This window comes from Epargyreus clarus, unplaced genomic scaffold (assembly GCF_041222505.1).
Source record: "Epargyreus clarus isolate Ecla_fem2 unplaced genomic scaffold, WU_Ecla_fem_2.2 ptg000031l, whole genome shotgun sequence".
Taxonomy (NCBI): Eukaryota; Metazoa; Arthropoda; class Insecta; order Lepidoptera; family Hesperiidae; genus Epargyreus; species Epargyreus clarus.
In genome coordinates, this window is record NW_027332236.1 from 10,429,109 (window position 1) to 10,573,287 (window position 144,179).

General features: G+C 37.3%; 3 protein-coding genes across 3 annotated transcripts in view; 2 read left to right on the top strand and 1 right to left on the bottom strand.

The window, feature by feature from the left end:
- The window catches only part of Boule (boule protein), a 21,616-nt gene extending 11,076 nt beyond the window's left edge, over positions 1–10,540 (bottom strand). Inside the window, exon 1 of the mRNA XM_073089759.1 lies at positions 9,918–10,540. Coding sequence (XP_072945860.1) covers positions 9,918–10,286 — 369 coding nt within the window. The 5' untranslated portion in view covers positions 10,287–10,540. The remainder of the gene's footprint in view (positions 1–9,917) is intronic.
- Positions 10,541–14,244: 3,704 nt separating this feature from the next.
- Positions 14,245–48,616, top strand: LOC140754706 (dual serine/threonine and tyrosine protein kinase). The gene is made up of 22 exons (XM_073089754.1): positions 14,245–14,493; positions 20,701–20,826; positions 21,420–21,580; positions 21,966–22,082; positions 22,941–23,345; positions 23,771–23,967; positions 24,701–24,804; positions 26,464–26,708; positions 35,346–35,462; positions 35,984–36,098; positions 36,970–37,247; positions 38,036–38,201; positions 39,012–39,099; positions 40,522–40,680; positions 41,302–41,431; positions 42,095–42,213; positions 42,948–43,039; positions 43,857–43,989; positions 45,426–45,607; positions 46,669–46,894; positions 47,486–47,571; positions 48,015–48,616. Exons 2-22 carry the CDS (start codon positions 20,721–20,723, stop codon positions 48,248–48,250), a joined length of 3,462 nt encoding a protein of 1,153 aa, XP_072945855.1. The 5' UTR covers positions 14,245–14,493; positions 20,701–20,720; the 3' UTR covers positions 48,251–48,616.
- Positions 48,617–68,733: 20,117 nt separating this feature from the next.
- On the top strand, positions 68,734–73,180 carry LOC140754818 (trypsin-like). The gene is made up of 5 exons (XM_073089931.1): positions 68,734–68,878; positions 69,509–69,636; positions 71,175–71,430; positions 71,933–72,082; positions 72,943–73,180. Exons 1-5 carry the CDS (start codon positions 68,774–68,776, stop codon positions 73,093–73,095), a joined length of 792 nt encoding a protein of 263 aa, XP_072946032.1. The 5' UTR covers positions 68,734–68,773; the 3' UTR covers positions 73,096–73,180.
- The last annotated feature ends 70,999 nt before the right edge of the window (positions 73,181–144,179 follow it).

Genomic DNA, 144,179 nt, shown 5'->3' on the forward strand with positions numbered 1-144,179 from the left:
GTACGACGTATGATGTATGTCGTACACGTATACGACGTATGTCGTATGTTATGTTAGTACCTATGTTATATTGTTTTCTTTTAAACGCGGGCGAAGCCGCGGGCAAAAACTAGTACTTCATATAATGTTAAAATCCGTGAAATTGTTTGGGCTGCAGGCACCATTACCCTTGTCCATGTAGTTCCGGGACCATAATATGGCTAAGGTGTTCCCCGCCTATAAAAGGCGACCTAAAAGAGGGCTTCCGGGGTCACGGGTGGTAAGTGTGGAAGCTCGAAGCGCCCAGAATGCGACCCCGTGTATGACGGCGGTATGTGTGGCCGAATCGTCACACACATCAAACCGTGTGGCTAACATATGTCCACCTTGGCGAAGTCTTTTTTTTATAATATAGGAGTAGCAGACGAGCATGCAGTCTACCTGATGGTACCTAAGTGGCTACCGCCGCCCATGGACATCTGTAATCAACCCCAGATAGGATTCGATATTTTTACTTGAGGTCGGCCACAGATGCGCCGCTACCCCTGAGGACTAAGCTGGAACGCCTCGAAAAAGTATGTCTCCCTTACCACACCCTTCCAACCGGAACACAGCAGCACCTATCGCTGCTGTTATTAGGCAGAAATAGGTGTGGCGGTGGTGCCGCCGGAGTCGAACCACAAAGGGTTCTACCACCTTACAGTCTGACAAGACAACGCGCTTAGAGGACTCCTGTTGAGTTTAGTTTAGAGTTGAGTTGACTTTTGGAGACCCCGGAGTCCTCAACGCAGCGCAGAGGACGGCCACGGGAGCGGAGGATTGTTAATGCGGTAAGAGTCCCACATAACCCCGTGTCACACCCTCCGGGTACCTTTTAAGGTTCCCTCTCGTTACCAACAGGTTCTCAGTAGCCTATACCCTACATATAGTACAAGTAATCTAGTAATCGTATACACATTTAATTTAAATCTAAAAAGTTCAGTCCAACCAGAGTGAGTTGAAACGAGAAACAGCGCTGTGGTGTAACAATAGCGTGGTTTCTCTAAGTATTGTGCAAAACAGTTAAACAGCTATTCAGTAACTCGCTTTAACGAAAAAAAACAATGAGCCACGACAACGGCCTTTGAAAGGGTGGCTTTTGTGAAACGCGGATTGTCCTAGAGCGTTCGGAGTAATCCCATAAGCTGGAAACCATAGGCAATGTGTGGGGATTTTTAAAATCGCTTCAATGTTTTACAAGAATAAATTGATTATCAAGCTTTTACTAGTGGTTTCACTCGCGGTCACAGGTTTATCACATGGATTGGTAAGTGGCAACTTATACCCGTAAGTTTTTACATCGAAAACTTTCTAGGGTTCCGTACCCAAAGGGTAAAAACGGAACCCTATTACTAAGATGTCTGTCCGTCTGTCCGTCTTTCACAGGGCTCTATCTCCGGGGCCGTAATAGATAGACACTTGACATTTTTACAAAAGATGCATAACGGTGGCCGCTTTAACAACAAATACTAAAAATAAAATAAAGTTGTTATCTATCAAATTGTGTATGAATTCAACGGTAATAATATAAAATACAATATTAATCAACATATGTTTTTATTTATTATTTATTCAATAGTTCCGATGTAAATTATGGAACGGAATCTACATACTGTAGGAAGAATAATTAGGAATGTGCGAGTCAAACTCTTACACGGAGAGTTCCGTATCACCAAATTTTCATTTATTTTTTATTTTTAGTATTTGTTATCCTAGCTGTTATAGAAGTAAATGTATTGTTAAAATGTGAACCGCCTATGTATTACGGTTCAATAGATAAAGCGAAAAACGCCGAAAAATATCGATTTCTTGTACGACCACTCCCATTTATTTTCAACATATTTTTATTTTTACCATTTGTTGTTGTAAGGGCCACATGGCCAAAACATACTCTGTTAAAAAGTTTCTATCTATTACGGTTCAGGAGATAGACCCCGTGACCGACGGCCTGACAGCGGAGTCTTGGTAATATGAACCCTAAAAACTACCACTCAAACTTGGGTAAAAGTCAACTGAAAGCGTTCGCAAGAAACACCGTTTTTGGAAACTTTCCAACGGTTGTAGCTGCATTTCACGTTCAAAAAGTGGAACTCAGTCTTAAAAATTTGGAAATACTTTGTCTTAACACGTGTTTACTATTACGATATTACTAGCCCTGTTTTTTATAATATAGGAATAGCAGACGAGCATGTAGTTCACCTGATGGTAAGTGGCTACTTCCATCAGGTGGACTGCATGCTTGAAGGGTGTGGTAAGGGAGACATACTTTTCCGAGTCGTTCTAGCTTAGACCTCAGGGGTAGCCACGCATCTGTGGCCGGCAGGAATATCTAATCCTATCTGGGGTTGGTTACAGATGTCCATGGCCAGCAGTGGCCACTTTCCATCAGGTGGACAGCATGCTCGTCTCCTACCAATATTATAATTAAAAAAAAACCTACTAAAACATAGTAAAAAATAAAAATAAAAAGTCTTCGTGTATTCTAACAAAACATTCCTTCAATCCAGACCTTGACTTTTACCCTTTAGTATCATTTTCCCGCCTTTTAATTAGTAGAAAGTGGAAATGCAAATATTACTTTTAATTTTCGAAGCACTCCGGGGAAAAAATATGAACCTAACCTAGCGTTAACCTTTAATCATAACATTTATTTTTAATCTAGTAACTGTAAGTTATTGATTGAAGATATTAATTTATTCTGGCCTATATTTCATCATCATCATCAACCCATCATTGTCCCACTGCTGGGCACTGGTCTCCTCTCAGAATGAGAAGTATTAAGCCATAGTCCACGCTTACCAAGTGCGAATTGGTAGACTTCACACACCTTTGAGTTTTTTTAATAAATCTCTAAGATGTGCTGGTTTGCTCACGATGTTTTCCTTCACCGAGAATTAATTTCTAATGCATGCCTGAAAAATTTGTGATGACTGGTATTTGGACCTCGGACCCTCGAGTGAGAGGCCGAGTTTCTTGGCTTTAACATACAGTAAGGTTGACGAGGACAAAATACTAATTAAGGACAACAAACCCACCCATTAGATCCACGTGACAGCCAGACAAATGGATTTCATTGCATGAGTCAAAATATTCAAAAACAGCCCCTATCACGCCAGCTTTAGTTTTCTTTTTGTATTATTTAAGTGGTATCGTGCCCCCGATCTACATTCTCGTGTTTCTGTAGGAAATAAATTTAATAAATGCCCTACCTTCCCCCTCGCTCCTCTTTGCTTATTACGAATGTCTACCTGCACTTACATTGTTCTAATTATCATATATTACAGTACCTACTATTGCGTTTCACATATTTCATGTTCACATCTTTGCAAGATTTTTTATATTATAGACTTACTAGTGATTTATATATGAAATTGGTTTTCCCTTGATGATGGGAATTCGATCATTAATTAATAAGCTTACTGATACAAAATCTAATGAAAATTTTTCCGTTCTTTGATCGATCGTCCTTAAAACACGCCGAAATACACACGGTCCCTATTATTTTACCATGTGATAATGTGGCCCATTCGCACATACTTAGACCATTAAAGGAAATATAAATACACATCAATACTACACCATACTGTCCTTGTGAGATTTCTTGATTTTTCAGAACCCCCTCCACCCCTTTCGAGGCTCAACTCACTGATGATGGAGGTGGTACGGGTAATCCAACTATTTCTGCCTCATAACAGCAGTGTTAAGCGCTGCTGTGTTCTGGTTTGAAGGGTGTGGTAAGAGAGACATACTTTTCTGAGGCGTTCCAGCTTATTCCTCAGGGCGCCGCTAGATATGTGGCCAACCTCAGATGGAATATCTAATCCTGTCTGGGGTTGCTTACAGATGTCCATGGGCATCAGTAGCCACTTACCATCATCTATATGCTCGTCTGCTACTCCTATATTATAAAAAAATCTAATGAAGCAGTCACTTCTACACAAGGAAATAAAAAATATCTTCTTCGTCTTTTTCAATATCGTTCCGCTAAAGCCTTACAATATACCTTCAATGGAAACCACTTTCTTTTGAGGTCACAAGGGCTAAAGCCCTTGAAGGCACAAAAGATATGTGCATAGATGATATTCAATATGTACCTATTTCTCATATATAGGAATGGGTTCTGCAGTTTTTTTATAATATGGGAGTAGAAAAAGAGCATGCAATCTACCTGATGTTAAGTGTACTCTGCCGCCCAAGGACATCTGTGATCAACCCCAGATGAGACTGGTCTCATGCTAGCCACAGTTATGTCGCTACCTCTGAGTGTTGTATAAGTTTGTCTCCTAACTTCTATCCAGAACCAAGCAAGGCTACACTACTGATGTTAGGAAAAAGGCGCGGTGGAGACGTCTCCGGCGTCGAATCGTAAAGACTTCTTCCAACTTCTATGAGTTACGAAGGTTTCCTGTAACCGTTCTTAGGATACAATATGATCGATTGGAATAGTCACTATACCGATCTGACGCACAAAGGGTTCAGGATTCGATCCCCGGGCAGACATATATCTGAATAATTAATTTAGATATCTGCGTCTGGGTATTTGTGTATTTGTCTTTGTGTGTGTCCATGACAACCACACAGACAATTCTAGCGTGAGGATGAGAGTGTAGAAAGCGTTTATTTATTATTATTTATAGTAAGGTCGCATAACTACCACGACTATCATCTGAATATCATTTTGAAAATATCTTCTTGATACATATTTTTAAACTGTATTTTACGTAGTCGGGTTTAAGATTTTAAATATAAAAATGTAAAAAAATTAAGATACATTAAATGGCCACTTGTACGTTGGAAATGAGGGCGCAACGAGGGATGGAAGACATCAGCCCTCCGCACACTCGAGCTCTGTGAGAGCCATTACAGATTCGGAGGCTCTTTTAAATTCAAAGCCTCTGGAGGAGGATTATTCTTGAATACCTTCGCGATGTTTCGAGAGCACCAACTTATTTATTTTTTGAAAACTTCGACAGTTCCGCTGATTTTTTTCTATGATATGGAAATAATTAATTATGTGATTTTCAAGATAGATGCCTTTCTGGTTCGACTCCGGCGGCACCACCGCCACACCTATATCTGAATATCAATAGTAGTGTAAAGCGCTGTTCTGGATTGAATGATGTAGTAAGGGAAACGTACTTTTCCGAGGTGTTCCAGCTTGGTCCTCAGGGGTACTATTTCGATATTATAAAAAAATAGCAGACGTGCATGCAGTCTACCTGTTTTTATGTAGCTACTCCCGCTCATGGATATCTGCAATCAACTCCAGAGAAGACCAGATTCCCACCAAAGGTTAGAAACCTTTTTGCAAAACATATTAGCCCACTTTATGGTGTCGATTTTATATGTCGGCGTTAGAAAAATTAAACACAAAAAAATCTCCACGCACCGACAGACATCTTTTAAAATGCTTGTACAACGAAACTTTATACAGTAATATTGAAATAGAATAATACCTCTTTATATTACCGTGAATAACTTATGATTGTATACTCGTAAATATCAACATTGTATGTACAACGTAGCCTAGTTCTGTCTATTATTAAAAAATAGGCCGTTCCGGAATAAAACGCCCAACCATCCCTAAAAAGGAGTTGTGCTTTTAGCGAAAACGGCTAACAAACCTTTGCTATTTAAAATGTTGATAACAATAGCGAGATTGAAAGCTCGTTCAACGTAGATTTTTGATAGATGGTAGATAGGTAGGTAGATGATAGATAGGTGTTCGTCGTTATATGAGTATGTGACTAGCTCTTGCCCGCTGCTTTGCTCGCGATCACAGTTTTTATATCTCCATAACGGTGTTTTTGCTGACGACCCGAGTAGCGGAGCGGTCACCATACCAGTCAGAGGGTCCAGGGTTCGATCCCCGGCCTGACAGATATAGAATGATGAATTTAGGTTTCCGTTTCTGGGTCCGGGTGTTTGTGTAGTTGTGTCTGTGTGTGTGCATAGCACTCACGATACAGGGAATACTAGCGTGGGGCTGTGAGTGTAGAAAGCGTTTTTTTTTCGGACAAATAAATATCTTAAGTTTTTTTCGGAACCCCAATTTTCCAAATTTTCAAAATTTCATGACAATCGGTTGTGTAGTTAAGGCGTCAAAGTGTGGCAAACAAAAAACTAATAAATTCACATTTATATTATCAGTTAGATAGTAGGGATTAGGATAGCGTACTACGAATTTCGGCTACTTTCATATTTTACCCGACTGTAGAGGGTAATGTTTTTCAAGGCTATATAGGTACAGGGTAAATTTTTCAAACGGGCCTTTAGGGCCAAATCCCAAGCTAAAAGGATTAGCTAGAAATGTTAAAAGAAGTTACAAGGCTGATTTTGATAAAAACCAAAACTGCAACATTAGTTTTTTAAATATATTTTTCCCTAGCCGGGAATCGAACGAGTTCATTATGAAAATAAATACTGCCTCTATATTATTCCACTATCTGATAGCGTTGCTTATAAGGATCATATTCTGGGAAGTAATGATAATGACAAACTAAAGAATCCATTCCATAAATGGTAACTCTGAATTAACCGAAGCGTTTCCATTTCAATCTCAAATATTACGCTCTGTTGAAATTAGAGCTAGGACCGCTCGCACCTGAGCTCACTAGCTCATAATTTTTTATTGTTGTTGTTGTCCCAAACGACAATAATAAATTACTGTTGATTACAGTGCCAGATAAATGAGTTGAAACATTCTTTCTAAAATATTATTTAATTAACAAAAAAGTAAATAATTCGCCAAGTACGAGTACGAACTCGCTTATGAAGGCTTCCGTACCACGTGCCACGCACCATATGTTGTATATCTTATTTGTATGTCTATTAACAAATAAACTATTTGATTTGATTTTTGATATAATAGCAGTTATAGTAGTAAACATATTGCAAAAATTTTAACAGTCTTCCTAGTACGGTTTATCAGTGAGATCGAAGAATGCCGAAAAATACGGGTTTGTTGTACGGAGACCCCCTTTTACATTCAACTTTATTTTATTTTTAGTATTCGTTGTTATAACGGCCACCGTTATGCATCTTCTGTAAAAAAATCTTGTGTGTATCTATTACGGTCCTGGAGATATAGCCCTGTGACAGACGGACAGACAGCGAAGTCTTAGTAATAGGGTTCCATTTTTCCCTTTGGGTACGGAACCCTAAAAAGAATAAGATTTTGTCATAATTAAAAGCCACCACGGAGCTATGAGCGATGTCTATAAAGTACCTACTTTTCTCGGATTCTGTATTATTTATTACTGAAGCCTTGCTGTTTCTTCCCGCATATTTCCCTGTGGACCTACAAAGAAATAAAGTTCGATGAATACCTTCTCAATATCTTGGCAATTGATTTAGATATTACTAGCTCCGCGTATTCGTACGCTTCGTATACCTAATCTGAAGACACTTTGTGGTTTGACTCTGGATGTATAAACATACCATTTCTTTATTGGTTTTATTGATGAAATGCTTTTTATAATATAAGAGTAGCAGACGAGCATACAGTCCACCTGGTGGTAAGTAGCTACTGTCGCCCATAGACATCTGTAAAGCCCTGATAAGATTAGTTTTCTACCTAAGGTCAAGCGGTATTATGTTCTGGTTTGAAGAGTTTGGTAAGGGAGACATACTTTTCCGAGGCGTTCCAGCTTAGTCATCAGGGGTAGCGGCGTATTAGTGGCCGACCTCAGGTAGGTAACTAATATTATACGTAGTCGATTGCATTTGTCCATGGGCGGCAGTAACCACTCACCATCAGGTGGACTGCATGCTCGTCTGCTACTCCTATATTATATATAAATTCAAGGAGAAATATTGTAGGGATTAAATCCCATGACCCATAAACCGGAAAGCTAATCCCTATTCTTCTAAATGTGTCAAGGAGGTAAATCGAAGGCTGGGGCTTGGAGGGCTCTTAAACAGACCTACAAAGGTAAGTACAGTGTATATGTACCTTAACCTTCAATAGGTATATAGAGCTTAACAATGGATTGAAAAGTTAGTTTTTTTTTTTGTTTATTTTATGCTATATTATCGAAGTAGAAAATTACCAATTCACCTGATGATGATTATTACCCAACCCCAGAAAGGATTGGAGTTCTATCCGAAGTGGACCACAGATGCGTTGCTACCCCTTTTTTTTGTTAACGAGAGGGAAACCTTCAAAAGGTTGCCGTGGTGCCGTGGGAGCGACACAGGGTTATGTGGGACGCTTATCGCACTAAACCCCCCCGGTGGCCGTCCTCGGTGCTGCGTAGAGGACTCCGGGATCTTCAAATGAACGGAATCAGAGTTCTCTTTGCGCTTTGCCCTGTCGGGCTCCGCCCAGGTGAGCATGACGCTCGCCACACCGTCTAGTGTGTACGACGGTATGCGACCACCTTTAGACTTTTAGTCGCCTCTTACGACAGGCAGGGGATACTGTAGCCCTATTCTGGTCCCGGAACTACAGGGACGCGTTTCTACCCCTACGGCCTAATTTGAAATGCCGCTTATAAGTCTCTCATTGACAGACAAAAAAAGCATTTATCGTCATTTAGAATATGTGAAACGCAAACTGAATTAATAGGTAGTAAAGAAAGAAAATAAATAGAGGGCGCTACGAGTCTTGCCTTCAAAGCGTGTGTGAAATGTCTGCTTTTACATTCATTTAGTATAGCGGTCGTTATGCGCTTTTAGTGGAACGCGCCCGAAGGCGATTTAATAATATAAAGTTTCTATGCGTTTAAATTAAAAAAAATGTAACGTTTGTAAATGATTTTATTTATCAATTGGTTTTTTCATGGCTGCCCAAAGTAATATTTTTTGAACGAATTTATAGTCCGCGTAAAACTGCTAGTCCGCTTGGAATATAGAAATGAATCACGTCACCATAGCAAATTGTATGAGTACACCTGGTCGCAACAACTACAGAGCGGACTAGCAGTTTGGCGCGGATTATACCTATCTATGCAAGCAAGTCCTACTAGCTCAAAAAACCTAACCTTGTAAGTATTATGAAGTGTCGTTAAGGACTGTAGGTATGTATATTTTAAGCAGCTGGTTCTTTATTTTCATAATGTTTTAATTGTTTTAATGTTTACTCATTAAAGTATCTTAATATTGTATTTTAGTAACTTCAATTCTTTAATTTCTTCAACTTAGGAATTTTCACATTTTATCTACCTACCGCATAGTTTCATATATGGAAAATATTTTTTACACCTATATCTGTTTCTTTGTAATACTTATGTAAAACAACATAATATTTTTTACATTAGTAGAATAAGTGTTAATTTATAAAATAGGTATATAATTAACACTTATTCTACCTCGTTTTTACCGGCGGGGTAGTAAAAGACATATTACCCCAATTTAGGGTTAACATTTATCACACTTCTGATTTTTGAAAATCATTGAAGTAATAGTACTAAAACTAAATTAAAATGTCGGGAATGTCGGAAAAGCAATGTCAAAAGGGTTCCGTGATATTCTAAAAGGTAAGCGTCGTCTTCTAAAAGGTAAGAGACGTCTACCTTCTTTGTGACATCGTGGCCTTTAGCTCTCTTATTTTGAAAATGTCCTCGCGTTTCACAAAATATTAATGGATTGATGAAAATGAATAGCGTAATGAGAAAGGTTTAATTATTTGTTAACCAATTTAAGTCGTTATTCTTTACCATTTAAAAGGTACACTATTTTAAATTGGTGTCATTATTAACGCGACCACGAGGCAGATATAGTTTATTTATAAAGACCATCTACTTGGTGACGATACCTCGATATCCACTACAAAGTTATCACAGATAACGAGACAGTGATTAGATACACGCAAGAAAGTCTCAAATCGTGACAAGTTCAATGCCACGCGAATTAACAAAAGACAATGGAGGAACGGAATGGACCACCTTATTCCTTACCTGCTTGACGATCAATCTCGCGACCCTCGGGCTCGCGAACGTGACGAACCCGTAGCACTTCGAGACTCCTGCCCTGTCGTATATCACCCTCGCCGCCGTAACAGTCGCGAACCCAGAGAAAAACTTCCACAGATCCTCGTCGGTCGTCGTCAACGAAAATCCACCGACGAAAATTCTATTGTGTATCACCGTCCCGAATTTCGGAGCGTCGGTCGGGGGCAGCGTGTCGTCGGTGTCCTCTTCGGGCGAATTCAACAAAGCCTTCAGCTTCTCGTGGGGGTCCGTGCTCTTTCTACTGTGACCGTCTTCCATCATGTGCCCGCAACTCGCCGTTTCGCCCCTGACGTATCGTTTCGCGTTAATATCCATTATCGACACGCTTCTCGTTTTATTAAAACATATTTAATGGCCGTGTTTACTACGAACGCTAGCAACTACGCGGACCGACGTTCCGACGAAAAAACAAGTACTGCCTGAGCGGAGTAAAATCGATTTTGACGGCTGTTACCTATTATACGTTATACGTATGTACGAGTCGTGCGTTGCGCGGTAAGATACATGAGGACTGAGTGATTTTTCACTTGATGTTAACACAATAAGGTAGATAAGCTTGTGTGCTTTAAGATTTTAGTGATACGCACTAAAAATAGTGGCCGAGCTATTGTGTCTCGCTATTTTTACTGAGCGAGGGAAGTAGGTCAGGCGGCGGTTTGCATCGTAACGGATGGTTCTTATCGAAGCGGGTGCTTCTCAATTGTGGGTGTAGATGGCGCTGCTCGTGTAGTTGTACGTGGACATCACGTTAAACCAGCGACATTCACAAACACTACAACAGGCGTACTACCTCAAGTCGATTACTGATTAATCACCATTTGTGTTGTGGTTGTATCGGAAATCGATCACAGATGTGTTTCGACTCCTAAGGACTTAGATCGTCTGTCATATGTAAATTAGCTGGCATCCACGCCCTTCCATAAAAGAACAACAACGGCTTCAGCATCAATCGGTAGGGTATCACCGAAATGAATTATATTAATAAACTTGTTGCCCGTCAACAGATAATAAATCAAACCCAAATAGGAAAGAAGTTCTTCGTGAGGTCAGCCACAGATGCGTTGCTACTGAAGACAGAATTCAAGCGCCTTGTGTGTCATGTGAATACCCACATATCGAAAAAATAGTAGCAGTAGCTTTACATTGGCCAGGAAAATATCTACAAATATGTCAGCCAACAGCCCTACAAATAAATGTATTGTGAACATTTGAACTACCTATCAATCACGGTTCAATAGATAAAACGAAAAACGCTGTAAAATAACCATTTCTTGTACGACTACCCTCATTTATTTTCAAGCTATTTTTATTATTGGTATTTGTTATTTTAATGGTCACCATGCTCTGTGAAATAAACAAATAGGACCCTGGCGAATTGACGGACAGATAGCGGAGTCTTAGTGATAAGGTTCCCTTTTAACCTTTAGGTACGGAACCCTAATAATAGACCCATAGCTATGATTGAGAACTAAGGAATCTAAACCTTTTTGCTTTACGAGGGGGAAACCTTCAAAAGGTACCCAATGCCGTGGGAGCGACACGTGGTTATTGGAGATTCTTACCGCACTAACATTTTATTTCCGAGGATGTCCACCCTGGTGGCCATCCTTGGAAGATATCTCATGCTATCGTTTCTTTTATAACAAAACAGCAACGCTAAACTGTAGTTGCACCCACATAAATTTTCTTATCAATCAAAAATTCACACTTATCTTAAAACGTTTATCAATTGTGACGTTATCTTAATGCAACATCTAATAAAGATAAAACAGGTAACAAGATCGCGTAAATAATGTAGAGAAATAAATTCCCACTAAAAATGAATTTAAAAATCGGCAAAGTTCAATACAAATTAAAAAAGATTAAGACTATAGTTTACCACGCTGGCCAAGTGGGATTGGTAAGCTTCACACTACTTTCTGAGAACTCTCAAGAATACAGTTCTTAAGATTAGATCCCTACTAGGCCACACAACGAGTGGCGGGGTTTTGTTAAACGTGTCACTAAGACCTGGTTTAACTTTAATGGTCATTGTAACGTGGTCATTAGACCACGACTGCTCTGACAAGAGTGTAACGCTTAAGAAGAAGAAGGTCACACACCTGAGCACTAAGCTCTCGAAAAGTAAGTCTTCCTTAGCACACTCTTCAAACTAGAACACAGCAGCGCTTATAACTGCTGTTATAAAAACATGTTAGAAATAGGCGTGGCAGTGGTGTCGCCTGAGTCAGGGAAATCTTCATAGATCGCCTTCGACTCGGGAGAACAGAAAGGGTATATCGGACTCTCACTGACCAAATCAGCTCCTGACCCGTGAACGAATTTTTACGGGTCACGAGAAAGTTTTAGCAATCGCGGTCATAGGCAACTATCGAAAGAGTATAGTAACCTTTACAGGAAAAACTAAATTCATGTATGTACATAATTATAATAATAATTTCATAACGCGCCTAAAGAAGTATAACTTCAAAAACAATAAACCAACTGCTTAAAAATCGTTATTACTCCCTCAATTTAGGACCAACGACACTTCATTCTAAAAAATCCACCCAGCCGTTTCGGCTGGAGGGTATGCCAAGGAATGTGATATAGTTACATAAAAGTTACGCCCGAAAAACATTTCTCTCCGCAGTTGGGTAAAAATACAATAATAATATTAGGGTTAAGTGCCCTAGAAATAGTTTTATTTTGCTAAAAATATGTTCACATATTCCAAGCATATGGTCATACGATTAATATTTTAAAAATGTTTTTTACATTCAGTACTCACATTCAAGTAAGCAATATTTTTTTAATTTATTTGTACGAGATAACATACAATTACTGGGTACATAATAAATAATAATAATGATTACTTGAAGAGTAAAAACTCAGTATTCAGGATCCAAAAAATATTTTTTAAGTCAGGCAATAATAATGATGCCGTCAACTTGACTTTTCGCACCACGTGATAGGGCTGCTCGAAACTATAAAAAACCGATTCAAAATCGATTAAATTTTTAAAGTATAAAACTCGATAGTAATAAAAAAGTAATGATAATATCCTAACAATTATTTAAAATATGGCCACCTATATGAGCTAGTTTATGTTCAATAATCGTAATTATCATAGTAACATGGTAGCCGGAGATTGGATTGAGTGTTTACACCTCCTGAAATCTAGAAAAATCTCAAATTGCACGTGCAATGGTGTTGAAATATTTACTCGTGAAGAAATCCCCTTAAAACAAATTTCACGTACGGAGGGTGTAAAAATTTGGATATTTAAAATTCATCTAAAGAAGAAGTACACAAAGATAAAAATTAGATAAATACAGTTTGTATAACCAATATATTAAATTATTTCGAAATATTAATTGCTTCCTTTTATTATATTACTACGCATTTATTAACCATTTAAGTTATTAAGAAAAGTTTAATCTAAATTTCGTTGTGTCAAAATATCGAAGTGTATAATCGATAAAAACCTATACTAATATCGATGAATCGTTAAAACATTTAGGACACAGCCCTATAACTGTCAATGTCAGGACTTATACTAAGGATGTACGGATATGAAATTTCGGATCTGGATACGCATGCGGGTATATACAAAAATATTGCTTTCGGATATTGTTAGGGATATAAAATTATATCAAAAAATCAGATAATTTCGGATATTATATTAAAAAAAAGGTATACGTAAATAAATTAATAATAAATAAATAATAATAAAAAATTCTCCGCTGTGCAGAATATGTAATGAATACAACCGAGCACGTGCACTAATTGTAGACATCGACATCTTCCATGATTCGTGTCTTTCGTTTAAAAATAAACTAACAACTCATTTGCTTAGTGTTTAAATTGAACTGCTATATTAACATTTAGTCATTTTTAGGCTTAATGAATACCTACTATCAACATCCTATTATATTTGTCTTTTTATTTTTGTTTTTACAACAAGCAATAAAATTTCTTTGGCTAATTACGAGAATGCTGTACATACTTATAATTGGCATGTATATAGGGTACATTATTACTATTGTATTTAAGTTGAAAACGTTATGTATACTATGCTGTTTGTATGTCTAAATAAATAAATACAAAAGCTAATGATTTGATTCTATTTCCAATGAACGCTCGCGATCATCTGGCTGTATTTATGTGTCACTTAGACGCCGTCTTTATCCGAAATTATTCGATACTTTTATATCATTTTTTTTATTGTTTCACATAGTTTTTTATTTCGGATATCCCATAGTTTCGGTTACGGTTACGGAGATACGGAGCTGCATACAACCCTGACGTATACACATTACACGAACGGGCATTTTCTGATTGCAATAAATTTTTTATGTGCATTCGTAACTGTCAATCACGTCGGTGTGTTCTTTAGTTATTTACGAAAACAATTGTGTTGTTTGTGATTGTGTACTATAAAGTTTATTGTTTGTTATATACTTATAATATGTTTGTATATAACTATTTAGCGAAAGTTTATTTGTGTTAGTGTTGACCGCCCGAGTTTCTACTTCATCGCGTAAGTAGCCCACAAATGCATTACATTATGCACGGTTACGACATTCAAGTGAAAACTGATTTCCCTAAACACACGGTTAAAAGGTCATTTTAAAGTTTTTCGGAATACCTCCGTACGAATTGTTTGGGTTCGTGTTTTAAATTGGTTTGGATGTGATTACAGATGTCAAATGACCTCCACTTTACTACTTTTTTGTTTGTTTAGTGTAAACTAATTGGAGTGAACTGTAATTACATTTTGTAAATAATTATTCCAAAGTATTTTACTGTTCATTTATAAGGATTGAGACAGCAAATGAGTTTGTAATTCATCCGATGGTACATAGTCACTGGCCATGGACATCTGACCAACTCTATAGAACAGAGTCTACTTGTAGCTCATCACAGAAATGTCATTATACCTGTACCGAAATGGTGTCTTCATATGTAAGTCAGCCAGTTCACATTCATCTATTAAAACACAGAAGTGGGTGAGGACCGTACAGCCACACTAGGAAACTCCCTGGTCGAACCATATTGATTCTCTTCATCATCATCACTAGTTTTTACCTATCAAAGGTGGTAGAACCCTTTGTGGTTCGACTCCGGCGGCACTCCCGCCACATCTATTTCTGCCCCACAACAGCAGTGTTAGGCGCTGCTGTGTTCCGTTTTGAAGGGTGTGTTAAGGGAGAGTTACTTTTCTGAGGTGTTCCAGCTTAGTCCTGAGGGGTAGCGGTGCATCTGTGGTCGACCTCAGGTAGGGATATATAACCCTATCTGGGGTTGATTACAGATATCTATGGGCGGCAGTAGCGACTTACCATCAGGTAGACAGCATGCTCGTTTGCTGCTCCTATATTATAAAAAAAAACCTGCGACTTCACTCTAGATCAGAGGTCAATGCCAAGATAATAATTTGATAATATTGTCCTTAAGCTCATGAGTATAAGAAGTAAGTTTCCAATGTTATACTTTATCAAGATGGTATTAAAATTATGCCAACTGCGTGTATCCCTTGGAAATGGTACTTTTTGGGGCATAAAAGGTACCCTATTACCTATTCTGAACCATTGACAATGTGTGTTTAAAATTTCCTAACAACTAATTATGTAGTAAGGGGTGGGTATTTGAAAACTTCAGAAAACACTTCTAAGGATTCTACTAATGTGCATTTAGCCACCATGACACAACTATGACCAAAACACTTTTCACTTTGATTGATGACCCTAAGTTAAATGTTGACCATGATCATGTACCATCTTGCTTAGATGGCAGCCATTTACATTTTTTAGAAGTCTTACAAACACAAAATGGATATCTACCTCACTGTCTAAACTAGGACACAGCAGTCAGATGTGCATATAAGAAATTAATTATCATTTGTTTAAACGGTGAAGCAAAACATTGTGAGGAAACCTGCAAACTACCAATGTGCAGTCTACCAATTTGCACTTGGCTAGCGCAGTTGACTATGACCTAATTCTTCTCATTCTGAGAGGTGACCCGTGCCCAGCAATGGGACAGTAATGGGTTGATGATGAAGTTTTGTAATATTGCATGATGTGTATGTGAGGCGAGAGGAATTCTAGTTTACGTATGTGCTTAGAACTTGATAGATGGCGTTGTATATCAATGTGGCATTGTATATTTGACTTTGTATTTTTAATCAACACAATGACGTTGCGGGCACAGGTTGTTAGTAGTAAGAGTCATAGGGGAAGACCTATTATTTAACATACTTCTATGAGTCACAATGCCTATATGGTCGCGTGTATTTCGAGATCGATTATTGATCCGCGTTTGAAGGTGGTAGAATCCTTCGTGTTTCGACTCCGGCGGCACCACAGCCACACCTATTTCTGCCTAAAAACAGCAGTGTTAAACGCTGCTGTGTTCTGATTTGAAGGGTGTGGTAAAGGAGATATACTTTTCCGAGGCGTTCCAGCTTAGTCAGGGGTAGCGGTGCAACTGTGGCCGACCCCAGGTAAGAATATCTATCTGGGGTTGATTACAGATGTTTTACTTCACTGGCTAGGGAAGTGATAATTTAATTTCTAAAACACGTGTAATTTAAAATAGAGTGTGTCTGAGAAACTAATTCAAACCTTTAGTGTAAGAGGCAGAATTGATTGTTTCTTAGTGATTGTTTCTTAATGTACCTAAGTGATAAATTTCATTTATTTATTGAAGACGTAATATTTGGTCTACTGATCTCAATTTGTTATTGATTGGCCTTGTATCTCAAGGAATAATGGGCATACCTCTCATCTCTTTTCCATTACAAGTTTTCCAACCCAAGGCTATGTATTATTGTTTACGTACGATCTCAGTCGTGGTGGCAGTGATCCTAGTGCTCGAAATTCTTTTAAATTTGGCTTTACAGTGGCACGTTTGGTTCCTCAACATTTTGCGCGTATTATATTATATACTCTTAAATTACCAAGTGATTAAACGGTGAAAGAAAACAACGTAAGGAACTACTAGTTATCAAAGTTCTCTGAAGTTTGCCAAATCGACCTTAAACTCTTCTTATCTGTGGGAGTTGTAGTAAAAGAACAATAATCGAAGGAGGTAGACCGCTTCGACAGCACCATCATCACTCCTATTTTTGATAGCAACAATTTGGGGCTATTTACGGATGTTCATGAGCCGTAGTAGCCACTTACCCTTGGGTCTGTCTTGGGCTCGTCTGCTACTTCTGTATTATAAAAATACTCGTGTTAATAATGATCATGAGAGCCAAAATGTTGAATGTAGCAATATATTAAGTATGTGGCCGTTTAAATTAATTACTTAGTTGCCACTTCGATAGGTTATCTGTTACGACCGCCATCCTGACTAACCCTTTATTCTTGTTTATATGTTGTTCTAAAAATACAAGTTATACATTAAAAACATGTTGGTTTTACACGACTTAGGATATTAATAACTTTGGTCACTTCCTGGATGTATCAATGTTTTTTCCTTATACTATTTAGAAGTTGGTTGCATATTAACACATACATTAATAATTAATAAAATAAATAAAAAATTGACAATTTTTAGTATACAGATAAACTCTGGTAGGTTACAAGCATGGATTAGTAGTTACAAGAAATATAATCGAAATTGGTTCAAAAACTCGCTTTATTTAACACTAGAAGTCTTGTATTTTTATTCGTTTTTCAAGGAACTTTAAAAATACGCTATCACCATGGAGTGACACCTTTTTTAAACTAGCCTCATAAAATGTATGTAAGGTTAAGTTCATCGTTAAATTTTCGAAAATACATATCTAGATAAAAAATAAACGCTAAGAATATACATTATGACCTTCTCTTTAGGAAATCGGTTTAGAATATAGAATATTTTTTCTGTGTCTGGGAGTTTTTCTCATCTATGTACGGGTGCGGAAAGCTTTATTCCTTAAGGTCTTGCGGAGTTCAATCCTCAGGCAAGGTCCCTACATGATAACCTTAGGACGATCACCCTTTAAGTAAACAAGCAACAATATATGTTTATGGGCGACCTTGTTGCCAGTCGCACTTATCAGTAGGTGTACCGGATACTTGGACGATAGACTGGAAAGTGCAAAAGTGCAGAATCTGATTGCGATTTTTGACGTCAAAAGTGGTCAGTTTTTGTCGTTTTGGTCAAACTAATACTATTCCTTTGCTGGGCACGGATGTCCCCCCCAGAGTGAGAACCATTTAGCGACGCAGGGTTATGTTGGATTCTTACTACTACTTAGTTACTAAACCTCCCCCCCCCCCCCCTTGGGCCGTTCACGTCGCTGCGTAGAGGGCTCCAGGATCTCCAAAGGAGCGCAATCGGAGTCCTCTTAGGTATGCCTTCTGGTGACCTTGACGCTCGCCACACCGTCTGGTGCGTACGACGGTATGTCACCATACACACCGTCGTCTTTCCCGGAGTCGCTGGAGTGGCAGTTCGAGCTCCCGCTCTTGCCACCCGCGACCCCAGAAACCCCCTTTTTTGGTAGCCTCTTACGTTAGGCAGGGTATACCGTAGCCTTATTCTGGTCCCAGAACTACAGGGACAATACTTCATTGCCCTGGCCAAGTGCGGATTGGTAGACTTCACATACCTTGGTTAATTAGAAATAACTCTTTAAACGTGTAGGTTTCCTTATGATTCCTACCTTATGATTTTTCCTCATCGTTCAAGTGGGTAATTATTCAGTTATAATAATCAATTATAATAATTATAAATAATCACAACTTTGAGAAATCTGAGGTGCCTGGGATGAGAACCTCGAACCCCTTGATTGAGGGCCGAGTGTCAACTACTACGCTATCAATGCTTGGCTATAAATAGACTTACTTAACAGTAGGTACGTGTGTAGGATAGGCTGGACGATAGATTGAAAAGTTTAAAAGTCCAGAATCACATTACGGTTTATGAGGTGGAAAGTGATCAGTTCTACCGGAAAGTGATATTCACGTTTACAGTTACACTTGTGTTTGTATCTTTGCTCGTTCGTATGTTTATGTGATTTTTTTTTTAATATGGAGTAGCAGACGAGCATGCGGTCCACCTGATGGTACGTGGTTACTGCCGCCCATGGACATCTGGAATCGACTCCAGATAGGATTAAATATTCGTGCCGGAGGCCGACCTCCGTTTGAGTCCGAACACAGAGGCGCCGCTACCCCTGATGACTAAGCTGGAACGCCTCGGAAAAGTATGTCTTCCCTTACCACACACTTCAAGCCAGAACACAGCAGCGCTTAACACTGATGTTATAAGGCAGAAATAGGTGTGGCGGTGCCAGCGGAGTCGAACCACAAAGCTTTCTAACCTTCAAAAGTCAATTCCTTGGCAAATCTGTCCTTTCTGGTCTGGAACAAAAGAAAATTCGTCACAACCAAGTTTAGTCCCGCATCAAGAAGTTTACTGGCCAGCGGCCTTGAGAGTGATTTCACAACAGATCTCGTTAGTGACGTCACCCTCGTGTCCATTATGTTTTTTACTGTACGACAATATGTGTCGCGTTATTCCTATAGTTCTCTTTGTGATAAGTATATGCATAGTTTAGGTTCAAACCCGGGGAGCAGACGTCATCTAAATATATATGTGTTTTGTCAGTTTGCAAGTCTGTTTGCTCGTTTGATATATCTATACATGCAAACAAATAAAATTGGAGTGTCTGTTTTTAATATTGAAATAACCGCTTTTTACTTCATGCATATGAATATACGGAAAATTGCAATTTTTTTTTCAATTTTTGTCTGTCTGTCTGTTTGTTCTGGCTAATCTCTGAAATGGCTGAACCGATTTTGACGGGACTTTGATTGGCAGGTAGCTGATGTAATAAGGAGTAACTTAGGCTACTTATATTTTAGAACTAGCTGTGCCCCGCGGTTTCACCCGCGTTATTTCTTTTTAACGCGGGTGAAAACGTGGGGCACAGCTAGTCTAAAATATGTTTAATTCTCATCTACCTATCTATCTTCTCACCTACGTTATTATCATCAATGATCTAAGCCAACACCCAACCGGTTGACTAATTATCATTATTGTTTGTCGAATTAATTAGTTCTTTAAATACAATGTTCTCAAAAGTGTGTGAAGTCTACCAATCCGCATTTATCATCATTCGGAATACCTATGGTGGTATAACCCTTTGTGATTCGACTCCGGCGACATCACTGCGACATTTTTCTGCCTAATAACAACAGTTTTAAGACACTGCTGTTATTAAGCAGTCAGTAATGGACTGGCGACGAAATATCAATATTCAAGATTCTTGTATGAAAATATTCTCATTGCTATTAGGTATATAACGATTGTATTTCTGAACGAATTTTATCAACGAACATGTGCACTTATTCGTCATGGTATTGCGTTGTATTACGATACTTTTTATGTAAAAATTCAACTCTATTTAACTCGTTTTAGGGTCTCGTTAGCGGATCTATATTCAGTTTCTAAGAATCAAGGTCTGTTTTTGTGTAGAATTCAGATGACTGTTTAGTAGGGATATGTCGTAGGATGGCTAACTATTATTTTATTTTATTTATTTTTAAGGAAAACATCGTGAGGAAACCTGCATACCTGAGAATTATTAAAAAAAAAATTTCAAAATGTATGTGAAGTCTACCAATTGGCACTTTGCCAGCGCGGTGGAAAATGGCCTAATCCTTCTCATTCTGAGAGGCGACCCGTGCTCAGTAGTGGGACAGTAATGGGTGGGTAATGGGTTGTTGATGGTGATTGTTTGTTCCAGGTGATAGCTGATGGGCCCGCATGGCCGGTGGGTGGCGGCGCGGGGCGGCCCGCTCCAGGTTGTTGCGGGTCCTCCTCCGCGACACAGTTCGAGCCTTGCGCGACCTCAAGGATATACTGCATTTTGGTAACGACAATCAACCAGCAGTTCTATTATAGGTTTAGAAAGCTTTGTGGTTCGACAATAAAGGCACCATCTTTTTACCTTTTTTTTTTCACGAGGGGGAAACCTTCAAAAGGTACCCGATGTCGTGGGAGCGACGCAGGGTTATGTGCGATTTTCACCGCACTAAAATCCCTCCAGTGACTATCCTTAGCGCTTGGTAGAGTACTCGGCGACTCGGAGACTGCGGCAGAACACAACCGGAGTGTTCCAAAACTTGAAACCAGAACACAGCAGCGCGTAACACTGCTGTTTTAGGCAGAAATATGTAGGTGTGACGGTGGTGGCGCCGGAGTCGAACCATAAAGGGTTTTACCACTTTTTATCTATATTAAAAACGTATTCGTTTTGAATTATTATAATTTTATTTTCAATGAGTAGGTATACGAGTATATGTGTCGCCATCTATTAAGAGTGATTCTTATTACAATTTATATGGAAATTAATAAGCCTGTTATGATTTTATTTATTCTATTTCACATTTTATTAAAAACAGATTTTACTATCAATTTTAAAGGTGTCTATTAAAATGGTCTACTATTTAACTTATTCCACAGATCCAGATATATCAACAGCGGTACAAGAGATAGGGGCTCAGTCTTCCAGACCTACCGCCTTGGTGATCTTAGGGACCAGTCCTACGGCCAAGGCTCGTCTCCTGCATTCCCTCCTGGGGAGACGACTGCTTCCAGAACCACTGCCGAGGGGATGTCGATGGGTATGTATGTATTATTGGATTTCAGCGCACACTTAGATGGTGGTAGAACACTTTGCGGTTCGACTCCGGCGGCACCACCGCAACATCTATTTCAGCCTCATAACAGCAGTGTTAAGCGCTGCTGTGTCCAGGTTTGAAGGGTGTGGTGAGGGAGACATGTTTTTCCGAGGCGTTCTAGCTTAGTCCTTAGAGGTAGCGGCGAATGTGTTGCCGGCCTCAGATTGCAATATATCTTTTATAATATATCAATATTAATATAACATTTATAATATTATTAGTTTTCGAGTAACAGTGGAATCCACACCCTACGATCACTCGAATGAATGACTAATTTCTTCATTGATTCCAATATTTAGTCCTTAATCCAATATTTTTATTTTTCCAGCTGCGAATCCAGTATGGATCCACGGCTCAGGTGCATCTGACCCTCGGGAACTCTGAGTTCGAACTGGTGGAAGATTTGGAGTGCAACAAGCAACCATGGGATACTTTACCACTTCAGGTATGATCAACACGACCATAATTATCATCATCATCATCATCATCAACCCATTATTGTCCCACTGCTGGGCACGGGTCTCCTCTCAGAGTGAGAAGGATTAGGCCATAGTCCACCGCACTGGCCAAGTGCGTATTGGTAGAGTTCACATACCTTTGAGATTTTTTTGTAAATCTCTCAGGTGTGCAGGGCTTCTCACGATGTTTTTCTTCACCATTTAAGCAAGTGATAATTAATTTCCAGTACCCACATAACGTTGAAAAATCAGAGGTGCCTGGGATTTGAACCTCGGACCCCTCGATCAAGAGGTCGAGATTCTTAAATACTAGGCTATCACTGCTTTTTAACTGCTAAAAAGAGAGTATTACGATTTGTATATTACTGTAGGGGCAAAAAAGAGAGGTACGAGCACACATCGCTGCTGTGTTCTGGTTTGAAGGGTGTGGTAAGAGAGACATACTTTTCCGAGGCGTTCCAGCTTAGCCCTCAGGAGTAGCGGCGCATCTGTGGTCGACCTCAGGTAGGAATATCTAATCCTATCTGGGGTTGATTACAGATATCCATGGGCGGCAGTAGCCACTTACCATCAGGTGGACTGCATGCTCGTCTGCTACTCCTATAATATATAAAAAAATGATTTACAATCGAGTAGACTCTGAAGAATTTGGAGAAAACCTACCTACGGTGGCACTTACAAATGTCAGTTACAATATTTTTTCTTAAACTACTACCGGATCGGAACGAGACCTAAACTAAGTAGATCAATTAAAACCTCAGTGGGTTTGCCTTTTTTACCATAATAATTTTTACTCTTGATAAATATTCTTAATAAACCTTGCCACAAATTTTTCGTGTTTTCAGGACCTGATGCGACAAGATGAAGGCGATATATCAACGATACTCGAAGTGGAGCTCAACATATCATTCCTGAAGGATGGTCTTCGTATCATAGTACCGCCAGACATCGCCGTCGAGCCACAAGAGAGCTGTCGCAGGTTGAAGGAAATCTACTCCGAGCTTTACACGAAACGGGCGGCCATTTTGAAAAACGTTACACCGATATATATGTATGCGATTGATCGAATGGGACCGCGTATATTCGCTGAGAGTATAAGCTCGACGGTGTCGGTGGAAGAAGATTTTTGGAGTACCTTCAATTTGTACTATATGGCTCGGGGGAAGGCTAGTGATGATAGTGACAAGAGTAGGGTTCTGGTGGAGTTTTTGGGGAAGGATGGGGACGGCCCCGCCGTTTTTAATGGTGAGGTGAGTTGGGAATAACTGATTGATTTTTTTCATCAACATTTCAGTGATCTCTATAATAGGAGGACTCTCTCCTAAAAATTGCTCATAATAAGCTATACATCTCTCTTATTAAAATAATGATTCAATTTGAACGAGATTGCATTTGAACAACAAGATCCTCCTAGATCCAATATGGCGGCCACAAGTTGTCGGACCATTTTTTTATTCATTGTGGGGTATCGAATAAAGGGTATTTTCTGAGAAGAATACATGTTTCCTGTCCCATAGTTGCTGAAAGAAATTCCATTGTGCAATAAGCAATCCTTTGTACTTTAGTTCTATGACTTCCGTATTGTATGATTTTTTTGTGCAATAAAACTTATTAAATAAATAAAAACAATTACAAACAGTGTTTAAAAGTTTTAAGTACGTAAATTTATTTTCAGAATTGCCTAGACTTCCACCAAGTGAAAGAACTGGACCCGCATTCTCAGTTCCTGTTCATCTTGTTCTCCAATACTCCATCGGAGGTATGTCTGGACACCACCAGCCTCGTTGGAACAGAGTCTACGGAGTCAGCTAGGACGTGTCGTACTGATGAGTTGCCAGAGTCCGATCGGGATTTAGTCCAGGGGCGAATGGGGTGAGTCTGCCATGTTTTGGTTTTTTATATAATATACATAGGTAGGTAAGTGGCTACTGCCGCTCATGGATGTCTGTAATCAACCTCAAGGATTAGATATTCCTACCTGAGGTCGGTCACAGATGCGCCGCTACCCCTGAGGACTAAGCTGGAACGCTTCGGGAAAGTATGTCTACCTTACCACACACTTCAAACCAGAGCACAGCAGAGCTTGACACTGATGTTATAAGGCAGAAATAGTTTTGGCGGTGGTGCCACCGGAGTCGAATCACAAAGGGTTCTACCACTTTCAAAATCATTGATTATTATCGTTATCAATATCATTGCTTCAAATCTACCCGCAATAACACGACGCAAATACTTTAATATTTTTGTAATAATGCAGTAATTTCTCTGTTAGAGATTTTTGTAAATCTTCCAAGATTTTAACATTTTTAAACGTAAATGTTTAATAATCCCTTTGTTGCAATTATTACGTGAACAAACCCTAATTATTAATTACTAGCTTTTACCCGCGTCTTCGCTCGCCGTCAGAGTTGATGACAATAGTTGTTTTCATCTCTCTGGAACAGTACTTTTTTTTTACATAAAATATATCTATGATTTAGGATACAATTTCTTTGTCCTTTTCTAGACTTTTGAAGGTAGTTAAGGCGTAAAAACGTAGCAAACAAAGAAACAAAGTAACTTTCGCATTTATAAAATAAGTTAGGAATTTTTGCTCTTATTTCAGTCATAACACCGACTTCCGTGAGGAAAACGATATATCAGAGAGACGACGACACGAAGAGCAAATGGCGTTCATGAACGAACTGCTCGACCAATGGGAGTTGATATGTAAGCTTTGGATTATTTCCTATGGCTGTATTATTGTTATAAAAACAGAAACCTCGACTGCTTTCGTCATTATTTATAATTGAGGTGAAACGAACAAATCTCGTTTGTTGAATTCGTTCAGTCGTTCGGGCTGGAGAGCGTGTCAAAGAATGAGACATACATACATTTATCATCACCATCAACCTGTTACTGTCCCACTGCTGGGCACGGGTCTCCTCTCAGTATGAGAAGGATTAGGCCATAGTCCACCGCGCTGGCCAAGTGCGACCTGATAGACTTCACACAACGTTGAAAACTTTTTTAAGATTTCTCAGGTATGCAGGTTTCTTCACGATGTTTTCCTTCACCGTTTAAGCAAGTGATAATTAACTTCTAATACGCACATAACTTTGAAAAAATAGAGGTGCGTGCCTGGGTTTTGAACCTCGGACCCATCAATCGAGCGGCCGCGTTAACCAGTAGGCTACCACTGCTTACATTTATACATACCCGCATCCCGCGTGGCGGATCGGTCATCATACCGATCTGACGCGCAGATGGTCCCGGGTTCGATCCCCAGCCAGACAGATATCTAAATGATGAAATTAAGTTTTCTGTTTCTGCATTTAGGTGTTTGTGTATTTGTCTCAGTGTGTGTCCATAACACCCACGATGAATGAATCCTAGTGTGGGTCTGTGAGTGTACAAAGTGTTATGCATACATCATACATACATACATTTTTTTTTTTTTTATATAATATAAGAGTAGCAGACGAGCATGCAGTCCACCTGATGGTAAGTGGCTACTGCCGCCCATGGACATCTGTAATAAACCCCAGATAGGATTAGATATTCCTACCTGAGGTCGGCCACAGATGCGCCGCTACCCCTGAGGACTAAGCTGGAATGCCTCGGAAAAGTCTTTCTCCCTTACCACACCCTTCAAGCCGGAACACAGCAGCACCTAACACTGTAGTTATTAGGTAGAAATAGGTGTGGCGGTGGTGCCGCCGGAGTCGAACCACAAAGGGTTCTACCACCTTCAAACATATATACATTCATACATATATACATACATACATTCATTCATACATACATACAGTTGAAGAACATTACCTTCATTCTGTCGCAGTCGTGTAAAGGCAAGGATCTCTCTCTCACAACTAAAGAGGGTGTAGATCATACTCCACCGCGGATTGGCGGGGGACACCCTCCTAGTATTTAATGTCAAATGAAACTATAAGGAAACATAGCCAGGCGTACCTAGTTATTGAAGATATAGTTCTTTGAATGCGTTTGGTATAATAGATTGGAGTAAATTTGTATGCGTGGGTCGAAGTTTTCGCATGCCGATGTACCACATAAGTTATTTGTAGAATAAACTTTGATTTATTGATTATGTTCTCTATTAAACTCTTTTTTAATGTATAGGAAGAATATTTCGTCAATTACTCCAAAGAAGTATAACTTAAGTACAAGCACGCTTTTTCAAAATGTACATTTAATTTTATTCAAAACCAAAGTCAAAGTAAAAAATATTTTATTTAAAGTAGATTCTTTACAGAACTCTTTTTGAACGTCAATATATCTACCGCCTCGTTACAAGATGTTTCGTTATGGAGAAGAAGCGGCGAAAGAAACTCCATAACACATATTTTCAATACATCTTTATTATTGCAGCGAATCCTCCATCCAAATACCACGTCAAAAGCCAATGGATGATATTGGATGACGTCAACATATTGCAAATGGCGGACAAGGGGCTATCGGAGGGCGTGGTCACGGACATGTACACTAAACGTAAGAGGGAGGGGGACAGCGATAGGTGTGTGAAGAGTAGGAACGTATTCCTGAACAACGTTCTCAAGTTTGCTACCGAAAGCTCTCAAAGTTACTTGTTGGAGCAGTGCACTAAGTTGAGTGAGGTAAGGCAAATATTTATCTTATTTTTTTATAATATAGGAGTAGCAAACGAGCATGCAGTCCACCTGATGGTAAGTGGCTACTGCCGCCCATGGACATCTGTAATCAACCCCAGATAGCATTAGATATTCCTACCTAAGGTCGGCCGCAGATGCGCCGCTACCCCTGAGGACTAAGTTGAGGAACGCCTGTGAAAAGTATATCTACCTTACCCTTCGATCACTAATAAGAACTAGATACCCAATCCCATACAAAAATGAACTTAAAAAGTGGCGTCAAATTGACGCTAAATACAAAGAAAAAAAAAATTGACGACCGTGGTTTGTCACTTGGACAAGGAATTAGTGGAGACGAACTGTCATTACTTTTAATATTTTTATTAGGTCGAAGTAATTAATTTTAATGAACATAATAATAATTTATCAATGAAAGTAAGTAATATGCAGTCACAATTTATTATAATAAAAATATAATAAGTTTAAAATTAAAATATAACCATACAAGTAATTTAATTAAAAAATCAACAAGTGTTTACGCCGTTATCCAAATTCAAATTCAAATTCAAATTCAAATATATTTATTTGCAAGAACATGGGTAAGACATAAAATAACAGAAAAGGTATATAAGTTCGCCAAGTTCCACCTGTCAAGGCATGCAAATTTAGAAATTGTGATTACAAATAAATTCGAATAAATTATTTATATAATTATGTCATTAATATCATCATCAATTATCAAATCATCATCAATTGTCAAAATTTACATTTCAAATTAGTCATCATAAAATACCAATCGTTTATTATTAACGTTAATTATAATCTTTTATTACAACAGTCTTCAAAAAAATCTTTAATACAATAATAGGCTTTTTGTGTCAAAAATGTTTTTAGTGATTTTTTAAAGTCAAATTCACTTTTACTCTTGATATGAATAGGTAGAGCATTGTATATCCTAGGTCCCATACAAAATATACTGTCGTGGAACAGCTTAGTCCTTGAGTACAAATTTAGTAATTTATTATTACGCCTATTAGATATCATTTTATCATAATGTTGAATGTCACGTTTTACCATCAGGGCGACTTCATAAATATATAACGAAGGGAGAGTCATAATGTTTAATTGTTGAAAGTAAGTCTTGCATGATTCGGTTGATGATAGTTTACACATAGATCTAAGACATTTTTTTTGGGCTTTGAACACGCTATCTACTCCCACAGCGTTGCCCCAAAAGATAACTCCGTATCTTAGTGTACTTGCAACATATGCATGATACGCAGTGAGAGTCGCATCAATATTGACAACCTTAGACAACATGTGAAGAGCAAACGAGAATTTATTTAATTTTTTGATTACATGTTCAAGTTGTGTTTTCCACCTTAGGTTGTTATCTATATGAATACCTAAGAACTTAGTTGAATTCACTTCGTTAATAGGCTTGTCCTCGTAAGATATGTTTAGGATATTTGGTTTTGTGTTTTTATTTGCAAATTTCATTAGGCACGTTTTGTCTAAATTAATTTTAAGATTATTACTATTAAGCCATTGTATTAATTTTTCAAGTGAATTGTTAATATTATTTTCATATGTCAGAGAGTTATTGTCAACAAAAATAGCAGTGCTGTCATCGGCGAAAAGGACCATAGGCTCCTTTATTGCACGGGGAAAGTCATTTATATATATCAAGAATAGCAATGGTCCCAATATACTCCCTTGAGGTACGCCATAAATAGTTTCTCTAGGGTCTGATGAATATTTTGTAACAGTTTTGTTATCAATGTTTATTTTGCTTATTACTGTTATTTGTCGTCTACCAGTCAAGTATGATTTAATTAAATTAAGTGCATTATTTCTCAGTCCATACGATTCTAATTTATTAATAAGTATTCTATGGTCCACATAATCAAATGCCCTGCTCATATCCATATATATAGCCGTCACCCGTTTATTGCTTTCTAAGCCTGTCATGATTGTTTTTAAAAAATTTAGTATTGCAGCATTTATTGATTTATTTTTGCGAAAACCTACCTGTTCGTCAGTTAATATATTAAATTTTTCTAGATAGGAATACAAATATTTATATATGATTTTTTCAAATATTTTTGATAGAACAGGCGTCAAGGCGATAGGTCGATAACATTGCATATCGTGCTTGTCATTTTTCTTGAATATAGGTTTTACTATCGTGAGTTTCATTCTGTCAGGGAAGACACCATGTTCAATGGATAGATTTATAATATGGCAAAGTACCGGTGAAATAGTATCCGCTACGCACTTTATTACTTTTGTATTTAAATTATCATACCCAGTGCTATTTGTATTTTTTAAACATTTTATAGTCGTCAAAATATCTTCTGCGCAAGTAGGTTGTAAGAAAAAGGAATTGGGTTGTCTGAACGTTGTGCCTGGACAATTATTAATGTTTGTGTAATGATTACTTTGAATTTGATCTATGAAAAAATCGTTGAACTCATTGGCAATAACTTTCGGGTCTGTTATTTGTTTAGATCCAATTTTAATGACGTCTATATCTTGTTTAGGGACATTATTTACAACCCCATTTATAATACTCCATGTTGCCTTAGCTTTATTATGAGCGTTCTTTATGTAGTTATTATTTTGACATTTTTGCGTTAGTTTTATTATCAATTTTAAGCGTTTTGAGTACATCTTAAAATAGTTTTTGTCTGTCTTAGACCTTGTTTGCCTGGCTTTCCATAGTAGTTTCCTTTTTATTTTTGTACAAATCCTAATACCCTTAGATAACCATCTGTTTCGTTTATTTGCCATTATTTTTACTCTCACTGTAGGAAAACATAAATCAAAGAAAAGTAACATCAAATCAAGGAAGTTATTGTATGCCAAATTAGGGTCAACAGTTGAATACACTTCTTCAAAAGATAATTTTTCAAGGCAATTTTTAAACTTGTTCATGTTTTCAGCACTAAATTGTCGTTTGAGGATGTACCAGTGGCTTAATCGAGTATTCATTTTAGTTGGACATTGGAGTACCTGCGCCGTGTGATCCGAAATAGCTAATTCCAAAATTGAACTTTTGCAGCCATGGATGTTGTGAGCAAAATTGTCTAGGCAGGTATTGCTACTTAGTCGTGTTGGAACACTAATGCAAAGCTTTAGGTTATATGAAAGTAACATATTTTTAAAGTTTAAGGATATTCGGTTTTCTTTTAATATATCAATATTAAAGTCGCCGCATAATATAATTTTTTTATGTTTGTAGCAAAGTTTAGTGAGAATTCCATCAAGAGTGTTAAGAAACAAATTAATAGTAGTTTGATTATTTTTTGGTGATCTATAAGTGCAAATTATTATTATTCTGTAGTCAATAAGTTCAATTGCACTGTACTCTACGACATTTAAAATATTGTATTTTTCTATATCACAGATAGGACGGTACCTATGCCCTCTGCGTACCAATATGCAGGATCCGCCATGTCTGTTTTTCCGTAAGCAGAACGATGCTAGCTGAAAGTTAGGAATGCTTAGGAGGCTTATATCATTAATTACCATATTGTGTTCCGTAATGCAAAGGATGTCAAAATAATAATTAAATCTGACAGATAGTTCATCTAGAGAAACCATGAGTTCGCTAGCTTTTGTAATGAGCCCGTTTACGTTTTGGTGCAATATTGTTATTTTGTTATGCACGAAAAAATTTTTTTTGCATTTCACTGTCACAATTATCCGAGTGATTTTTGTTTATATAACTTAAATCTGTCTGTACGCCTATGTCAATTTTAATTGATGAATTACTCATATGTTTTGCTTGTTTTTGATTAAATGTTAAGTATTTAATTTTATAATCGGTGCTGAGTATTTGTCTTAGAATAAGCCTACACATTGATAATGTAAAATGATGTCCCTTCGGTATATATTTCTCATAGTCCAAATCCAAAAAACATGCATTGGTTGTTTGTTTACAAGCAAACCTTAAATCGTAATTAAGTTTTTGAACATTTAAATAATTATTATGTGGGATTTGACAAATAGTAACATTAGTATTTGGTACATTACTAAGCCACTTATGTAAATGCATTTTAAATGAAAAAGGATTTTTGTCGTTACATCCTCCAATTACAATAATGTGATCATTTTTGCTGAGGGTCAGTAATTCACTATTAGAGTTCAATATTTCACTAAGAGTTGCTCCTGGCTTACGAAAGCAGGTAACAAAGTATTCATCTTCACCCAATAACTTTTGTAGTAGTCGCTGAGTTCCTCTTCCTCGCTGATCTGACAGAATTAATACTCTTTTTCTATCTGGTTTTTCATTTTTGGCTACGGTTGGTGTGGCAGGTTGAGTATTGTCTACATGCTGTATAGTGCATTGGTTTAAAGTAGTGGCATTATGACGAGGTGAGATATTCGAGGCCGTAGCCATAACGTCTTGCTTCTCAGTGTCAATGGACGGTAAGTTATGATTACGTAAATTTAATGGGCTGTTAGTGGTGCTAATCGATTTTCTCTTTTTCTTTTTTATAAGGGATGATGTAAGAGGCGACGATGCTTTAACTTGTTCAGATGTGAGTAATTTGTATGATTCAATAATTTTATTGCATCTTTCAATTTCTCTTTTAAGGCACGTATTTTCATAACTTAAATTATCAATTTCCCGATTTGCTGCGTCTAATTCTTCAGAAAGCTTAGATAATCTCTCGGTTTCGTCGTTTTTTTCAATCGATGTATTCGGTAGACTTATGGCTGTTGTATCGAATAGTAAGGAAGATGATGTATTAGAAATATTCTGAAGTGAGCTAGATCTACGTGGTCGTCGAAATGTGACATTGTCAGGTAAATTATTGTTATATTGAATCTCCATATTCATTTTGTATGATATATTCACTTATTTCTGTATCTATATTAAATCTCGAAGAGTAATTTCGTTTTCATATACTATGGCGCCATCTGTTATAACTTCTCTAGATAGGTGGTCGTAGATCGAACACAGATGTTCGACAATGCAATGTCAACTCCTTGAGTAAGTTGTTGATAACGTAGTTCCTATTCGGTAGTCAAGATGACGCTGCTTGTTGTTGTTTTGTGCGGTACACGCTAGATGTCAGTACTTTATTATTAGAGTCCAAAGTCCAAATGTTAAATTTTAATTTAAATTATGGTCAGTTAAGTGAAATATACAAATATTGATTTATGCACTTTTCGATCATCACTTTTTAAAAGTTCATGCACTATTCACTTACAGTTTAGAAAAGATTATAGCTTTTGTGTTTGTTTTTCTTCACTATAACTGAATTTATAAGCGAGATTAACGTTTATTTTAACACTTTATTTCCTCAGTATGTGGTTAAGCTTATATTTGGATAACATTGTCACTTAATATTCAGAGTTAGTTTTGTCACTTTTATCACTTATCACTTAGTTTTGTGTCGATATCGATTTTTAATAACAAATTCGTTACGGAGCTAATGTTTACGTGAGCACAGCGCCCTCTGAGTCCAACGAAATATATTGCCCACGACTAAATAAATATGTAGTAAACCAACATTTATTTCAATTATTTTTACCCGACTGCCAAGGAAGGGTTATGTTTTTCGCGCGTATCTTGTATGTTTGTTTTTATTTATTTGATCGGATCTAACAAACGGCTGGATGAATGTCGACAATTAAGGTGTCATTATATTCGTCTCAATGACCCGAGTGTCCTTAGATAGGTGTTAGAAAAAAAAATCAAGATGGCGGATTTTTGGCGCGAATTAGTAATATTTCAAAAAAAGTTAACCGAACCTATCGAGTATGATATCAAATGAAAGGAAATTAAACGGAGATTATAAAAACATATAATTTGTATATATATAAAATAGCAAGGTGACTAACTGATTGACTGACTAAATGATTTTTTCATTTTTCAGAAATCAACGTACAGCCAAAACCGCTTAATTTAGATTTCTGAAATTTTGCACATGGGTTCGCTATATAGCGTAAATAAGTACTAAGAAAGGCCTTTTGGAAATTCTACCCCTAAGAGGGTAAAACAGGGGATGACAGTTTTTTTTAAATCCTTTAATTTTGAAGCAACTACTGTAAAATTTAGTATTTGGCTTTCTGGATAGGAATAAAGACACACCTATTTATCCCTTTCCGACAAATCAACCCCATAGAGGGCAAAATAAGGGTTAAAAGTTAATTTGAACAACCGTCAATTTTGACGCAAACACTATGAAATTTTGTATCTGGCTTGTTGGATAAAAATAATGAAATTCTACCCCTAACGATATAAAATAATTACTAGAACTTTGAATTACTGAAGTTATATATTCTATAAATCGTAAATGGTGGATGCTTTTCCGAAATAGTAACACGTTTTAAAAAAAGTTAACCAAAACTATGGAGTGGGGTATCAAAATAAAGGAAATTAAAAGGTGATTACACACATATTATATGATATATATATGTGTATAACACATCGAGGTGACTGTCTGACTAAATGCGTAAGTTGCTGCGCCAGACACCAACGTAAAGGGAAACCGCGGATCTTTAGCGTGCTGGAATTTTACACATAGGTTCTTTATATAGCGTAAATGAGCCCTACGAAGATAAAATAGGATAATATTGTTTGAACATCTTTTGTTTTTGAAGCTGATACCTATTATAAAACTTCTTTTTGGCTTTCTTGCTAAAAAATGATGAAACGCCTATTTCACTGTTTTTGAAAATTCTACTTCAGCCTTTATAGTGCAGTCGGGTTTTTGATTATTTTAATTAAATTACTTGCTTACTTTGTAGTGACAGAAATCCGTTGTATATTTCTTCTTAAATTTAAGAGTTTTTTCCAACACCTATCTAAGGACATTTGGATATTTGAGACGAATATAATGACACCTTAACTGTCGAAATTCACCCAGCCGTATGTTAGATCCGAGGGAATAAAATGCAGTGCAGCTAAAGTCCGCTTATAAAGATACATACAAGATACGTGCAAAAAACATAACCCTTCCTTGGCAGTCGAGTAAAAATAAAAATATGGAATCAACAGGATGCCATTAATTCCCTTGAATAAAGTGAGTTTATTGGAAAACAGTCTTTTCGATGGATTTTAATTTTTTATCCGTATCTTTTTTGGCTATGTTAAGAAATCTTATTTTAGTGTATCTTTCGACAATAGACTTTATTATAATAATTCTATGACTATTGTCGCGGCAGTTGGATGAAAAGACATCATAAAATATATTAAATAATAATTTACTTAATAATTTAATTTCACTCATTTACTATTTACTCATTGCCTATGTTTAATTATTATACAAAACAAATATTTTTATATAACAAAAAAAAGAAAAAAAAAATAATTAAATTAAAGAAAAAAATATAAAACAATAGCGTCTCCATTCAAGTTAGAACAGAGTCACCATGTTACCCGAACAAATCAAGTGGGCTTGCAATAGTAAGAATTGTACGTTTAGTAACAGACTTTACAATTTAAATGGTTTATACATTCTGTTGATTTTTGTTGATAATTTTTAAAACTTAAAAATAAATTATTTACGAACGAAATAGCAGTATTTATAATTGAGTGATAGCAATTACCTACTTATAATAATAATACTTACCGAAAATACGATATTCCATCATTTGTTAGCGTACTAGACGTTTGATTTTTGCAGTTTTGAACGAGCACTGAGGCATGTTTATTCTCCGAATGTTCAAACACTACTAACCTAAAAGCGCACCCAAATGTCTATTTGGGTGCTCTTTTCGTCGCGCCATTTTTTTGTCGCTGATTGTGTATCTAGTTCTTATTAGTGATCGAAGACCTTACCACACCTTTCAAACCGGAACAGAGCAGCGGCTAACACTGCTGTTATGAGGCAGAAATAGGTGTGATTAGGTAATAGGTCTATTTTGTATTAGTAGGTTCATTTTGTATTAATAATTTTAGGATAGGATTTAGGATTAGGTATTAGGATAGCTTAGGAAGCTTACGACAAAACTGATGGTATGTAGTTATGCCGCACTTATACATCAAATCTGTAATTAACGCCATATAGAGCAGTGGTTCCACCGATCACAGATGTGCTGCCACTCCTGAAAACTAAGATAGTTTATACCTCATATAGTAGAGGATCCCAGTAGCTGGTGAATGGATGAAACGATTTTTATATCAAATTAAATATGTCAAAAAATGCATTTTAAATGAATTGACTAAAAAATTTCAGTCCAGAGTGTGACTAAATATTTTTCCCTTTTTTGTGTCTTGAAAAATAGTAGGTTTACGAATACGGCCTTATGGTTTGACGGAAAATGCGTCGAGCGTATCATAAGTCGCGTCTATGGGGTAAATTAGATCTGCCACATTGCGCCTCTTGACTTGCCTGTACACAAACGATGTCTGCTGATGTTGCATTGTCAAAAATGTCAAAATACACGTGGCGCCTGGCCGACCGACTGATAATGCGTTGACGGAAACGCAACAGACGTATGCTCGACGCACTGACGCATCATGGGTTAGGTTTGAAAGGTTGAATGTTTTATTATATAATTGTCTGTTCTGGTGTAACGCGACCGATAATACGTGACTCTTTTTCATCAGATATGTACCGAGCCTTAAGATCCGAATTTCATTCTATGTCCCTTTGCTTACCATAAAATGTAAGTACGTTTCAGGTACACGTGAAACTCTTACAGCAGTTCATATTAGCGTCGTTCGACATGGCTCGCGAGCTACAAGTGGTACCCAAGAAGATACAGTACGTGGCAAGACAAGAGCAGCAGTTGTATGAAGTGAGTCTAATCGATAAATAATTCGCCAAGTACGAGTCAAACTCACGCATGGAAGCTTCCGTACCACCGTTCCTCCAAATTTTCATTATTTTTTACTTTATTTTATTCATTTAATTATTTTCAACAATACTTGGTTATATGACACAACAACAGATGTCGTTGGGGTGACGATGAATGATACGTAAACGAGGAATAATAAAATTAAAAACTATTTTAAAATATGTTTTATGGTTCTTATTTGTATTAATTATAATATCAGTTATTGCAGTAAGCGGATTGTAAAAATTTACTGTGTCTATCTATTACGGTTCCGGACATATAATCCTGTGACAGACGGACAGACAGCTAAGACTTAGTAATAGGGTTCCGTTGTTTACCCTTTTGGGTACGGAACCCTAAAAAGTAGATGTGTACATAGTAGTATACATAGAAATATATGTATAGTAAGGGTACATTTCCAAAAGACTTACTTGAACATCATATATAAGATGTGTATTATTAAAGAACTAATCATATTACAGACTATCAACCAGATGTTCTCTGAGGGCGACAAAAAGCAGGAATTAATACGAATAATGGAGGAAGTGCTGGAAGAAATGAAGTCGGAAGTGAACAATATGGACTGGAGTGTTGATGGTAAGCTAGTTAAGGGCTCGAACACAAAACTGCGATGCGACGCGATGCGAATTCGCAACGCTGAAAATTGCGATGCGAATTGCTGCGATGCGATATCGTGCGGCGTAGCGTCTCTCAGGGTGACCAACAACAACAACCACTGTGCGATGCGAATTAATTCGCAAGTTCTTGCGATGCGTCGAGGGAGCTCGCAGATTTTTGCGATGCGACGTCGCATCGCAGTTTTGTGTACGAACCCTAATAGCATTTACTCGCGTCTTTGCTAGCTGTCAAATCAAATTTGTGAAATATATGCATTACATTACATATTATGCATTTTGTCATCACTGACGTACGAAATTATTATAAATTTAAAGTATTAATTATTATTATTTTAATTATCTTGGTTATAATATATCCCTCGGGAACGGCTTCAGTAGTTAAGGCTGAGATATGATGAATCAAAATACAAAGCAGTGGTTAAGAAACTGGGCCTCTTGATCGAGGGATCCGAGGTTCAAATCCCAGGCCAACTCTGATTTTTTATGTGTGTATTAATCGTAATTAATTGTAACTTGCTTAAACGGTGAAGAAAAACATCGTGATGCCTGCATCCCTGGGAATAAAAATACAATATTTTAAAAGGTATGTGAAGTTTACCAATACGGACTTTGCCAGCGCGGTGGACTATGGCTTATCCTTCTCATTGGGTTGAGGATGATGATGATGAATCAGTCAGGACAAGTCTGATATATAGGTGTAGATTATTCCGATCCGGTATTAATATAAGAATCAATATTATGATTGATAATTTGTAAGCTCCTAGAGTCCTATTACATTTTGTTTCATTCGGAATTAACCCACGAAATTTAACATTAAATTTCTTTTACAGATTTACCTTGCCATCAGGACAAACGCTTCATGATATCGAATTCGATATTTTACTCGGTTAGAAGTAGTCCGACCGTGTCACTCCAACTGAACGATCAAAACGATCGGGGTGATACGACCGATCGGGGTGGTACGATCTATCGGGATACGGTCGATCGGGACTCGGAATCGGATGCAGAGGAAGCTGTGTCCTTCGATAGTTACAATTTCGACGATTATGAGATTATACAGTCGAACGACGAAAGCTTGTGTGCCAGTGAATGCTACAGTAGAGCAAGGGTGAGTGTTGGAGTAACTAGCAATTATTATAAATAACAAAATTCTGAATGTTTAAAACTAGCCTATGGTTAGTCCCACAATCCAGACGAATTTAACGACACGACACATGTCAATATGTATTTTTTTTAATGAGGGTTTTCTTTTACTTTGTCATTTATCATTACTTCCCAGAATTTGATAATTATAAATGAAAAAAACGGAACTATAATAACACTATTAAAATTAAATTAATTATGTAAAAATAAATTCATTGTATATACAGGGTGAATTGTTCAATTAGGCCTTCAGGGCCAAATCTGAAACTATGAGGATTAGCGAAAAATGCTGAAAGGAGTTACGAAGCCGATTTTAATAAAAACTAAAACTGCATCATTAGTTTTTTAAAACATCCTTTTCGTTAGCCGGGAATCGAACGAGTTCATTTTTGAAAAAAAATACTCCCTCTATATTATTCCACTATCTGATAGTATCGCTTATAAGGATTAAATTCTGGAAAGCTATTATTAGTTTGACTTGTATGTATGTATGTATGTATGTAACGAAATTTTTGAACTCGATTTTTACCCACTTTGAACGGTCCGATTAATTTAAAATTTTGAATAATCAAGAACCGATGAAAATACACGATTTTAATAATTTTATCCCATTCCCCTGATCAGGATCGTCAGGAACCAGGATTATCGACTTTCCGTGTGCGATTTTAGCGTGGTTTTTAGTTTTTATAATATAATTATTATTTGCTTGGTAGGAGTGTATTTTTACTGATCTATGACTTCATCGTGTCCCAGTCGCGGTTAGACGAGGCGATGACGTCACCGGCGGACGTCCACGTGGAGAACGAGAGCGCGGCGTTCTCGCTGTCGCAGAGCACGTGGCGGGGGGCGGGCGCGGGGCTCGGCTGCAGCGGCGCCCAGCTCTCTGTAAAGCAGGCTTCGCTAGACGTGCAGCAAACTGGTGAGGGAACACTACTGACATGGGGTTTAAGAGGGGTGCAAATTTATTTATTTACTAGCTGACCCGGTTGTGTTGCGATATAAATAAAAAAAATGTTAATGGTGAACAACTTATCACTTAGGGGTATGAAAAATAGATAGTAGCCGACTCTCAGACCTACTGAATGTACATAAAACATTTGGTGAAAATCGGTAAAGCCGTTTCGGAAGAGTACGGTAACTAACATTGTGACACGAGAATTTTATATATAAGATAAATCAATTGCGGTTCGTTAGTCTCGCTAAACCTCGAGAACGGCTGGACCGATTTGGCTAATTTTAGTTTAGAATAATTTGTGGAAGTCCAGAAAAGGTTTAAAAAGTGAGTAAATAATAAATATATTTCATAAATAGATTCTGAGGCGGTACAAAGTTTGCCGGGTCAGCTAGTATACAATAAAACATAATAGCATAAGCTTTAATCTTTCAGGTGACTGCAGTCACCTGCAACGCTGGCATTCTATGTAAATGTTGTTTGTCTTCAAGTTACTGTAATAATTAAAGCTTTACCATCTTTCTCCACCTGAGGGTAACTGGCGAATACCGCCTATGAAGATCTGTAACTAACCCCAGATAGCATTAGATATTCCTACCTGAGGTCGGCCACAGATGCGCCGATACTCCCGAGGACTAAGCTGGAACGCCTCGGAAAAGTATGTCTCCCTTACCACACCCTTCAAACCAGAACACCGCAGTGCTTAACACTGCTGTTATTAGTTAGAAATAAGTGTAGCGGTCATGTCATCACGTAAATAGTTTTTTAAATTTACAGTTCTTGCCAAGCTGAGTCGTAAGATCAGCTTGAAACTTGTCAAGTTTGTTGATTGTCTCAAGGATACATACTTTGGTACGTTGCAAAGGTGAGTGTTAATTTTTTTTTTCAATAATTTTGATATTTTTGAATGTATTTCTTTTATGCCTAACCAGACATAAGTTAGAGTTTATTTGAGTAATTTTATGGAAATATCGCGCTTCGATTATCATTGTTAATAAATGAGCGTCGCCATACAAGAAGACTGTTTTTTATTGTTATTGTTTTATCGATTGAACTGTTATAGATAAACCGTTTAAATTTTCATAATTCATTTACTTCCATGGCTGCTATGATATCAAATAGAAAAAATAAAAAATAAATGAAAAATTTCGTGGCACGGAACCCACCGTTAGCGAATTCGACTCGCATTCGGTATGTCGTTATGGACAAGAAGCGGCGAAAGAAACTCCATATGTGTGTAAATTGGCATTTTTTTAAAGTAAATATTGTACAATTTTACATAGAGGTACATATAATTAATTATTTATGATAGATGGTTTGTTTTGTATTGTGGTTTTACCGGAGGATTTGTTCGCCCAGCGACAAAGTCGTGTAGACAAATAAATTAAAATAAATAAATAAAGACTCGCACTTGGGCAATAGGCATGATGACAGTAGTAAAATTTCAAAGAATAAATGACTAAAGTAAAAACAATATATTGAAGTATTCTTAAAAATGACTCAGTTTTAATATAAACTAAAATTTATTATATTTATAATAAAATAGAAGTATAAAATACTGCACCTGTTAGACCTATATTCACAAGTAAAAAAGAGATTTGATTTGATTTGCAGGATTCATTGCTTAAATAATTCAATTTTTGTGGCGACATCTCGTTACTCGTTCTGATTCACGTTATCGAAGTTATCTTAAATATCTTGCATATATACAAGCTCCGACTGTGGGAGTCCGGTCGCTTCCCGAGCATGATCAACTAGCCCGACGGACATGTCCCTTTCGTAAAACTACGTTATAGTTGGGGATTTTAAAATTTGTCGTCATGTCCATTGGATTAATATTATTATTGAACGTAAGCATCGTATCGTGTCACGGTCCGTGTGTTAGTCACTATTGAACGTAAGCATCGTATCGTGTCACGGTCCGTGTGTGTACTCATTATTGAATGTAAGCTGCGTCTCGTGTGACGCTTCGTGTGTGTTAGTCACCGTGTCACGTGGCACGGTATGTGTGGGCGTGTGTCAGATGCCTGTAGTCGTTGGAGCGGTGCCCCACTGTGTGTTAATGTATCACGGTGTGTGTGGATGTGTCAGATGCCTGGAGTCGCTGGGGCGGTGCCCCACTGTGTGACGTTGTATGTGTATGTATCAGATGCCTGCAGTCGCTGGAGCGGTGTCCCACTGTGTGTTAATGTGTAACGGTATGTGTGTGGATGTGTCAGATGCCTGCAGTCGTTGGAGCGGTGCCCCACTGTGTGTCAATGTGTGACGTTGTGTGTGTATGTGTCAGATGCCTGGAGTCGCTGGAGCGGTGGTGGGGCGGCGCGGCGGGCGCGAGCGAGGCGGCGCGGCAGCTGGCGCGCGCGAGCCGCCGCGTGGAGCTGCGTGACCTCGCCTCCTTCTCCGTCATGCGGGCGCTGCTCGACTCGCTGCGCCGGTTCTTCCAGAGGTGAGGCGTTACACAAGTAGACACGGTATTAGGGGTGTGCGAATATCGATCGAATCGACTACTAATATTTAATTCGAAATTGGAATCTTCTAATTATTCGACATTCGACGATTTAATAAATTTTTTTCGGGAACTTTTGAATAATTCGAATTTTCAAATACTTGGAGAACAAAACGTCCGCTGTCGAATGATTTGAAACATTAGGGCAAAAAAAAATGTTAATAAGCAAAATGTTTAAATTAATAAATGGCGGGAACTTAATTGCTATTTTAATATGAAATCATATGTATTTTCTTAAAACTGAGGTTTTTTTCTTTAATTTGTCACATAATGTTACTTCCCAGAATTTAATCCTTATAAGCGACACTATCAGATAGCGAAATAATATAGAGGGTGTATTTTTTTTCAAAATGAACTCGTTCGATTCTATATCGACTCTAAGGTATTTTAAAAAACGAATGATGCAATTTTACTTTTTATCAAATTCAGCCTGGTAACTCCTTTCAGCATTTTTCACTAATCCTTATAGTTTCTGATTTAGCCCTGAAGGCCTATTTGAAAAATTCACCCTGTACAGTAAGCAAATAGAGTATATGTTTGAACATACGGTGCGTGTGTCAGGTTGAGCGTGTCTGGCGGCGGCGTGACGGCGGAGTGCTGCACGCTGAGCCCGCTGTGGCGGCGCCGCGTGGCGCTGCACACGCTGCACGAGCTGCAGCCGCACCGCCTCGCGCGCGTCATCTCCGCGCAGGTACACGCCGCGCCAAACTGCTAGTCCGCTATCATTATATAAATAGGCATATTCGCGGGACGAAGACAGCGCGGGACCCCTCGGCATTCTCCGCTGCCCGCTCTCGCCCGCGGGGACATAGTGCAGTTAGTGTGTCCGCACGTTGCTACGGAGTATAAGCTCGAAGTTTTCCGCAACAACTACAGACCGAACTAGCAGTTTAGCGCGGACTCTACACAACGCCCACGTTACATATTTCCTCTCACATTCCACGCTATTTTATAATATAGGAGCAACAGACGAGCATGGAATCCATGCCGCCCATGGACATCTATAATCAACTCCAGGATAGGATTAGATATTAAGGGGTAGGCCCTTCGGTACAACTCCTCTACCCCAGAGGACTAAGCTGGAATGCCTCGGAAAAGTATGTCACCCCTACCACACCCTTCAAACCAGAACACAGCAGCGCTTATCACTACTGTTATTAGGCAGAAATATGTGTGACACATGTGTGAATCACAAAGGGTTCTACCATATTCAATCCCTCTTACCTTCCTGTTCCTTAACTGACAAACGATTTATTAAATGACTTATTAAAAATTGTATTTATAATGTTATGATAATGATAATGTATAATGTTATTTATATCATAACATCTTTCGTACTCTGGTACCATTTCAGATATTAGAAAGGTTAAGCGAAGCGCACGAAAGATATCAATCAGCGCTCGCCTCCTTAGAAAACTCATTAGCGAACCGTTTGCATCACACTGAGGACATGAAACTGGCTATCAGGAAAAAGTAAGTATTTTTGAGTAAAACTTATCTATTTCGTATCTTATATCTAGGCACATGTCTCTCCCACTACTGAGGAAGATTTTGAACGTATCATAGATATGTCCGTGGTGTCCCGTGTCCCGTTAATAGAATAGGGCTATGGTAACCCCTGCCTGTCGTGAGAGGCGACTAAAAGGGGGTTTGCGGGCGGCAACAGTGGGAGCTTGAGCCGTCCAGTAAGCGATCCCTGGACGACGGTATGTGTCGTCGCATACCGTCGTGAACACCAGATGGTGTGAGAGGAGTGAAAACTGCTCCCCCCAGGGCAGAGTCCGATCGGGGCATCGCGCTTGGAGGACTCCGGTCGTGTTCCGTCGGAGATCCCGGAGTTCTCCAACAAGCGTTGAGGACGGCCACCGGGGGGGCTTAGTGCGGTAAAAATCCCATATAATCCGGCGTCGCTCCCACGTCGTCGGGTACCTTTTGAGGGTTACCCCTACATAAAAAAAATGTCCGTGGTAAGTGAATAGAGTCCTGGGGTCAGCCACAATTGCATTGCTACAACTGAGAACTAAGTTCGAACGCCTCGGTTAAACATGTATTCTGTATCACACCCTTCAAACCAGAATGCAGCAGTGTTTAAAACTGCTGTTATTAGGTAGAAATATGATTCTACCACCTTTGACCTTCGTGTGCCAGTAGTAGCACGTGGCTAATTATTAAAGAGATATTGATGTGTGCACTTGTATTATTTTAAGGTACGCTCCATCGTTCGCTCGGCTGTGTCTCGAGAGTACGTCGATGTGCGATCTCCTTATGTACGGTACGCCGGAACTCGGCCGGGAAATCGGTGAGTTTCAATATCAACCCATATTGTTATTGTTCATCTATATTACGATACCCAGAAAACACATGGTAGAAAATTTTACGTGAAATAATTATATTCCTTGCTTAATCTTAAATGAGGTATCGCCAGTTTATCTTTATTTCTAGTATTATAAGACTTAGTAGTTCCACTCCGTGGGTACCACCGCCATACCGTGTTTTCTGCCTCATAACAGCAGCGTTAAGCGCTGCTGTGTTCTGGTTTGAAGAATGCGGTAAGGGAGACATACTTTTCCGAGGCTTTCCCGCTTAGTCCTTAGGGATTGCGGCGCATCTGTGGCCAACCTCAGGACCAATACCTTATTCTATTTGAGGTTGATTAAAGATGTCCACGGGCGGCACTAGCGAGTTGCCATCAAGTGGACTGCATATTCGTCTGCTACTTCTATATTATAAAAGACTCGCCTATTAATTATGTAACCATTTTTGCAATCAATTTTATTGTAACAAACATAAGCAGTAATAGCCTAGTGGTTAAGAAACTCGGTCTTTCGCTCGAGGGGTCCGAGGTTCAAAACCCTGGCAAACCTCTGATTTTTTGAAGTTATGTGCTTTATAGAAATTAACTATCACTTGCTTAAACGGTGAAGGAAAACAGGTGGAAGGTTTGTGAAGTCTACCAATACGCACTTGGCCAGCGCGATGCACTATGGCCTAATCCTCATTATGAGAGGAGACCCGTGCCCAGCACTGGGACGGTAACGGGTTGATGATAAACATTCTTGCAATAAATTTCACTTCATTTCGTTGACAACTTTTTAACGTGTGATATTGTGTGTAAGGTCGCGGGCAGTACGGCGTGGTGTACGCGGTGCGCGGCGCGTGGGCGGGCCACGCCCCCGCCGCGGTGAAGTCCGTGCTGCCGGCGGACGAGCGCCACTACCACGAGCTGGCCATGGAGTTCTTTTACACCAGGTGACACATGTCTCTTATATACAAGTAGCGAACGGGCATGCAGGCCACCTGATGGTAAGTGGCTATTCCTATGTGAGATTGGCCACAGATAGTTTGTTTGTAATATTTGAAAGATCTCTTTGTTAAGTACTCACTCAGATTTGACTCGAAAAAGTCATTCTCGCAAATTGTTAACTCTACATCAGTATTAAACGAAACACCGCGCATAGCAAGTTGCCAATCTATTACAATGGTCCTAAAAATAACATTAACTAAATCAAACATAAAAATATAAATACTTGGAGAACAAAACGTCCGCTTTCGAATGATTTGGAACATTAGACCAAAAAATTATTAATACGCTAAATGTTTAAATTAATGAATGGCGGAAACTTAACTGCCAAATTATTATGAAAAAATTGAATTTTCTTAAAAATAAGGCTTTTCCTTTACTGTATCAATTATCATTACTTCCCAGAATTTGATCCTTATAGGCAACACTATGAGATAATGAAATAATATAGAGGGTGTATTTTTTTTCAAAATGAACTCGTTCGATTCCCGGCTAGGGAAAAAGATATTTTAAAAAACGAATGATGCCATTTTAGTTTTTAACAAAATCTGCCTCGTAACTCCTTTCAGCATTTTTCGCTAATCCTCATAGTTTCGGATTTGGCCCTGAAGGCCTATTTGAAAAATTCACCCTGTATACAACAATAAATTAAAGAAATTGATTATATTAGCAATCCTAATAAATCATTAAACATTAAATATTTCGCAAAATTACGCCCCGCGCTAGTACGCAAATCCGTAAAAAACTACAACGCCCGGCGACAAGAACGCCCAGCGTCGCGTTAGCACGCCGTACGCTGGACGCATACACGCTCTGTGTGAGCGCTCTCCACTAACTCAGTACAACGCAACGCGACGCTAGAACGCGGCGTAAATTACGCCACACGTGGCGCTAGAATACGCGTTCTGTTTGGTCGGGTCTTTAATGTTTGAGTATCTACTATTAGATTAGACAGACTTTTCCGAGGCGTTCCAGCTTAGTCCTCAGGGCTAGCGGCGCATCTGTGGCCGACCTCACGTAGGAATATATAATCATATCTGAGGTTGATTACAGATGTCCATGGGCGGCAGGAGCCACTTACCATCAGGTGGATTGCATGCTCGTCTGCTACTCTTATACTATAACGAGCTTTTGCCCGCGGTTTCGCTCGCGTTACGAAGTAATATTTCATCCCATATTTTATCCCCTTGGAGGTAGAATTGATCAAAATCCTTTCTTAGCGGACGCCTACGTCATAACATCTACCTGCATGCCAAATTTCAGCCCGATCCGTCCAGTGGTTTGGGCTGTGCTTGATAGATCACTATGTCAGTCAGTCACCTTTGAGTTATACCTATATATCTAGACAAAAAAAAATCTAATGGTGTAATAATGGTTATTCAAGGAGCATACCGCCGCACCCGCGCATCGTGCGCCTGCTCGGCTCGCTGGTGCAGCGCGGCGGCGGCGGCGGCGCGCCGGGCGTGCTGCTGGTGTCGCCGCGCTACGCCCGCGACCTGCACGCCGCCGTGCGCGCCGGACTCGCCTTCGCCACAAGGATGCGGATCAGCTGCGATATCGTTGAAGGTCAGCTATATCGACGACGAATTGGCAACAACTCGTATCTCAATTTTTTTACGAAAAAGCGATTTTTGCATATTTGGACTTCAAATGACGTATCACAGGTCGTCCTTGAGACACCAGGTTGTAAGGATGGGAGATCGAGGCGAAATAAAAGATGTTATTTGATTCACGTCCCAATGTACTATGAACCATAATAATAAACAGTACTGCTTAAATACTAATAGGATTACACATAAGTACAAACATACTTATCTCTATACTACACCTCCTTTCCTTCTGAAAAATATAAAGCTACAAAGTTGCTTAGGTTCAAAATTGAGCAAAATATTAAAATGTGACAATACGTTCTATGTCTTATTAAAGTAGCGTTTCTTCTTATTTAAAGAAGCGTTTCTCCTTATGTAAAGTAGCATTTTTTGAGTTAGGAGTTATTGCCAATTCGTTGTCGATATGATGTATCTGTTATATTGAAGATCTAATATTTGTGTAGGGACTTCCCGCTACTCGACAAGAGATGACGCTGCTGAATCACGCTATCGAAGTTTTCTAAACATGTTGCATATATACAAGCTCCGAACTGTCACTGTTGGAGCAAAGTCGCTCCCCGGGCATGATCACCTAGCCCGGCGGGAGATCTCCCTTTGTCAAATTTATTATATTACATGTGGTAGAATCTTTTATGGTTCGACTCCGGTAGTACCAAAGCTACACCTATTTCTACCTAACACATATCTATTTCTATCTGGGATTGATTACAGATCTTCATGCATATGGATAAAATATGTATTTATTTAAAAATAGGCTTTTCCATTCGTTTATCATTTATCATTACTTCCTAGAATTTGATCCTAAAGCACTATCCGATAGTGGAATAATATGTATTTTTATTTTTTTCAAAATGAATTCATTCAATTCCCGGCTTGAGACATAAATTTTCAAAAATGAAATGATGCAGTTTATATTTTAACCAAAATCAGCATCGTAACTCCTTCGGATTTGGCCCTGAAAGCTCGTTTGAAAAATTCACCCCGTACATGTAAATAAAAAAACGTGCCGTGTTCCAGGTATCCGCTACCTGCACTCGCTGGGCTTGGTGCACCGCGACGTGAAGATGAAGAACGTGTTGCTGGACGCCCACGACCGCGCGGCGCTCTCCGACCTCGGCTTCTGCGCGGCCGAGGCGCTCATGTCCGGCTCCGTGGTCGGCACGCCCGTGCACATGGCGCCCGAACTACTGCTCGGGGAATACGACGCCGCTGTCGATGTGTACGCCTTCGGGATACTGTTCTGGTGAGACAACCTCGTTACATCACGCGTTACGCCCCCTACAGGCAGTGTAGTGACGCGCACGCTGTCGATGTGTGCGCCTTCGGAATACTGTTCTGGTGAGATATACTCTTTTGAACTGGAACCATCTTGTTACGTAACGAGTAATGGCGCCATTTGTATGATTACAGATGCCCACGGGCAGCAGTAGCCATTAATCATCAGATGGGACTGCACGCTCGTTTGCTGTTTTAATATTATAAAAACATTATAATACATATAATTGGCAACTAAAAATAGAGTCCGCGCTATACTTCTATTCCTATAGAAATGAGTCGCGTCGTAACAGCAAATTATTGATAAAAGCGGGACGAACACAGCCACAAAAGGCATCCCACGCTACCTGCTCTCGCCCGCGGGTACATAGCGCAGTTAGTGTGCCATTACGTTGCTCCGGAGTATATGCTTGTAGATGTGTTCAACCTAATTGGCTCTCCGGTTAAACCTGCGTACAAAAACTTCAGAGTGGACTAAAGTTTGGCGCGGACTATACCTTATGTCACGTGAAAAGCTCAGAGAAGTTGATATACACTTTAATTTTTTGTTTCTTTTCAGGTACGTATGTGCTGGGAACATCAAGCTGCCCAGCGCTTTCGAGGCGTTCCAGAATAAGGAACAACTGTGGAGCAAAGTGAAGAGAGGTGAGATTGTAATTACGAATGATAAGTTTATTAGTTTTAGACTACGTTTCGCTTGATCACCTAGCGGGTGGAAACTCGAATTTTCATTTTATTTACCACGCGATTATTAGCTTGACCTATATGTATGTTTGTATCGCGGTATGTTACGGAATCTTTGAACTTTACTTTTAACTGATTTCAAAATCTTTATTAATTATGTGTGGAAGTTGAAACGTTCTTCAAAATGAAATCAATCAAAATTCTAAGTAAATTAAATTAAATTATAATATAAACTTAGTATTATAAATGACTAAATTATTTACATTATATTCAATCTTATTAATTGAGTTGTGCTGCTGCTGTATCTTATCTTGGTTGTCCTAAATAAATAAAAAACTAACATTATTGTTAAATTATACGTCTTATCCTAAATGAATGATACTAATATACCAAGTTCTTTCCAGGTCTCCGTCCAGAGCGTCTCCCACATTTCACGGACGAGTGCTGGGAGGTGATGCAGTCGTGCTGGGCCTCCGAGCCCTCCCAGAGGGCGCTGCTCGGCGACGTTCAGCTCAAGCTCGAGGCCATCCTCGACCAGGCCCTCAAGGACAACCACAGCGAGCCCTGCGCCCTCAGGAACGCACAGGACGACGACGACGACACGCTGGACATGACCGGCATTTATGATAGGGACACGTGATAGTCACGTGATAGTCATTCGGTGTCTCGAATCTATGAGAATAGGGGTGTAGACCTCTAGCGGCTTAATGGAGGGGAGGGGGGGAAGGGGCGTGCCGCCCCAGGCCTCCGATCCTCGAAACACAATCGCTAAACAAAGGTCGTTAGAACCAAACAATCTATAAAATATATATCACTCAACAAAAAAAAGGTCACCGAATCAATAAGCGAATAAGTCTAAGACATTTGTCGTTTTGTAAAATCAAATAAAGTTTTTACACTGAGGGCCTCCATTCAGCTTTCTGTTGCGGGCCTCCGACGTTAGTCCGCCACTGGTGTAGACTGATTGATAATCAATACAAATTATGTTTTCTTATAGTTCTATAAATAAAAAAAAATGTGAGCCGTCACGGGACGCCTGGCAGATGTGAAACATCGACATTATTTTGTAAAAGTAATATGCAGAAAAGAACATTGTGATAGGAACTAAATATGTCATAATGATAAAATAAAATATTACGATTTTTTTCCAGATAACGATGACTATTTATTGAATTCGATTGCGCATGGCGACGCGTCGCCACACCGTACACACTACTGCATATAGACTGTATATACATACCATCGTATAGCGTGGCGACGCGTCCACGCCATGCGTCGCCACGCCAGAAATCGGTTTTACGTGCGGCTATAGATGTTTCACATCAAAACTTTTAAAATCATACTATTGAATCACATACATTTAAGTTGTATTTATTATTATGAAATAAAATAAAACTATATTTTTCGCTTGTCACGTGGTCCCAAACATGGGATGACATCAATATACCCTAAGCATACATAAGCTGACGTTTGGTTGTCATTACTTGTTATTAAGTGTTCTAGTTGTGAGTATAGTCCGCGTAAAACTGCCAATCCGCTCTGAATATAGAAATGAATCGCGTCGCCATAGCAAATTGCATGACTACACCTGCTCGCAACAACTTCAGAGCGGACTAGCAGTTTGGTGCGGACTATGTCTGTCGAACAGATACGCTACTACGCGACAGGTAATACGTGTTTTGACGGTAACATTCAAAATTAAAATAAATAAGTGTAATTACTAATTATATCAAAAATATGATTTTAAATTTATTCAAATATTTTTAACGTGTCTACAAATGTACTGCTATCAATTAAAATGGATTTCTAAAAATGTCTACACTCCTATTCGATGTATGATATCTTCTATCAAGTATGAAAATCTGCGGTTACAAGAATAAGGACTACATATTAGGCAAAATACCAAAATTTGTAATCAACTTTGTTGGATAATGGATAATGATTTATGTCGCCTTAGTAAAGTATGGGCGTTAGTGGAATGAGGATACTTGTAATATTGTAATTGCCTCAGAGTTTTCTAAGGGGCAGAACTCACGGAGCGGTTTTCACGCTTAAAAATATGAAAGTGTTGATATCGGCCCTTAAACTTGTTAGGTCGAGAAATACAGGGTATGTTTTTCAAATGGGCTTTCAGGACCAAATCCGAAACTATAAGCATTAGCAATATTAAGGATTAAAAATAAAAACTAAAACTGCATCATTAGATTTAAAATAAATAGTTCATTTTGAAAAAAAAAATTGCACCTTGTATTATTCTACTATCGGGTAGGGTCGCTTATAAGGATCAAGTTCTGGGAAGTAATGATAAATGACGGATTTAACTACTAGTTTCGGATTTAGCCCTGAAAGCCTATTTAAAAAATCTTTTATATGTATTTCTTTCCGTCCTATAACTGCTATAGTTCGAGCCAAAATGCTAGTCCGCCCTGAAGTGCTTGCGAGCAGGTGTAGTCATGCAATTTGCTATGGCAACGCGTTTCATTTCTATATTCAGAGCAGACTTGTAGTTTGACGTGTATATCCTATATCTAACCGTTATTTTGTACGTTGAATTAATACAGCCTAATTGGCCAAGTGCCAGTCGCACTATGCACCCGAAGAGTTCCGTACTATCAAAATTTTCATATTTTCTATTTTTAGTATTTGTTGTTGTGATGACCCGCGTGGCGGAGTGATGACCATATCGGTCGGACGCGCTGAGGATCCCGGGTTCGATCCCCGGCCAGACAGACATCTAAAAGATGAATTTAGATTTATGTTTCTGGGTCTGGGTGTTTGTGTATGTGTGTGTCCATGTCACCCTCGACAAAGGAAATTCTAGTGTGGGGCTGTGAGTGTAGAAAGCGATTTTTTTATGATATAGCGGCCACCCTTATACATACTCTAAAAAATTAAAGTGTCTACCTATTACGGTTCAGGAGAAAGAGCCCTGTGACAGACGGACAGACAGCGGAGTCTTAGTAGTAGGGTTCCGTTTTTACAATTTTGGTACGGAACCCTAAAAACGCTCCGTGAGTTCTTCGGTATAAATTTATTACTAAGTATTGCTTGCAGTAACATGGTAGGAATATGACCTTATTCCAAGTGAGACGTGCCCAGTATCGGGACAGTAATAAATTAACAATAATCGGAGCAGTCTTAAAAAGTAATACGGTGAAGTAAGATAAGGACGAAAGATCGTTGGCAATTGTATATGAATGACTGGAAATTTGAAAGACTTGTATTAAATTTTAAAGTAAAAAAAAAACACTATGTATTACGGTATTCTCTTTGAAGCCTATATTATGGTTAGTAGGTTAACAGTATAGATAAGTATATTTTTATAACTATTTTAGGAATAAAGATTTGCACTGTATACAGCGCCATCTTTTATCGCTTTGATGAAATAAAGCGAGAACGTACTATGTATGAAGTTTGCAACATCAGTTATTCTTTTTTATGCATCTATAGTCTGATTCATAATTAGGTGTCCAAAATGTAAACAAAGATGTTGACCTATCAAGAAAATACGTTTCAAATGGTACTTTCTTATATATGACAATATTAAATGAATACAACAATAATAAAATAATAATCTAAATAAATTAAGATCAATTCACATTTTCTAATATTTATATTACCTCAATTTCGTCCATACAGTATTAATAATAAAAAACAACGTTTATGGTAGAAAATTAAAATGTGATAATGGTAACACAATCGGAACCCAAAACATTTCTTCTGCCGTCATTTTTAAATAATAAATAAATAATAATAATTTCTTTATTTCAGACCCTTTTTTTTTTACAGTCCATAGATTTGGTTAGTACATATTTTCTTAAAACTATGTTAGTGTACAACAAACAAAACAAGGGGGTTAGTGTTAAAGACAACTTAGCCTATGTTAGTAAAGACAATTAAAACAAAAAACTTAAATTCTAAGTACACACACACTTGTTGGCTCGTGTGTGTACACCATTCCAGCGGGCCCAGAGAGGGCTGTCTGGTTTGCATACCAATGTGCTAAGGAGGGCGTTGGTGGTCCCCATAACCCGCTTCATCATCGACGCCATACGTTTGCGGACGATTGCGTAAAAGTCATCGATCCGAGCCTCCGCAAACATGGCAGACGCGCTACAGAAGCACGGCTTCCCCAACACCACCCTTAGCACATTGTTATACTGCACGCGCAGAGCTCTGAGGGTCCGTTGCTTATAGTTCGCCCACAGACTGCAGGTGTAAAAATTTTGGCAATAAGCTCTAAAAAGTGACAGTTTTACCTGTTTACTGCAACGCTTAAATCTGCGGGCCAACATATTGCCTCGGACCGACATCGCCCTCCTCTCTCTTTCTATGTCCCTGTCGTCCCCAAGGCACTCGTCAACTATGTGTCCGAGGTACCTGAACTCAGCCACCTGCTTCAGTGGGGAGCCGCATAGTTGAAAGGTGGGTTTAAAAGTGGATTCTTTGTTTCTCCCCCTGAACACGAGAATCTCGCTCTTTTTCGCGTTATAGCTGAGTCCATTTACCCCGGCATACTCCTCGCAGATCTTTAACAATCTCCGGAGGCCACTGACCGAGGGACTCAGCAGAACCATGTCGTCAGCATAACTGATGTTGTTGATAGAAAGTCCATCGATCGAGCATCCGACACCCGCCCCGCTGAGCCTCTCTATCAGCTGGTTGACGTAGAGATTGAAAAGCCTCGGTGACGTCAGCCCACCTTGCCTTACTCCACAATCCAATTTGTAGGGGTCACTCATTGCGTTTCGTAGCTGATGTTATTCATTTTCATGATTGTAATCGAACTCGAATGTATTATCGTTTTCAAAGCGCGTTTGTTAAATTGTGAATAATTATAAAGTTTTCGTTTTTTGTTGAGTTTGTTAAAGTTTTTCTTTGTTGTTAATTTTGACAGTGACATTTGTTTGTTTACATTTTGGACACCTAATTATGAATCAGACTATAGCAAGTTAGCATGCAGTCCACCTGATGGAAAGTGCCTAAGTGGCCACTGCAACTTGATGTCTATAACCGATCCCGGATGGGAGCAATCCTACCTGAGGATTATGTTGGAACTTGAAATGTCTCGTATAAGTGTCGTAGCTCATATTTAAAAAAAAACGGCAACACTAAACACTACTGTTAGGCAGAAATAGGTGTGACGGTGATGCCTTGCGAAAGCAACCACTAAAGGACCTACCTTTTTTTAAATTCTGCTGGTTCAATCGTGATAAGGATAAGGATAACCTACTACTAATGAGACATTCTAAATAAATTCTTTGTAGCAGCAACCTTGTTATCGACTTTATTTTATTATTATGCAATATAATAAAGAACTAGCAGGCTACGAGATGTTTTACCAAAATCTTAAATAAGCCCTAATACTTCAATATTTTAAGTTTTCTCTCAAAATATCGAAAAATGTAAAAAGTTCGTCAAAAACATATTTCTAGTAAAATCTTTTTTTTTTAAATACCACTTAAGATTGCTGTAATTAATTTTCCATTTGAAATCTCTTAAATAAAAAAAGTCGGCATTAAGACTCTTAGTTCCAAATGTACGCGATTTTAAAAATCGGATGTAGGAATTTTAAACGAATTATTTTAAATAATTTTTAAAACATTTTTGCGTAGTATTTTAGTGGTATTTATTTCAAATTAAACGATAATATTCAAATGAGAGTGATAAATTATGTAAACTTATTTTTTCGGTCATCGGACAAAAAATGCATACGTAATGTATGGGAAAATATGTTTGCCAACTAAAAATGGAGTTTATTCGTTTTATTTTAAGATCATAGAATCTTTATAGCTTTCCCTGTTATATTTAAGAAAATAACTATTTTCTGTATTTTTCAAATTAAGCCTCAGTAGTTTCAAAGGTTGGTTAATGGTCAAGTACCACCTTTCTTGAACCACTTTAAAACTATATCCTGTTCAACTATAAAAAATATATGTTAGGTTCCTGCAACAAGCTCTTTCATATGATATGCCTGAATACAATTTTATTTACAAAACATTTATTGTCAGTAGTTTCGTAGCAAAACTGGCTGAGATAGACGGCGAACAGAGGCACGAATGGAACGAGGGCTCCATTTTTATTTTTTCGTGCAAATTCCAAAAAAAGCGATCTGTACTTATACACGCTCGTAAGAATTTATACTTCTTCTGAGCAAATAATAAAATATATGTAGCGTGTCTCGATTTAATTTATCTTTCACTCTCATATTTTTTCTTACACATTCTAAAAGAAGTAAATACAAATTAATAAAGTTCTAATATTTTATAATTATATTTTGTGTATTTCTGTCTAAATATTTCCAGCATTTTTCACAGCTTTAACTCAAAATCTATCTTATTTCTTACTCGTAATCTTTATATAAAAATTAAATAAAAAGCGTATGTGTACATATGAATGTGAGAAGTTATACTTCTTTGGCGTTTTTATTTAATATAAAAAAAGAAAACTGCTTGTATCAAATTATGTACACACACGGGAAGTGAAAGTATTACAGAATCTATAAAATAATTTCAAAATTTTTATTGGTACAAAATATTACGACACTAAATTTACTTACGATATTATCGTTCAATTTTTTTCCCAAAAAAGTATAACTTCAAGAAACAAACAGCTATGTGATTATTTCCTTTCCTGTTCTCATTAACTGTTCTCAAAATAATAATTAGACTGTGATTGTTAAATATTATTATTATTATTATACAATTAAATTCTATCGTAACACTTATGCTTAAAGTGTATTGTGTGTGATATTACTTAGGATTGTGTCATACTGTGTTAATTTTTTGTTAAAATTTCAGATACTTCGTGCACTGACATTTTGTGGGTGCGTGGAATTGATATAATTAATAATTAAAGATACGTTACAAGCAGGCAAAACCCGAAACATACAAAAGCAACCAATTGGTGTTTGTCGACTCTAGTCGCTCGTGCGCGGCGTAGTACTTTATATCATTATTTTAGTCTTATGTGTCCGTTCTTTCTTGTGCAATGCGTTAAAAGATTTATTTATTTCATTACATTTCAAATGAATATATCTGAAATAAAATCAAATAGGTAATGTGTCTACTCTTTTTACGAGATTGAAATGGTATAGAATGTTCTACCTGAAGTCGATGCGTTGCCATTCCTGAGGACTAAGATGGTCGGTTCATATGTAAAGTCCGCGCCATACTTCTAGTCCGCTCTGAATATAGAAACGAGTACCGTCGCCACAGCAAATTGTAGATATTAGCGGGCCGAAGACAACGCGCGGACAACCTCCCCCCCCCCCCCCCCCCCGGCACCCTCCGCTGCCCGCTCTCGCTCGCGGGTACAGAGCGCAGTTAGTGTGCCCTTACTGTTGCTGAGTAGGTCTACGCTTGTGGATTTCTCCAACTTCATTGACTGTAACTACTCCTGCGTGCAACAACTACAGAGCAGACAAGAAATTTGGCGTGGACTATAACTCAGCTGACACATAATCCCGGTTTTTGTTATTCGGCACTTCACTAATATTTGTTTAAGTTGCTAAATATTTTAAATCTTAAATATTAAAACAGTATGACCTTTCCTAAGCTTGATTATGAAGTTAAAGTTAAGTATGTTATTTTGAAGTAAGCATATCTATTAAGTCATATTACTGCAATTTTGAATTGTCTGAATAATTGATTTTATAAATAAAATATTTTTAATATGAATTGTTTTTCTTGTTACGACCTTCCAAACCCTAGTACATATTTTTTATTAATTAATTTACCCTAAAACATTCGTTATTTGATTTTAAAATTGTATGTATAATCGCTTAAATGATTTATTTCCAAATATTCCAATTATTTACATCACATAGGCAAGTATATTTTTGTACTTTTAGTACTATTTCTACATACGAACAATAACAAAAATAGTAATCGGGCGTGCTGTCCACCTGATGGTAAAGGGCTATCAGTAATCTGAAGATAATCATCTGTAATCAACCCGAGATAGGATTGAAATCACCTGAAGCCGGCCACATATACCTTGCTACCCCTGGGACCTCAGTTGAGATGCACGTATCTTATAAAAGAGTGAGATTTAATACAGCAGCGATTAAGATTCCGTTCATAACTATAGATCTCAGTTAAATATCATTTTTAAAAACATTGAAGCAAACAGGCTGATACTTAGTGGCTTCTGCCGCTCATGGATATCCGTAATCAACCCCGGATAGGATAAGATATTCTTCTCGAGTTCGGCAACAGATGCGTACGCTGGTTAATGGTTAAATAGGTGTGGTAAGAGACCACACCTATTTAACCATTAACCAGCGTTTAAAGTGTTGACAGCAAAGCCTTTAATTAGGCAGGAATGTGTGACGGTGGTGCCGTCGGAGTCGAACCGCAGAGGGTTGTACCACTTTCAGAGGGTATACGATCCCGTTACCGCCCTTGTATCTAAATTAACATTGAAATTAATTACCTTCTAGATAATTGAAATATAGCTACCTAAGTAATACTTAAGTTAATATTAACTTACATAATTACATAGTGCTAAGTTACAATTAGTATTATTTTAAGCCTTTCTTCACATTCCTCTACATATATAGCTACATATATTTGAATGTCTGTCTGTAATTCAAGTCCAAACTACGTCCAATATCAAGCTTCAGGGACCCCGGCCGAGATTTTTCATTAAATTTATTCCCGGAGAACAATTTGCATGTATTATTTAGTCGGTTGATATGAAGAGTGGCGGGATCTAAATGTTGGAATTATGCAAATTGCGGACCCTGCAGGGCCGGTCGACTCGGTTACAGTGGCTAAGCACGAACCGGGCTCAGTTTCGTGGGGGTATTGCGTCAAATTGCATCTGTTAATAATTCGACAGAGTTTTCTGTGCGTTTTCGAAAACAGTATTTATTTGGCAACTTCATGAATGTTTTTTTCAATATCCACTGGTAAAAAAATTACGATTTCAAAAACTACACTTTATATTACTTACTTAAAAATGAATAATTGTGTACGGTATAAGAGATTACAAATTGTTTAGTGAATATTAATAAATAATAAAAAAAATATATATCCACTTTTTAGTCAGTTTTGACAACCTAGCACCATTATGATCGCAAGTGCTGCCGTACTATAAATTAATCGTTTATGCTTTAGGTACCAATAATATACACCATGTTCTGATCTGTCCTACTGCTGGATATAGCCTTCAGAGTGAGAAAATTTTAATTTAATCATAATAATACACGTAATTTAAAGGTGGTAGAACCCCTTGCGGTTCCACAACCGCCACAACTATGTATTTCTAGCCTTACAGCAGTACGTATGTAGCGCTGCTGTGTGCTGGCTTGAAGGTTGTTGTAAGGGAGACATACTTTTCCGAGGCGTTTCAGCTTAGTCCTCCAGGCTAGCGGTGCATCTGTGGCCGACCTCTGGTAGGAATTTCTAATCCTATCTGGGGTTGATTATAGATGTCCATGGGCGGCAGTAGCCACTTACCATCAGGTGGGCTGCACGCTCGTCTGCTACTCCTATATTATAAAAAAACTCGATTTTCGAGCGTAAAGAGCACCTCACTTTCGCTGTGTTTTTTTCTGTACGGTACCCTAAAAGCCCGGCCATCATGCAGTTACGGTCATTGAATTAATTTTGCCACGGTTTGAGTTATATCTGAGAAAGTTCGGCGGTTTTTTGTTCTTGAACATTATGAGTAAAGTATTTGATTTACAACAAAGCGTCTATTGCGGGGCAGTTAAATACACGTGGTTACAGCTGATTTATACCGTATGCTCGTAAATATTACTACTTTGAAGGTGGTAGAACCCTTTGTGATTCGACTCCGGCGGCACTACCACCACACCTATTTCTGACCATTATTTTATCTGAGGTGTTTAATTACTTTTTACTTACCACACCCTCCAAACCAGAACACAGCAGCGCTTAACACTACTGTTATTATACAAACAGTACTGTTAATAGGCAGAAATACGTGTGGCGGTGGTGCCACCGGAATCGAACCATAAAGGGCCACTCTACCTTCCAAACTTTCAATCAGGCTCTCGCAATTTTATTTTTCGATGGTTCGAGCAAACATTCCGAAGACACAATATATCTGGAGATTCGTTCGACTTATAAATTGTCGCTCTTATTTTCCTTTTGTTATCTCTAATTTGTACAACTTGTTGATTTTGCGATGTTGCTGACTTATCTATATGTTGGGATCGGGGAAAACATGTAGGTATTTTCCCACTAACCAGGTTAAAATAATGAAGGTTATTTGAACAAGGAATGATATTCTTTTGTCAATAACCTACGTTCGAGCTTCCTTGCGGATAATAAGGGTTGTTACGTCGTACATTTCTTGTTTTATGATTTTTATTGCTGCTACATTTATCTCGATGACAACTATTAGTGTTTTATATGTAATAAAGCAGTCACAAATGAGCCACCGTCACCCATGGATATCTGTAATCAATATAATAGAAGATTGGAGTCCTACCTGACATCGGACATACCTATGCGTAGGTACCTATTAAGTTGGAGTGCCTCATATAATTGTCTCTCCATTAATAGGTATAATTTTCCAAACAGAACAAATCAAAAAAGTTCAGAGTCAAACCATGCATACCCCAAGCACGTTTGATTTTTTAAAATAATGTACGTATTAGAAATTGATCACTTGCTATAACGGTTATAGTGAGGAAACCTGCACGCCTGAGAGTTCAAAAAAACAGTTCTCAAGGGTGTGTGAAGTTTACCAATTCGCTCTTGGTCCGCGCCATGGACTATGGCCTAAACTGCTCACTCTGAGAGACCCGCACCCAACAGTGGGGTAATAATGTGTTGAAGACGATTTTGATTTAAGTTAACAATATTACGTTTTTCCTTCTTTGCAATGCGAGCTTTACACCATAGCATTCATTCCATATATTCCATACGTTTATATACCGCCGCCTTTCCCCATTAATGCAAATACCTAATATTTGATTAACGTAACATATGCCACGGTATAATTGTGTTTGCTTCGTCTTAGTGCGACGTCAAACGTTTAAATTAACGTTGTAATATGACGTTAAATAATGTTGGTGCTGAATGGCGCTGAATGATAATGTTCCAGTAATTAATACGTCTGCCGAATGTCGAGATATAATATTTGTGTTACGAAATACACTTGGTTATTGCTAGCTCTCTGTTATTTAACTGCGTTGCTCTGAACTGTTATATAGCTATCGTTAAGTTAGTGTAACTTGTGCTTAGTGGGGCGGTAGTGTTAAGTCAGTTAATAAATCTGATCTGATTTGTTGATGAGCTGATCAAAAAATGTTTTTTTTTATTTATAAAGTCTGTGCTTTCTAAACACTTATCAGCCAACAAGAAATTGTATCGTGTAATACAGGGTGCTCGTGCCAGTCACATGCTACAGCTACAGGGTGCTGTAAAAGCGGCAATTAACCTTTCATCTCGCCGCCGACTCCTGATTGGTTCGCGGAAAGTGCCCGTTAGAATGCCGATTAGTCATGAGCCACACTGCTATCAACATCAAATAAATGAAAGTTAAAAAAATAACCAATAATATAATTAAAAAAAAACTAATAACTGCGCTTTCATAATTAAACTAAAGCGTAATATATATATTTTTTTATAATAATATAGGAGTAGCAGACGAGCATGCAGTCCACCTGATGGTAAGTGGCTACTGCCGCCCATGGACATCTGTAATCAACCCCAGATAGGATTAGATATTCCTACCTGAGATCGGCCACAGATGCGCCGCTACCCCTGAGGACTAAGCTGGAACGCCTCGGAAAAGTATGTCTCCCTTACCACACCCTTCAAAACGGAACACAGCAGCGCTTAACGCTGCTGTTATTAGGTAGAAATAGGTGTAGCGGTGGTGCCGCCGGAGTCGAACCACAAAGGGTTCTACCACCTTCAAATTGCTGCAATCTGTTAACTTTTCCAGAACTTTATCCCGATAATTAAATCTATCTAGCGACTCAGTCGTGAACTTTGTAGATCGATAACATCATCACTTGCCTAATTAGTTATGATTAATTCCGCACCACATAGCCGCGGCGCCACCTACCTCGAACACCGCCTTGAAAATCGGCAATCCTGATAATCGTGATAGGGATAATGGTATAAAATTATTAAAATCGTGTATTATCATCGTGTAAGTTAGTGGGCCATCCAGTGTGATGGAGGCACCTCCCTGGATAAAACATTTACCATACTGATTCCACCACCTTTCCTTTGATTGAATATAGATGGGCAGTGGTGACTTACCACCAAATCTACTGCATGCTCCTATTTCATAAAAACTAACTCCAAAGACTGTAAACTATTTTAAAGAATGAAGGTGATAGAACTCTTTGTGGTTCGACGCCGGCAGCACCATCCACATTTATTTCTGCCTAAAAATGGCAATGTAAAGTGTTGCTGTGTTTTAGTTTGTTGGGTGTGGTTAGGGAGACATACTTATCCGAGGCATTCTAGTTTAGTCCTCAGGGCTATCCCTGTGGCGCACTTGTGGTCGCCCTCAGGTAGAAATATCTAATCCTATCAGGGGTTATACAAGTCAAGTATACTGCATGGTCGTCTGCTACTCCTATATTATAAAAAAAAAACCTTTGTGTGTCTCATGTTCCAACAATCGGTTTGCGTTCCTTTCGAACCTAACTAACGATTCTATTACAATACGATGACATGTTCAATTTGTTGGTTTTTGTAGTCTTCGTCTTCAGAGGCTCTCTGCTTTATAATTTTTAATATAGATATAGCCTATGATATTATGGATATCATCGAGGATTTGGGAGTGGAGTTGACTGAACTGATAATTGGATCACAAATAATTAGTCCGTGCGAGCCGCTCTCGCAGACTGAGGTTTTCGAATTACTACTACTACCGAATATTCATTTTACTTTTTAGGATTTACTATCATAGTGGCCATAGAAGTAAATGCACAGCGAAAATTTGAACTGTGTGTCTAATACAGTTCAATAGATAAAACGAAAAACACCAAAAAATAGCGGTTCCTTTTAAGGTAACCTCCATTTACTTTCAAGATTTTTCATTTTTAGCATTTGTTGTTATAGCAGCTATCGGTATACATACTCAGTAAATTTCGAATATCTATCTATTACTGTTATTAATAATATAGAGCTCTGTGTTAGACGGACAGATGGACAGCGGAGGCTTAGTAATAGTTTCCGTTTTTCCCTTTAAGTACGGAATCCTAAAAACGTTGCAGTAATTCGAAATATTCCCGTATATGGACAAAATTATTTCCTCGGGCGCGGCTCAACAAATCCCTTATGACTCCAGGCTCGGTAAGGATAATGATGCGACAGTGAGGTCTGAGTGACTTTGATAGATCTCGTAATAACCTCCCCGGGGACGTCATTCTCCGCATTCAATGTTAAACACGGAATATACCGGGCCCTAATAAACACTTTACATTTTTTTGGATACTAAAAAAAGTTAATCTTATATATAAAATTATCGTGTCACAATGCCAGTCCCTACTCCTTCAAAACGGCTTTACCGATATTCACCAAATTTTATATGCATATTCAGTAGGTCTGAGAATCGGCTCCTATCTATTTTTCATACCCCTAAGTGATAAGGGTTGTTCACCCTTAACATTTTTCTATTTATATGGCAACACAACGTTTGCCGTTCAGCTAGTATTTTATAATACCTATAGGGTAGCAAACGAGCATGCAATCCATCTGATATGTATCCATGATAAGTAGCTACTGTCGCCTATGAACATCTTTAATTAATCCCAGATAAGTCTATAGTCCTTGAGGGTAGTTACTACCCCTGAGGACTACGTAAAACTTGGGATAATTATATCTCTCTTACTACCATCAAACCAGAACACAGCAGCGCTTAATACTGCTGTTATTATTTATTAGACAGAAATACTTGTGATGGTCCCTCCGGAATGTACTTGTAACTCCAAACTTTCTAACACCTTCGAGAAGAGTTTGAAAAGGGGTTTTCTTAATATTGAAGTACCTTACAATTCTGGAGACTAAAAGTGATCTGTTGTTAACATATGTTAACTACTCGTACTACATACCTCTAAGTATATAAATAACTGTCCTTCATCTAAAAGATACCCATTACACATATATTTTACCTCTCTTATAGATATAACAAAAGGAGGACTGATGACCTGAAGAAGACGGCGGTAACCGCTGGATTCAGACGGCTCAAGACCGCTCGGAGTGGTGCAGATTAGGGAAGGCCTATGTCCAGCAGTGGACTCTTAACGGCTGATGGATAAACATTATTAGGCAAATACTTTTGTTCTAGAAATTCTTATCAACCATCTAGTTTCATTAATCAATGCTCAATAAAATAATCTCCGTTGTCTCTGGGCACAATAAAGTGGGTAATAATGTTGACTCATGGGCCCTACCATTTGTCTCAAAATTAAATTTTCAAATATACGAACGTACCTACAGTCGTGCATTGACATCATAACTAAGTTTACAGTTACTATATACATTTCGTAGGTATATGGCTCGGGCTATATAATAACATAAAATTTATTTAGATTATTAGAGGAATAATTTTGCTAGCGATAAATACGGTGCAATGCGTTGAGGACTTCAAATTGCTGTTTCTTAATTATATGATTTCTTAATAATATGCCTGCTATCTGAAAGTGATATCATTGAAGGACTCGTGACAGGGCAGGTTTAATGTTGGCGAAAACAAAATTATCCGGACGGATCGCCCAGTCATATAAGTCTCTCATCAAAGAACTTTACTTAAGATGAGCTGTCTTCACTATATGAAAAAATATAGCAAAATATAACAAAAAAATAACAGTAGTAGGGGCGTGAGGACACTTTCATTCGGTTGAAAGATTTTTGTGACGGTGAACTGAGTTTTTGTAAATAAGCGAAGGGATTTACTCCGAGTGAAAGATGCCGACTTATCTGCGTCGATTCGGATTTGGCATCCCTTTGTCTCAGCGAAAACTTCTCTCGGCTTCTTTTAATTAAGATTTTCGGAGCGCTTTGTGTTTTAAATTCACTTTTAAGTTGGATGAAACAATAGTAGGGGATTATGAAGCTTTTCGTACTCTGGTGTTTTAGTGTTTCGGACTGGAATTGGAAAAAGGCGTATTTTATGAAACAATTACGTCGTCTGTCTGTTGCTGGCTTCCCACGGTCTGCGATTTTACTAACAAGCTGGGAAGAGCATTATCTATGTTAGACTGAAGGAGTCCCTAGCAGGGCATCGTTTTGCCGCAAGTCGGAATTAGGGACGACTTTCACTTCTCCGTTTAAAGGACAAACCCTATTTTATATCAAATTTAGTAAGTTAAAGAACATGTGAGTGGGTTGGGTAAAAAATCGTGGTCAGATTATGAATAGTCAACAATTCACGACAATCACTTTTAATTGTGGTATAACAAAATGACTTTGTTTGTCCAGATCTACAGACGACACGCATCATCAGTATTTTAGTGAGGTCCGTGACTGTTCGAAACTCATATAATCAATACTTGCATAAATCCGTAGGATTATGGACCGTCGGAAAACGCTACACCACGAGCATTATTGGACAAAATATGTTTTTATTAAACTATTTCAACTAAAAGTAGGTACTATCTGATGTCAGTCACAAAGGCGTTGCTACCCTTGCTTTTGTGCTGAAAGGAGGTATATTTGTAATAGTTTTATAATAGCAGCGCTTACCACTGCTGTTATTAGGTAGAAATAGGCGTGGCGGTGGTGCCGCTGGAGTCGAACAACAATGGGTTCTACCACTCACTTCATACTTGAAATGTAAAAAGTATATTTCTAAAAAATCTGTAAAAGAAACCTTAAAACTAGACCCCTGAAGCTAGAACACTGTTGTTAATAGGCAGGAATAAAAGTGACGGATAGGAATCAAACCACGATTCAGATAATAATTATATTTATAAAAATGTTGGTTAAAATTAGGTAGGGATGATTATTACTGTCTCAATTAATTTATAATTAAATGATTTAAAGTGAGCTACGTAATTAACTTCCTCTCTTCAGGTTATACTTCAATTAAAGCTATCTTCCGACAGAATTAAATTGCGCCTGTACTTTCTTCTTTGAACATTTTTTTGATTATTCCCGTCAAAAACATTAATTGTATAATATTTTATTATCAGTGGGCAGTTGATTCTTAGTACTAATTATTCAAATTTTAAATGATCTATCGAAAAATCGTAATAAATTTACGTTGCTATCTACAAGCCAGTGTGTTCCATGATTGCACACCATTGTAATGGTAGCATATACGAAGTTCTCTTGCTGTAACCATCTTGGTATACTACATTCTTGCAATAAATTTCACTTAATTCCATTGTTGCTGTTTAGTTACCGCATCTTACTTCTGAAAATGATCGGCACTTAAAGAAAGAAAAAATAGGTTTTCTTCGATTTTATTGAAAATAGTAGAACTCTTTGTAGTTTGATTCCGGCGGCACTACCGCTACACCTATTTGTGCCTAAAAACCGCAGTGTCAATTGCTGCTTTGTTCCGCCGTGAAAGGTGTGGTAAGAGAATCACACCTATCCAAGGTACACTATCCTCAAAGGCAGCAAGGCGTCTGTGATAGTGGCCAACTTCAGATAAGAATCTAATGTTATGTTGTATTGATAAAAGATGTCCATATTATAAAAAAAATACGTGTGGCACTCAGAGACTGCCGCGGTAAAGCTATTGCATAGCATTTTTTATGCTATGAAAACGCTCAGAAGGAATTCCAGAAATACAATATATTCTTCCATAATCATCAACATTTACATTAATACATCTTTATCCACTATTTTATCATATCTCCATTATATAAGACATTGCAAATATCAGCTGACATTTCATAACTCCAAGCAAGACTGAACATTCTAAAATATAAAATAGAAAAGTATTTAATAAGTGACATAAAGTATTAACAACCAGCAATATAAATGGATCAATGCGATGTGCCTGTGACATTTGGCCGAATGTTACAGGTACATCGCATTTTTCATTAATAAATGCACTTTGTTTATTCATATTTAAAACACTTTGTACACAAATTATTTGTACCATAAATCATAATGGCGTTTTGATTTTGTGCTGTCAAGTCTGTCAGTTGTAATTGTACGTTTAAAAATAACAAACACTCTTTTACGTTATTTTATCAATCCAGAATTCAACATAGCTTATGTTGATAAAACATATTATTTGGATAATATGGTAATATAATTTTGAATTTTATAATGGGAATATAAAATATACTTCACGCAATTTTAAGATTTCTGCACGGATTATAAAAAAATGTGTATTACTGCCATCTGTGTTCAAGTTGACGAATTAAGGTTATCAAATAAAATAATAAGGAATGTAAAATAATACTTTATTCAATTATATCCATATTTTTCTATTGACAGTCGGTTGCCTGGAGACTTGATATCCAACAGTCCTCCACCGCTATTTTCACTTACACCACCAGGGGTGCCGGCAGCATTTGGTCAAGGTGACGGCGCACCAGTATGCCATTTTCAGTTCTGACTTCATAATGGAGTCTACCTAATCTTCGGATGACGACTCCGAACTCCCATTTAACTCTTGGGTTGGTGTAACTGCGGACTTGTACCTTATCACCTTGTCCGAACTCCTGCGTTGGCGGTGCATTGTAATGTAATCTGGATAGTGGGGCGGATTTCTTAAATAAGGCATGCATATAGGTTCTTAGTGTTCTTACCTCTCTGCCGAACATTAACTGATAAGGTGATAACTCTTTTGTATTAGGTGTACGTCTCAAGCGTGCCTTGACAGTTAACAGTTTATCAAATAAACTTCCGCTCTTGCTGATATAAAAGAACATTCAGGTATTAGCCGATTATTTTCTTTTTGTACATTCAAAAATTTAAATTTTAGCTTTGTATATATTTCTTCAAATTCGTACCTGTATTTTATTTCCTCTTCTAAATTTTCTTCTTCTGTAAGCCATTCATTTTTTTCTTGAATCGCGTAGAATTTGTTCAAATTTTCTTGTAAAGAATTCAGTCGTATATTTATTTCTTCAATGTCAATTTTTTCTATTCCCGAAATGTAATTTTCGGTTCGTTTCATTAACCCACGTAATGTGGCTCGTATTTCCTTATTGTTTTTTAGTTCATTCGACATCTCGTCGCCAATATCAAATAAAATAATAAGGAATGTAAAATAATACTTTATTCAATTATATCCATATTTTTCTATTGACAGTCAACAACTTGGTTGCCTGGAGACTTGATAGTTGGATATCAAGTCTCCAGGCAACCGAGTTGTTGAAAGGTGTTACTTATTTTCGTTACGGAATTTCTCGATTCGGTCGCCGCGCTCAAAGCCCGCGATAAAAGCTATGCAATAGCTTAAAACTACGTACATTTAATTCCAGACGCCTCGTGACAATAATAATTTCGCTTAATACAGTCTTCATTGTACCTTCTTCTTCATTGTCTTCAACGTAATGATGCAAAAATTACCTATAACTAGTAGTAGAAATTGAGGCATTTCTAATTATCTCTCTTTCATTCTCAGGCATGAGCGAGTAACAAAAAAGCTAACATGATTAAATTTCCTATTGAATAAATTGATTTATTATTTATATTTATCTGTTTTAAATTAAATTCGTACGTTCATAGTATTATTGAAACATGTTACAACTTCTCGTATTGTTCATTTCACTAACCGTTCTATTAATTGTTTGGGATAGGATCTAACAATATTTCATTAATTGTAAATTCATTTACTTCATACCAATCAACCAATTCTGTGCTTCCATGTCCAATACGTCAACGGGAGCTTTACGCGGTTCTGTTATGTGTGATGTTTTGCCTAGAAATTTGAAAGCAAATATATTTTTTTGAATTATAGGAGTAGCTCACTTGCCTCATAATGTTTTCTTTTTACTTTAAAAGCAAGTAATAATTGATTTGTGTCAAAGTTTTTTTTTAATTACGAGTATCAATAGATAAACTGATGAATAATGTATTAATTGATAAAGGAATATGAATGAAGATGAAGGAAGATGTTATTATAATTTAATACATACTGTTACGTGACGTGTCGTCTCCGATCGTGGAAATGCGTTCAATTTGCATTTTGTTATTATAGTTTTAGGACTAAAAGCCCCAAAGCGCCTTATCTTCTGCTGATAGCAAACTTTAAAGTTGTAGGCTATTAATCATTTTTTATGTCAAATGCTCTTCGTAAACCCTAAATCATATAACTTTTTAGGAGCGATGGATATTTTGTACATAACTTGATTTAAGTTATGATGAACCTCGTCGCAGATCAGTCGACATATAGTTCTGTCATACAAAGGGTTCCGGTTTTGATTCCCTGATATCTATCCAGGATCTGCGTGGTAACGTCTGTTCATGACACTTACGACACAGGGAATCTAAGTGTGATGATATGAGGGTAGAGAGCGTTTTTTTAAAGTGAGATTTTAGCTTATATTTTATTATGTAGTTCGTATGTATGTGAAGGTCAAATAAGCCACACATCAGCTGGATATATTAATACATTGGCATTGGCAATATAACCTAGCTTGACATATTTAATTTACAAAAAATATCTAAACATGTTCCTGACTTATTATTATTATGGTGGACCTTCACTTGACGTATTTGTCGTACTCCGGTACCACCGCCACACCTATTTCTTCCTAATAACAGCAGTGCTAAGCGCTGCTGTGTATTGGTTTGGTAAGCTGTGTAAGGGTGTGGTAAGGGAGACAATTTTTCCGAGGCGTTCCAACTTAGTCTTCAAGGGTAGCGGCGCATCTGCGGGCAACCTCAGATAATAATCTAAACGTAACTGGGATTGATTACAGATGCCCATGATCGGCAGTAGCCACTTATCATTAGGTAGACTGCATGCTCGTTTGCTATTTAAATATTATAAAAAAGGTGAACAAAAAACACAACGTATTCCAGTCTTCCATTAGACATTTTGCCCGGCCTTGAAATAGGCGGGCCGGGTCCGCGGGCCAGCGGTCGCCCATCGCTCTACATATTGGCGTATAGACTATTTTCACGCTCAGTGAAGCTGTACCCTAACAGTAATCAAGATGTCAAGCGTGAACCGTCGATTGGCTACGCCGCGGCTCAAGACCGCGAGGTGACACAGTGCGCGGCGGGCCGAGATGAATGTCTCACGGGCCCTCTTGGCTTTACTAGTGGCTGTTGCTGCTAACCCTGAAGATGGTTTGTTGAACATATTTTTGGAGTTGTATGACACGATATATCTGAGGGATTGGTGAAACGACTTGTTGTAACGAAACGGTTACACTGGAGAGTTACGTTACGATTTTCTTTATATTAATTCGTCATGTGAAAATTTGAGAACCCTTTTTACGAATCCTTTTTTTAATAATTAAACACTGAACTATTGAACACCAAATAAGTATATGCGTTACGGGGTTAAAAATAGTTTTAGTAGGTTTTTATTTGCAATTTTTATGTATCCCGTTATATAACTACTACTTTCAGTTATTTTCGTTATTGTATTACTTGTTTTTCCATTTTCAGTTATTTTTATGTAAGTAGCCGGGTTTTTGTTATTATAATAATTCATAATTTAATTTAGTTTCACGTTTTTTGGGAGATTGTGTCAAAGAGTACCTACTTAATATAAAAGTCTTTTGATAAAGGTTTTTGGAACGGTCTATTTATTAGCTCTTATGTAATAACTAGATTAAAATCTGAATGAGATTTTTTATTTATTTAGTTTACCAAACAGCTAAAGAAACAAAAAAAATGCAAATAGCTATATACTCGTATGTAAGCCAGTAGTATATCGTGTATATTTCCCCCACCAGCTTATTGTTCTTTGGCGCTATATTAAAAAATATATAACAACTAATTCCCACAATTGATACAAATCTAAAGTCACTTCATATATTAAAACCCTTCAAGTCATTTGGCCAAATTGCATCAGGAGTTTTAGAGAAAATCGCGTACATACATACATACACGACGTTGGAATACAGAACCTCTTTTTTAAATGGGTTAAAAACATTATCCTTCAAAGTTAGTCACAAATAGTTCGAATTGAAAATAATTACATAAACTCTTACAGAATTTCATTTCTGATTATTTCGTCTTTTTAAGGAATAACAAAGGTACGATTGAATGAGAAATGCGTCAGAAACTACTACCGAATGTTTGTAACGAAGATACCTCCACCGCGAACCTATAAGTACTTCCACGAAACTCTTCTAGCAGGTCCAAGGGATGGATCCAAGGATGGTGATCATACGCCCACTGTGAGTTAATGTTGAGTTTTTTATATGAGAAAAATAGAAAAAGAGCCAGTCCACCTGATGTTCAGTGGCCACTGATGCGCATCTGTTATCAATAGATAAGATCTTAATTGCTGGTAGAACCCTCTGTGGTTCGTCTCCGGCGACATCCTATCACACCTATTTCTATCTTATGACACCAATGTTAAGCGCTGCTCACAGATACCATACATACGTTACAACTGAGGACTAAGATTCTTCTTAGTGGACTGAGGAGGGGTAGGTGGTAGAACCTTCCATGGCACCACCGCCACACCTATTCCTTCCTAATAACAATAGTCTTAAGCGCTGCTGCTTTTTGGTCTTAAGGGTGTGATAACGGACACATCGTCCTGAAGTTTAAGTTGGTCCTGAAGACTAAGTTTTCCAACTTTGTCTAGGTAGATTATTATCAGGAAAGCATTTTAGGGAGACTCATTCTTATCTAGAGATGAGCATTTGTGGCAGCCACTTACCATCAGGTCTGCATGGTCGCTTACTATTTCAATATTATCGAAAATAAACTTAGATGGTCTCCTCATATGCAACTCAATCCTCACCAAAAGAGAAACGAAATAGACTCAAGCATTTTTTAAAGAAATGATATATTCGCAGCCCCAGTGGAGGATAGTTGGTGGCAAGGTGGCGACGATAGAGGAGATCCCGTACCAGGTGCTTTACGGTCTGTACTGTGGTGGGAGCCTCATTGCTCCTGAGTGGGTCATCACAGCCGCCCATTGTAAGTAAGTAGCGTTTTCTATACGTCTTCTTAGTATTTGTTGTTATAGTGGTCATAGCAACACTCACTGTAAAAAATGCAAGTGTCGGAATGCTGTCTATTACGGAATCATCCATGTTTTTTAGATTTCTCAGGTGTGCAGGTTTCTTGATGTTTCACTTCACCGATTAAGAAAGAGATAAGTAATTTCAAATCCGCACATAACCTTGAAAAAACTGAGGAGCTTGCCTGGGATTTGAACCTCGGACCCCTCGATAAAGAGGCCGAGTTCCTTAACTAGGCTATCACTGCTTTTTTAGATATAAATAAAGACATATCAAGTATAATCACATTATTTTAACCCCAAGAAGACCGAATCAAATTAAATTGTGCCGGTTCTACCAATTGAAATTGAATTCCAAATATTTTTATTGAATTATGAGCGATTGTTCGATATTTAATCACGTTTTTTATGACCCGTTAATAACATAGCGGAACCGAGGCGAACAATGTTTTAACGAACATTAACTGCAAATGAAGCAGTTATTTCTTATATGTAACCTCAGTTACTAACTTTATATGTCCGTGGTTCAGTGACAATTATCATGTGATTACGTTACGTAAGATTTTTTTTATAATATAGGATTATAGTCAGTATGCAGTCCACCTGTAAGGATGGTAAGTGGCTACTGCCGCCCATGGACATCTGTAATCAACCCCATATAGGATTAGATATTCCTACCTGAGGTTGGTCACAGGTGCGCCGCTACCCCTGAGGACTAAGCTGGAACGCCTCGGAAAAGTATGTCTACCTTTACCACACCCGGAGTCTAACTACAAAGGAACCTACCACTTTCAAAATTAAATATTGTTGGTTAGTCAACAATCTATAATTATCAACAATATTATTGTCATCATTGTCTTACACTTTTTGCCAAAGTTAGAATATGATGTTAATAGTTTTGCTTGCAATCAAAATTTTGATACTTTTCCTAATTTTAAAAATAATAATCTTCAAGTAAGACTCCAACCTTATCTATATGTTTCTTTACTAATTTTATTCTATAAAATAAAATTTTATTTTAACTAAAATCTAATTAACAAAAATGTATTATTTCAATTTCGGGTATATTTAAACAAATATTTTTTTTATAATATTGAAGTACGAAATGAGCATGCAGTCCACCTGATGGTAAGTGAATACTGCCGCCCATGGACATCTGTTATCAACCTCCCATAAGATTTGAGTCATATAGTCTGCGTAAAACAGCTCTGAATATAGAAATGAATCGCGTCGCCATAGCAAATTGTATGACTACACCTGCTCGCAACAACTTCAGAGCGGAGTAGCAGTTTGGCGATAATTATACCTGAAGTTCGTCAGGCACGTTGTTACCCTTGAGGACTAAGTTGGAACGTTTCGGATAAGCGTGTCTCTTACCACACACTACGAGAACACAGCAGCGCTTAACACTGCTGTAAGGCAGAAATGGATGAAGGTACCATCGAAGTCGAATGAAGGTAACCACGAAAGAAAATAATGACGTACAATCCAATTTCCAGAGATAAAGACAACTTCGTGTACGTGGGTTCAACGTACCGCAGCAAATCGGTGCCCTACCAGATCTGCGCGCATTTCTTCCATCCGCTCTGGAACAAGACCAAACTGCACACCCACGACTATGATTACCAGCTGCTACTCCTGGAGAGTCCAGTACCAGTGACCTCTACCACCAGACCCATTGCGATAGGCAGTTTGGACAACGTTAAACCTGGCGATTTGATGTCTGTCAGTGGATGGGGGCATTTGAAGTATAAAGTAAGTATATGCCATGAGGTTCTTTAAAAAAGGTGCAAAAAAGCTCAGCCTAAGCCAGCCAGTGCCTGGCGACTCGTCTGGTGTTACTTTCCATCAGGTCTGACAGCTCATTTGCTTCATCGTTTATGTTCGCTATATGTAAAAATCCTTTTCTTTTTGCAAAAGCGGAGATTTGAAATTTTCTCAAGGTATTTTTAAAAGGGGATAGAACCCTGAATGACCCCCTTTTTTGCACAATAACAACAGTATCCAGCGCTACTATATTCTGGTTTGAACGAGAAGGGATACTGATCTAAGGCGTTCCAACTTACTTTACTTTATTTTCTCTGATATTTTCAAATCTTAATACAGCATCTGATTAAACTAAAATATTAATTCAACAAATATATGGGTAAAAACGGAACCCCTCTTACACTTCTAACACTTCGCTGTCTGTCCGTCTGCCCGTCTATCACAGGACTATATCCCCGGAACGATCTGTCAAATAACGATTGTGTTTCAGGAAGGCAAAATGCAAGATCTCCTTCGACGTGTCTTCATACCGATCATATCCGACAGCGAGTGCAGAAACTTGGCCCACGGGAAGTACATAAACATCACCTCCAGGATGTTTTGTGCTGGGTTCTTGACTGGCTCTAAGGATTCCTGTCAGGTAAGTTCTTGTGAGATTTTGAAGGCTTGAGTTTTTTTTATAATATAGGAGTAGCAGACGAGCATGCAGTCCACCTGATGGTAAGTTGTTACTGTCGCCCATGGACACATGCAATCAAGCCCACATAGGAATAGGTATTCCTACCTGAGGTTGGCAGATGCGCCGCTACCCCTGAGAACGAAGCTAGAACGCTTCAGAAAAGTATGTCTCTTTTACCACACAAACCAGAACACAGCGGCGCTTGACACTACTGTAAATAGGCAGAAATAGGTGTAGCGGTGTTGCTGCCGGAATTGAACCACAAAGGTTTCTACCGCCTTTGAATGTTAAGCGCTGCTGTGTTTTGGTTTGAAGGGCATGGTAAGAGAGACATACTTTTCCGAGGCATTCCAGATTAGTCCTCAGCGGTGCATCTGTAGCCGATCTATCCGTGGTGGTGGGTTGCATTACTACTTCAATGCTATTTGAAAGGTAGATCCAATATAGGTTGACCGGTGTGGTATAGTTCTGCAATTCGGCGGAAGACTGTGAATACCTGTTGTAGATGCCAAATGCTTGAATATGTCCTCGGAGGCGGCGACGCATCTGTAATCGGCTTCAGGTAGTATATGTTATATACGGAGTTAGTTATGGTTGTACTTGGGCGGCTGTACCACTTACTAGGAGGATACACATGTTTCTTAGCAGTCAATTGATTTATTTTTTGGTTTCTTAGTTGCGGCTGCATAAATTGGGATTTAGCTTTACACCTTTGACAACCAAAAAATAAAATAGCATCCTCTGTCTTTTGCACGATCAGGACCAAATAACTTTGCAATATAATAAAGCATGTTTTCATGTGAATAATTATATAAATCCAGGGCGACTCCGGCGGTCCAGCAGTGGTGGCAGGCAAGTTGCTGGGTTTGGTCTCCTTCGGGATCGGCTGTGCGCTGCCCGACCTGCCCGGGGTCTACAGCCTCATCCCTGTTGTCCGGGACTGGATACGGACGGTCACAGCTTTGCCGTTGTAAGGGATTGAGAAGAAGAAAATTTAGAATTGACAAAAGGGAAGAGGATTACTTGCAATTTGTAACAATTTGAAGAGTGCTAGAAATCTTTGAGATTGATTCTTTATGCAAAAAAAATAAAAAGTTGCATGTTAAATAAAAAATATCTGTCGATTTTGATCTTGTGTTTAATTTGCAATAGTAATCAAGAATAATAATAATCAAGAGGTCCTTTGAATATTATGGTATAGAAATTTGAGAACAATTAAAATTGCCCTTATTTGTAATGAAATGTAGTTCGTATCATTTCTATACAGATAAATAAATTTGATGTGTTTGTCATGATAAAATAACAGCTTTTTGCTACATGCTGAATATACGATACTCACAAGAAGAAATCAAAAAAGAGCAAAATGTTTGTTCTGACCAATCTGCGGAATACCTGGACTGATGTTGACGGGACTCATTGGCAATTTGATGTTGTAAGGAGTAATTTAGGCAATTTTTTTTAGAAAAGGATTAGGATCCCAGGCAAAGATGTTAAAACTTGTGTAATTTAACCGTTGGTGAAACCGCGGGGCACAGCTCGTTATATGAAAATATCAAATGAGATGAGAAAATCTAGAAAATCTCGTAAGGACTTTGTTTGCAAACTACTTGGAAATGAGCTACGTTAATCCTTGGATGATATAAAGGATATAATATAGATATGAAATTTATACAAATGGATACTTATTTTTTTATGTATAAATAACAAATCCTCTCAAGAAAAATCTCTCCGAAACCTTAACTACTTGTAATTTTCAATCTTCAAAAATATTAACCTGCTTTTGGAATTATCTTTTCCTCATTAATAAAGCCAGATTATTAAATTTGTGTAGATAAGAATTCTTTAATAGGTTTTGCATAAACGTAATAGACCTCTCTCGGTCAGCCTCCCTGGAGACTCGGAAGTATTAACTTTTTCAGCGCGAATCCAATTATTTGAGGAAAAATTCTTGGTAAAATTATCGATATTAATGAGTTGAAATTAATCTTGTTATTTCGTCAAAATACTGTTGAATATTTTGGAGGTGAAATATTTAATATTAAGGATAGAAGTTTTATGGAGTTATAGGGAGAGATGCGTAAGAGTGTATGGAGATGCGCGAGTGCGTGCGGTGAAAATATTCAAGCAAGTGTGCAGGAAGGATTATAGTTATAGAAGAATAGTTGCTCAATGATTTTTATTTATTTATTTATTTATTCACAACTTACATCTAACATTACAGGAAAAAACCCTAATGCGTTAGTGTAGCTTAAAAAAAAATTTTATCAAAAAAATAAAACCGACTTCTATGTCACTACAAAGTAAAAAATAATTGAAATAAATGTTGGTTTAGTACATATTTCTGAAGTCAAAAACTTTACTACAAAGTAAAAAATAATTGAAATAAATGTTGGTTTAGTACATATTTCTGAAGTCGGCGCTCAATATATTTCGTTTGATAACATCGTAAACAGCGTGTCCAATATGAGCGCCGACTTCAGAAATATGTATTAAACCAACATTTATTTCAATTATTTTTTACTTTGTAGTGACATAGAAGTCGGTTTTATTTTTTTGTAAATTTTTTTTTCACCCTTTTTAGTGATGATATGCTAACGTTTGTATTAATATTATGTAAAATTGTATAAAGGTGATCATGAATAAAGGTAAGGTCTGAATTCATACGGATTGGACCCACCCGCTCGCAGGGCGCTGCCGCGCCCTTCTCGCTTAGTTTTATATTGTCTTATATGTTCCAACCTAACCTAACCAAATCAATACGAAACACTATAGGCGAGGCTTTATGAGATACTAATTATTGGCTAGGTTAGGTAGGAACAGATAAGTAAATAAATCAAACTTGGTGGTAAGACTCTGCGAGTGAACCGGTCCAATTTACATTAATTCAATAGTTAAGAAAAGAAAAAGGAGTTGAAGGTCAAATTTTTCATCATATGTCTCTGTCTAGCAACTTCATTACAACAAATATATATTCTATATACTTAACATGGGAGGCACATCTGCATCATCAGGATTGAAGAATTGAAGGTCATATCTTCCATCATATGTCTCTACTCATGACCTCATCATATATTCGTAAGCTCCAAATGCCTAACTTGTATGATTGAGGCAGGAGGCACTTCTGCATTATCAGAGTTGAAGAGTAGAAGGTCAAATTTTCCATCACATATCTCTACCTATCAACCTTATTGAATATTCATAAGCATCAAATGGCTAACTTGTATGGTTGAGGCAGGAGGCACCTCTGCATTATCAGAGTTGAAGAGTAGAAGGTCAAATTTTCCATCATATATCTCAACTTATCGATTTTATTAAATATCCATAAGTTCCAAATGCCTAACTTGTATGGTTGAGGCAGGAGGCACTTCTGCATTACCAGGGTTGAAGAGTTGAAGGTCAAATTTTCCATCATATCATGTTAACCTAGATACACAATATTCATTTTAAGTTTCATGAGAATTGAGTGGGCAGAAGGTAAGTTGTCATAAAATATGTTAAAAGCAGGGGTAGTGATGATGAGTTCCACCCCATAACTTAAATTCTAATCATCAGAGCATACTAATGTTAAGATAGGAAAGTACCGCAACGAAACTCCCTTTCATATGAAAAAAAGAAAATTAAAATTGGTCAAGAAATACTCGACTTATTCAAGTTTATATGAAATCGGGGTTTTCCAATTTTCCGGGAAAACTGGCGGAAATTTTCAAATTTCGAAATGGGACCCCCTGTGAAACTAGCTACATACAATGGTGTATGAATCATGTCGATCGGTCGCGGCATCGCGAAAAAATCGCCGAACAAACATAAAAAAAATATATATATATATATACGGTCGAATTGAGAAACCTCCTCCTTTTTTGAAGTCGGTTAAAAATAACAACAATTAACGTTCAAATTACATAGGAAATAGGTACGTTCAAATTACATCAAATACATTTAATATTATATAAAAGAAAATTTCATTAAGTTAAATCAAATATTTTAGATGTCAAAAAATAGTATTAAAATCAAAAATAAAATCCAAATTAGAAATACAATAACAATCAAATTAAATGTCAAATAAAAAGAAATAAGCAACAAATGCACAAGTCTGTTGTAAAGTCTTAGACACTAAACTTAAATACTGTAGTAATTGGTTAATGTCGACAATACAAGAGGTTTACGTTTCAAAACCTACTATAAATGAGGTGGTCATAATAACATTATGACCACCAATGACGTCATCAATGCCTCTTTTTTCAACCACAGAGTTCCAGATATCGAAAAAAATGTTTTTCTACACTCACAACCCCACACTAGGATTCCCTGTATTGTCGGTGCTATGGACATATACAGAGATAAATACACAAACACCTAGACCCAGAAACAGAAACCTAAATTAACATTTAGATATCTCTCTGGGCGTTAGACCGTAGGTGACCGCTCCGTTACGCGGATCATTTTAAAATTTTCTTATGACAGTGTTCGACGCTTGTTTGCTACTTGTATTAAATAGAAAAGTCCTGTTCCTTCATTCCTACTTAACTTCAACGAAATCTGCACAATTTCTCACCATTAAACGCCGTCAGCTAAACAGCGGGGTGTTTGTTTCCCATAACAAAGTCAATTTCATTCCTCACGCGGCTTGCCCTGACGACGATCAAAAGTTGATTTTTCGTATTACGTATCCCCATTCACATATTCAAGCCTTCACGCGGCCTTGTTGGTTCAGGGGGACGAAAACACGGGCTGATATTTGTAGCAGTTCGGTCGTAATCATCAACTTACTTACAATTTTCTTTGCACTAGGTCTTTTTCCTTTTGTCCTTCATTCAGGATTAGTCATTGACCATATCTTACCACAATGATCAACAGGTGTATAATAAAACTGAATACTGACAAGTTGTAAATTAATTAGTGAATTTAATGGCGGCACCACCGCCACACCTATTTCTGCCTCCCTAATGTGGGGCTGATTACAAATATCCATGGGTGGCAGTAGTCACTTACCATCAGGTGGTCTGCATGCTCGTCTGCTACTCCTTCATTACAATAAAAAGAATCAAGTATATGGGTTGTGACCATTTTCCGAAGCCATTAAGATTCCATAGAAAGTTCTAAATAAAGATATTTAGTTCTCAAATAAATCCTCTAGTGTTCGTAAAGTCTATAATATTCATCAATTCTTTCTTAGATTTTGTCTAGGCCTATTATATACATAATATTGTAATACACTAACGAAATAATAGTAAAACCAATATAAGCCAACTGCACACAATATCTTCCCGTATGTCATCACAAGCGCTTCTCAATCTGCATTCAAGGAGAGTCCACGCGAGTGTTTTCCGAGCGTTTTCGCGGACGCCAACTACTTCGTATGCGTGGAGACGTGACCATGATTTATTTAGAGGGGGAGCTACACGTGACGTCTCTCTCTGTTTTTATATATAGTGGCGTCACTTGTCGTCGCTTTAGGCCTTTTGCTGTACTTTTCGGTTAATCTTCGTTGCATTAACAAAATTCATCGACGACGCATTACTGTCGTATCGCTGGGTATAAATGACTTCTCAAAAAAAATATTTAGGCTACAGTTTTTTTAGAAGATAGTATAGCAAGGTAGCTTGCAGTCCGCCGGATGGTAAGTGGCCATTGTCGCCCATGGACATCTGTAATCAACCACAAACAGGATAAGATATTCCTACCTTACGTCGGCCACTACTCCTGAGGATTAAGCTGGAACGCTTCGGAAAAGTATGTCTCTCATATCATCTCCTTCAAACCAAAACACAGCAACGTATATCACTGCTGTTATTAGACAGAAATCGGTGTGGCGATGGTGCCACCGGAGTGGAACCACAAAGGGTTCTACTACCTTCATAATCCTCGTTGCAATAACAGAATTCATCGTTAACGCCCCGAAAAGTATATCTCTCTTAGCACACCCTTCAAACCAGAACACGTCAGCGCTTAACACTGCTGTTATAACAGGAATAGGTGTGGCGGTGGTGCCGCCAAAGTCGAACCACAAAGGGTTTTACCACCTTCAAAAAGTTGATACCGAATCATACGGGCCGTAAAACAATTTTGACATTTGGTACAACTTTTTCAACAAACCGACAGATTACGGAAACGATTTCGCAATATCGATTGGAGACGAGATATTTCTTCGACAAGGAGTGAAATATGGCCGCCGAAGTGATTTCTCCGAATGGTATGCGTGGCGTGTGTTTTCGCCGCTTTTTGCAGATATTGTGAACGTCTTAGAACGTATGTGACTTAAATAAGTATAGTTATATTAATAAAAGGTACGAAATCTATGCTCACATCTTTTATATTTTTTTATATATTTAGTACGATTTGCTTAGCGATTTTTAATTCAGACGTTAATAGCAAAACAAAAAAGGCAATTAATTTTATATAAACCCTTTGTGGCTTGATTCCGGAAGCTCTTCGCCACATCGCAGTATTGAGGACAGTCTGTATGTGTTGTGATGTGACCCATCCTGAGAGGCGCCATGTTCCCAGCAGTAATGTGTTGATGACGTGTAATTATATTACATATACACTAAATCGAAATAATATCAAAAAGCATAATAATAGACATACATTATGACTACAAGCAACTGTTCATTTACATCAACAGACACAGAGCGTTTCAGACACGTGCCGTGACAGACGAAAAGTATTCTCATAATGTGTATTGGCGGATATTGTGCAAGCGCAAACATGAGCCATGGATGTTAAAATGTGATTTTTCCACGGCCCGTGCTTGATACATTCCGTTTATAAATATGAACGGGCTTAAATCCCGCCTGAGTCCTATCCAGTCCGCAAAACAATACCGTAAATAAAATCGGTAATGAAATCCGCTTTTAATTTTCTATTTGTTTTTGGCTTCCCTCTCGTGTTCGCGGCCGATCTGACTTTTTTTCTGTAATTTATGCTTCCAATTTTGATTGGAATATTAATTTTCTCCTATCAAAAGCAAAAACATAAAAAATAAATCAGCGAGTTGTTGATTACGCGTATAGGAAAATAATATCCCTGAAACATGAATTTTAAAAGCAATAATATAAAAAGCCTGTGGGAAGCGGCGGTTATTATGTAGAGGTTTTTAATTTAGCGGGAAGACCGCCCTGGGGAAATACGTAGAAGTACTGATGCCCCCTTGTTTGTTTACTAGATTCTACTGACTTTTCGTGAGGACTTTAGATATTTTGACTGAGTCTTTTCACTTTTTTGAATTCACTTAGGTATTTAAATGGCTCTTGGAAATTCTGATCATTTGAAGATGGTAGAACACCATGTGGTTCGACTCTGGCGGCACCATCGCCACACTTATTTCTGCCTCATAATAGCAGTGTTAAACGCTTCTGTGTTCTGGTTTGAAGGGTGTGATAAGGGAGATGTAGTTTTCCGAGACATTCCAGTATTGCATCAACAAATTCATAAAACTCATTAGATACTCAATAATTGTCCTATATTTTCGTGACCGCAACCAATTCAGCAGTATTGGAAGATTGATGACCTCGTTCATATTCGAGTGGAGTGTGGATTGTGAATTTTGGGAAACACGACTGTGGTTGGGAGTCTAGATGGAGAATTCCACATTTTGATAAGCTAAGCTGGTGAAAGATCTTGATATTTGATTTTTCAAATTTACTGCAGCGCGATCGACACTTTTCTTCTAATTATTACTTTTAAGTCTACTTTACTTTACTTTACTTACTTTACTTTATCCACTGTGCGTCCGTCTGTCAGTCTGTCACAGGGCTCTATTTCATAAACCGTAACAGATAGACACTTGAAATTTTTTACAAAGTATGTATAACAAATACTAAAAATAAAAGGGTGTTGCCATACAAGAAACTATTGTATATCGGCGTTTTCCGCTTTATCTATTGAACGTAAAAGATACTTACTGTAAAATTTTCACAATGCATTATTTTTTATTTTTAAACTAAATATAAAAAAAAAATATTTGAAAATTTAGCGTTACGGAACTCTTCATGTGAGATCGACTCGCACTTGGCCAATTGTTTGATTTTGATTTGATTTGACATATAAAGCATGTTTTCTTGGCTTAGCTGCCAACGAATCTGATTGACTTCAGATAATATCAGGTCGGTTAATTTCGTTATTACATGCATTTTTATAACATTGAAATAGTAAACAGACATGCAGTGCACATGATGGTAAAATGCTACACCGCCCCTGAACATCTGTTATTAACCTGAGGTCAGTCACAGATGCGCTACACCTAAAGACTAAATTGAAACGCCTCGGATAAGGATGTCTCTTTTACAACACCTTTCAAACTGAATCACCGCAGCACTTAACACTGCTGTTATGATGCAGAAATAGGTGTGGCGGTGCTTTCGAAGTCGAACCACAAAGGATTCTACGTTTCAACCAGATTTAAATGCATGTAGAACTTGTTAAAAAAATGAGAAAACAACAGTTAAAAGTCAGCGTGTTATTTTACACCGCGGTACCAACTTGTACCCCAAAACATTATTCCGGTTAAAACGAAAAAAAGAAAACTCGCCCTAAAAGTTTAAACAGATGGGCGGAATTTCAAAATAAATCCCAGTTATTTCAGGTGGGCAATACATTTAAAAGCCTGAAACTTCCTTAACGGGGCACTTTTCAGCGGTTGTTAGGTACTTGTCTGACTGTAAACGAGTTGTCGTCACCCCGTTACTGTCCTATTTCTGGGCACGGGTCTCCTCTCAGAATGAGAAGGATTAGGTCATAGTCCACCGCACTGGCCAAGTGCAGATTGATAGGCTCCACACATGTTTGAGAACTTTCTTTTGGACTCTCAGACATGTAGGTTTACTCACAAAGTTTTTCTTGACCATTAAAACAAGTGTGGCGATTTCCCGCTACTCGTTAAGAGATGGCGCCACGAGAATTCTGAATCACGCTATAGAAAGTTTCTCAACATCTTGCATATATACAAGCTCCAAACTATGTCGGAATACGGCTGCTCCCCGGGCACGATCACCTAGGTCGGCGAGAGATCATTCTTTGCCAAACAAGTATATTGAAAAAAAAACATTAAAGTAACAACTTTCATATGATGATATAATTTTACTTCTGCCCAGTAGTTTGTAATGTTTGAGTTATTATATTATCATTAACTACTATTGTCCCATTGCTACACGGAATACAGGTCTTGTAATTAATGAAAAAGTTTAGAACTGTTTAAAAAGACTCCACAAGACTCTGAAAACTTTTTAGAGAACTATGTGGTATGGCGATTTTCGAAAGAAGTTTTTTACAGCGTTTGTGTAGGTGATAGTAAACTTTTAATTTTCATAAAAAAATTAGATAACCTTATTAATGTATTTGAAATTACTTGATAAATTCGTGCCTATGCACCAGACCCTTAATTCTTACGGTAGTGAGACACGTGGTTTAAGAGGCACTTTTCAGCGGTGCGTAAATCAAATAAATAGCCTGCATTGAAGGCTTCGCAGGAAAACGTTACTCTCGGGTGCAGAACAAAGAGATTTGGGATATTTACTAGGCCTTTAGAGAAGTTAGTTGCTTATGTAAATGGGGGAGTATTCCGGAGTGTATTAATGGGGTTTACCGGATTTTTTTTTATATTTAAAAAGCAGTGATGGCTTAGTGTTACAAAATCGACCTTTTAGTCGGGGAGTCCGAGGTTCGTATCACAAATTGGACTCTCAAATAATTCCTGATTTTTCAAGCTTACATTTGAGTTTAAGCAAATGATAATTAATATTATAATACGTACACTTTGATAAGTAAAATAGGAAGATACTTTACCGCCTTGAAATTGGATGACGCCACAAAATGCTGATTTGTCGGTTTTATTTTAAATTCTTGACAAAAAAAAAAACAGTTTTTAGAGAAGAAGTACGCATAAATAACTAATAAGTACTACGCAATTTACGTAATAAATAAATAAGTACTTCAATTATTTTAAGGTCATTTTAGCACGGAGACACAACTATTTCAATTCTCAAAACGTACATAGCGTTAGAAAATTAATGATCATTTGCTTGAACCGTAAATGAGCATCGTAAGGAAGCCTGTTCTTAAAAGTCAAAATTCCATTACATAATCTGTTTTACTTAGTATGTGTTCGAGTTATGTCTTTAGAAGTACTAAGTAGTTAGTAAATCATGAAAAACAAAAACTGCGTCGGTAGTCACATGCAACCGACGGGGGACAGACAACGGTCTGCGTTAAAAACAATAAGTCTCCAGTGTGAATTAATAACGCTGTTGGTATGGCCACTAAGAACGCGATTTAAAATTAAATCTTTCTTATAAATCAGTACCCTTAGTGTGAGTTTTAACATTTAAAAAAAAATGACTGTTTTGGTATTTGATTGCGTATTTGCCCATACACTTCAGTATCGCAATCAGCGCCCCTAGTGGATATACGTATCAAAAATAAAAACAGTCATTTTTGTCATAACCTAAAAACTCATACTAAAGGTACAGAACATAATTGACTGGAATATAATGTCACTAGGCATTAATTCTTCTCTTGTTACCCTTAGTTTAAGGTGTATCAAAAATTAAATAAATAAGTAAAGCAGCAGCCGATCTAGTGATAAGTGTCTACTGTCGCTCATTGACATCTATAATCAGTTCCAGATTGCTATCCCTGAGAACTACTCGTAGTATTTATCCTTTATACTCCTTTCAAACCAGTACACAGCGTGAATAACACTTTGTGTTGAATCATTTATTGTAATAATAATATTTACTTTTTAAAAGATGCAAATCTGCACACATATGATGTTTCTTTCGCTGCTTCTTCTCCATAGCGAAACACGTTCCGAAGCAGTGATTTGAATTTGAATAATTATTATACTTGTAAAATATTTATTTACTAATAATCGCACAAAATTATAATTTTTAATTTTAGTGCAAATTTAATGAGCTTATTTTTATTTATTTATTTGATAATGTTCACTAACATACTGTTCACTTTTACATATATTAAATTCATTATTAAATAGTATCTACATGCTAAGTGGCAGTACAATTATGAGTGACGACATCTTACCAAACATCGTAAATAACTTGATGATTTATCAATATCGCTATCGTAAATCGCTAGTTTCACGGCCACGCTCAACGAAGCGGTCATTAGTCGTGTCGACACGCCACCTGATGGACGGGTACGACACTAACTGGATCACGTGATCATGACAGGATTCTAACCATAAATCCGTATAAAAAATAAAGTTTGTTGTTTACAAATATCGCTATGATCAAGCTAAGTAATGGTAAAGGATAAAGCTAAATCCACCATTGTCACATGGTGTAGTTGAGAATGTGTTCCGATTAAGTAGTAGTTTTAGGGTTAGGTTTTTAGTTGAAGGTGGTAGAGCTCTTTGTGGTTCGACTCCGGCGGCACCATCGCCTCACCTATTTCTGCCTAATAACAGCAGTGTTAGGCGCTGCTGTGTTCCGTTTTGAAGAGTGTGGTAAGAGATATACTTTTCCGAGGCGTTCCAGCTTAGTCCTCAAGGGTAGTGGCGCATCTGTGGCCGACCTCAGGTAGTAATATCTAATCCTACTTGGGGTTGATTATATGTAGATATCTATGGGCGGCAGTAGTCACTTACAATCAGGGTGACTGTATGCTCGTCTTCTACCTCTATATTATAAAAAAGCTTTTTATAATGATGCTTTAGTTGTTGAGTACATTATTCATAAAATGGTAGCACATTCAAATTGTCATCTTCCACGGGAAATTCAATCTGGAATCCCAATCTAAAGATAATTTAGTGAATACAGTTTGTACAACTCTTCAGTAGTGATTCGTTCAGTTCATTAAAGAATGTCTATTCCAGTGGGTACCCTGAGATATAAAGTCTTTTTGTATTAAAAAGTAGTAATAAGTAGTACTTAGTGGGGGTAAAAGTAGTATTTTATAAAGTTGAAGTAGCAGGCGAGCATGCAGTCCATCTGATGGTACTGCCGCCCATAGACATCTGTAATCAACCCCTAATAGGATTAGATATTCCTACCTGAGGTCGGCCACAGATGCGCCGCTACTCTTGTGGATTAAGCTGGAAGGCCTCGGAAAAGTATGTCTCACTTACCACACCCTTGAAACCAGAACACAGCAGCCCCTAATGCTGCTGTTATGAGGCAGAAATAGGTGTGGCGACGGTGCCGCCAGAGTCGAACCAAACCTATTACATTAAACAGAATAGGCTTTGCAGCTACTGCAGTCAAACCACAAAGACTTTGATAGTTTCGTATCATGTAAAGCCTGAAAAGAATATTTTATATCTATTGAAATCATTTCATATAAAATACATTACTTGCAATACACGTCCTCTTCCCTCGTTTTAATAAGTGAAAAGTGGTCAAGTGAGACACGCTCGTTAAACTATTGTTCCGTACATAATATGGTTGTGATTTTTTTAAGGTATATACATTTATTTATTTATTTTACATAAACATAGCTATCATTACAGGTCGTTCCCAAAGCGGTAGTGTGGTTTCTGAATTTTTAAACAAAATAGCACATTTTTACATTTGTTGTTAATTTTATTGTGCGTTGCGTTTTACATACGAGTATTAGATTTGTTGCAGTTTTTCTTATTTTGTAAATGTTAGCTTATTCTTCAATTATTAAATTTGGCTTATAACGGCTATATTTGCATATGACAGCAGTATTAGGCAGTATTAGGTAATTATTTTTCCAAGCAATAAAGTGTTACAGACATATCACACAGATTCGTGTAAAGATAAAATAATTGTTAGTTAGTTTATTGATAATTTACGACACTTTTAAATACTTTTTCTATTTTTATATTTTTGGGATATTCAGTTTAGTTTTGAATTTTGCAATGTCGTCTGATTTTTGCAATGTATTTTATAATGGAAGCGTGACAAATTAGAGGATAAAACTGTTTTGTAAATGTTAGTGATTATGGAACAATATATTGTATAATTGGAATCCCTTCTGAGCGTTTTAACAAGTTTTTCTAATTTGTTACGGATCCCCAAAATGAATGTACATATCAATGCATCTAATCACTTTAAGTTTCCGATATGGACGTATTCACTAATGGCGGATCGGAAAGTAAGCAGTGAATGAACGAAATGAATGACTGGCGAATGTATCCGGATGCAGGTCAGCGAAGTTTTTTTAATTTTAAAAGAGACTTCAAACGGGTTTAATCATGAAATGGAATTTTTCAATTGATTTCATAATTTCATGTGCATATTGGTAACGTCTCTTCATAATAATTTATTACAGTGCATCGAATACTTTATGTTCGTCAGCCCACATCTCCACATCTCACTGTGGGCAAATGTAGCGATCTAAAAGAGTTTGAAGGTGGTAGAACCCTTTGTGGTTCGACCCGGGTGGGCCCACCGCCACGCCTATTTCTGCCTCATAACAGCAGTGTTAAATGTTGCTGTGTTCTGATTTGAAGGGTGTGATAAGGGACACGTACTTTGCCGAGGCATTCCAGCTTAATCCTCACGAGTAGCGGCGCATCTCAGGAGTAGCGGCCGGGCCGACCTTATGTAGGAATATTTAATCCTATCTGGGGTTGATTACATATATCCATGGGCGGCAGTAGTCACTTACCATCAGGTGGGCTAAATGCTCGTCTGCTACTCCTATATTATAAAAAAGCTGCTATAGCAACATCTGATGAATGTTATAATGTTGGTAGCTAGTAACCGTTCAAAAAGGTTCCTACAGGATTGCATCACTTCCTTTACTTTTTGAAGGTTATAGGTTCAATAAATAAGTGGGTCCAATTTGTGAGTATTTGTAAGGTCGCTATCACACTCAACGCTACGTCACACCAGCTGGCAAGAGGCCAAGCTCAGCTACATAATAGACCATTTTATCGGCCTTACTTAAGTAATAGGTTCAGTGCCATTCGCTTAGTGGTGTTAGTGAAGTGGAAAATATACACTGAAGTCATTGAAGGTAGGAAGTCACTTGTTACTTTTAAATTATAAAATAATTATAGTTTAAAAACTAAAAGCCATGCTAAAATCGCACAAGGAAAATCGTTAATCCTGGTTCCTGATGATCCTGATGAGGAGAATGGGATAAAATTATTACAATCGTGTATTGTCATCGGTTCTTGATAATTTTTCGAAATTTTTAATTAATCGGACCTTTCAAAGTGGGTAAAAATAGAGTTTAAAGACTCCGTTACATACATACATACATACATACATACAATCCAAGCTAATAAAAGCGAGGTTAAAATGATGGATATTCGTTACGATACTAAGATACGTTGGTATTTATCGATTTTAATGATTGAGTTGATTAGTACATCGCATATGGATATGGTCATTGCAACTAAAACTTTTCCGATATGTGTAATGTATTTTTTTTTTGTGAGCGGCGTGTAGGAATTTGCCTACACTCTAGACCCACAAGTTACCACTTTAGCCCTTATTTAGATCTATATGAACCCAAGATCACCAAAGACAAGAAAACATATATTTTTCTTTTCATTCCCAGTGCTAGTTTGTAGGGAAAATATTTCCTCCATTTCATTAAGAGAAGCGATGCTATACATTTATTTTATCCGTCCATCTATCTGTCTATCCAATTTCTCTAATACCCCAGTGACGAATACGTTTACTTGGCTGATCGCCAGCTTCCTTTTAATAAATACTGGATTTGGACCCCTGGTTTGGTTATGCAACATCATGCCTAACCGAGCTTGGGGTTCAGGGAATGAACTTGACCAGTTCAGGAGTAGAAATTAATTATCACTGGCTTTAACAGTGAAGGAAAACGTCGTGAGGAAACTTGCATGCCTGAGAGATTTATAAAAAAATCTCAAACAATAAACATATGTGAAGTCTACCAATACGCATTTGGTCAGCGCGGTAGACTATGGCCTAATCCTTCTCATTCTGAGAGAAGACCCGTGCCCAGCTGTGGGACAGTAATGGGTTGATGATGACTCTCGCTTGCCTTATAACTAAATCACTGAAGTTTTTTGTATATATAAGTAGGTTATTATAAAAGTGCAAATTATACTTCAATACTGTCTCCGTAGACAATCGCAACCGATGGCATATAAAATGGCATCAAAAACGACACGTGAACGGTTTAGTTCGTCGCACGGTAAATATTTCATGGGTGGCCTGATTAGTGGACCCGAGGATGGCTTTATCGAGGTTGTGGATCAAAGGATATTGTGAAGTTTTAAAATCGATAACGTTCGGATTTTTCGCAACTCTTTTACAAAAGTGTTTACACCTTTTTTGTATAATAAAGCAGGAGCAGATGATCAAGCAGCCCACATGAAGGTAAGTGGCTACTGCCGTGGACATCTGTAGTCAACCCCAAACAAGTTTAGATTCATACCTGAGGTCCTGAGGTAAGATATAATAGAACAAGATGAAAATAAAAGGGTACATACAAGAAACCGGCATTTTTCGGTTCATCTAACCGTGTGTACTTCTGTAGATTTCATGATAACAAATTAATAAATAAAATTAGTGGTACGAAATCCTCCGTACGCGGTTCGACTTCGCACTTGACTAATTTATATCTTCTAGATTCCATATCACACACAACACTAATACATCTTACGCACCGAAGTTTTCACTATTTGCAATTCACATAAACTTGGAACTGTGTCATTTTCTCGTAACTTCTCGAATATATAGTCGGAAACAGAAAACAACGCCGGTTCACTTTGTACGAGCGTAAATAATTCATAGGATGTCCTGATTACAGGGCACAGACGAATATAGCTTTATACGGCGGTTTTGTGCACTTGACGGTGGAAGTAATTTTGTCAAATATTACGGTGGTAGCTTTGTGGTGCGACCTCAGAGACATCACCGCCATAACGGTGACTGCTCCGCCACGCGAGTCGTCAATACATATGGTCTAAGATCACCGTTTAGCGAGCTTGTTAATGGATGAAAAGTATGTTATTGACATATTTACTATCAATAAATAAAAGCTAGTAATATATTGCAAATGGGTTGATTTAAAAAAAATAGTTCAAAATATAAATATATTTTTAAACTTTCTACCTTTTTGGTTAATGGACAAATTCCATACTAATCGAAAGTATGAATGAGTTAGGTTGACTATTTTTTCCTGTCACAACTCTTGGGTATACAGGTGAATACAGGCAAATAGATTGGCCTTCAAGGCAAATCAAAAACTATAAGGATTAGCAAAAAAAGCTGAAAGGAGTGGGAAAGTCAAACCAGCTTGGTGAAGGTCGTCTTATACTGGGTCTAATACTAATATATCAACTTTGCGAAATATACCAATTAAGTACACAAAAATCTTATTAAAGTTTCATAGTGTTCAATCTATTACAACACTTTCTCAAATTTTTGAGGACCTTTCAGTATCTTCGTCGGTAAATATTCTGATTAGAGAACTGGCAACGTCTTACACGAAGAGTAATGGCGACATGCGGGTGACGATGATCAAAGGTTGAGAGCCTTTTACATAGTACCTCTATTATAGAAGTATATAAAATTTAAATGTCACCTCACAATCTATATCATGAATTTGTTTTCTTTTCTCGACTGTGGAGGGTAATTTTTTCATGACTACTTTCTACTTTATATAACGGCCCTCAGTAATAAACTAATAACCTAGTATTCTGTATCTCAATCGAGGGGGTCCAAGGTTCAAATCGTGGACTGAACAATGATCAAAGATTTCGTTTCAAAATTATGTGCATATTAAAAATAATTATTACTTGTTATAACGGTAAAGGAAAAGATCGTGACTACACGTGTGATATTTAAAAAAAAAGGTTTTCAAATGTGTGTCAAGTCTACAAATTCGTATTTGGCCAGAGGACTTTTTTCAGGAGGGGAAAACCTTCAAAAGGTACCTGACAGCGCGAGAGCCACGCGAACCGATGCCCCTATCGGGTTTTGCCCTGGGGAGAGCAATTTACGCTCACATCTGGTATACGACCACATATACCGCCGTCCTTCCCGGGGTCGCCTGCTGGACGATTCGAGCTCCTGCTAGTCTATGCCGGTCGCAACCCCGGAAGCCCCCTTTTAGTCGCCTCTTACGACAGCCAGGGAATACCGTAGCCCCATTCTAGTCTAGATTTGTAGACAATGGTCTATGGTTTAATCGATCCTACTCTAAGCAAAGACTCTTGCCCGGCAGTGGGACATCAATAGCTGGACGTACAACGGCGAATTATTCTCCAAACTACACATAAATCAACAAGAAGAGAATGTAGCTCGGAGTTTTGAAAACCAAGTAGAAGTGCCTAATCCGGATGTTTGCGATGCTGATTGCCGATCGGATAGTTCTGTTTGTCTGTAGATAGCTAACTTTAAATTTCAAAGTTAGTTTTTAAACTAGTACTTGGAAAAATCTGTTTCTGCTCGTAAGATTTGTCCTTAGATTTATTATTTTATATCTACATTTGAAGGTGACAGAATCCTATGTGGTTCGACTCCGGAGGCACCACCGCCATACCTGTGTACCTATATCTCGTTTTTTGCTACGCCCTACGATCCATTCGTTCATACATAAATTCGTTTAAATTGTAAGAGTCTCGTCGACTATATTTCTAACCAATCGGGAATTTTGTTTTTCTATAAAAATTGATATTTGCTTATTTCAATCGGTTACTAGTGCAGAGCAAAGTTCGCTTAAAATCAACGTGAGACAATTTGAAAACGCGATTCTTGTGAAAATCTGATAACGAAGCCGGGCTTTCGTGTAACACATATGAAAATCCAATACATCGTCATTTCCAACACAACCGTTGCTCATCTGTCCTTCCTTCCCCGGTCACATTTGCTAAGCCGATGCTATGAAAAGACCGAACTACCGGACTTTGACAAGGAACGTGTCAAAGATCACGAAGCTACAATTCGTTGGATGCGGCATCCATTCATGAGCGTATTTTATGCCAAGAAAGTACTAGAAGCCTTTGTGGGTCGACTCCGAGGCACCACCGCCAGAACTTTTTTTTTAAATCAGAGGTACTCGTATATGCCTGGTAATAGAACCTGGGACCCCTCGAACGAAAGACTGAGTTTCCACTTAATAATAACGCTTCTGTGTTCCAGTTAGAAAATTTAGAAAGGAGACATACTTATACGTGGCATTCTAACTTAGTAACTTGTTTCTCTGGGGTAGCAACGCCTCGTGTAGGAACTAATATTATCAGGGATTACAGATGTCCATCGGCAACAGTAGCAACCTTTTAGCCAACCATACGATTACTTTCGTACTTGCTGTCCACAAAAGCGTCGCTACTCCTGAGGACTAAGCTGGAATGCCTCAGAAAAGTACTCGTATGTCTCCCTTATCACACCCTTTTTTTTTTGTTTTTCTCTCTTCTCTTTTCAAAAGGTACCCGACGACGTGGGAGCGATGCCGGGTTATGTGGGATTTTTACCGCACTAAAACCCCCCCGGTGGCCGTCCTCAACGCTTGTTGGAGAACTCCGGGATCTCCAACGGAACACAACCGGAGCCCTTCAAGCGCGATGCCCAACGGGCTCTACCCTGGGGGAGCACTTTTCGCTCCTCCCACACCATGCAGTGTTTACGACGGTATGTGACCACACATACCGCCGTCCTTCCCAGGGTCGCTTGCTGGACGGTTCGAGCTCCCACTCTTGCCGCCCGCAACCCCGGAAGCCCCCTTTTAGTCGCCTCCTATGACAGGCAGGGGATACCGTAGCCCTATTCTAGTCCCGGAACTACAGGGACAACCCCTTATCACACCCTGGAACACAGCAGCGCTTAACACTGCTGTTTTTAGGCAGAAACGGGTGTGGCGTCAGTTATTCTTACATCATGGTTCTCTCCTGTTATAAGGGACGCCGAGGCCGGCGTGTCGCTTGCCAGTCCATATTACTCGACGGTTACTTAATGGATGCTTCGATACATATTGCATTTGTGTGGGACATTCTAGCCGTGGTGTTTCTAGTTTGGAATCCATTTTATTGTTGGAAGGAAGGTAGGAAAATGTTTTAATTTTAGTATTATAAGTGTTTTACAAAATAGTATTTATACATAGTACAAGTAATAATTACAAAAACAAAAACCCGACTGCTTAAAAATAATTAAGTAATGTAATAATGTAAAATCCGTTACAACTGTAGACCGTCAATTATAGAGACATTATGCATACATATGCTAATATGCTATGGTATAAAAATACCTTCCGGTATTAAGGTGTATAAGGATATATTTTCATTACAATACTTTTTAATTATTTAATGTTAATAAGAGTATTTAATTGCTGGTGAGTTGCAATCTAGTGGGAAACTATATAAAATAAAGAAGGATAGTATATTGTTAAGATAATAAGGTGTCATAGAATGGATTGTCAGAGAAACTTTTATTATACAAAATAGTCTTTCAAGAATAATGCTAACAGGTGATAGTAGCTTAAAAAGTAGAACCTTCAAGTTAAAAGGTAGAATCTTTAGTGTTTCATTTCTGGTGGTATCCTCGTCACACTTGTTTTTGATTAGTAACAACAATAACAAAAATGTTAAGCGGTGCTCTTGATCTGTAGAGTATCAACTCAAGTAGATCAGGGATACAACGCATCTGCGGCTAAGCTTATGTGAGCTTCAATCCTATTTGTGGTTTGATTTCAGAAGTCTATGAATGGCAGTGAATACGTATCTACAGGTAGTTTGGTTGTTTGTAACTTGAAATATTAAAAATATATTTTTTATTTTTTTAAATTATCAAATTGAATTCTTCTTGTCGCAAAATTTAAGGTGATCGTATCTCACAGTCGTTCAGTTTATGACTTCTTTGCATGTATTTGTATAGATAACCTCCCTATAATTTGTTTACACGCTGCGTTCACCCCTACCCTCGGGTCACGCTTTACGGTCATAGGAGCATTTAAAAGCACCCTCTCGTTTAATACTTTGTTCCTGTTGTGTGACCTAATATATTACTTACTAGCTTTATAATAGAAGGTGGTAGAGCTCTTTGTGGTTCGATTGTATCACTTTTATCTGTTTAACAGTAATGTTTAGCGTTGCTGTGTTCTGCTTTCATGGGTGTGGAAGGAAGACATACTTATCCGAAGTATTCCAACTTAAACCTCAGGGGTAACAACGCTTTCGTGGCCGACCTCAGGTAGGAATGATATCTTATCTGGAATTTATTTAAGATGTCTAATATTTAAAAGGCGTTCCAGGTTAGTCCTCATAATATGAAACAACATAAAATGCATGGAAAAAGTTTGATAGGAGTTCAATACTAATTTTAATTATTGCATATAATATTTTATAATAAAAAAATAAATCTGCCTTTTTCTTCCTGTTTCGAACTTCCATATTATTTATGTTTCTTGAATTAAGAACTTAGAGTTTCGTTCAATCGTTAGCCACTTCAGCCACTTGCAACCCAAGCATCAAATACCACGCTAAGTGATTGCGGCATAGTCGTATCACATAGGAGGCGACCAGTAAAAATATACCGTCATGCATAATGCAGGACGCTTGCGCGGTGCGCTGTGAGCGCTGTTACACCGAAACGTAACAGAGAAATAAAAATAAATTGGATTGTAGCTTTATATGCTCATAGCCCAGTAGGATTTGCTCTGTGACTTGGGTGCCACGGCCACAAAAACGATAACGTAAACACGAAACTCACAGATCAAGAACAGAAATCTAATTTCATTAATTTCTTTATAACAGCTGCTTTAGTCTGAAGGGTGTGGTAAGGGGTCTCCCTTACCTTAAGTGTCTACTTATATGACAAATTTTAAGTTAGATCTGAGGGTTGCAACTCATCTCCACCGATTACAGACATAGATTCAAGCCCATTTAATGCTGATTACAAATATGTCTCCTGCATAATAATTTACCTCCAGGTTATGCTCGCATCCTGTCAATGAGATTTCTTATAAATAAAAGTGTCAGGTATCCAATCGTAAGAATGTTTTATTAAAAGTAGTATCAATAATTTTATACGATAGATAAAATGCGTACTAGTAAAGCATAAAAGGAAGATTCCCCAAAAGGTTACCCTGCGGTACACCAGACGCCCGAAGGCGGAGTTCTCTAATGAAATTGTCCATAAATCTGGAATATTGGACTGGCGACATGCCTAACTATGGTATTTTCTTTTCCTCTTGTTACTCGAACTTCATCGGAACTCCTTTGGTCGTTTACATGAAAATATGGCGTCGGATATATCTAAAACGCTCCGGCCAGTTCTTATAATAAGGAGTGATGATATATAGCGCATTGTCAGCATAATGGCTTCGAGACACTTTAGAACGTAATATTATTAAGTATTTGCTGTTTTTATTATTGTTTTATATGTTAAGTGCATGATAAATTACTTTTGATATTATCCTTGTAATAAAATTAGTTTGAGGAATTGTCATAATTGAACTTTTTTTTAATTTGTAATACTCAAGTAGGTTAAAGTTAATCAAATATTAAAATAAACAATAAAAACGGAGTTGTCTCTCTACAATAGTTTATTTTACTAATATCAATGAATATTGTTTGAATTACTTTGTATTTTTTTGCAAAATTGATTGCTAGAATGTATAAGACAATATATAAAAATATAATTACTTACCGAAGAAGAATATACAATAAAATCTTGAAAATTACGATGTTGCTACTACTTTTAATAATAATATTATTATGTAAATTGGTGTTGTTTAGCCATACTAATTATGACAAGCCAAAACAAATTACATAAATAAACACCTATACGAAATACGACAGTAAATATACGAAATTGATAAAGAGTTTGTAAGAACTTTAATGTAAGTAAATAAAACTTTTATGTACTGAAATACACCAATTCCGTCAGTTACGATTCTATTAATCTATCCCATTGTGGCCACAAAGTTCCTCATCGCTCCCCGAGGACGGTTGTATAACGCAAATATCTGCGCAACGTGACTCCCATACAAACTCTTCTTGACAACTGCCATCCCGGAATCCACAGTTCGTTGATTGCTTCTAATGAAACGATCGATGGAGATGGTAATTTGCTGTTGGATGGAGTGTTTTATTTTGTTGTAAGAACTTAAGACAAAGGGTCATGATTTTTAAAGGGTGATTTTAGGGTTCCGTACCCAAAGGGTAAAAACGGTACGCTATTATTAAGACTCCGCTGTATGTCTGTCTGTCCATCTGTCACAGAGCTTTATCTCCTGTGATGTAACAGATAGGTCCTTAATTTTTTTACAGAGTATGTATAATGATGATCGATATAACAACCATATTAAAAATAAAGAAGTTGAAAATAAATGGGGAACGCCATACTAAAAACCGTAGTTTTCGACGTCTTTGGTGGTACGGAACCCCGTATGCGAGTTCGACGTGCACGAGACGACGTGCGTGAAACATGTTGAAAAAAGATTTATATAAGGTCAAATGGACGACCCGCGTGGCGGAGCGGTCACCACACCGGTCTGACGCGCTAAGGGTCCCGGGTTCGAACCGCGGCCAGACAGATATCTAAATGACGAATTTAGATTTCTGTTTCTGAGTCTGGGTGTTTATGTATTTGTCTATGTGTGTGTCCATGGCACCCACGACACAGGGAATCCTAGTGTGGGGCTGTGATTGTAGAAAGCGTTTATTTATTTATTATTTAAATCAACCTTATACCTCCTGCTGATAATTAAAACTGCGCCATTAATTACATTCCCGTAATAACACATCTGCATCATTATGAGGAGTAATAAATGATAAATGTTACATACAATAATAATAACATTAAAATATAGAATACGTGGAAAATATAAAATCATTGTTTCTCGTCATTTTTGTTTTCATCTCTTTTCCATTGGTCGGCGTTATGTATAAGGAAGTATACATTTGTGTGTGTAGTACTGCTTGTTAAAATAAACACAATTAGTCTTATTTAATTCATTTCGGTTCATTCCATTTCATTCCGTTTCGTCTCATTTCATTCCGTTTGTTTCAGTTCCCGCCATACAATCTCGGCCTCTCGACTTCGTCCAACATGAAGAACCCCCGAGAATAATTGATGCACTTCGCCCAACGAAGAATTTCTTCATTATTCATCTCCAAACCTTTTTCATCTCTTTGAGGAGTGTGTCAATTTTTAATGCAGCCCTTTTGGTTAACGTGGAGAATGAATTCTGCTTCTACTTTGTTTGGTTTGTAAAAAATGTTTCTTTACACTTATATAGGAGTAGCAGACGAGCATCAGGTAGACTGCGTGTCTACCTGATGGTAAGTGGCTAATGCCGCCCATGGGTATCGGTAATCAACCCCAGGTAAGATTAGATTCCTATCAAAGGTCGGTTACAGGTACACCGCTACTCCTGAGGACTAAGCTGGAACGCCCCCGAAAAGTATGTCTCCCTTACTACACCCTTGAAAGCAGCGCTTAGCTCTGCTGTTATGAGGCAGAAACAGGTGTGGCGGTGGTGCCGCCGGAGTCAAACCACACAGTCTTCTGCCACCTTCAATTATCAAATTACTGAGAATTAGGTAGGAATTTATGACGATTAATTATCGTGTAATATCGGTGGTTCCATCGTGACCATGATCCCTTTAACTGAAAGTATTCACAAAAACAGATTAAAACCGCATACTGAGTACCCGTTACATAATAAAATATCATTAAAAAATCATGTATCGGCATTGAAACTAATCATGTATGGAAAATTTCGTCTCAATTGGTTAGAATTAACTGGTTTAACATTCAGTTGTAGGGCTCTCCCATACACACGAACTAACAAAGCAAGTTAAATAAAAGCTTCTAATAATATGTACCTTATCCATGTATTGTAGAATAACTAAATTAAATTTCTCTTAGATTTAACAAGCCAAGACCCGATAGAATATTGCAGAAAGGTATACGGCGAAGTTGATATTGGGCGGAACTTGTAATACCTATAACGTTCTTGAAACTTGGGGGCAAATTCAATTATCCATATATATTGAGAGCCCTTGTTGAGTTAAGCTGACCGCGCTTCAGAGCAGCTATGAAACTGTTATGAAGTGAACAGAATGGATATTAAATAATAATCATGAATTGAACAAAGGAGCTATTAGAACTAGTAAAGTCAATAGTGCTTACATATTTCGCAGCGCGGGTAATGTAGATCTTTTAGCGATCTACGAAGTAGGCTACCAACTAGCTTGGTCCGCACCTAACTGGTAGTTTGAAGGTGGTAGAACCCTTTGTGGTTCGACTTCGGCGGCACCACCGCCACACCTATTTCTACCTCATAACAGCAGTGCTAATCGCTGCTTTCAAGGGTGTAGTAAGGGAGACATACTTTTCGGGGGCGTTCCAGCTTAGTCCTCAGGAGTAGAGGCGCATCTGTGGCCGACCTCAGGTAGGAATATCTAATCCTATATATAGGCTATAGGGTTATATAATATAGGGTTGATTACAGTTGATCTTGATTACAGTAGCTACTTACCATCAGGTGGACTGCATGCTCGTCTGCTACTCCTATATTAAAAAACAGTCCGCTCTGAATATAGAAATGATTCGCGACGCTATAGCAAATTGTATGACTACATCTGCTCGCAACAACTTCAGAGCGGACTAGCAGTTTGACGCGGATTATACCTACGTGTTATAACCGACGTAGAAGAACCCTATGTGGTTCGACTCTAACAGCACCACCGCCACACCTACATACATATTTCTGACTCATAACAGCAGTGTTGAGCGCTGGTCTGTTCCGCTTTGCAGAGAGTGGTAAGAGAGATATATACATACCAAGCGTTCCAATTTATTCCTCAGTGGTAGCTACGCATCTGTAGACATCAGGTAAGCCTCTAATATTATCCGACATACAGATATCTATGGATGGCAGTAGCCAGTTACCATCAGGGGAACTGTTTTGTTCTTTGTACTTCTGTATAAAAACTAGTGGTGCCCGCAGCTTCGCCCGCATTTTAAAGAAATAATATGACATACATAAAACGGAAAATTTGTACCTGCATTGGAATTACAGTGGTGCCATCCGTCGAAAATTGGTCTTAACAACTCCCAAACCCTCGTGGGCTCTTGGACAACAACTTTGCTAAAGATCATCACTTGATCAAATGCATAGTTTCCGATTCTATAACTATTAACGAATTAAAAATTAATTAAAAAAACTTTTTCCCAAGGACTAAATTGTAAATCTAAACCATTCTCAAGTCCCCTTGAACACACACAACAAATTTCATCAAAATCAGTCCAGTCGTTTAGGAGGAGTTCAGTGACATACACACGCACATAAGAAATATATTTGACGACCCGCGTGGCGGAGCGATCACCATGCCGGTCTGACGCGCAGAGGCTCCCGGGTTCGATCCCTGGCCAGACAGATTTCTAAATGATGAATTTAGATTTCTGTTTCTGGGTCTGGGTGTTTGTGGATTTGTCTCTGTGTGTGTCCATAGCGCCCACGATACAGGGAATCCTAGTGTGGGGCTGTGAGTGTAGAAAGCGTTTAAAAAACCTTTAAAATATATATATATATAAAGATAGAGCATCGTAATGGTATATTTCAAGAGAGATGCGTGCTCATGTGGTTCGTAAAGCTAAGTGTTAAAAGTTGTTCAATTCATTTAAAGGATGTAATAAGGCTTCCACGTCAGTGTGGACTATTTTACTACTTCAGTTTGAGAACTAAAATAATTGGCTAAGTACGGGTCGAACTCGCGCACAAAAGGTTCCGTACCACCAATTTTTTTTGATGTTTTATTTATTTTCAGTACTCTTAGTATGAGTTTATACGTTTTTACAAAAAATTGTATTTGTTTACGTATAAACTCATACTAAAGGGTTATTTTGTTACTATGACAGCAGAATAAGTACATGTATTATAAAAAATACCTGTCTGTTACGACTTAGTAGATAAACCAAAAAATGCCAGTTCCTTTAATGGAGGCCCCCATTTATTTTCAACCCATTTTTTAATAGTAGAATTTGTTGCTATGCGGCTACAGTAAGGACTAATCTGTAAAAAACATAATTGTCTATATATTACGGTTAAAGATTGAGCCCTGTGACAGACGGACATACAGCGGAGGCTTAGTAAGAGGGTTCCGAATTAATCCCTTGGGTAAGGAGCCCGAAAAAGGTTTCTGCTAGAATTCAATTCATTAAATATTTTTAATCCATTCAGAATTATGATTATTCACAAGTAGTTTGTTTTTCTCCATACAAATAGTATGGAGTATGTGTTGATGTTTTTTGATATAGACTGGGCTCAGGTGGGTTCTTTAAGAACCCTATCAAATTCCACAACTTCCCACCCTCCATCCCTTTTTATACGACCCTCATCGGTTACATAATATAATACAACAGATCATATCTGCGTAACATTTTAAACCTTATAACTACAATTTCACATAAAAATAAATTCTATGTCAGTTTTTAGATTTAGATTTAGCTATTTCTAGCTTACGTTGTGTTGCCATATAAATAAAATAATGTTAAGGGTGAACAATCCTTATCACTTAGCGGTATGAAAAATAGGTAGTAGCCGATTCTCACACCTACTGAATATGCGTATAAAATTTGGTAAAAATCGTTGAAGCCGTTTCAGAGGAGTACGGTAAATAACATTGTGACACGAGAATTTTATATATAAGAATAACACTTATACACTATAACGCTTAAAATATTACTGTTAATTTATTTTTATGTATTCTAAGTACCTTTTTATCTTGTTTCCAAATTAGAATATTTTTTGTGATTGACTATGTTTCTCACAATGCTGTGCACACTTGTAATTTAAGTACTCGTACATAATATAATAACTAGTTTTGTGTAGTGTCTCTTTTTTATGTTTTTTGTGTATTTAATTGGTTTGCCATTTCTTTAATAATTAAATATAAAGTGGCGAACACGCATGCAGTCCACCTGATAATCAATATGGGATTTAAAACTTAGCTGTGGTCGGCGACGGATACCTTGCGTCCTCTGAGAATTAACTTGTAATTTGCCGTGTACCTAAGTGTCTCTCCCTTACCTATCAGAACACAGCAGCGATGGCAGGTGCCATTTATATAGTTTTTTATTGAAGGTGGTAGAATCCTTAGTGGGTCCACTCCGGCGGCACCACCGCCACCCCAACTTCTGCCTCATAACAGCAGCGTTAAGCGCTGCTGTGTTCAAGTTTGGAGGGTGTGGTAAGGGAGACATACTTTTTCGAGCCGTTCCAGCTTACTCCTGAGGAGTAGCGGCGCAACTATGGCTGACGTCAGGAATACCAAATCCTATCATGGGTTAATTACAGATGTCCATGAGCGACAGTAGCCACTTACCAACTGTATGCTCGTCTTAGCAGAATGTAGGAGTAGCCTCTTATCAAAAAGAATCCTCAAGTGCATGCTCGTACATTTGTACGGAATACGTACGTATTCTGGTTGAAAGATAATGCAGAGATACGTATGAGTACGGAGCGTTTTAACTTAAGCCCTAAATAATCAATCTTTCCAATGTCTACCTTCGAAAAATAAAAATTTGAAAATTTGTGCTTATTAGAAATAATCAAATTTCGATTGTAAATCAGGCGGAGTTAGACCGTACAAATCTGAATTAATATCTCATCATTCTGTGTAGTTACGGTAAATTTTCAATCTTAGGTTTCAGGGGTTCATGGTCTTATCAGCATTATACCACGTAGAATATATGCTGGTTTATTACTTCATCGACATAAAAATCCATATAATTTAGTTATACAGGAAATAGAAAAAATGTGGGCGAAATAATAAGCTTTGCTGATCTTTTGTATGAAGCCTATAAAACCCGTTCGTGCTTAAATTCCCTCATTTATTTTTATACCCTTATCATACATAAGCCAATGTTAAACATAGTATTAAGGCTGTTTAATAATGGTGTTTATCAATAAACGAGTTTATATGATTAAAGGCGGGAACATACTATTGAAGGTAGAACCCTTAGCGGTTCGACATCGGCAGCACCACCACCACACCTATAATATTTCTGTCTAATAACAGCAGTGTTAGGCGCTGCTGTGTTCTGGTTTGAAGGGTATGGTAAGGGAAACATACTTTTTGTTATAAGGTGCAGCAACGCATCTGTTGCCGATCACAGGTCTCTAATCGTATCAGAAATTGATGATAGATATCCATGGGCTGCAGTAGCCACTTAACGTCAGGTGTAAGGTTCAATATTATAAAAAATCAACAGAACACGTTGATGATGTGTTTCTAGGCATAGATTTGGTTTAATATAACATGCGTCGCGCTTTGACGATTCGTGTACACCACACATTAGTATGTTTCCGCCTTTAATTTATAATTTTAGTGCTTAATGAAATTTGGATTTAGGGAAAAAACACAATGGGTTCTACCCGCGTCCCGTGCCGCAATATCTCTAAATCCCATGAATACGGTATGACAGGGCGAGGACGCGTTGCTAAAGATGTGAGTTTTATGAGTTGGTGCAAGTCAATGACGACCCGCGTGGCGGAGCGGTTTGACGCGCAGACGGCCCCGAGTTCGATCCCCGGCTAGACAGATATCTAAATGATGATTTAGGTTTCTGTTTCTGGGTATTTGTGTATTTATCTCTGTGTGTGTCCATAGCATTCACGACACGGGTAAACCTAGTGAGAGGCTGTGAATGTAAAAAGCGTCTTATAAGTCTGGAACTGTTGTGAGTTTTGACGTATATTTTGACGTTTTGTGGCGCGTATGTTAGCAATGGTCTTAGATAAAAATTAAAGACTACCTTCTACCATAAGCTTAATGAATGAAATCTTTTTTATTATCAAAGGATGTTAAAATACTATGATAAATTAAAAACTAAAAATGTATGTAATGTATTTTCTTAAAAATGGCCCTCTTTCTTTGTTTTCTATCTTATTATTAGTATACTATTGTTCGAAACGACACTTTGTTTCAAAAACATACATCCTGTATCATTAAATTAAGTAAATTAAACTCGCTGTCACTAGCACCACGCCCGAACAAGTCGTAACGTAGGATAATGATTTGCGGGAACAAGAGAAACAACTCGTAAACTAGCTGACGTGCACAGGATTACACGGAAACTGTGAATAGCTGGCATTTTCTTCAAACTTTATATTGTTATAATGTATGTACATTTTATATTAGGGAAGCATTTTTTCGGAGGAAATAACAGCTACATACGGCTGAAAGAAGAAAGTAAATATTTTTTTTAGTAAGATGTTTTTTTAACTCATAGCCCCACACTAGAATCCACGTGTTGTGGGTGCCGTGAACACATACATAGACGAATATACAAACACCCAGACCCAGCATAGAAATCTAAATTCATCCTTCAGATATCTGCCTGACCTGGGATCGAACCCAAAACCCTCAGTGCTTCAGACCGGTCCTAGGATTTGGATTTAAAGGAGAATCCGTCGTAGTTCGACTCCACAGGGTGGTTTGTTGGAAATCACCACCTTTTTTTTATAATATAAGAGTAGCAGACGAGCATGCAGTCCACCTGATGATAAGTGGCTACTGCCGCCCATGGACATCTGTAATCAACCCCAGATAGGATTAGATATTCCTACCTGAGGTCGGCCACATATGCGCTGCTACCCCTGAGGACTAAGCTGGAACGCCTCGGAAAAGTCTGTCTCCCTTACCACAACCCTTCAAACCGGAACACAGCAGCGCTTAACCCTGCTGTTATTAGGTAGAAATAGGTGTGGCGGTGGTGCCGCCGGAGTCGAACCACAAAGGGTTCTACCACCTTCAAAAATCTACCTACTTCTATATTATAACATAAGGTTCTAAGGATGCGTAGTAACACACTTAAGCTGCATTTATATCTACAGACGTTTGACTAGTCAGACGGGGACCGTGCGTTCCAAAATATTGTCTAAAATGACACGTTGAATGTGTGTATAAATAAGCCCTTAAACGAAGCATTTCAATTCTTTAAGGATAATGTATCTGTGGCCGACTTCAATATAAAAAAAAAAACAAATAGAATTAGAGTCCTATTCTATTTGTTTTTTTTTATATTATAAAAAAGAACAAAAATCTCAGTGTAATATTAAATTTACGTAAACATTATTTTTTTCTTTTAATATACGAAGAAATAGAGCTTATTCAATTTTAGTGTCACCTGCAGGCAATAGTACGCGGTAGAAAACTCTCGGTAGTCTCGGTAGACAGTTCATACCACTAATATCTTATATATAAAATTCTCGTGTCACAATGTTAGTTACCGTACTTCTCCGAAACGATTTTCACCAAATTTTATATGCATATTGAGTAGGTCGGCTACTATCTATTTTTCACACCCCTAAGTTATAAGGGTTGTTCACCCTTAACATTTTTTTATTTATACAACGTTTGCCGGGTCAGCTTGTTATAAATAAAAACAATTAAAAGTAGATGTCGATTTGAGCGTCACCATTTTCGAAGTCGCTTAACAAAACAAACATAATAATATTTCCCCACCATTATCTCCGTACATACGTAATGGTTCGTCCGTTCGGTTTTTGTCGTCATTAGTCCGACGTCGGAGGACGCAAAAACACGGACGAAATAAATACTAGGCAGTAATTGCTTAGTGCTGTTTTGTGAATACGAATACATTTCTAGATATAATTTATACTCGTATATGTATGAAAGTGATGAAGCCTTTGTGGTTTGTCCTTGTAGTTCCGGGGCCAGAATAGGGCTACGGGATCCCTTGCTTGTCGTAAGAGGCGACTAAAAGCAGCTTCCGGGGTTGCGGGCGGCAAGAGTGGGAGCTCGAACCGCCCGGCCAGCCACCCCGGGAAGGATGACGGTATGTGTCGTCGTATGCTGTCGTGTACAACGACGGTGTGGCGAGCGGTATGCTCACTTAGGCGGAGCTCGACGGGGCAACTTGCTAAGAGGACTACGGTTGCGTTCCTCTGGAGATTCCGGAGTCCTTTACGCAGCGCCGAGGACGGCCACCAGGGGGGTTTTAGTGCAGTAAGATCCCACATAACTCTGTGTCGCTCCCACGGCACCGGGTACCTTTCGAAGGTTTCCCACTCGAAAACAAAACAAAAAAAACCTTTGTGGTTCGACTCCGGCACCACCACTGCCACACCTGTACCCTTACCAGGAGTTTTTACGTTTCGACAAATATGACTGTTTTGGTATTTGTTTACGTATTTCCCCATACAAATTCCAATCAGCGCCCCTAGCGGATTGTGTCAGAACTAGGAAATCGTATGGGCCAATACGTATACAAATACCCAAACAGTCATATTTGTCGAAACGTAAAAACTCCTGGAAAGGATACTGTTTCTGCCTAATAATAGCAGTGTTGGGCGCTGCTGTTCTGGCTTGAAGGATGTGGTAAGGGAGATATTATTTTTGTGGGGAAATCTTCTATAGGTTCCTCTTAGCTGCAGGGGCAACGGAGGGCATATGCCGGACTCCTACCGACTATAACCCCACGGTAAAAGCCTCTGAAAGCCCTTTGTTAGGACCATGGGTATACTATAGCACTAGTTGCATTCGTCCAAGTTCCTGAAGTTTTCCCACGTCAAGAGAGACATACTTATCCAAGGCATTTCAATTTCGACCTACCTTTGTAACCGACCTCTGTGAGGACTCTTATCTTGTTTGAGGTTCGTGAAAAAAGTCCATCTGTGGCAGTGGCTACTTACCATCAGGTGGACTGCATGCTCATTTACTAACATTTTATTATAAAAAAAATGTCCGATGAATTTTCATTATTTGTATTCTTTTAATCAAAATACTGTCTCGCGAGTATTAACAGTTGTAGGTCACAAATAAGATTGCAGTTCATCCCAAGAGTTCATAACCTTGTATTTTATTGAAAAACTTCCCACTTGTTTAGCAAACGAATGTTACGAAAACATTCCGTCAAAGGGCTGTTTGAGAGACCCTTAAACCCGTCTATGTTCACCCTTCCCAAACGACATTATATTAGCATAATATCCTCGAAAGTACATGCTGTGGTATTGTTCATAGCTTAAGATAATGCTTTTTGAGGACAACTTACGATAGACGTTGACGACCCGCGTGGCGGAGCGGTTACCATACCGGTCTGACGGGCGGGTTCCGGGTTCGATCCCCGGCCAGACTAATCTATCTAAATGATGAGTTTAGATTTATGTACCCTTACCAAGAGTTTTCAAAACATCCCACAATGTTATGTTACGTTTATTCAATCCATTATTGTGTTCCTTTTGCTTCAGTAAACTGAGTAAACGTAACAATAAGTAAGTGCTCAAGTGACAAAACATAAAGCGCCATTTTGTCAATTTAGACATTTAATGTTACGTTACTGACACTATAGTTATGGTATAATCCGCTAGGGGCGCTGGAAAATGTATGGGCAAATACGTAAACAAATACCAAAACAGTCATATTTGTCAAAACGTAAAAACTCATGGTAAGGGTACTGTTCTCGGTTTGGGTGTTTGTGTATTCGACTGTGTGTCCATGGCAATCACGACATAGGCAGTAGTTAGTGTAACTTCTACTACTACACAGGACTGCTTCTTTTCTTCCTGCCTATAACTCCACTCCGTAAGGTTGTGTAGAAGAAATCGCTTTTTGTATTTGTTTCCTTGTTATGTATATTTTATGGGTTTAACAAAGAGACATCATCAACCCGTTTACTCTCAGATTGAGAAGGATTGGCCATAGTCCACGGTGCTGGCCAAGTGCGTATTGGTAGCCTTCACATCCATTTGAGATTTTTTTAAATCTCTCAGGTATGCAGCTTTCCTCACGATGTTTTCCTTTACAAAGTAAGTGATAGTTAATTTCTTAACAGAATAAGAATTCAATAAAGATTATTGAATAAAGTAAGCCGTATGAAAGGACCAGCTATTAAATTTATCATTTCAATCTTTTCCATAACAACTCTCATCAAAACGCGATTTGTCATCAACACAGCATTCCACATTTTATTCCTTCGGCACAGAGTTTAGAATGTGGCTTGTGAACTGTAGCAGCCATGCTACAAGCTACTGCAGATACTCGATACACGTATGCTAATGCCGAATGCGATGCGACCGATATAGCATAGAGTTGACAACTCGTAGAACTACCATTTCGATTACATTGGAGGTTATATTTATTCATTGGTAATCATTTATTACTTGCTACGATAGCCAAGGAAAATATCGAAAAATAAGTTTTGAAAGGCGTGTCTATCAATGCGTATTTCGCCAGCGCCATGGATTATGGCCTAATGCTCATGCCCTAAGACCTAAGACCCATGCCCGGCAGTGGGACGGTAATGGGTTAATGAGTCCACAGGGGCAGCAGAGTTTGTGTATTAGGACTTGATTACAGGAGTTACCTGAACAAACTTTTTTTAAAGAACTCTAAGTTGTGTAGTTTTCCACACGATGTTTTCTTTCACCGTTAGTGCAAATTCATTTCTAATACGCACATTACCTTGAAAAATAAAGGTGCTTGCCTAAAGTTTAAACCTTGGAGCTCCAGATTGAGAGGACGAGTTTCAAACACTAGGGCTTCTCCCGTGATGACTAAGTTGCAAAATGTCATGAGTCTCTGCCCTCCAAACTTGAAAACAGCTGTTACTCGTATAAAAGAAAGAAAGAAAATAATTTATTCAGGAAAATTGCAACACACCGTACAAACAGAAGCAGACAACATCGAAACATAACTAAAACTTTGACTCACGTCCCCGAATATTTCACTAAATTCCTAGGAATATTCCCAGTTCAGAAGCAGGAACACTAGCGAAGTATAGTTAGTGTAATTACTGAAGAATTAGTTACGTGTGTTCGGCGACGTCATGAACTGATCATACATCACAAAGTTTCGATATTGTGGGTATAACGAAGAACTGTAAGTTTGGAAACACACGGGAGGTTATTTTGAACGGGCAAGCGGATTTGTTACTGATTTATAAGGGATTTGTTAGTGGCTAGTGCTCGCTCAGTTTCTAGTTCTATATTTTTTTTAATGTTAAAAATCCAGTAATTGATCAATACTATTACTAAATAGTAATAGTACTGAACTCAGCGTCGGTATATTGGCATGTAACGATGTACTGTGTGACCTTAGGCTCTTGTGTTAAAAGCCGCGTTGTTTTGATGACAACTTTAATAAAACTAATTTAATATAACATAATATCATAAATCTTGTATTATGGGATCTTGTCTACACACTTCAAGGAATCCACATTTATTTGTTTGTTTGTTTATTTTCTGGGCACACGTATAGTTTTGAGTCAAACAAATTTAAATTTCTAAGTCTATGTGTTTGTTTACTTATTTATGTGTACCACATAGACACTTAATTTGGCTCTATGAAAGTAAAAAATATTATTTATTAATTCCAAAACAACACAGGCTACGAAATGACGTTGACGTACGCAACAGATGACCGTATGTTTTCATCGGTGTAATGCCATTGTGCGTCAAGTTGCCATAACTTAATAAATGCGAGGTTCGAGGATATTGGCGTCTGTACACAACAGCTTTGCGGGGGCTGGTACAGGCGCGAGAGCAGTTGCTACGTAATTAGTAAGAAATACAAAAGAGATTAATAACTTATGTGGAGATATTTATTATAATAGGACAAGTGCGTGATTTCCGTACAAGCCTGTGCCGATTTTTTTGCTTGCTTGGCCACAGGTGTGTTGCTCCCTACGGACTAACTTGGAACGCGTCGGAGAAATATTACCGCCATTAGCATATTCTGTAAAGTACAAAACAGCAGTGCTTAACAATGCTGTTGTTAAGCAGAAATAGGTATGGCGGTTGTGCATGTAAAGCCGAATTACAAAGAACTCTATCTCCTTTAAATGTATTACAAATTAATTGTTATACACGCCTAGGCAGGTTGAGTGGTTGCAAAAAAGTACTAAATGGTGTGTACATAAATTAATAATGTTAACATAAAATATATAAATAAATAATGTTACATACAAAACACTTTTGTTGCTCTCTGTACAAAAGCAGTGACTCTATTGTACAACATATCGTTTAAGCTCTACTAATACTTCCTCGTGCGTTGTTCGTAGTTTGTGTAGAGACATTCAGTTCTTGTCTCTAGAGTCGAGAACAGTGCCTTGAGGCTAATTAGATAAACATACTGTTCTAGATAGAGACTACACTCCACATTTAATATGACATAAGAATGGACTGAAAATTATCAAAGTCAAAGTTTAAAAATTAAATAGAAAATAAGGCACTCTGCGAGCTTATTACGAGTATGTATTAAAAAGGATTTTTAATATTATCAGTGTATAAGCATTACTTTCTTAGTAAATTCTTTAAACAGTTTATATCAGTAAAGTATTACTTTTTGAAGAATAAACAATTTGCGTTTATTTTTTACAATTAGAATGTACATTTAGATTAGTAAGATGACAAAAATACTAAATTACCTACTTATATAGCATTAATTTAAGGAAAATAATTAACAAAAACGGTTGAAGCTACTGAGACTAATCGTATTATGTGAAGTGCAATAATTATTATCGGATAATGATGATGAATTCTATAGAATACTAATCAAGATATATTTAAATCATGTGTCACGAAGTTCGCAAGCACTAAGCTTCGATCAGTTTATTTTGATGTGTTATGAGTGTATCGTCCTATATTAATATTCAATCTATCCAATGTTGTCTATTAAAGATGGAAAATTCAAAATTATGCGTACTAAATGTTTGAAATTTCGATTTGAGATAGGTAAGAATGAATAATAATGTGTTGTTGATACATTTAAGCTTAAAATAAGATGGAATACTAATGAACTCGATTCGTATTTAAACATATAAGTAATCGTGAAAATAATACAACGATAAAAATAAATTACACAGAAAAGCTTGAAAACTTAAAAAGCATGGTTGTATAACAGAGTGGTAGAGTTTGAGTGGAGAATCACCAGACTAATCCTTCTTCTTGTAATACAACTAGTGCTTATTGACGACCCACGTGGCGGAGCGGCCACCATACCGGTATGACGCGCAAAGGGTCCCGGGTTCGATCCCCGGCCAGACAGATATCTAAATGATGAATTTAGATTTCTATATCTGGGTCTGGGTGTTTGTGTAACACCCAGCTTTAAAATATTTGTCTGTGTGTCCATGGCACCCACGACACAGGGAATGCTAGTGTGGGGCAGTGAGTGTAGAAAGCGAAAGCGTTTATTAGGAAAGCTTTAAAATATCGTTGAATAACAGAGGTAGAGTTGGAGTGGTCTACGAGATTACGAACTCTACATTTGATTTTTCCGCCTTTATTGGCGCACAGCGATGCCGATGGCGAATTAGATTTCAATTGCATGCGATACGAGGAGGCTTATGTATGTCCGTCTGTAAATGTTTGCCATACAGCCTCCGCATCCGAGGCTCCGCTCGAGTTTATTATATCAGCGTATTGACGACTCTATGTCTACATTACTCAGATTGTTGTTTGTGATTGAGTTTCTTGAGATATTGTATGTAGGTTGTTTGTTACGGAGTTTTTTTTATAATGCAGTCTACTTGATGGTAAGTGGCTACTGCCGCCCGTGGGCATCCGTAATCAACTGCAGATAAGATTAGCGTCCTACCTAAGGTCGGCCACAGATACCCCGCTACCCCTGAGGACTAAGCTGGAACGTATGCTCGTCTGCTACTCTTATATTATAAAAAAATAGCTAGCATTGCAGTTTTTAATAAAGATGATCACCTGGAAATGGGTCAACGTGTATGAGTTTATTTGCAATTCTCCGTATAAACCTTTTTTGTCGCTTCATTACGGCGGACGGAACGTCATATTCAACCTTTGAGATATTTTGTAAAAATAAATGGAGGAATATTCTACTTAAGTAATATGTATTGTTATTTTTCGTGAAGTATGATATCATGATTGGAGGTTAAATAATTAACGAAACAGAAAAAAACTTAAAATGCATGTATATTTTTATAATGTAAGAAATAAATTGTATTCATTTTATTTTATTCATAATTATAGATGCTAGAACCCTTTGTGGTTCGACTACGGTGGAATCACCACTTCCTATTCCTGATTATTAACAGCAGTGTTGAGCGCTGCTGTGTTCCGCTTTGAATGGTGTGTTTTTTCACGAGGGGGAAACCTTCAAAAGGTACCCGATGCCGTGGGAGCGATATAGGGTTATGTGGGACTCTTACCGCACTAAAACCCCCCCGGTGGCCGTCCTCGGCGCTGCGTAGAGGACTCCGGGATCTCTAACGGAACGCAACCGGAGTCCACTTGGCGCGTTGCCCCGTCGGGCGTGGGGGTCGGGGTAGGGTGTGCTAAGTTTTTACGTTTTGACAAATATGACTGTTTTTGTATTTGTTTACGTATTTGCCTATACAATTTCCAATCAGCGCCCCTAGCGGATTGTATCAGAACTATAGTGTTAGTAACGAAACATGTCTAAATTGACAAAATGGCGCTTTATGTTTTGTCTCTCTCTTTTGCGAGTATGTGAGGCAGACAAAAAGACTTGAGCACTTACTTATTGTTACGTTTACTCAGTCTACTGAAGCAAAAGTAACAGAATAATGGATTGAGTAAACGTAACGTAAAATTGTGGGATGTTTCGTAAACTCATGGTACGGGTAATGTTGTCCCTGTAGTTCCGGGACTAGAATAGGGCTATGGTGCCTGAGGACTAAGCTGGAACGCCTCAGAAAAGTATAAAAGTAAACCACACCCTTCAAAACGGAATACAGCCGCGCCTAAAACTGCTGTTATTAGGCAGAAATAGGTGTGGCGGTGTTGCCGCCGGAGTCGAACCACAAAGGGTTCTTCCACCTTCTAAGTATTTACTAGCATTGTATTTTATAGCGATAAAACATTACACAACTCATATGACACATGAGTATATAACATATCAGGAACATAGCCTCATTTGTGCGCGTGTGTACCTAATTATGACATCAAACTGTACGTTCGTTAAGGCTGTAGGCAGCCGGAGAAGCCTCCCTCGTCTTTGTATTAATTTTCTGACGTCTTTTCTTATTCCAACACACCTTTGCGCTTTACGTGATATAAGAATTATAATTATTATTAAAAAAATCCATATAAAACTATCTTTCTAACTAGCAGCAAATCGATAATTATATCATGCGTTACTTTGAGGAAATCCATGCTATTAAGTTAGGATTAAAACTTGGTTATTATACCACAGATTAATAAATAGTTACTACGTAAATTATACACAATAACCAGTCATTAAATATAATAGCTATTTGATCATTTTGACTGTAACATACATACCATCATATTATATATATTTGAAGGTGGTACAAACCTATGTGGTTCGACTTCGATGGCACCTCCACCAGTCCTATTTCTGCTTCATAACAACATTTTAGGCACTGCTGTGTTCTGCTTTGAAGGGTATGGTAAGGATGACATACTTTCCCGGGGGTATTCCAGATAGTCCTCAAGGGTAGCAAATTAATCTTGTCTGGGTTTGATTACAAATGGGCGGCGTAGTAACCATCAGATGGACTGCGTGTTCGTCTGCTACTTCTGAACTGAATACAATACTAAAAAATATACGTATTTTTTACACATCTTACACACACCTAAAGCTTAGTAATATACCGTTCTACTATTCGCGTACCGATCCTAAAAATTGACAGTTTCTTCCGCTGAGAATCAAACCTGGATTCAAATCAGTAACTTAAACAACGTCAACATGTTCTAACCATCTCATTTACAAATACCCTACATGTTGTAGAGTGCATACACGTTTAAGATCTCACATCTCTCATTAGCTAGCGTTATACTGTTTAATTAGTTACATTTGTACAACAAAAGAGGAATGTACTATTATTAGTGAAATGCATTTACTTATGATACTTATGATGAATTAATTAACTTGTTAATTTGTGCCTCCATTCATAAAGGTGATAAAACCCTCTGTTTTCTCTCCTACCCATTTTTACCTAATAACAGCCGTGTTAAGTGCTGCTGTGTTCTGATTTGAAAGTGGTAAGAGAAAGATACTCTTGAGTGGTAAGAGATAGATAAGATCCAAAGCGTTCTTCGGTAGCAACGGTAGCAATGCATTTTTGCCAATCTTTAATATGACTGTAATATTTTGAGGGTAAAATTTTTATTAGCGGCAATAGCCACTTACCATCAAATATACTGCATGCTTATTTCCTACTGAATTATTTGATTATATATAAAAATATACTTGGTCAAGCGCGAGCCGAACTAGCACACTGAGAAGGGTTTCGCACCTCCACATTTTTATTTTTTTTATTTTTAGTATTTGTTATCATAGCAGCCATAGAAATAAATGCAATGCGAGTTTCAAGTGTCTGTCTAATAACCGTTCAAGAGATTGAGTTGTGTAACAGACGAACAGAGACGACAGATAGACAGATGGCGGGGACTTAGTTACTCGTATATGGTTCCGTTATTCCCCTTTTGGTACGGAACCCTAAAAATTAAAACTTAGCAACGCTATCTGTCGTTACTCAGAAATACTTGTGTAGAGTTCCGCCATTCTTGAAATTAATTGCTAGAAGGAGCCACGACACAAGTTAGTTAATTAAAAGACGGTAGAGCTTTAATCATAACAGCAACTTGAAGACAAACAACATTATAAGTTAAGAAAACAATATCCTCTCCATTCTCTACTAGGCGCATGTAGAGTTTGTAAGAGTTCAGTATCATCCCAAGTTTGTATGAGCGCTAACGATACTAATTCAAACTATAACGGCGAGTGAAAGTTTTAATAACGCTACGTGCTCTACCTTCTAAGTAGAGTGTAGTGTAAGTGTAAAGTGCAGTGCGAAGTGCACTCGCGAGTAGAGTACGAACAAGTGTCCGCTGGGCGAAAAATGAAGAGAGTTAATTTTGCTCTACTCCCCTGATACGTTCGAGTTTAGGTTGTGACACACAGCTCTGAAGAATGGAAAGCTTTTTGCTTTTGGAAGTGTTTTGCTGTTTCTATTAAACGCAAGGTTTTTGAAGGTAGTAAAATCCGCTGTGGTTTGACTCCGGTAGCAACACCATCTATTTCTGCCCAATAACAGCAGTGTTAAACTCTACTGTGTTTTGGTTTGAAGGGTGTGTAAGGGAGACATACTTTTCAGAGGCGTTGCGGCTTTGTCCTCAGGGGTAGCGGCGCATCTGTGGCGGAACTCAGTTAGGAATATCTAATCCTATCTGGGGTTGATTACAGATGTCCATGGGCGGCAGTAGCCACTTACTATCAGGTGGACTACATGCTCGCCTATTCTTATATTATAAAAAAAATCTAGGCCTCCGCTATCTGTCCGTCTGTCAAAGGACTCTATCTCCTGAACCGTTATAGATAGACACTTAATATTTTAACAGGCTATGTATAATATATTGTGTAAGGGTGGACGGGTATGTATATTGTACTTTTTTATAATATAGGAATAGCAGTCGAGTATGCAGTCTATGCATGACGAGCATGCATGATTGTATAACAACAAATACTAAAAATAAAAAAGAAGTTGAATATAATTGACGGTCGCCATACAAGGAATCGCTATTTTTCGCTTAATCCATTTAACCGTAATAGTTAGACAATACAAATTTTCACATTGTATTTACTTCAATGACTGCTAAAATTAGAAATACTAAAAAAACATTTGGTGATACAGAACCCTCCGTTGCGAGTTCGATGTGCGTTTGGCCATGTATTTTAAATTCCATAGCCTGTGGTCAAATCAAAAGCCATGTTTTACAGTCTTAGCGGCCGTGTGTCTCACTACCTCAACTACCCTCTCGTTTAGACAAACCAATTAATCTTTCATTGCTTGCAATAATTTGACGACAGAAATATTACACTCCACGTCACCTGATTTATTGCATTGTCGATTGGTTCTGGAGTGTATAGTTTTAATTTATTAGTTTTATTTTACGGCCCACTGTTGGCGTGGGTATCTCTACAATTGAAGTGTTATCATCATCAAACCCATTACTGTCCCACTGCTGGGCACGGGTCCCCTTACAGAATGAGAAGGCTAAGGCATAGTTCACCGTGCAGGCCAAGTGCGAATTGGTAGACTTCACATACCAATGAAAAGTTTTTATTAAGATTTCTCAGGTTTTCTTACGATGTTTTCCTTCACCGTTTAAGCAAGTGATAATTAATTTCTAATACGAACATAACTTTGAAAAAACAGAGGTACTTGTCTGGGAATTGAACCTCGGACTTCTCAATCAAATGACCGAGTTTCTTAACCACTAGGCTGTCACTGTTTTTTTTATTAAATTTAAGTGTCTTAGAATATATTATGGTTTGCTCTGAAACACATTTGTATGGAAGGTACGGGCAGTAGTCGATAAGTTTATGTTTTTAAAACGGTCATTAGGCCTCTGATAGGGTTAAAGATGTTATCCAAACATAACTGTTTCCCCTAGGATAAGACTTACTAATCGAGGCGTTCCAGTTTAGTCCTCAGGTAGCATCGCATTTATGGCCGGCTTTTGGTATGAATCTTATCTTATCTGGGGTTGATTATAAATGTACATGGGTAGCAGTAGTCACTTACCATCATATGGAAAGCCTGCTAGTTTGCAATTTCATTATTATACGAAAAATGTCAGAAATCCTGTTTAATAAATTGAATATGTAGTACTTAGCCCTGCTTAAAACTTTTCGTAATTTCTCTACATTCTTAAACATAACACACATACAGCCAGTACTTATTACTAAGCGTGTTACTCCAGCGGGCCATTATATGTGGATTAAACCGGATTTCGAGTTTCTCTTACTACGGTTCTACAGTGAAAACTGCACACTCATACATTTACAACACTTGCTTTAAGTACGCATTCCATTGCGTAGAACTATAGAACACATTTGAATGTACAGAGAACGGAAAGAGCAATGTATTGTACATGTCATAGTGTTATTGTTGTGAATGGAACGTGGTAAAAGATCTAATATCGTGAAGATTGTGTAGACGCTGTTAACACAGAAGGTAGCAGGTAATAAGGAGCTGTATTAACGGTGGACATGTTTACATTTTGTAGTGAATTTTGGGAATTTTGTCAATTTTGTTTTACGCTTAAGTACCTTTTGGTTTGAATTCAATACAATGAAATATTTTTACGGATATAGATGTTGCTCCCACAATTTCGACGAATAGCAAACACAAATTTAAAGTGTTGAACCTCCTGTTGTTGGACTTCGGCAGCACCACTACATCTATTTCTACCTAATAACAGCAGTGTTAAGCGCTGCTGTGTTCTGGTTTGAAGGGTTTGGGAAGGAAGATACCCTTTTCCGAGGTATTCGAGCTTACTCCTCAGGGATAGTGGCACTTCTGTGACTGACTTCAGGTAGGAATCTAATCTAATCTGGCATCGATTACATGTCTATTTAGCTACTTACCATCAGGTGTATTCTCATCTGCTATTCCCATAAAAAAAGAACTTGAATTTACTTTATTTGTGCATGTGTGTATCGATGACATTCAACCATTTCCCCGTCTATTACGGTATTTGTCACGTTCAATTTAACCTCAGGAGTGGTCCGATTGCCCACTTTGCATACGAGACACAGGTTCTAATGATACATGTCTCAAAGGCGAACCAAGGAACTGTTCACTTTGGTTAAACATGTGTCCGACTGCGAAATATAAATGATGAGAGATTTACGTTATTAATATTCAATCTATTCTGAGGTATTCCCGGAGCGCTACGTGGAGCTCTTCAAAAGCTCAAAAAGAGCTTTCCCTCATAGCCGACGATGCATTGGTAATTGGCAACTTCTCTGGTGTTGCAAATGTTCATAGGCGACGGTGAGTGTTTTAACCAGGTAGCCCGTCTGCCTCATCGTTTAGGTATAAATATATATTTAAAAAAATCTAAAATGTTGCTAACCAAAAAACTATATTTGACAATTTCTTCATGCTGTAGTATTGTTCGTTGTCAAATTTCGATCTTTGGTAGACAAATTTTGGATTAAAAACTTTTAAAAAATATGACATGTGCTGAGTAGTAAGTAACTGTTATTTTTATTTTCGCAATTTTATTTGTTTTGTTTTTATTTTTTGTTCATAATTCAATTCATTCAATAATTCGATATTATTTTGTTGTTGATCCTTTTTCAACTTCAAGAATTATTAAAATTATGCTTTTTCTATCCTATGTTTCATGAAACTTGTTCAATCATTTGAAAATCATGAGTTCTTTTTAAAAAATATGTAAAAATCTCATTCATAAAGTGTGTTATTTTGTTTATTATCAATTTATTAAGTAAATATAAGTTTGACGATGAAGTAAGAATTCATGGATGCAGTGATTAAACACTAAAGTAAGGGAAACTTTTACTCTCTTGTAGTTTTTCGTTTGTAGTACAACACCTTCGATTTCGCCCGTTTAAGATCTGAGAGCTGCTATTAAGGCAGATTTGAATCAAAGTTAATTAAAGGAATATAGCCGAGGTCTAAGCACCTTTGATAGTTAGCCGATTCTTGATTGGATTGTTCTCTAAGTACTAAGTATTCGTGTTAATATGACTTTGATGGGATTAATAATAAGATTAGAATCTCAATTCGTACTATGGTGTAAATGATAAGGACTAGTTCACACAATTTAAAAATGAAAGTTCTTACATTATCGATTTAATTTTTTTTATCAAAGTGGAGATGTTAGTAAATAAAATGTAGTTAAATGTCACGCGTGACGTTTCAAAGAAGTGCAGTGTCAGAGGTCGCCACCTTCATTATATGATTATTTAGCAGTTTAAGTTAGCTTAAAATTATTATATAGCATAGAATTATAGCGTAGATTCATTAGTCTTCAATTAGGCTAGATTGTAATTAATATAAAGTACCTTATTACTCATTCGATATTTTAAACGTGAAAAAAATGATTTAAAAAATAAACTGGTTGCATTTAGCATGTTATAATCATAAAGTTATAATGGCTATGTTGACAGATTTTGAAATGTGTGTAGTTCAGTTGTGTATTGTATCTTTTTAATCTTATTTGTTTTTTTAAAGGATCTATTCTAAATTGATTGTCTTATTTATTAACTAGTTTTATAACCGTGCAGTTTGTGTATTTATTTTGTCTGTTTGTAATTGTACTGTGTGTTGCAATATTCCTGAATAAAGTATTTCTTCCTTTCTTTCTTTCTAGTATCTACATCTATAATGTAGGTAATGTAGGTAGATTCCTTCTATGATATAATGTCTTCAAGAATAATATTATTTCAGCAAAAATAAGCTTTTAACATAAATTTCTCGCAGGTGTCATGGCGTCCAATTCACCATTGTCACGCAGTAACATTGATCAGCATTTCAGCCACCAAAGCCGATTGCTGCATTTTATACTGTTATTTAAATTTTATTGAAAGTTTACACAAAAAATGTTGATAAAATATGTTGAAAATTTAGACCGTTATTTAAAGGTCTGGGTTTTCAACATAATATTTTTTACTAAAGTCATATTTTATGCTTTGACTCTTTATTATCGTAATGCCTATTGTTACTATACTTAGTAACGTAACAACAATTAATATTGACAAGTTATTACATAATAGATTTATTTCAATATTTCCTACACTTCTATAGTTATCCTTGATTCCTGTATTTTCCGAGCCAGAAAACATAAAGCTGATAAAATTTAGAACCACATAAAATATATCGATATCGTAATGTCGTAGCGTTGGGCCGTTTGTAGAAATTGGCAAATGAAAAAAGTTTCGCCATTCGAGTAAGTGAATTAGTCAACGAATGCTATCGGCGAGTTGCGGAGTTCGGGCCGTTTCATTTATTTCTTGCGGATTTGCGATTTGATTGAATTACCGGCTTGTCTCACTGTTTGTTGGAGAAGCGAGGAACGATAGGCTTCTTCTATAAAAATAGAATTCCCCTAGAACGAGCCGGATTTTACATGAAGAGTTTAGCAGCAGTTGGTATTTCTTCTGTGGCGACTTCCTGCTACTCGTCAAGATATGGCGCCATAAGTATTCTGAATCACGCTATCGAAGTTTTCTCAACATCTCGTATATATACAAGCGCCGAACTGAGACTGACGGAGCATGACCACTGCCAAAGTGGATCACGTCGGTATCACCACTAGTAACGGTAAGTCGCCACACTTCTGTACCCTTACCATGTATTTTTAAATCCATTATTCTGTTCCGTTCGCTTCAGTAGACTGAGTAAACATAACAATAAGTAAGTGTTCAACTCTTTTTGTCTACCTCACATGTTCGCAAAAAAGAAAGACAAAACATAAAGCGCCATTTTGTCAATTTAGACATTCAATGTTACGTTACTGACACTATAGTTCCGATACAATCCGCTAGGGGCGCTGATTGGGTAGGGCGCTTTTCGAACCTGATAAATGGAGCACCCCACGCTTTTTTCACAATTATACTATTTACTGTTCCTTAATAGATTCTTAGATTGAAAATTATTTTCTACTTTTTAGTTGATTTTATCATAAAAACGTGTTTTTTAGTTTTTTGAACTATATTTATTTATTTTTATTATTAGTCATTATTTTTTGTGGCAGATATAGTAGTAAATATATTGTGAAAATTTAAACGGTCCTATTTTCGGTTCGATATAATTAGTACCTACTAAAAATGTAGCAAAATACCAATTTTCTGTATTAAACCCATTTCATTTTTTTATTTCTAGTATTTGCATGTATAGCAGCCATAGCAAAACATATTCTGTGAAAATTTCAAGTATTTATTAAGATGGACAGACAGCAGATGCTTAGTAATACCCATTTTCGTTTTAAAACCTTGATAATTTTATTGCTATATATAAATGTGAAAGTAAAATGAAACTACTACATTATTACAAATAAATTCTACACTCTAACTTTAAAAGTAATGTTACATTCCACTGTATCCACGATGTAACTTAATATCGTCAAAATCGACATAAATTTTACATTCTTAGCTTTAATCGCAACTCGCTTACAGTGACACAAGTCCCGTAATGTGATTGAAACAAGTGTGACTGCTACAAATCCGATCGGTTGGTGAAATTAAACTTTTTGCGCCCATTCGTCCAATAGGTTATTGGGCCCTTAGGGCGCGAATTTAAACGATAATCTGTTAAACGAAAACGTGTATATCTTTCGTTTAATGAGAATTTGTTTTGGTTCGTCCTCGTATGTCTTCAATCCATATATCTGTACCCTTAGTATGGTATTTGTTTACGTATTTACCAATACATTTCCAATTAGCGCCCCAAGCGGATTGGAAATATGAGCTGAACAGAACTGATTGGAAATATATGGGAAATACGTAAACAAAAACAAAAACAGTCATTTTTGTCAAAACGTAAAAACTCATACTAAGGGTACAGTGTAGGAGAAAATAATAAAAATGTTTAATTAAAATATTCAACAAATGCTATACCGGTTTGAAATATAAATTTTTCTTTTACAGTGGTTTTGAAGGTGGTAGAACCTTTTATCATTTGACTATTTTTTTTTTACTCATCCTTACTTTTACTCCTCGCCTTAAGGTTGTCTGGAAGTAATCGCTGATTAGCGATAAGGCTGCCTATTGTATTGTTTTATATTTGTATGTTACTTTATTATTTCATGTTGTGGGTACAATAAAGTATATCTTTTAAGTAAAAGTAATCTTCGGTGGTTCCACTAGACTTATCTGAATGAAAGAAGTGTTAAGTGATGCTGTGTTCCTCTTTGAAAGGTGTGGTAAGATCAGAGGCATTTGAGTTTAACATTGTGGTGACAATGCAGCGCTTAGCATTGCTATTTTAGATATTAGGCGGAATAAATGTGGCAGTGGTACCTCCGGAGCAGAACTATAACTTAACTTTGTAGTTAGCTTGAGATTAACAAAAAAAGAAGACATTTCATATATTCACAGTCCCATACTAGGATTACATGTGTTGTGGGTACCATAGATACATACATAGACGAATACAAAAACACCGAGTCCGAACAGAAATCTAAATTCATTCATTCAATTTAGATATTTGTTCGGCCGGGGATAGAACCCGGAGCCCTCTGCGCGTCAGACCGGTATGGTGACCGCTCAACCACGCGGGTCGTTGCGAGATATACCTGTGTGACGCCACAAACTCTTATATATTTATATTCAGACGAACTATAACAGACTGTTAACTTTAGTGTACCCTTTACTTTAGTACAGTAATTTATAATAAAATTCCGCCGCTCATAATAATTAATTCAGTCTTACAGCAAGGAAGCGAATTAGCATAAACTTACAACAAACAGGACGGCGCGCGGTTAAATTAGCGTAATAGTACATAGTTAATAACTAAATGTACATTATAAAATAAGTTAGGGTATAAAAGTAGTTGGAGCTTGTATATTGGTAGTTTTGAATTAAATCAGATTTTACTATAATGAAGAAGTAGGAAACGAATACGTTCGTAGGAACTTTGTGTGGTAAGGGAGACAGACTTTTCCGAGGCGGAGACAGACTTTTACAGCTTAGTCCTCAGGGGTATCGGCGCATCTGTGACCGACCTCAGGTAGGAATATCTAATCCTATCTGGGGTTTATTGCAGATGTCCATGGGTGACAGTGGCCACTTACCATCAGGTGGACTCACTACTACTTTGTGTACTGGAACACCTTCAACTCATATCCCAAGAATTTAAATAGATTTGGGCGGTGCGGGAATTTGAACAAACAAAGTCCGAAATTTGTCAATTTTTCTGAACAAGACTCGTCAAAGTTCCAACTTTGGTAAGGTGTACATTGTTTAATATTGATTATTACAAACCATTGATGTTGTGGGTTGAATACCTATTCAACCCTTATGTGGGTCACCTGACCCACATACGCTATACCATGCTTTGTAGGACGATATTTCATAAAAGTCATTTAAAAGTAAAAATGATAAGAAATCACGACACTACAATTTAAAAGACTAAATATAAAGCAGCAAAAATCTTTAGATGTAAATAAAAACCAGAGGACGCGAGTAACATCGCGTTCTCTCTCATTATTTTAAAAATTGCAAATGTCCAATTAGTTAATATTCCAAATGTTTTAATTCATAAAATCTGTGATACCTAAGAAATTAGCAAGCTAAAATATGTAAACAGTTAGCAATTTGTATGTAAATGTATACTAGGGTAGAGCTCGCTTGTTATCCCGTAGCGCTCGGAGCTACGACGTAGCACTGCGTTACTAGCGGACCGTACTGTTTGTGGCAAGTTAGTTTAAAATTATGATAAATAGCAACGCTTAATTGTTAATAACTAAACATCGAGATCCTAAATACATTTATTATAACAATATTAATTTTATAGAAATAATTTGCCATAAAAGAACGAACTAGAACTTCGGGCTATGGTATAGTCTATTTGCCAAATATAGTAGTAGTAGGAGAATTTATGTATTGTCATGAAATAATTGACCTAATATTACATTTTGTGGCAATTGTTAATAATAAATTAATTATATTGCGACAAATATCACATGTAAAATTGTATTCACATACTAAAATGAAATTAGTTTAAAATCTATATAAATGAATAATTATAATCAACATTATACGACGACCCGCGTTGCGGAGCGGCCACCATACCGGTCTGACGCGCAAAGGGTCCCGGGTTCGATTCTTGGCCAGACAGATATCTAAATGATGAATTCAGATTTCTGTTTCTGGGTCTGGGTGTTTGTGTGTTTGTCTATGTGTGTGTCCATGGCACCCACGACACAGGGAATCCTAGTGTGGGGCTGTGACTGTAGAAAGCATTTAGCGTTTATACGAATGCGATACTCTACTATGGTATGGTAGTAAATTTAACATTAATTTAAACTTAATAACTTTGTATGGATTTGTATGGATGAAGCATCGCATAGATTGATAAGTTGAAACATGATAGTATTAGTAAGATCGATTCCCTGAAATGGCCATCCACATAACTTTATGGTTAGTCGTATGTTGGTCGAGTTGCTCCGACTTTCCTTTCAAATTTAGCGGTGCATTCACGGCGCTTTCGGTATGAAGTTAGGAAAATACTACTGCACTACTACACAACAACCCACGATCAACGTGTGTATGTTTTTTATTATATTATTTTATTGTATTTGCATGCACATGTTCGTGAGAAACGGTCGAAGATAAAATAATTTTGTTCATAATATGATATGGGGTACAATTTATATTCCCTGTTGAACTTTATATACAGGAACTCTTTTGAAAAAAATCATGCTTTTGGAGCTACCAATTTACATCACGCCTTATTTTTCAGTCTCGATCAGTTTTATTTATGGTATTTCTCTAACCATGTGTACCATAAGTAAATAAATAAATATTTATTTAGCACGTGAGTGTTTATACGACAAATATTTTTAACTAATGATTTGTTCATATTTCGCATTTCTTGAAAATGAAATAATTAAGCCACTACAGTTCTTATGACAGACCGCGTTTCAAGTTTAAGCTCGCAACTCGCTCATTTGTAGCGTGATGTAGCGATATGACGTAACCGCATTACGAGCGGCATCCTGTTCCAGCGAGCGCTACGCTGGTCTGTCTTTCGTAAGGATTGCTTATATTACCATAATGTTAATATTTTGTCACGGTACTGAATTAAACTTTAAATTATCAACTGGTACTTTTCTCGCAATTTCATATATTAAAGATCTAAAACTCGTTTTTCTAGTTTTTCAGACTGCATACACTAGTGACTGTAAAAATGTTTAAAAGGTTTTATGTAATATTATATTAATCAGTTTTTAAATTCAACTTCATTCAAGCTACATTTATGTGGAGAGATGAATGTCTTAACTGTATTAAATCAGATTAACTGTTTTTTTTCGCAGTGAATATTAAAATGAATAGACGGATATAATAAGTTTAATTATATATATATATATAAATAATTATGTATGAAGTTATAGACACTGAAGCCCTTGAGAAACCTTACACATATATAGCTGGTCTCAGTAATTTCTCCATCATGTGTGAAATATTTTGAATATGTACGAGTAATGGGTACTTACGATACGTGGTTTAAATTTGCCGATATTTGTGACTCAATTCATTAATTGCAGTCTAAAATTATATTATACGTATATATATATTCTACTTTCAAAAGTAATAGGGATTCATGCAAATAATTTGGCTGACCCATTAAAATTGAGTATTTTAATTTCCAAAGCACATACATATAACTTTGTTTCGTCTTATTTACGCGTTACATAATATAACATAACTCCGCACCAACATCTTGTTGCTCTTCCATTATAACCCAGCCCCGTCTTCACATCTCGTAGCGCTTACATTTCTACGTCGTAGCAACATGACATAACAGTATTAAAAGCGAATTTAGTTTCGTTGGTAATGCTCTCTAATGACCTGTCGTATGATTTAATAAGTAGGTCTTATTGTTTATACAATTATTCTTGAAAATTCTAAAATGAAATAAAAAAAGCTTACAAAATTAATATTTGGAAACACAATCTGGTAGAATCGTTCGTTAGATTTCGCTGGCATCACGGCTTTAGGTATACCTGCTTCTTTTTTTTTACAATATGGGAGTAGCAGACGAGCATGAAGTCCACCTAATGGTAAGTGGCTACTGCCGCCCATGGACATCTGTAATGAACCCCAGATAGAATAGGATTAGATATTCCTACCTGAGGTCGGCCACAGATGCACCGCTGCCCCTGAGGTCTAAGCTGGAACGCCTCGGAAAGGTATGTAAAATGGTATGTGGTAAAGGAGAAACAATTATACAAGACATTATATCTTAGGTCAAGACATTAACAACTAAGATTCTCTAAGTAAGATAAGAGAATTCGTTAACTATAATATGATCTCAGAATCTGTTTAATGTCAGATAGACTGCAAGTTTGTTTGCTACTTCTTTAATAAATAATTAGCCATGTGCGAGTTAAAGATCCCGTTTTTACCCTTTGGGTACCCTACAAACATGTATTTATAAAGTGAACTGACTTTTAGATACTATATAGTCCTCGGAGCTCTATATCGGAGTAAAATGACATAACTGTGTTACGAACGTTGCTCTTTAAAGTGAATTCCGTTTCGCTAGTAATGCTCTCTAATAAACCTTTCATAATGTTTTAATGATTTTTAATTCTCCAATGCAACTGCAAGTGCCTAGAACGTTTATGTTTTGTAAAACTTTCTCGTGAACCTTAGAGGTTAAATGTGTAATTTTAATGATTAAATTAGTGACTTTTCACCATTATTGTCTTATTATTAATAGGCTTGGGACGATTGCATAATTTACTCAGATACTAAGTAAAAATATAATTTTGTTCTCCTACTTGTTTACCTATTAAATAAAAATTATAATAAAATATTTTGTGTCTCGATAAATTTCTTATGAGTAAATATAATCTATTCATTTGTAGTATACCTGATTTCTAGACAAAAGATTTTTCTGTTGAGTATCTTCTGGATTTGTTTTTGATTATAATCTGGATTTGTTATCCTTAATCAGCCTTATAAGGTTTAAAGAAATACTTAACTTAAAACTTAAAAGTCACTTCTATACAGTGAAGGTCGCCCTAAACTAATCTATCACAATTTCTCGTAGCGCTTGTGTCTACGCCGTAGCGTAACGTAACCACATTACGGGCGCACCGCTCTACTTCTACTGAGTTACGTCTCGTTTGTAATGGTCTCTGTTGCAGAACTGGTTACATTAGCGTCATTTTCAAGTAAACGTATTAAAGTAAAATATTTATAAAATATATTTTATTTCTGGATAAATTTCTTATAAGTAAATATAATTTATTTATTTGCCGCAAACCTGATTTCTGGGCAATATCTAATTCTGTTGATTATCGTCTGGGTTTGTTAATCTTGATCGGCCTTAAAAGATTTAAAAAAATACTTAAATTTGTTAACTTAAAAATTCACTTGGATACAGTGAAGGTCGCTCTAAACTAGTCTATCACAATTTCTCGTAGCGCTTGTGTCTACGCCGTAGCGTAACGTAACCACATTATGGGCGCACCGCTCTACTTCTACTGAGTTACGTCTCGTTTGTAATGGTCTCTGTTGCAGAACTGGTTACATTAGCGTCATTTTCAAGTAACTTTAAACGTAACATTCTTACAGTAGTTCCGTTCCTCAGGGTAGCATATGTGGTCGAGGCAGCACTTCAATTCTATCTAGGGTTAATGATAGATGTTCTCGAGTGACAATGCTTCTTATTAGATTTCATGCTCGTTTGCTGTATTATTTCATAAAATATACACTCCTTACATAACATTGATGGGTAAACTAAAACATTAAATTCTACGGTAATCTTGATATTAAAGTTTCCAATGGAGTTAATACTCTTGAATGTCGATTCTGTGATTTTAAGCATTAAAATTGTAAGTTTAAATTTAGACATATATTGTATACATATTGTCGCTGTGATTGTATTTCCAGTGACGATAATATATGCCAGATTATATATGCCAGAAGAAGTAATGTTTTAATTTAATCTAGTACCAGTTTATGCTATTAGCCTAGATTCAATACAACTTTGGAATTACAATCTGAACAATATCTGCATATTAATTTATTCCGGAGTCTGGATCTGACTGGATAGTATTCAACTAGTTTACCTCACTCAAGATTAATAAGTTGAGGATTTAACTTCAATTGCTATGCTTCTACCACTGGTATGATTTATATTAGCCTGTGTTCTAGTTCTAAGTCGTATTAGCGTCAAATGAGCCTGTGATTGGTCTTAATCACATATATCTGAAGGTGGTAGAACCCTTTGTGGTTCGACTCAGGTGGCACCACCGCCACACCTTTTTCTGACAACTAACAGCAGTAACAGTGCTGCTGTGTTCTGGTTTAAAGGGTGTGGTAAAGGAGACATACTTTTCCGAGGCATCCGAGCTTAGTCCACAGGGGTAGGGGCATTTGTAGCCGACCTCAGGTAAGAATCTTTTCTAGGGTAGATCACAGTCCATGGACGGCCGTAGCCACTTACCATCAGGTAGACTGCATGCTCGTCTGTTATTCTTATATTATTTAAGTCTTCGTGGTGCGAATTTGGAACTTAATTAGTCTGTTTACCTCCTTCACGCTAAAAGAACAGCATATTTATATTTTAACCAAAAATGAACAAATATAAGGCCTAAATATAAGTTAATATCACTACGAGAATTCCAGGCGCGCCGATCACATCATAACTCCAAATATAAAAATATCTGCGATTTCACGGTCATATATCAAGTATTGGAATATTTAATATTATGCTTTTTATATTCCACGACTTTGTCACGACTATTTATTGCATGATAAATAAATAGTTTTTCATGTATTGGAATAGAAGGATTAGGCCTTAGTCCATCGCGCTGGCCAATTGTGTTGATAGCCTTCACATTCCTATGAAAATGTTTTAAGGACCTCTCATGTGAGGTTTCCTCACGATAGTGTTCTTCACCATTTATGCAAGTGATAATCAATTTCTAATACACACACAACTTTGATAAATCAGATATACCTGCCTGGGATTTGAACCTCAGACACCCCGATCAAGAGACGGGGTTACAATCACTTTAAATATGTTTTTACTAGCTATTAAAAGCCATAAGATATAAGTATATCTAGAATTGGGGAGAGGTTGGTCGATGTTGGCTTGTGGCTTTAGATTTCACTGCTAGATTTATGACACTCTTAAAACTTATTTATCGTTTAAATATATGTATTGGCAAGTGCAGTAGACGGCACAACTCTGTGTCATGTGACTTGTGCATATTACGTCAAATTGAGTCGTGTCGTAATCGTGAGGTCTAAAAAGTTAACCTTTATTGCGGGTATAGTGCGCTGACGTCACATCCTGGGTGTATCTCATATATCACTATGGGTGTTTTTCTATACTGCCGCTAGATAAATATATTACGAGCGTATTTTTCGATTGGTGGGAACATCGAAAATTTATTGTTTAATTTTGCTAATGACGTTTATTTACTGTCGATATTGGGTTTGTCTCAAGGGGAATTATGCTTGCATTCTTTTCCCACGAGACAGGCTCCACTAAATTGGAATACCTTTGATCATTAACTTTTAATAATATTAATAAATTATTAATTAAAATTAGATTAAAATAACATTAATTAATATTAAATTTAAATTAAAATTATAGAGGCATGCCTGGGGTTTTGAACTTTGGACCACCTGAATGTGCCGAGTTTCTAAACTATTAGGCTATCACAAATTTCTAGTTAATAATATCTAGTTCATAACATATTATGACCATAGTGAATACGAGTATAAAACAGGATGTTACTTTAAAAATTTGGATTTAGTCACGTACTTGAACTCTGAGACAAACTGGAAATACAATTGTTATAATGTACGTATGTATAATAAATATATTAAAAGTTAGGTACGTAATATAAGTACTAAAGTAATTCTGGATCCCAATGTCACGCTTCCTTCATGTTTTATGAACAACATTTACATTCGTGAAATATAAATATTTATTTTGTGTACATGTACGTCTGTGAATTATAAGTAAGTCATAGAATAAAGATAATATAGAAAGTAGTAGCTAGAAAACTTAGCGGTTCAACTCCGGCGGCACTACCGCCACACCTATTTCTGCCTATTAACAGTAGTGTTTAGCACTGCTGTGTTCTAGTTTGAATGGCGTGGTAAGTGAGACATAATTTTCTGAGGCGTTCTAGTTTAGTACTCAGGGGTCGACGCATCTGTGGCCGACCTCAGGTAGGAATATCTAATCCTATCTAGGGTTGATTACAGATGTCCATGGGCGGTAGTAACCACTTACCATCAGGTAGACTACACGCTCGTCTGTTACTCCTATATTACAAAAAATATATACTAAGTGAATTATTTACGTATAAGACCAGATGGTAAAAAAAAATTATATATACTTTGTCTACTATATTGTATACATTATCTTTGACAAAGATTTCGACGCAGGTGGCACTAGAGGTCGTTTCACACCTCCGACACTAGATGACTTATTCATTTTCAAACAAGATGAATTAAAGAGCAATATGTATTTATATGAGTCAATATGAAATAGAGGTCAAAACGACATAAGAGGTATTCTTCAATTCTCGTTAGTTATGAGGAATTTTAACCATTTTTTTCCTACCAAAGTCGGAAATTTTGCAATTTTTTAAACATTCCAATAAGGGTTTTATTATCTTTATTTTTTTACTTCTAAGGAAGGTTGTACACACGAGCGACAACCCGGGCCGCCAGCGCAGTGTCTGGCGCGGAGTCTCGTTAGTGTTGCAGCACCCTTAGACATTGCTAGAGCTTAAGACAGTTATAGTAGATCCACATATTACTACATAGAGTACATATAAACATTTAACCTTTGGAGAAATATTTGTAACTTAAAATATTAAAATTTTCTTCATAGTTTTGCAATTCCATTTCCTATACTATAAAAGCAAAAATAATATGACTATATATTTTTTTAATTGGCCCCTTTTTTATGTGTTGTATCTTAACATATCTAAAATTACAAGTAAATTCAAAATTTCTAAACAACAGTTTTCAAGTAAAACCAATAATTCCGTGTATAATTTAGCTCCTCCATTGTTAGCGCACACATAGTTAAATATTTATGGTTCAGTTACTCGAAACTTGTTGTTTCTTGTTCTCCAAGGACCGTGGGTTTGTGCTGTTTCGGTGTACGTTGGTTTCGTCCGACATCTACTCTAAACCACATACAGGAAACGGAGATTGCTGTTATTGGGTAGAATAAAATGTAAATAGGGACAGTCGATTTCGAAAAGATCTAGAATATGTTACAGGCAAAGCCTTTTATTAATAATGTAATCGATTTATCCAACGTTTTGATAATCAAAATCAAATTTGGCAATTTTTGTCTTCTTGAAATTGTCAAGTTTCAATTCACTCCATGGATTGCTTAACCGTAGCTTTGAACATTGATTGAGTTTTTGTTAACGTTAAAGTTACATGGTGCAACCCAGCGTTAGTGAGACTATTGTTTAATCTCGTAAATAAATGTTTATTTTATATCTTGTTAGAATTGAAGTTCAGGTAAGTTAGTTGAGATAAATTGGTTTTAAATTGAATTACAAGATTTGACCCTCACATATATACGAACAAACAAGGCAAGTTAAAAGCTTGTTATATAGGCGCCTCGAATATACAACTACAAACGTATTACTTGTTCCAGAGTATTGAAACAACTCAATCGATGCTATAGTTCCCGAGTGTAGCTGAATAATACATTTTACTGTTCCCCCATTAATTATTCAACCCAAGTTCTTAGTCTCCTTGTTGAATCTTTGAGGAATGAGATTATGAATGCAGTTGTATTCTATAGACACATAAATGATCTCTTTCTATAGTCCGATTCATAATTAGGTGTCCAAAATGTAAACAAAGGTGTTGTCCTATCAAGAAAATATGTTTCAAATGGTAGTTTCTTATTTTTGACCATATTAAATTAAAACAACAATAATAAAATAAAAATCTAAATAAATTAAGATCAATTTAAATTTTCTAATATTTATATTACCTCAATTTCGTTCCATACAGTAATAATAATAAAAAACAAGGTTTATGGTAGAAAATTAAAATGTGATAATGGTAACACAATCGGAACCCAAGACATTTCTTGTGCAGTCATTTTTAAGTTTCGTAGCTGATGTTATTCATTTTCGTGATTGTAATCAAACTCGAATGTATTATCGTTTTCATAGCGCGTTTGTTATATTGTGAATAATTGTAAAGTTTTAGTTTTTTGTTGAGTTTGTTAAAGTTTTTGTTTCTTGTTAATTTTGACAGTGACATTTGTTTGTTTACATTTTGGACACCTAATTATGAATCATACTATAGTTTGACTCCCGTAGCACCACCGCCACATCTATTTCTCCCTACTACAGCAGTGTTAATCGCTACTGTGTTCTCGTTTGAAGGTACAGGAGATATACGTTTCCGAGACATCCCAGTTTAGTCTTCAAGTAGTGGCGCATCTGTGGCTGATCTCAAGTACAAGTCTAATCTTATCTGGGGTTGATTACAGATGTCCATTGCAGTAGCTTACAATCAGGTGGACTGCTTGCTCGTCTGTTACTCCTATATTATAAATAATTGATAACAGCAGTGTTAAGCCCTGCTGTGTTCTGGTTTGAATATGTGCCAAGGGTCCCTCTTACGACACGAGGTGTTGTAACATGGGTAGAAAAAGTTAGTGGTCACTTATCATCAGGACTACATACGAGTACAAGTTTGTTACTTAAATTTATTGAAAAATAGTTGAATAAACATATACATTTTATTTCAAAGAGCGTTCATATAGGTACTCATACACTAACTTTTAGGTGTATCGGCAGTATACATTGCCCATAATAATATCTCAATGAGTTGCCATAGCAACCGTATAGGGCCCAGATGCCAAACCCGTCTTGTTAACTTTTTCACAAAGGGCTCATCGTTTTCCCGCCTATAATAATATGTCGTTACTTATTTCTTCGCATAAAATACCCAACGTTCAATTTCAATGTATCAATACGCCAAAATGTGAATTACAGGTGATGGGAGTAAAATGTAAGGGTTCTGTACGCAAAAGGTAATAATTCGCCAAGTACGAGTCGAAATCGCACATGGAGGCTTCCGTACCACCTTTCATTATTTTTTACTTATTTTTATTCATTTTATCATTTTCAACACCACTTAGTTATATGATACAACAATAGATGGCGTTGGGGTGATGATGAATAATACGTAAACAACGTATAATAAAATTAAAATAACTATATTTAAAATATGTTTGATGGTTCTTATTTGTATTTATTATAATATCAGTTATAGTAGTTAATTGATTGTAAAAATTTCAACCGTCTTCTTGGTACAGTTTAAGAGTTAGATCGAAAAATGCCGAAAAATACCGGTTTGTTGTATGGAGACCCCCTTTAATATTCATCCTCTGTAAATTTCAAGTGTCTATCTATTACAGTTCCGGAGATATAGCCCTGTGACAGACGGACAGACAGCGAAATCTTAGTAATAGGGTTCCCTTTTTACCCTTTAGGTACGGAACCCTAAAAACGTTCATACTTTGTATAATCTCTTCAAATTGCAGTCTCTCTAGCATTGCTAGTATCAAAAATATCTCCGTATGTTTTCTTAATAAGCCCTCACCTTACACAGGTTTGAAGCATTTCGCATTCCCTTACACTCACCACACTAAGTGCCGACAATACGTCGAAACCAGATAATTAAGAACCACAAAAGTTTCACCTTGTGAAGGGTCAATGGTTCCTCTTATACTGGTGCTATATTACGTGTGGTGCTGTGGTGTAGGGTGTACAGTATTATGAATGTGCCGTGACGAAGGCACAGAGCAGTGAATATATAATTGCGAGAAGCTACGCATCCTGTTAATATTAAGTTGGGGGACACACGGATAGACAGATTTTTTTTTTGCCTATACAGAGTAATATTTTAAGTGAGAGTGCCTTTGCCCGGGCAAATTCTCAAGAGGGTAAATATATCCGGATTTTTTTATATTTCTTCATAATAGTATTGTAAAAAAACTCGGTAGGAAATTATTTGAAAACAGCTTCTATAAACCGAGAATAAATTAACAAAATAACAATTAAACACAAATTATTAAATCGACAAGAAAGTGACCGAATAATTTTCTTTACAATGATCAGAAATAGACTATCCAGTAATCCAGTGATCTACAGTGCTTTTTATACACTCATTAATCTTCAACTGTGGCGAATAAATAAGAGTATATTGTGAAAATCTATTCAATTTATTACTTTTGGTTTGATGCGATTTCAAACACACAGACAAACAAGCAGACTAAAATTCTATTTATAGTAATTACTTATGCTCAATTTATATTTATCATTTTTTGTAAATAAATACGATCAACGGATATACGAAGCTTACGTTATTAAGTATACAGAGATATAGATCAAACAGAAAGTTTGGTTCTTACCAGCTGTGTGTCACGTTGTTTGTAGCTTATAAATCTGGAAATATTACACAAATTCTGGTAAATGCCTCGCAAACACTGTAATACAACAATTCTTGTATATATTTATTATAATGAGCAGTAATATGCAAAATCTGGTCTCGCTCTACGTCTTTTGTTTGAAATAATTCTTAGTAGCTTTTATTTTTAATAAGTGGTAGAATCAGCCATTATAAGGCTGATCAGTGCTAAACTGTGTTTTTTTATAATATAAGAGTAGCAGACGAGCATGGTAAATGACTGCTCTCCCCCATAGACATCTGTAATAAACCCAGATAGTATTAGATTCTTACCTGAGCTCGGCTACAGATGCGCTGCTACCTCTGACGACTAATCTGGAACGCCTCGGAAAAGCTCCCTTACAACCAGAACACAGCAGCGCTTAACACTGCTGTTATTAGGTAGGCTTATTTCTATGATTAGGTATATACATACTTAAAATATCTTAACTTGGTAACTTATGGCCTTTTTTTATCACGAGATTCGTGAGTGGTGGTACAATCATAGATTGATAAAATGGAAAAACTTAGTTTAGTTTAATCGATTAAAAAAAATACAACATACATGATATCACCGAAAATATTTTGCAAGTAGACTAATGAAGTCGTCAACGCTACTTCATAACACTAATTTCTAACCCCAAACAATGGGGTCGGAAATAAAACGCTAGTATCACCCCATAAATTTTCCGCTGAGCACCGAAAAACTTCTAATAAGGCTTTTTCTATAGAGCCTTAACAAATCCATTCCGTACAACAATGAAACAGCCTCGTCAGGTCCTCGTTCAGCAAGTGATGAAAATTAATGCAGTCTCCTTCCTCATAATGGGAGAAAAAATCCAGCGTCACGTGACCTCTGAGGGACGTAACTCTGAACTCTATCCCGTTGGTATAACCAGCGGGAGACACAAGGTGTGTGTCTAGGTATAAATGGTAGAAAATTTAAATAACAAACGTTAGGCCCCGCAGTTTGATTCCGCCGTGACATTAGTAGTTCTTTTTGCTGAATATGAAAGTATTCCAAAATGATGGTATTATACCTTTTGCGTTCTCTCCGAGTTTGGTAGGCGATAACATTATGTTCTGTTTTGGAAGCAGAAAACATCTCTTTTATGATAGTAGGGTGATACTTTCATGACGTATTCATATCTAAGAAGTAACTTTTTGTTATCTGTGTATGCCGCCTTGATACCACATTTCTTTTTTTACCCGACTGCGGAGGGTAATAAAGCGGTCGAGCATATTAATATTAAACATATTATATGCATTTTTAGGCAGCTGGGGTTTGTTTCTATAATAAATACCGTATGATTGAAGACGTCCACCTTCGAGCTTAACTTATCTTTGAAGATTGACCTTAAAAGTAAAGCAATGTTGAACGCGGTTGGCAGTTGAATGACTTGATTGCTGGTTACCACGTATATATACGTTATTTTTTTAATAGTTTTACATTTTTGTTGCCAGAGTATAGAGTGCAAAAAATGGTTGTCAATTTGTCCTTCGCTGTAATTTTCTTTGTAATCATTACCCCGCTAACGTAAATGCATCACTACCTCTGATTAAATTGAAATGGCTCATACAAGAGTAGAAGGGTATTTACGCCATGGTTCAAGGTTCCTTCCCAATTTGGAAATCAAACGCTTAAACGCTTCCTAAACTCACAGCCTCACACTAGGATCCCTGTGTCGTGGGTGCTATAGACACACACAGAGACGAATACACAAACACCCAGATCTAAACAGATATGTAAATTCATCATTCAGATATCTGTCTGGCCGGGGATCGAACCCGGAACCCTCGCATCAGACCGGTATGGTGACCGCTCCGCCACGCGGGTCGTTCAATTACAATGTAGTAACACTCCAAGCAGTCAGCAGCCATCAGGACGCGGGTGACATGTTCCCGCTGTCACTATTAACTTGTTCGAAGACAGATACATTTAGATGTGGGTTTTATTTATTTCGTAGCGTCGTATTGCTTTTGTATTGAGTGTAGTAGAATGTTTCCTGATTTCCCAAGGTAGATAGATAGATAGATAGATAGATTATTTATTTCAAGAACTTAAGCAACAACAACAAATTATAACACACAATAAACAATGAAATCCAAAAATACACATATGGAAACACAAACTTAATTATGAACTTATTGACTAAATTTTCTTAAGAAATAAAATTACACCAAATATAAAAAAAACTGAAAATAATAAAGTAAATTAAAAAATAAAAACAAACAAAATACATAATCGAGTGTTGCAGCTAAAGTCTGTGAAAAAGGTTCCGGAGCTCAGAAAAAAGCCGAGATTGGATCTCGGCAACTGATTTTCAGCCCGGACCGTATGCGAACGTTGCTCGGAAGGCTGTGCAGTATACATCGTGCCAAGTGTTGTAAACGGGAGAATAAAAGAAAAATTCTTCTACCCTTTTTTTTATTAATTTTATATTAACCTACTATAAACATTGTGATGCTCAATAAGTGCCGTTTTGTGTTACAAAAGTGAACTAATATTAAGAAAATTACGATTACGTGTAAGAACGAATGTTAAACGAAAAGTTAGTATATCTGTTATCTACGTTCTATTAGAGTATTTAATTTAACCTTGTATTATATGTAGTTTAATTTTTTAAGGTGCCGAGGCGTAAGGAAGGATGCTGGAACATGCTATGTGCGAATAATAAAGTATAACCTACAATTGAACAGATTACCGTCGGTTACCCAGCTGCTGGAAATCAGGAGTTTAGGAACAACGCCAACCACTCATTAGCAACACCGAATAGGTAAGTAGATCAACAGGTTAATTAATAATAATTAATAAACGTATTGCAAATTACTTTAACGAGATATATACCTTTATCTACCCTAAATATACGTAAAATTAATAGTATAATTAAATAACTACAGTTGTAATATAAATTGTAATGTATTAAGATATGTATGCGATTTATGAAATATGTAATTGTGGTGAGTAATGACTAATAATAATACAAGGATATGCTAAATTGTTAGATATAATAAATTAATAGATTATGTTAATTTTATCTTCGGGTATACGTATATATAAAGTTCCAAGTATAGTGACACTTGGTTGATCTACTTAACCACTCAATTTTTGTTCATCTAATAAGAACAGTTTGTATTTTTTATTGAATGATATTATTGTTGTTTTTAGGCTACGAAGAGGCGGAGGCAGATTGTTCCAGCATTTCGTGGCGCTGTATTTGAAACTTCCTCTAAAAGCAGCCGAGGAGCTATACGGATATAGTAGCGGCCTACAGGTGGACCTAGAACTATGCGTCTGATTATAATCTCTTGCCCATTTCAACTTGTCAAACAGGTATTTAGGCTCCTCTTTCTTTACAATACCGAATAGTAAAGTGGCGAAGTGTAAGCGCCTACGGAAGTCCATCTTCAATATATTTGCGCTATTTAAGAAAGGAGTAACGTGGGCACGCGGTGGAATATTGAAACAGAACCTTGCACAGGCATTTTGAACACGCTGTATTACTTTTTTGGAGCGAGCTAATAAACGCGGTTCGAGAAGTGTATCGGCATAATTAAACTTTGATAGAATGAGACTATCACAAAGATAAATACGCAATTTAACACTGAGATAGTCACGAATGCGGTATAACACTTTTAATCGATAGAAGCAGTTACGAGCAATATCTATGATATGCCTTTCAAAACGCAGGTTCTCGTCCATCAATACGCCAAGGTTACGCGCTTCTAATACTCTGTCGATCGGCTCCCCATTTAGGACGATTGGGAGTGTTTTGGCGGTAACTTTACGTATTTGGGTCGGTGTACCAAGAATCATATATTTGCTTTTATTTGGGTTCAGAACTAAAGTATTATGCTCAGACCATAAACATATGCGCTCTAAATCGGAGTTTAGTTTGGCCACAGCTATACTTAAATCACAAGGCTTAAATGAAATGTAGATTTGCAGATCGTCCGCGTATAAATGATACCTACAATGTTTTATTGCATTTACGATATCTGCACTGTATAATATAAAAAGTAGTGGACCCAAAATAGAACCCTGTGGAACACCCCGACCAACATGTCGACAAGAGGAAGTAGTAGTCCTTCCGGTAGAACCCTCTTGTGTTTCTACTTGTTGCAGGCGACAGGTAAAATACGAGTCAAACCATTTAATAGCTTTCGTTCCGACGCCATAATATGCTAACTTTGAGAGCAAAAGAGACACGTTTAAGGTTTCGAAGGCGCGCGAGAAATCAAGCAAAGTCAATATAGTGCTCTCTCCATTGGCCTGCGACGTGATAATATTGTCTACCACATCAATCAAGGCGGTTGAGGTACCACGATGCCTTCTAAAACCAGATTGATACATAGGGAAAATGTTGTTACATTCAAAATAGTTAAATAACTGATTATACGCTACCTTTTCCATTATTTTAGACAGGCACGGCAGAATACTGATAGGCCGCAAGTCGGACATCCCATCCGGGTTCGTCACTTTTGATATTGGCTTTACGACAGCTATTTTCCATAAATCAGGGTAGGTACTCGTCTCAAAAGACTTATTTATTAAGTTTGTTATGGTTGGGAGGCAGTCTGGAAGTAGTAACCGTATCATGTCAAGAGAGATACCGTCATATCCTGTCGCGTTAGATTGCAAGGTATTTAAAAACATTCCCACGTCATGCTCTGAAATTGTTGTAAATTCGAACGAGGCGTTAGTGAAACGATGAAATTCATAAAATGTTAGATTGGCTAAAGGAACGGTGGTGTTTCCAGGGACATTGAGAAAATGATCGTTTATCGCATCCGCATCATTGAGATGGATAGGAAGAGAAGTGTCTTTATTTTTTACTACTACGTGTTGCTTAATGTGCTTCCACATTGTTCTAGGTTGTTTAGTTTTAGAATTTATATAAAATTTAAAGTAAGCCCTCTTTTCAGAGACAATAGCGGCGTTAACTACAGCTTTCAATTCTTTATAATGCAATCTGTGAACGTCTAACTTGGTCTTGCGGGCTCGAATTTGAGCCTGGTTGCGTTTCCTCATCATACATCTGATGTTATATGTCACCCAGGGATAGTTATTCTCCTTAACACAAACTTTTTTCAGGGGAGCGTATAAATTATATATATCCAAAACTACACCATTAAAAGATCGAACTATATCGTTTACATCCTGCAAAGACGAAATAGAGATCCAGTTAATATTTTTTAAAGATTCTTCAAAAAGAGTCATATCGATATCCTTTAATGGTCTGTGCACAACCCATTTAGACAATGGACGGAGCTTAGGGAAGTCAAGTTCACAAATAATTATAGCATGGCTACTCAAATCTTTAATATGGTCCACCTGTATACTTGATACTGGTGCATCGGCGCATACGACGTCAATAAGTGTCTCACTACTGTCGGTGAAATGTGTCGGTTCCTCAACATACTGTGTTAAATTATTACACCTAAGAAATTCATATAACATTTTGGTACCTACGTTATAATTGTTTAGAATATTAATGTTAAAGTCACCCAGTAAGACCACATAATCGTACCCTCTAAAACTGGATAGTGACTCACTGAGCGCATCGAGGAATATTTGTGCGCACAACCATGGTGGTCTGTAGGCGGTACCAACAAGAAGCGATTTACCATTAACTTTTAAGCATAACCACATTTGCTCCACCGTGGGACAAATAGGATGCTGGAGAGTGCGCGTACGTAAGTCATGCCGCAGATAAAATCCTATTCCGCCACCACGGGTACGAATTTCGGCTGGCCGAGGGATATGTCGTAACCGATACCCCGATATAAAAGGCGCACGTCCCTCCTCACCTGCTCGAAGCCAGGTCTCGTTGATGGCCATGATATCCACATCGTGCTGCTTCATTGCTACAGAGAACTCATCGTGTCGGGTACCGAGGGAGCCGGGATTTAGCAAACCAATTTTAAACTTATTTAAGTTAATCATTGTTATATTGATTATTATTCGTAATAAAGACAGCACCACGGCGAATAAAAAATTGTATGAAATTAGTAATAAATAATTTTCGACAGCATTTTTGCAATAAGATTAAATAAATAAACTGTATATACCTTGCAACAAATACATACCAAATATCGACAATATGCGATATAAATAAACTTATAAACAGCGCAATTGCAAGTGATATATTTATTGTGCACTTTATTCTGCAACACTGATCTATGTACATACAAAACAGAAAAGGAAGTAATATATGGGACCACATACAAGAAATATCCACAATCCACGTAAGACAGTCTATAGATATTAAAATATTAACCATGTAATATATCCCGAGACACATATCAGGGTATTGCATTCTATAACAAACACTAGTAAGCAAGACTTCAGTACGTTGTACGTATGTATGTATTAAGATAAAATAAATAAGCTTTGAAAATTTGTTTATATCAACAATAAATAGAACATAAAAAACTAATTTAAATGAGTACAAACTCCAACAACTTATGTCCCAAAAATCTTAACAATGTCCAATGCAGTGCGAATACGGAGTCGCGGTGTGTCACCATCGCGACGAGCAAAAATACAGCCATCCCGTGTCCACACGTATCGCCATCCCTTTCGACGACCTGCCTCGCGAGCCTCATAAAACAGTTGCTTATTAGCGCGAGTTAGGCGTTCGTTAAAATAAAATCTACGCGGCTCCTTTCCTATGTCCAGTCCAGCGGTGTCGGCCCCGCGGCGCACGCGTGCCGCTTTTAACAAATTATCGCGAACGGAACGCCGAGCGAGACGCAAAATAATATGACGAGGTTTGCTGGGCTTATCAGCGTCCGGTGTAAGATCACGGATTGCGCCCGTACGCGTCGCACTCACCACGTCCCGCTCATCCAAAGTTACGCCGAGTTTACTCGCCAGCAATGTGACAATATGCATTTGATTTTCCCCTCTTCCTTCGGGAACACCAGATATTTCAATATCATTAAGGAGCAGTTCTTGGTCCCGATCATTTATCCGACATGTTAATTCGGACAATGACTCTTCTACTTTGGAGATAGGCGAGGACTTCTGCGCATCAGACGCCCGTTGTTCAAGAACTGAAACCCTATTTTCAACGTCGCCTAGCTTAGTACTTAGCTCAGTTACATTCGAGTTTATCTTTGTCATCTCTAATCTGAAAGTTGTCATCTCCTGGGCAATTGTAGTAAGACTCTCTCGAATTAATTTTATTTCATTAGCTAGTTCGACGCTCACGTTACGCCCTCTAGCGGAGCCATCTACTAACGCGTCGACAAAGTCATTATCTGGGCTACCGGAGCTAGGTGTCGCGGTCGCAGCGCTAGCGCCTGAACCCTTGGGCTTACATTCACGACACTGCCATTTATTCGAAATTCTGACTTCATTGCTTATGTTGACACATTGCCTATGAAATAAGCTTGAGCATTTCGAGCATTTAGCCCCGTCAATAGTAGACGCAAATCTTCCGCAAGTGCCACACTTGTTCATGATTGTTTAGTATAGTAACTGTGTTATAGTTCTGTATATTGCCGATAGATGTCACTGTGTTATTATAAGTAGATTAAGTTAATTTAATGTTTGATTAAAAGTTGTGATTAAATGATTTGTTTAATTATCAAGTTCGCTTACTGTTAAATAGCACTTAACACTGATTGATGCAGTTATCCGAGGTCACGCAGTTTACGCAGTTCTGACAAGCACTACCGTGACAAACAGCTGTTATACAATCAGCTGATTACACCTCAGAACACTGAATACACTATATCCACAGTGATAACTACACTTTATAGCAACACTACTAAACTGTCCTTATATTATATTCAAATATTTGTGCAAAAAGAGCCTTATTTATAATATTTCTATTTTTTTTCTTAAAAACACAACACACTGTGACAGCCGTCCGAGCTACCCTCTCAACATTGTCATTGGTAACATTGTCATACTTATTTCTGTCTCATAACAGCATTGTTAAGCATGTTGAGTGGTGGATAGAACTAATAATTATAATACAATCCAAAATTTAAATCTTGAAATTATGGCCTGTGTTACTGTCACAATTAAGACGAATCTATTGATACTTCATATGTTAAAATCTATTACGCTCTATGGGATAGAATTCGGAACAATATGTGCTTAGGTTGTTGTTCCGAGGATAGAGGGTATGCCAAAGAATGAGACATACATACATACATATATACGATAAACATACTAACGTGATAACGTATCTGAGTTTATAGATAGATGAACAACTTCACAAATGAAACAGAAATGAAGCAGGTAAAAATAATTCACGTTCAAAAAATCTGCCAAAAAGTTACTTTGAATCGATATTTGATTGGGTTTAGAGTCACACATTTTACAGACAACGAAATAAATAAACAAACTTTTGGTATTATGTAAATTAATGTGTCTATCTTCAAGGGGCGACAAGTTTAGAATGAAGTGACAGACGTGTTGACCCTTGTCACGGCGCTGGACCACGAACCTTTTAGTTTGTAGGACATATTAGTTATAGAAATGAGATTTATTATAACCAATGCTATACGATAAATAAACTATGGTTTAATAAACTAAAAACCTTATTTTTAGGGTTCCATACGCAAAGGGTAAGAACGGAACCCTTATTACTATTTATTATCTATTACTAAGACTCCGCTGTCTGTCTGTCTGTCCGTCGGTCACAGGACTCTATCCTGGAACCCTAATAGATAGACACTCGATTTAAAAAAAAAGTGTAACGGCGGCCGCTATAATAACAATACTAAAAATAAAAATAAAGTAGTCAAATAAAATACAACAAACTAGTATTTTTCGATATTTTTTTAACTAACTGTTCAACACTTATAGATAGACAGTTCAAATTTTCACAATGTCTGTACTTTAATGGCTGCTGTAAAAACAAATACTACTTAGAAATTAAAAAAATATATATTGGTGGTTCGACTTGCACTTGGCCAATTATTATATTATTTACTCCGTCCGTAAATTAGTCTAAGTTTCTCAGGGTAGCGTCTCCGAAAGAAATTCGTTAATCCTGATGATCAATGGGACAAAATTATTAAAATTGTGCATTGCCCTCGGTTATAAATTTACTTAATTATTCAAAATTTTGGATTAATCTAACCGTTCAAAGTGGATCAGCCACTTAATGTTACGCAATACAATGTCAAAATATTGGATATCTTTAAAAACCCTTTATACGAGTAAGATATTCCATTAGAATACCGTAATTACAACTTCTAGACCGATAATTACTTTTCAAGAAAACTTTCATGTTCATTCATATGTAATGTGCTTTTTCGTTTGTTCTGCTAACTTACCCGAGCCAATTAAACTTTTAAATAATAGTACAAAATAATATTTAGAATAGGTTTATGTAAAACCGGAGATTTAACAAGTTTACGTCACGAATACCTAACCCATGTCATGTGCCTAGAGGAACTGGAGCTATTTTAAGTGGTGTATACCACTTAAAATAGGCTATGTATTTATTTATACATTTTAAAAATTTTGAAGAGGGAAAGACGACCTCTCTAACGAATACCAGGTTCGGAGGTCGAAACCCAAGCAGCTGATTTTCAAAGTTACTCGTATGTGCGTATTAGAAATTAATTATCACCTGTTAGGGAAGGAAAACATCGTGAGTAAACTTAGAGATCTTAAAAGAAGAAAAAAATAATCTGAAATGTCTCTGATATACCAGAGAAAAGAAAATTTAAAATCATTTGTCAATCATCAGAATTTTTAACCGACTTCAAAAAGGAGGTGGTTATCAATTCGGCCGGTATCTTTTTTTTTTATATATGTACACGAATTACTCCGCCGTTAGTGGACCGATTTTATTAATTCTTTTTTTATTGTATAATTGAGACGAGCTGGAAGTTGGTCCCATTTAAATATGATGAGGATCACAGTGGGTTCTGGAGACAAAATATGTACCTCCTCAACCGATGGGTACGTTTTTGTTAGAAGATATTTGGTGTAGGTTCTAATGAAATTGCAAAACCAGTTTATCATTGACTATTTAAGGGTCTGATAATTAATTGTAATTAAATAAATAAGTCTTTGTTACTTTAAATAAACAATTATATTATTATAATGTGGATCGGAGTCAAAATATGTAACTCCTCAACCGATGGGAATAATTGAGTTGTGTTTGAAGATATTTGGTGTAGGTTCTAATGAAATTGCAAAGCCAGTTCATCATTGACTATTTAGTTATTTTAGGTTGGAACATATAAGACAATATAAAACTAAGCGAGCAGGGCGCGGCAGCGCCCTACGAGCGGGCGGTTCCAATCAATTTAAACTCCGGCGGCACCACCGCCAAACCTATTTCTACCTAAAAACAGCAGTGTTAGACGCTGCTGTGTTCCGTTTTGAAGCGTGTGGTATGGGAGACAGACTTTTCCGCGGCGTCCCAGCTTAGTCCTCAGGGGTAGCGGCGCATCTATGGCCGACCTCGGATAGGAATATCCACTTACCATCACGTGGACTGCATGCTCGTCTGCTACTCCAATATTATAAAAAAAAAACTTTATATTCTTACATATTTTTCATTTTAATATAACCAAAACTTAACTTAAGGCGTGAAGTACAAAAATACCTTAAGTATTATTTTTTCATAATAACACTAGAGTTATTTATTAAACCTTCGAGGCCGAGATAGGCATATTTCCATCCAGCCAAAACCTTAACATTTCAATTAAGTTTATGTTCATTTTTGCCACTAGAAAAGCATTTTTAGAAAGATTTTCAAATAGTTTTTGAAACAAGTTGAGCACAAAACTGACCCTCGTCACGTCGGACGAAACACGTGTCACGCGCAATCATGTTATTTGAGGCTTGCGTTGTATTGTTTGAACAAGTCATAACGTCGATCAAAGGTTTGGAAAAAATAAACGATTTACATACATATAAATAAAGAAATGTCAAAATGACAGCTTTTGATATAAAGCATATGAATGTAGGAGACTTACTACACATTTTTTGTGTCTATCTGCCTTTCTGTATGTATGTCTTCTTCTTCTGGCTTATCTGCGAAACGGCTGAACCGATTTTGACGGGTCTTTCACTAGCAGTTAGTTGATTTTATAGGACTTCAGGCTTCTGTTTTCTGAGAATCTCCGAATATGGTGAACTTCAGGAAACCAGAATTTCACGTGTTGACGACCTTTCTTCGATCACTTATGCTCGAGTAGATTGCTTTTTCTGCACCTCAGAAAATGCTAATGATTATAATCTTTTTGTTTTTTAAATAAACCTGTTAAAGTAGGCGTTGCTTGAAATTTGTTAAAAAATCCATTTTATTCTCTTACAACTTGGAAAAATCAAACTAAATGTGAACAACCCAATAAAATAAGAAAGTACACCAACCACTCAACTCTTAATTGTAAAGTCCACAAAACCCTTAAGCTACGCCTAATCAAACGTACAATCGTACAAGCAATAGCTGTCCGCCTGTCCATTGAAGAGGGAAACGCTTTTATTAAGAAACAAAGTGCCTTACATCTTCGGTCCGCTCTGTACGTACAATTGATTGCTTGCCCTCCACATAGACTAAACGTGAGCAGTTGTTCAGTGACATATAAACTCTTCAGGGCGTTCAAAATAGTAGCACAGTTCCTTTCTGGTTTGTAAATGTGGCAAGGAAGTGGAATTCTTTAAATTTTGTCCTAGGGAGGGGCAATGCGATTTTGATCGTTAAGGAAGACTTTTCCTTATTGAATTTGAGATTTGAACTATTTATTGTAATAGGCAATTTCAAAATTTTATATGCAGCCCAAAAATATCGGCAGATCGAATATCACAGAAGTCAAGATTGAAGAGAGAATATATTTATTGTTTCAACTGGAAACCTGGGAATTTCTAAGGCTGACAAAAGACGTAACACACTCAACTTTAATTTCATTATGAAAACGGGTACAAATTTTAAACTAGTACGTTATTAAAACCAGCTCAGTCGTGTCACGTGGTTTATCAATTATTCTTAGGGTCGGACTTGAGGAATGGCCTGCCGGGCTACTACCCCGAGGCCTTCACAAGAAAAGAACCCCCACATTAGAGATAAAAATTATGCAAATTTCATCAAATCTGCAACTTTATCGTTTGTTTTTCCAAAAAAGTCTTTTTTCGCGTTTTTGCCGGCCTTGCTTGCATTGAACTATTTTTGTACTACATTATTTGTTGAAGTAATTTTGTAAAACTTTACGAAAAACAAGTTATTCCTTTTATTCGGAGAATATTTATGTATATCCATTCCTTCTTTACCCCAGGGCTTACAGATCTCCAAATCCATGATTACCTTCAAAAAATAAATACTACGTTGTTGAACCACTGTGTGAAAAATTTTAATCTATGTCCACTCGGCAGTAAACAATGTTCAGATATATAGTAACGAGTCTAAAGAGGGTCCGTTCTGAACTCTTTATTGGAAATGCAGCAATGATGTAGCAGCATCCGTGTTTTGTTTCGGAACAATGAACCGCTGTAATTGGTACTGACGATGTCAGTTTGTTTCTTGATCTTAACCCTTCCTGTTCTTCTGTTAGGCTCTTTAAGGAATCTTTCGTGTTTTGACTGTAGAATTACAGGCACATCTATTTTGCTTATGGCTTAAGATTTCTATTAATATTTCTCTCTGCTACTCTCTACTCTCAACATCTGTATTAAGTTGTGTATCCTCAATATGTATCCTCAGAGATACCACTGGTTCTATATTCAATCTTTTAAAGAACTACATTTTTATTTGGGAATGATTAGAGAAGTCTATGTTAGGCAGAATTAGGTGTGGCAGTTGTGCCTCTGGAGTTGTACTACAAAAAGTTCTATCTTCATCAAAACAGGCACGTAATTTCAAAATTTCTGAAACTCGGACCACCGGCATGCGAGGCTTCATAGCAATCATTGATATCGTCATCAACCCATTACTGTCTCACTGTTGGGTACGAGTCTCCTCTCAGAACGAGAAGGATTAGGCCATAGTCCACCACGCTGGCGAAGTGCGAATTGGTAGACTTTAAGGTATGTCACCTTTAAAAACTTTTTTTTAAGAATTCTGAGGTATACAGGTTTCCTCACGATGTTTTCCTTCACCATTGAAGCAAGTTATAATTAATTTCTAATACGCTCATAACTTTGTAAAGTTAGTGGTGGATTTGAATGCCTGGTGGTGGCGTGCCTGGATTTGAACCCCAGATTTGATCAAGAGGCCGAGTTTCTTAACCAGT

Bases quoted from the DNA above. Each gene is read 5' to 3' on its own strand.
- LOC140754706 (XM_073089754.1), top strand. From the start codon at position 20,721: ATGGCCGGTGGGTGGCGGCGCGGGGCGGCCCGCTCCAGGTTGTTGCGG. The intron at 20,827-21,419 runs GTAACGACAATC...CTTATTCCACAG, and splicing joins CAAGGATATACTGCATTTTG to ATCCAGATATATCAACAGCG. The intron at 22,083-22,940 runs GTATGATCAACA...TCGTGTTTTCAG, and splicing joins GGGATACTTTACCACTTCAG to GACCTGATGCGACAAGATGA.
- LOC140754818 (XM_073089931.1), top strand. From the start codon at position 68,774: ATGTTTGTAACGAAGATACCTCCACCGCGAACCTATAAGTACTTCCAC. The intron at 69,637-71,174 runs GTAAGTAGCGTT...TCCAATTTCCAG, and splicing joins ATCACAGCCGCCCATTGTAA to AGATAAAGACAACTTCGTGT. The intron at 71,431-71,932 runs GTAAGTATATGC...ATTGTGTTTCAG, and splicing joins GGGGGCATTTGAAGTATAAA to GAAGGCAAAATGCAAGATCT.